Below are 144179 nucleotides of genomic sequence, written 5' to 3' on the forward strand. Positions count from 1 at the left end.
TGTACATCGAAGCCCTTGGAGATCATCCATGCTGATGTGTGTGGGCCAACTAGAAATCAAGCACTCCAAGGAGAAAGGTACTTTGTGTTATTTGTTGATGATTATACTAGAATGATGTGGATATATTTCATAAAGTATAAATCTGAAACTTTTGAGTGTTTTAAGAATTTCAAAGCCCTTGTAGAAAATGAAAAATATTCAAAAATTAAGTGCCTCAGAATAGACAGAGGAGGAGAATTAACATCAAACGAGTTCAGTAAGTTTTGTAATATTCATGGAATTAAAAGGGAATTCTCGGCTGCCAGAACACCTCAGCAAAATGGGGTAGTTGAAAGACGAAATCGAACAGTCCAAGAGATGGCAAGAACCATGCTATTAGCAGCAGACTTACAGCCTAGATTCTGGAGAGAAGCAGTAGGGACAGTTGTCTATACACTGAATCGGACTCAATTGAGACCAAATTGTGATAAAACTCCTTATGAGCTATGGAAAGGAAGACCGGCTTCGGTGAAGTACTTCAAGATTTTTGGAAGCAAGTGCTTCATAAAAATAAATGATGGCTCACCCGGAAAATTTGATTCTTGGGTTGATGAAGGGATATTTCTTGGATACTCTACACGGAGTAAGGCTTACAAGTGCTACAATTATCGACTGAAGAAAATAGTGGAAAGCATTGATGTAAAGGTTGATGAAGATCTCCCAGAAAAGGAAATTGAAGAACATGAAGATGACTTTCTCATTGAAGAAGAAGAACCTACAAAAGAAGAAATAGATGAGAAAGAAGAAGAAGAAGAAGAAGAGGAAAGAGAACCACCTAATACCCCTTCAAAGTTGAAATATGTCCAAAAACATCATCCAGAAGAGCAGATCATTGGCGATAAAGATGAAGGTGTGCAGACCCGAAGAAGGATATCAATCACACCCAAGAGAAAAGTCATTGCCCTCCTATCTATGATAGAACCAGAAACATTTGCAGAAGCAAGTAAGGATCCTCATTGGGTAAAAGCAATGGAAGAAGAAATGTCCCAAATTGAGAAGAACAAGACATGGGAGCTGGTACCTCGTCCAAAGGACAAAAACATAATAGGAACCAAATGGGTGTTCAAAAATAAAATGAATGAGGAAGGACAGGTTATCAGAAACAAGGCAAGACTTGTCTGCAAAGGCTATTCACAAATTGAAGGAGTTGACTTTGAAGAGACATTTGCACCAGTGGCCCGTATGGAAGCTATCAGGATGTTCTTAGCATTTGCTTGCTCAAAAGGATTCAAAATCTATCAAATGGATGTGAAATCAGCATTTCTAAATGGGGAACTCAAGGAGGAAGTCTACATGGAGCAGCCAGAAGGTTTTGATCTAACAGCAGGAAAGGACTTAGTATGTAAATTGAAAAAGGCTTTATATGGGTTGAAACAAGCTCCTAGAGCTTGGTATGCAAGACTGGATAAATATCTCCAACAACGAGGCTTCAAAAAGGGAGTGGTTGGAAGCAATCTGTACATAAAGACAGATCAAGGTAAGTTACTAGTTGCTCTTGTTTATGTCGATGATCAGATTTTTGCTAGTAATAATGATGAAATGAGCCATGAATTTTCTCAAAGCATGGCAAAAGAGTTTGAGATGTCAATGATAGGAGAGTTGTCCCACTTCCTTGGACTTCAAGTATCTCAAACCAGAGCAGGATTGTGTATATCTCAAGCCAAATATCTAAAAGACATGCTCAAAAAATATGGAATGGAGGACTGTGCACCCGTGAGTACACCTATGACCACAAACTGCAAATTGAGCAAAGATGATGACTCCCCTTTAGTAGATGCAACTCATTATAGGTCAATGATTGGAGCCCTTCTATACTTAACAGCTACACGACCGGACATAATGCAAGCAATAGGAATGGTGGGAAGATTTCAATCTGCTCCCAAACAATCTCATTTATTAGCTGTAAAAAGAATTCTCAGATATTTGAAGGGAACTTCTGATTTTGGTCTTTGGTACACAAAGGACTCAACACTGACTGTAACTGCATACACCGATGCGGATTGGGCTGGAAGCATAGATGATCGGAAAAGTACTAGTGGAAATGCATTCTTCCTAGGAGACTGTTTAGTATCTTGGCTCAGTAAAAAACAGTCATCCATATCATTATCCACAGCCGAAGCTGAGTATATTGCTACAGCAGACTGTTGTTCTCAGATACTATGGATGAAGGAAGCTCTAAAAGATCTCAACATATGTACATATCAACCGATTACCGTCTATTGTGACAACACAAGCGCTATCAGTCTCAGCAAAAATCCAGTGATGCACTCAAGAACCAAACACATACCAATCAAGTATCATTTCCTCCGTGAGCAAGTAGCTGAACAAAACATCGTCCTGGAATATATCAGTACTAAGGAGCAGATAGCTGATATTTTCACAAAACCTCTTCCTCGAGAAGCATTCGAACATCTACGTCAAAAGATGGGGGTTATTTCTTTATCATCACTCAAGTTCATTCATAAAGATGCAGCAGGACAGGGGGAGCAGTTTGACAGGGGGAGTTCGTATGCATTCCTTTGCCATTGATGTCAAAGGGGGAGAGAGCAGAAGAATATTGCCATCAATAACAAAGGGGGAGATTGTTGGACACAGATTGTCATTGATGTCAATATGGCAATATTCAAGAGGAGGAGACAGAGCCATCAGAGGAGCAGACAGGAGCCAAGAGGAGCAAATGGAGCCAAGAGGAGTAGACCAAGCCAGAGGAGCCACATTGGAGCAAAGAGGAGCTATAGGAGGAGCCACATATATATATGCCATATATATGCCAAAGAAGAGGAGCTATCAGAGCAAGAGGAGCCATCGGAGGAGAAAATGAAGCAATACAATAATATATGCATGCATCAACATTATCGGGAGTTGTTTGGGCGATCAAAACCCATATATGCCTTCATTAATACTATCAGGAGTTGTTCGGGCAATGAAAACCCACATATGCATGTATTAATGTTATCGAGAGTGTTTGAGCGCCCAAAATCTACATATATGCATTTACAATAATCAAAGGACTTTTTTCCTTTTTGGCGGAAACAACACAAGTTAAATGTGTTTCGGCACATATGGACCCGATGGCATATATATATATATATATATATATATATATATATATATATATATATATATATATATAGATATCTATATATATATATATATATATATATATATATAGTTTGCCATATCGGCGCATCGGGGTTTTGGCTAAGTGACCCGATGGCATATCGCAATGGACCCGATTACAATGGACCCGATGGCATTTCATATTTGGTTTATAATATATCGCATCCGCAGCATAAAGGGTCACCCACCCCAAATCCTCCGATTGCGATAACTCCGCGGACCCGATGGTGGCATTAAAACTGGTTTATAATAATATCGCATCCGCTGTATGTCGCAATGTATATAGGGCCGTCCACCCCAATCCTCTGATTGCGATAAGTGGTGGCGGACCCGATGGAAGCTTTAAAGGGAATATATATTAACATCGCATCCGCGGTAATCGCCCATCCTATAAAGGCTTCCCATATCTAATCGCCGATAGCGATGAAAGGAGCGGACCCGACATATATATATAAAGCATGCTTAATATCATATCGCATCCGGTTCATCGGAGCAGTGGTGTATCGGCCATTGGCGACTGCTGATTGCGATAAGGGAGCGGACCCAACGGACACATAAAATATGGTTCAATACAATATCGCGTCCATAAGAGGATCGGCCCTTTACGATCGCCGATTGCGATGAATGCTGCGGACCCGATATATTATAGATACGGGTGCTATGACCCTTGAAGTCCTCCCTTTGGCACTATCACCTGTTTTTTCATATATTTCCTGTGTAATTTGATATTTGGCCTGCGCGCGCCTCTGAGGCACAAATGCATTCGATAATTCTCCCGATAGCTCAGGAGACTAACTCATGGCGATAATGATTACGATTGGGACGTGGCCGTTAGTTAAGCTATGTCAATATGTGTATGCGGCCTCTCTTTCCCTTGAACATGTCCTGTGAATATTGAAACGCCCGGATAGACAAAGGAAGCCATGGATTGGGAAGCCGAAGTGTCAAGCAAGCATAGAAGATCAAACGAGTCAGAGGAAACGACAGCGACTGAGGAGGAAGCCAAAGAGCCAGCATGTAAGAGGAAACGAATGGACAGAGGCATGGAATGTATAAAAATAGAAAACACAGAGGACTGTGTTGTTGTTTTTGTGGTGAAAAAAACCAGAGAAGAGGCAACAGAACCAGCGGAGGGTGCAGAGGCAACAGAAGCAGCAGAGACTGTAGAGGCAGTAGAAGCAGCAGAGGCAGAAGCAACAGAACCAGTTTATACCAAGGTTGGGTTGGAGCCCAAGAGGTTGGAGTCTCAGAACTGAACAGGATTAAAGTCCTTGGGAGTTGGTGCTCCTAAAGTCCAAGATTGGTGTCTTGGGAAAACAGAGTTGGTGCTCTGGAGGTTGGAGCCTCACTGAAGTCCAAGTTGGAGCTTGGCAACTATTCACTGTCAGATATACTTATATTGTATTTATTTCATTGCACTATCTTGAGTTTTTTAATAAAAGCATTTATTCCAGCTGTCGATTTTTGTGTTCTGTGTATACATATACATATCTATATATGCTTTTGGCAATCACTAGAACAAAAAATAATAAATACTGATTCACCCCCCCTCTCAGTGTTTCCAACACAATTCTTCGATGATACAAATAACAAAACCTCCTTTGTATATATAGGAGTCTAAGGGGACACAATATAACCAAGCCGACCTAACAATAATAAAATAAAGCCACAAAAATAACAATAGAGGGATTCTATGGGGCACAATAATAACAATATGGGGACAATAGGTGAACAACAATAATAATAAGGGATACGACAATAGTAATGGGGGAATCACTAGTATTATAGGGACCTAACAGTATTATTCATGATTATCCTAACATGTCGCAGACCATACTGCTTTCATTTTGCAGATTTATCCCTCGGTATAGCCTGATAGAGTAGGTTAGAAATAAAACAAAAAAGTGAAAGGATATGCAGGTCTGAATGCACCCTGCAAATGCAAAAGGAAATAAAAAATGTTAGATTAGAAAAATAAGGATAGGTAGGTTAAGAAGAATCGCAAAGGGAAAAAGGCATGAAAAGTTCTTTAAGGTTTGATGACATATCTCAATGTTTTTTCCTAATGTCGGGAAAAGAAATTAAAAAGGGGAAGGGGTCTTATGTTATTTTCCCTAACCTTATTCTATACCCCTATATTCAATATTTCCCCCCCTATTAATTCTCCTACCCCACCACTCACGTACCCATCGCATCAAACATAACCCATCCCTTACCCTCATCAAATCTCCGCACCCACCATCTGATATGATGGCCCATATCACTTTCTGACCCCCCCCACCTTCCGAACATTAATGCCAGGGAGGGTGGGGGGGGGGGGAGGGGGTGTCTGAAATTAGCGGTTTCAAACCACTGATGTGTCACACTCTTGAGATTTCACACCCCCCGGGTCATTCCACTTACCGTTCCCAGGGTCCCCTGAAAAGTGGTTTCCACCTTCTCTAAACCACCTCCCCCGTTCTAACCATTTACCACTCCCGCCACCTCACGATGCCATTTTGTCTCATCCACCTATCACCTCCATTACCACACCCTACCGTTGCGTATTCAATTGGCTGGACCTTTAGCCAATGAACCCGCATCACTTCAAGCCAATCCAACGAGAACACCCCAAAACTACAAATGCACCATTTCACGCCATTCACAAATTTTAACGTGCTCTATCTACTTATAGGTGCAATTCAAAACTCATCCAAGCATACACAGAGAAAGCAGTGAACACACTGAAACAACCACACAGTCATAGAAAACTCCATTTTTATTAAATTATCAAGCATTCCCCTTCTCAAATCCCACTTCCTGTTCATTCCCTTTCTTTCTCCCTCTCTGAATTCCCATTTCTTCTCATCCCTTTTTGTTATCGAGAAATCTAGTGTCCACTTGGAGCTGCTAGTCCCACTAAGACTGGTAGCTATCTTAGAAACAAACAAACTAAAACTACTTTCATTTTCCTTTATGAGAAGTAGATAAGAGGGGAATGAAGGACACCAACCTTAGTCTTGCGCTTGGTTCCTTGCTCGGTTCCTCTCCCTTCTGGTAGATCCTTGCCGCTTCTTCGTCTACCCAACTTCAAAGAGCACCTATGGAATCAAAGCAGCATAATACTATCGAAGAACAGAGATCTACAATCATAAACAATATAGGACCAGATATATATTGACCACACAAATGCATATATCATCAAACATACAAGAATGTGGAGGAAAACTTGAATAGCTTTATTAATATCAAGAACAGCAAAGAGGATTACAACCAATTGTTCTGACCTAGCATAATCCTCTAGCATGAAAGCCCTTCTTTCACCTCATGAAAAGATTAGATCACCAAACACTATGATATTCCACCAAGAAACCAACAACACTTCCTTACAAGATACAAAATTCCAGCCTCTGGATCTCTGGGATGAGGGATCCATATATAGATGATTGCAGGGAGGTGAGTCAGCTTCTGGGATTTTGATTAGTGTCTTCTCTCTAATAGTTCTTGATTCCACTTGGAGATTTCATGATCTCTTACTCATCCCTGGGCGAATTCAGAGAGACAAGTGTCCTGGGGAAGTTTCTGGAAGATTCCAAGATCATCCACTTAGCAAACTGCCTCCGCCATTTGTCTACTCTCGTCCATTGCACCCTATAGAAGGAATTTTCAGTATGCATCGCACCCCCCGTGTGTAATAGGTGTGATGCATCTCACCCTCAGCACTGAGCAATCAGTATGGTCCAGTTTTGACCATTTCTGAGTAGTTTTTCATGGAGAACTTCTGGGAGATGATGTAATCAGCTGACCTTGTTCCTTTAGGGTGTGAAGCAACACTTTTAGGGACTTAGGAGCCCTTGGTTTATGGACATGTATGATTGGGGTTGCAGTGCCCAAAAATCTCTATAACAATTGCCCCCTAAAGCATGAGGTCATTAATCTTTTGATGTCGGGTGAAATGCTTTATCATGAGGATCCGAAGTTTTTTTCGAGCTAGAAGGTGACCTGTAATAAGATACAATACATTATCTTCATAATATTTTTCATGATCTAGCTGAGGCAGGCATTCCCATGCTTAGCTTTATAAATTCATTTTCATGTACATGAGACAGACAACCATCTGTGTGGCAGACTGATGATTCTGATAGAGTCGTCATCCTTTGATTCAGATGATCATCTGTTGTAGGGAAAAGTATCCGATTCGGATGACCCTATCCCACTCTAAGGGTGATAGTACCTCAGCAACAACTGTAAACAAGACTACTTAAGGTTTACTTCTTTATGAAAGCAAGAGAGAATGAAGAAATGCACTAACCGTTGCCTTGCGCTTAATATTTGCTCCAATCTCTTCTCTTTGCTGCTTGCTCCTAGCTCTTTGCTCTTTTGCTGGCCCAGCTACAATGAGATCCTGCAAAATAACAAAGAAGGAAACTACAAGAAGCATGCATCCATAACTGATTCAAGGATTAGCATAAATCAAATATACAATCATCACAATACATCATTGAAACAAATGCATATAGAAGAACCTCAATAGCTTTTATTAATGGAAGAAGTAAAGTTCTGAGAAGGTTACAACCATTGAAGGCCCCAATCCAGCAACACCTCCCAGCAGAAAGAATTTCTCCTCTTCACCTCCTTCAAGCAATCACCCAATAGTTCTATAGTGAAACCAACAGTATATCGTTACTTTGCACAAAATTCCAGCCTCCTGAGCTCATAGGAGAGAGCTCAATATATAGATGAATTGAGAAAGGATGAGTCAGCTTGCAACTGATGTGCAGCTGCCTTGTGTCCTCTCTCTCTTCAGTTGATCTTCAGTTCTTAAGTCCACTTGGAGAACTTTGCTTCCACTTGGAGAAACAGAGCCTCTGACTCATCACAAGGCGAAATCCCTGATCCAAGTGTCATTTTTGGAAGATTCCAGAGCAATGACTCAGTGTGCCACTTGTCCCATCTCGCTCAGCGCAGGTGGCCTTTGTTCTACCTGCTTTGCAACGCAGGTACATCATGGAGGAGTTGAGTTTCAGCGCAGAAGCCTAGTGGAGCACCTGCTTTGATTTCAGGATTGCTTGTTTTTTAGTGTTTTCAGGTGGAGAACTGATCTGAGAGCTGTTGGTTTGCTGACCTTGTTCCTCTAGGGGTAGGAACATCATGTTTAGGGACTTTGGATCCCTTGGATTATTGACAATTCATGCCTGATGCTGCAAGGCACAAAATTGTCTATAACAGATGCCCCCTAAAGTATGAGGTCGTTTATCGGGTGAAATGCTTTATTAGGAGGATCCGAAGTTCATTCAATCTGCTGAGAAGTGTCCTGTAATAAGATACAATACAATACATTATTTTTCATACTTTTTCATGATCTAGCTGAGGCGGGCATTCCCATGCTCAGCTTTATAAATTCATTTTGGTACATAGAACAGACGATCGTCTGATGGTAGACTGATAATTCTCTGCTGAAATTATCATCCTTTGAGAAGGATGATCATCTGCTGCAATGATGTACACATCAAATGTCTTTATATCCTGAATATATATCGCAGCCCGGATGGATGAAACTAGATCCGGGGTCTTCAATCTCTTCCGATCTTCACTCGATGTACAAGTCGATCCATGTGAGAATTTCTTGAAGTCGAACATGGAAAGACATCGCTTGATTACCGGTCAATGATGTAAACCGTTAACAAGCGCGAGAGGAATCACCGATAAGGATGATGACCCTCAAGGTACAGCAGTACAATTCACATGGTGGGAATAAAGGACTTGGCGTCGACCACCATGCAAAATCCTCTGGTCGAAGGTCATTGATGTATACCTGTCGCCAGAAGTGAGAAACTTGCCATTGAGGCATGCAAGCTTCAAAGTACTGAAGGGGTTGTTCCTAGATCAACTCCTTGGATAATGAGCTGATGTCGACAAGGAGCGATCCGTCAAAGGAGGGCCTTAATGAATCCCACATCATTGACATGGAATGGAGCTAGTGATTGTGATGAGGTGAAAACAAACTGTGATGTATGATTCAGGGTGGCGGTCATGAAATGGATGAAGGACAATGTATGGCAGTGGATGGGACACGGTTGACTCTTTGCAGAACAACATCTCTTGAACATATAACGACACTGATGTGATGGATCGGTAGCATTACCCCAAATGTGGATGGTGTAGCGAGGACCATGGTGATGAGACCGGTGAATGAAACAACCCAACCCGATGTGATACGGAGGACAAAGTGTCATGTTCAAGAGCGACTTGCTACCATTAAAGCTGTGAGGTTCTCCCAATTTTTCCCCAGTCATTGCTGACCAGTACCTCTTTATTTTTGTCAAGCTTGAGGAGGATAACATATGCTTGTTCTATAACCTGCCCTTCAGGCAAGCCCATCGCTATGTTTTAACGAGCCTAGCGATAGGGAAACTCATTCTCGTCTAAAGACAAGTTTGTCGCTATTTAATGAATTTAACGAGTCTAACGACAAGGATAACTCGGTCCTTTTCATTTTTAGAGAGTCTGAAAAGGTACATAAAGTCAACTCCAAAATTCCTTTTTCGTCATCTAATCCCTTAAGTCCGAAAAAGTATAAAACAATACAGAAGGGATGAATTTTCGATTGCTTTAACGAGCCGAACAAAACAAGCGCTCGATCTTTTTGTGCAATAATCCCTCAGGTCCAAAAAGATTAAAATCTAGAGGAGGGATAGCTTTCCGGTCGCTTTAACGAGCTGGAAGGCCAAAACTCGGCAATCTTTTCATATTTTACGAGTCAGTGAAAAGAGCTTAAAGACGACTCGTCTTTCGAGGAACGAGTGATGAACAGGGCAGCAGCAGATTCCAGGTACAGGTTGGAATATTCCAATCACGGCAGTGTCACAAGGATGGCTTAGTGAAATCACTCTTCGCAGCTGTTCCTCAAAATGGGTAAACAAACATATGGAGATGAACGATTGGCCAAATGAATGGATGGAGGTGAGACTGCAAGAACACGACCAAGGGCTTTAATATGGCTATCAAAGGTTACATTTACCAAGGTTATTTACCGGTTCATTTTTTCTGGGTGAGCTTGAACTCTAGGGGAAGATTGCTCACAACTTATGTTTATTTTTTAACGAGCATGAACTATGTGCTAAAACTACTCGGATCTTGCGTTTATTTTTTAACGAGCATGAACTGTGTGCTAAAACTGCTCGAATCTTGCGTTTATTTTTTAACGAGCATGAACTGTGTGCTAAAACTGCTCGAATCTTGCGTTTATTTTTTAACGAGCATGAACTGTGTGCTAAAACTGCTCGATTATACCAGTCTTAATACAAGGAACGCCTCAGGTGAGGTAGTCATATTTAAGGAGCTATACCTCACTAGTTACTCCAATTTGGCAAGTTTTAACTTTTGCCCCACATCCTTTCTTTATGCAAGCTGGAAACGGCTAATCCTACGAGTTTAACGGGTTAGACCTACAGGTTTAAAGGGAGGACCTAAAAATTTAAAAAATAAATAGTCGTCCCATGCTTGCACTCCAAAAGGTTTGCATGCCCCCAGGTATAAAGTATAATTTCGAGGCGCTGCCTCTTACTTATTATCCGAAAAATAGTTCTGTTCGCTGCCGCAAACTAAACCCCCTTTTTCCGGCGATGTCTATTACTAGGTTACTAAAGATGGTGACCACTTGTTGCAGCAATTTCATCTCTTTCTTTGGAGGCTGCCCCTACTTATCCTTCAAAACATATGTTTTAATGGGTGAGGCTTGCCTTCAAAGATGGTGGCTACTTACTGCCGCAAATGGTCGCCTTCCTCGGTATCCTACTTACCTAGACAAAGGGAGCGAGAAACAGATTATCCCACTCTCATAACTTTGACAAAAGAATCTTATTCTAGAACAACCCTCCCTTCCATGCCGGACGGGGTACGGACTAGTCATATTCTTCTGCGGAAATTAACTTTATACCCAAGGTTTCCTCTGCCCAAGGCAGGCCAGGGTGCATGCCCCCTGGGTCCCAGTTATATCTTTCCGAATCACTCGCATTCATCGGGAAGTAGAACCGGGGGTGGAGGCATTTCTTGAGTGAATAAGCCGTTTAGGGTTGGTATTTGACTATTTGCGATGCGAGATCCCAGAAATGAAAGTTGGTCTACGAGCTTGACCATCTTTCCTTCGTGTGGAAAACACATTACTCTAAAGAGTGAGGAGACTATAGCTCCCATGCAATATATATAGTCCCGTCCAAGGAGTAGGTTATAATCCAAGGGTCCTTGGATGACCATGACGTTCATATGAACTGTCTTCTTCCTCAATGTAATCGGAACATTGGGGAGGATCCCTAAAGGGCGACTGGTTCCTTCATCAAAACCTGATAGATTTCTCATCTCAGGTAAAAGCGCCGGGGAACCCAGTGCTTTCCAAGCAATAGAGGAAAGGATACTCACAGATGCCCCTTCATCAATGATAGTTCCAGCCATTACCATTCTATAGATTTGGACAATGATTCTGAATGGTATATTGGCCGGTAACCGGGGTCTGCCTAGTTGGTTTCAATCAAAGGACACAACCAGGTTGCTGGGTGGTGGGACCGAATACACGGCCGGATACGACCCTGACGATGTTCCTTCCTGTGATAAAGGAATGGGCGCATTTCCCTGATGCTCATCAGAGTCTGTGTTGATGAAAAGAATCTGGACGGTGTCATCCTTATTCTCTTCAGTGAGGGTGTCATTTGAAGATGAGTCTTCAATGACGGAGTCATTTGAGGATGAAACCTCTGAAGGAAGAACCGGGTCAACTGCCGTTTCGACCTTTAGACTTTCGTCTGGTCTGGATTCAGCAGGTTCATTCTCAATGACCGACACTTCAGCTGACCACTTGAGCGGGCCAGCTGGATTTTCAACTATCGAGGGACTTGGCGCGAGTTTTTGGTATCCAGGAGGAAGTCGTAACGGTGAAACCGGACGATCTTCCAAAACTCTCTTTGCCTCATCTAAGAATGGACAACGGTGGATGGCGTGATCGCCTTCACACAGCATGCAGGGTGATCTTGGTCTCCCTTTTCGTCCTTCACTCTCGCTAGTTGACGGACTGCAATCAACATGACTACCAGAGGTTGATGCTACCGGATTGTGCAACCTGGGGGACCAGTCCCTTAGTATCCGGGGAATACAAGGACAATCACGGTGGAAGTGGGTCCCTTTGCAAATGACACATGGCGATTTAGGCCCGGTCGGTGCAGTGTGTGGATTTTTGTCAGATGTCTTTTGCTTGCCCCCAGTCGCCTTCGCCATAGGCCCCTTCTGCTTCTTTTCTCTCTTCTTCTTTTCCTTCTTCTCCATGGGAGGCTGACTTTTGCCGGCTCTACCTTGTGAAGATGAAGGATCAGAGGAAGAATTGTAAGAAGTGGAAGGCTGGTGGGCAGCTCTAGACTGGTCTGACTGTTGATTCGACTGCTCAGGATTTGTGGTGGTCTGAACTACATTAGTTGAAAAGAGCCATACAGGTAGGCCAATTGTCAATCCTGGAAGTGACAATGTGGCCATATGGGGCGCACCAACATCTCCCCAAGAGGAGAAGGGACTGGTACTTCCACCAAGGTGACTTCCTTGGTTGGTGGGCTCCATACTTTTCAACTGAAAGTTCAACGTGGGAATAAGAGGTGATTATGTTCCGTTTAAAATAAATTTTATTAACGACGCTTTAGACACAACTTTGCTTTTTCATGTTTTAAGAGTCGAGAAAAAGCTAAAGATGACTCTAGTCCCCTTCGATGTTTTAACGAGCCCGAAGTGACAAATGCTCGGATGGACTTTTTCAGTTATAGAGTTTGAAAAAGGCCAAAAGAAACTGCTCTGGAGTTCTAGGCAGAGGGTGTGCCAAACTTTTCGCGAAACCACAGAATACGTTTTACGGTACGGGTGGTCGATCTTCGTGAATGTTGTGTTCACTGCATCGCGATCAGTAGGGCGGCCAACACGGCTTCCTATGGATAAAGGCTTTGTTCCTATAGGGGTCTCCCAATATATACACGACGGTACGTGGGAGCACAAGTCCGTATTAGTGCCACCGACTCTCAGGAGGAATCACCCACCTTCATAGAGATCGACAGTCACTACGTTTAACGACGCCGGAACACGTCTCTACCTAGACCTCTATGTGTTTGCGTTATGTTACAAAGCGTTGTTATGTAAATTGAATTTATTTTAATGTTGATCTTGCTTAGCAGTTTGCCTTTAAGGATCACCACGAGATGTATGTAACAAATTCCTGAATGCAGTCTAAGATGAGAAGCAAACTTTTCAATCTTTCAACTTTGAAAATCTTAACTACTGAGGAGAAGAAAGGCAAATCTTTTCACACAGATCATAGAGCACACACTAATGCAAAATTTCCTAAATCAGCATGCAAACAGTCAAATGCAAAATGCACAATGCATGTATTTTCTTTTCCCTTTCTTAATGTTGATGTATTACAAAAAGAAAGTTGTTATATAACTTTGATTTCGATTTAAAGCGAAAACAAACAAGCTTGTCCAAAATCAAAAGACACCTTAAGATTTACTTGTTTAATCACTGGAAATACATGAAATCAAACCATAATGACGAAAGTAAAAAGACTAATCAGCTATGGACAGCAAACAAGCTAACTCTTTAGACCAGCAAAATGCCTAACACAGGTTCAGATCTAAGAGGCCAAAGCAAGACTAGTTCACTTTCGTTATGGGAAATTGTAAATGATGTAAGAAATACAAAAGAACAAATACAATTTCGTTATATAACAGAGGTGGAATGATGGCAAGTAAGGTTGGTTTCAGAACAGGTACAAGACTGGTAACTGGCTGCAAAATCTATAGTGAAAACAGGCAAGAAAAAGGGAGGAAACCCCAAATGCACAAGGCAAAATTGGGCCAACGCAGGTGCTGCACAGCCAGTCTGGCTCTCAGCGCAGGTAGCCCCTTCGGGACCTGCGTTGCAAAGCAGGTAGCCTGTGTACTACCTGCTTTGGAAAACGAAAGTTGCGTTTTCACAGTTTCCGGGTCACAATTTTCTCAAAAATTCACAGTTTTTGCTCAAATCAGAAGCTATCAGTCAAGTACACACTAAGGGATGACAAGGAAGATGAAAAGCTATCACTAAGAGCTTACAAGGATCCTTGTAGATCAGCTCTTCAAATCATGAACAAGCTCAGAAATGAGCTAGAGTAGCTGCCCTCTACTTCGCTTTTGATATAGTCAAAAGCTTTTCGATTTGGTACTCTTTTGTTCAGGAAATGAATAGCAAAATACTACAAACAATCAAACAGATACGATCCCCAGCGGAGTCGCCAGTTTGTTGTAGGGAAAAGTATCCGATTCGGATGACCCTATCCCACTCTAAGGGTGATAGTACCTCAGCAACAACTATAAACAAGACTACTTAAGGTTTACTTCTTTATGAAAGCAAGAGAGAATGAAGAAATGCACTAACCGTTGCCTTGCGCTTAATATTTGCTCCAATCTCTTCTCTTTGTTGCTTGCTCCTAGCTCTTTGCTCTTTTGTTGGCCCAGCTACAATGAGATCCTGCAAAATAACAAAGAAGGAAACTACAAGAAGCATGCATCCATAACTGATTCAAGGATTAGCATAAATCAAATATACAATCATCACAATACATCATTGAAACAAATGCATATAGAAGAACTTCAATAGCTTTTATTAATGGAAGAAGTAAAGTTCTGAGAAGGTTACAACCATTGAAGGCCCCAATCCAGCAACACCTCCTAGCAGAAAGAATTTCTCCTCTTCACCTCCTTCAAGCAATCACCCAATAGTTCTATAGTGAAACCAACAGCATATCGTTACTTTGCACAAAATTCCAGCCTCCTGAGCTCATAGGAGAGAGCTCAATATATAGATGAATTGAGAAAGGATGAGTCAGCTTGCAACTGATGTGCAGCTGCCTTGTGTCCTCTCTCTCTTCAGTTGATCTTCAGTTCTTGAGTCCACTTGGAGAACTTTGCTTCCACTTGGAGAAACAGAGCCTCTGACTCATCACAAGGCGAAATCCCTGATCCAAGTGTCATTTTTGGAAGATTCTAGAGCAATGACTCAGTGTGCCACTTGTCCCATCTCGCTCAGCGCAGGTGGCCTTTGTTCTACCTGCTTTGCAACGCAGGTACACCATGGAGGAGTTGATTTTCAGCGCAGAAGCCTAGTGGAGCACCTGCTTTGATTTCAGGATTGCTTGTTTTTGAGTGTTTTCAGGTGGAGAACTGATCTGAGAGCTGTTGGTTTGCTGACCTTGTTCCTCTAGGGGTAGGAACATCATGTTTAGGGACTTTGGATCCCTTGGATTATTGACAATTCATGCCTGATGCTGCAAGGCACAAAATTGTCTATAACATCATCTGTGCAGTAACAATGTACATTTGATGTCTTTATTCTCTTGAATATATCGCAGCTCGGATGGATGAAACTAGATCTGGGGTCTTCAAACTCGTCCAATCTTCACTCGGAGTACATGTCGATCCATGTGAAATATGTTCTGGAGTCGAACATGGAAAGACATCGCCTGATTACCAGCCAATGATGTAAGCTATTAACAGGTGCGAGAGGAATCACCGATAATGATGATGACCCTCAAGGTACTACAGTACAATTCACGTGGTGTGAAAAGGGACTTGGCATCGAACACCATGAAAAATCTTTCGGTCGAAGGCCATTGATGTAAACCTGTCGCCGAAAGTGAGAAACTTGCCATTGAGGCATGCAAGCTTTAAAGTACTGAAAGGGTTGTTCCTAAGTCGACTTCTTGGATAATGAGCTAATGTCGACAAGAAGTGACCCGTCATAGAAGGCCTTAGTGAATCCCACATCTACGACACGGAACAGAGTAAATGATTTTTGGAGGTGAAAACGATCTGATGATATAGGGTTCAGGGTGGTGGTCATGAAAGAATGGAGCGTGAATGTATTGCAGCGGATGAGACACAAGTGAATTCTCTGAGCGACTTATCTTGAACATACCAGCAACACTGACATGGATTGGTAGAGTTAACCCCAAATATGGATGGTGCGATAGTCCAATGGTGATATGACCGGTGAATGGAATAACCCAACCCAACTCGAACATGGAGTGAAAGTGTCATGTTCAAGAGCGACTTGCTACCAATAAAGTTTCTTCAAGTTTTCTTCCCAATTTTTCCCCAGTCATTGCTGACCAGTACCTCTTTATTTTTCTCAAGCTTGAGGAGGATAACATATGCTTGTTCTATAATTTTCCTTTCGGGCAAACCCGTCGCTATGTTTTAACGAGCCTAGCGACAGTGAAACTCGTTCTTGTCTATATGGACAAGTTTGTCCCTATTTAGTTTTAACGAGTTTAACGACAAAGATAACTCGGTCCTTTTCAATTTTAGAGAGTCTGAAAGGGACGTAAAGGAAACTCCAATAATCCTTTTTCGTCATATAATCCCTTAAGTTTGAAAAAGTATAAAATAATACGAAAGGGATGAATTTTCAGTAATTTTAACGAGCCGAACAAAACAAGCGCCCGATCTTTTTGTGTAATAATCCCTCAGGTCCAAAAAGATTAAAATCTAGAGGAGGGATAGCACTTCCGGTTGCTTTAACGAGCTGGAGAGGCAAATCGCTCAGCAATCTTTTCATATTTTACGAGTCGGATGAAAAGAACTTAAAGGAGACTCGTCTTTTGAGGAACGAGTGATAATTTCAGGTAGCAGCTGATTCCAGGTAAGGTTTCGAATTTTCCATTCACGGCAGTGTCACAAGGATGGCTAACAGGATCACTCTTCGCAGTTGTTCCTCAAAAGGGGTAAACAATCAAATGGAGGTGAATGATCAGCTAAAACAGAGTGGAGGTGATGGTAAGAACACGACCAAGGCTCAAAAGCTGATGATAATGCATTCACAATGGTTATTTACTGGAGATTGGTTCATTTTTTAATGAGCTTAAACTCTGGGGGAAACATTTGCTCATCGCTTAGGTTTAATTTTTAACGAGCTTGAACTTCGCATAAAAACTACTCATGGCTAGGTTTATTTTTTAACGAGCTTGAACTTTGTAGAAACATTGCTCATGATAAGTTTGCATGCCCCCAGCATAATAACACAAATCGAGGTGCATGCCCCCCAAGCTTCATTGCATTCATTGCGATGGTTGGAATGAAGGTTTACCTTCGAGATCTTTGAAATACTCGACTTGGATTTTACGAGATCGTAATAAAAAACTCGATTTGGAAAGGGAGTTTCTTCATTTTTTAATGAGGTTGACACAAGATAGGAACTTTCCTCAGAATTCACCGTATTTACAGTATTTGATAGAAAATAAAAAACTGAAGGATGATTAAGGTCGCTGGAATAATCTTCGTGGTAATTCAGAAGATGGGAACGATGGTGGTGATCTTCCCATGGTGCCTCTCCTATCATCATTGATTGAATGATTCCTTTGTCTGTAGAGTGTACATGTGACCAAGGATCTGAAGAGGTGTCATATTCCTTAGACCTATTTATCCAAACACTCGATGAGTGTTGACTTGAGTTTGCCCCCCAGGCCAAGAAAATTGATTGCTACAATATTTCTATTAGGGCGATGATCCATGCTGACAAAATGTTCAGGAATCTTCTGAATCTAGAAGATATCATATTGCAGGTTCCCACCGTGGCCACTTCCGCCAGCTTGTTTGGAGGTGGTAGGGAAAAAGTCCCCAACAATATAGGGTCTTTTAGTAGGCCTACTCCAATATTTTGAAGCGAATGAGGGCTTCCGTGGATCATTGGATTGCTTCCCGTAACTTGTGAACTATTGGGGAGAAATGTTTGTTGGTCGACAATTGTAATTCCTCCTTGAAAGGGAAATGCAATCTTCCTGAAGTAGGTCGACACAACGGCTGCCATAGCATATATCCAGGGCCTTCCCAGTAGGATGTTGTAATTGAGGTTTCCGTCAATTACTTCAACATCTATTTCTACTGTTTTGCCCCCCAGTTCGACTTGCAAGTTACTTAAAATCCCATATGGGGTGTATGTTCGTCCGTCAAATTCTTTTAATGTCATCGAAGATCGCGACAAGGGTGGAGATCCTAAAGTTTTCCAGCAACTCATTGACATAATACATGTAGATCCCCCCTCATCAATAATTGTTCGATGGACAGTTTTGTTGAGGGCTTTCACTTGAATCAGGAAAGCTAGTTGAGCTAGTAACTGTGGGTCATATCCTTTGTGATTAAAGGACACAAGATTGGAATCCATTGGGTCAATCCCACCTATCACTGATAATAAAGCCTGCTTTTGGGAGGGGCAATTTTGCAGTACCTCAAGTGTCGACATAGCGTATGGTGATTGGGCCAGATCCTCCACTATATTATAATGCTGTGCTTCTCTGGCACGAGGATTAAATGTCGATTTGTGCACTACTCCCTTTGGCGGCTTTATCGTTAGTTCAGGAATGAGGGGTGGCACAACTTCGGTCGAAGTTGTTGTTGAACTACTAGGTTGATCATTAGCCTTGTTGTCTGACAGTTGTGGATTCCCATCATCTTTATTCCTTGTCGATATCAAAGCATCATTTTGCTGCTTCGAAACCGACAACATTAGCACTTGGGACGAGGAAGCATTGTCACTAACAACCAGATTTGTTCTTGGATTTGGAAAAGGATCAGTCAATACCGCCGAGGTTTTTGAATTCTTAAAGAATTTTCTAAGCTTAGCTTTATATGCACACTCTCTTGTCCAATGATCCTCATCACATATAAGGCATGGACGATTTAGTTTCCTATCTCCAGAAGGGTTTGCAGAAGATTTTTCAGGGGACGACTCCTCCTGTTTCTTCTTCTTCCCTTTCTTTTTCTTCTTGCCTCATGGTTGCTTGGTTTCTTTGCCTTTGTCAGTCGATACGGCATTTACTTCCGAGGCGAGAAGTTCCTCATTTGCCTTTTGACCTGAAACCGTACGGGCCTTCTTTGATGTAGCCTTTACGGTTTTCGCGCTAGTCGTACCTATCACGCCATCGCCGGCATGAGAGTCTTTGTTTGATTTAGGAGGAACGGAAAATTCCGGTCTAGGAGCATCAGGGATTTTATCATAGAGCGTGCCAGACTGAGTATAGATCAAGTCTAGATATTGTGCACGAGCAATAACTTGCTCTTCAGTGACGACTCCTCCCTTTGCCACATCTTTTGTAATAGAAGGTAGCAATGACTTAATAAACCATTCAGCTAACAGCTAATCAGGAACATATGTTTTTACCATTCTACGATGGCGTCACCACTCATGAATATGATCGGATATGTGAGTGGCCATCGTTTGCTTGAAATTGGTAAGAAGCTCTGTTCCCATTTCGTACCTTATGGGTAACTGAAAATGGGTTAAAAAGGTTGTGGCTAGGGTGTTGAAGTTATCGAATGAAGCTCTAGGCAATTCGATATACCATTTTGCTGCCGGACCAGTTAACGTTTGCTAAAAAAGGCGAAGCCTGATCAAATCATCGTTGAGAGTGTTGGATGAACACCACAAATGAAAGGTCATCACATGATTCGATGGGTCTTCACCTAGATTTCCATTAAATTTAGGAATATCTGACAGAAGTTTATGCGGAATCGCCGGCCACCAAGGGGCGTAAGCAATTGGATCATTCATCAGCCGGTTTAGATCTGGTAATTCTAGAGTTGCTACAAAGGGCAACTGTTGATTCAGGTTAGGCGAAGCATACCCAGGATAAGATGGAATTGCCTAAGCAGTGGGTCTTTGCATACCAGCATAATGTATTTGATGCTGGTAACTTTGATAAGGTTGATGGGCATAACCATTATAGTATGGTTGTTGATAACCGCTTTGGAAATGCGGTTGCCCATTACTTACAAAGACTTGTTGCTCAGGTCCTTGATATGATTGCTGGAATTGCGGTTGTTGAGATTGAACCAACCATGGTTGTTGGACCATTTGCTGTTGTCCAATACTGGATGATTGACCAAGATGAGGAGTCATAGTACTTGTTTGAGCCTGAGTCGCTCCAGATAAGGAGGCACTAACCTGAGGTTGTGATTGAATCGCTGAGACGAGAGGCTGTTGTATTGCAACCTGAGAAACTTGGGGTTGACATACAACAGGTAGCGCTTGTACTTGCGATGCAGTCACGGTAGCAGGTATAGTGGGAATATTCGACACAGGATGGACTGGTTGCATTGAATATACAACCCTTGGTTGCTGAGGTAGTATTGGTGCCCAACCGTTGGATGTCATTCCAGTTTGACCTGAACTTTGTTGTAAACTCCCATATGGTTGTTCTCCGGGAGGGAACAATGAAAAGGCATACTGTCCTCCATATGGTGGCAATCCAGTACTTAAAGGGTAGATTGGCCTTTGAAGACACATTGGATCAATTTGTTGAGTTTCAACATAAGAAATACCAGATGAGAATCCGGATGAAGAAATAGGAACTAACCATGTAGTTGAAATAGTCCCTGATTGGACTCCGGCTTGTTGTTGATAACTTGCCAGGACAGATGGTATACCGGAAACCATCATTGGAGTAGCATCAGGAGGCTCTGCCACTGCTACGTCGGATGGCATAGTCCTAGATGTCGACAGTTGTTCAGACATATCTAGTCTATCCAAAAGATTTCCTAGCGATTCTACAAGAACTTGCAATGAAGGGAGACTAACTTCTAAGACCAACGAGGGAATAGTGACGTTATTCCGATTAAAATAAATTTTATGACACTTTGGCACAACTTGTTTTTTCAATTTTTAAGAGTCGAGAAAAAACAAAAGATGACTCTAGTCGCCTTCGATTTTTAATGAGCCTGAAGTGACAAGTGCTCAGATGGACCTTTTCCTTTAAGGAGTCTAAAAAGGAATGAAAGAGACTACTCTGGAAATCTAGACAGAGGGATTACCAAACCAATCGCAAAACTTTAGAATACCTTTTACGGTACGGCAGTCAATCTTCCTGAATGTTGTGTTCAGTGCATTGCAATCGATAGGGCGGAAGACACGGCTTCCTATGGATAAAGGATATAGCCTATTGTGGTCTCCCAATATATACTCGATGGTACGTGGGAGCACAAGTCCGTACTGGCACTTGTCGTCTCAAAGAGGAGGAATCACCCAACCAACAGTGAAAGCGACAGTTACCAGGCTTTACGACACCGGAATACGTCTCTAGCCTAGACTTCTAGATGTTGTGTGTTAGGTTCCAAAGCGTTTTTATGTTCATTAAATTTATTTTACAGTTGATATTTCTTAAGAAATTTTCCTTTCAGGTTCACCGCGTGATGTAGATATACAATTCCTAAAATGCAATCTAAGATGATAAACAATCGTTTAATCTTCTTTTTGCAATGAAAATCCTAGCTACTAAAGAAAGAGAGATGATATTCTTTCAACATAGAGCAGAGAACACACACTAGATGCACTATCCTAAATCAAACCAACAAGTAGTATAAATGCAAATGCACATGCATGTATTTGTTTTCAGCTTTCTTAATGTGTGAATGACAAGAAGAAAGCTAAGTACAAATCTGAATTATCTTTTCAAAGCGACAATACTAACAAATTTCTTTTCAAAAACGAAAGGAAGATAATGATGACACTTTGCTATTTTGAATTGAAAACTGCTTTTGACACTTGAAAAACTACTAATTCAAATCAAATACAAGAGTAACTGTATAATCGACCATCAAGAACAATAAAATTCTTTTCCTTGACTGAAAACGACAATTGCGACACTTTCAAATCAAAAGACAACAGTTTGATTATGCTACTTCTTTGTAAAAGAGAACTGAAAATGGCACACAATACATAAAAACATTCACAGTTATTTGCACAATGGAGGCAGAATGATGGAAAGGAAGGGGGTTTCCATAGTGGTATACTGATCACAGACAGCAAAACTCCTGAATAGAGCTGAAGAGAGTGAAGAAAAACCAAAGTCTAAAGGCAAAATTAGCCTTTTCTGACCATAGCACCTGTTACACAGGGAAACCGGTATGCATCCCACCTACTACACATGGGAGGTGTGATGCATACAGACTTCCGATAGGGTGTGATGGTACCAGTGCAAGACTTTTACTTAGTCTTTGGTCACAGTTTACAGCTCAGTTCAGGGATTTAGGTCGAGCAAGTGATGTTCAGTAAATATAAATCACAGGGGTTGATCTAATGAGGTTACTAGAGCCACCACTAGGGCAATTAGAAGGTTTGCAAATTGATTGTTTAGTTTATAAACAAATCCCGGAGATAGACTGAAGCAGCATTGATCTACTTTGCACTTGCATACCAAATGCAGTTCGAAGGCTAGCTGGCTTGACTTCAGGCTCCGTCTGTAAGTTTATAAAACAAACAAACATAGAAAAACAAACAATCTATTCGCTTCCCCAGTGGAGTCACCATTTTGTTATCGGGAAATCTAGTGTCCACTCAGAGCTGCTAGTCCCACTAAGACTGGTAGCTATCTTAGAAACAAACAAACTAAAACTATTGGATTTCAAAGATCTGTGGTTTGTGTTTTTTGAATTTTTGACCGGAGAATCCACAGTAAGAGAATTTTTACACCAACGTTTCAAATCCCAAATGGGATCCATCATCAGGGTTAAGAGAAAGATGATAAAAGAAGAGCAAGATGGAAGAGTTTAAGGGAACAGCACAGGTCAGCAAAACTCCTGAATTGTGGCAGTTATAAGAAGCTGAGCAGTAATCCCATGCCCAAAATTATGAAGGATGTAAAAAAGATTATCTCAGATTCCAGCCTTGACGAAAAAGTGAAAAAGAAATTAACCCCCTCATGTGAAAACATCCCTAGAATCTATGGATTACCCAAGATCCATAAGGAGGGGGTTCCCCTTAGACCGATAGTTAATACTATTGGCTCCCCAACCTATGAGCTTGCTAAATATGTCGCCAAGATTCTAAAGCCCCTGGTTGGAAATACTGATTCCTTCATTAAAGACTCACACGACTTTGTGAATCTTATTAAAAATGAAAGAATGGAAAAGGATGACATCCTTGTGAGCTTTGACGTGGTTTCCTTATTCACGAAGATTCCTCTTGATGAAGCCATTCAGGTTATAAGAAGTGTCACTGATCCAGAGACCGCAAAACTGGCTGAAGTCTGCTTAAGGTCAACTGTATTCACATTCCAAGGAACATTTTATGAACAGACATCTGGTGTAGCAATGGGATCACCCCTCTCGCCAATTGTGGCAAACTTATACATGGAATATTTTGAGAAGAAGGCCTTGGAATCTTATCCTTTAAAACCAGCTTGGTGGAAACGTTTTGTAGATGACACCAATATAAAATGGACCCATGGTAAAACAGAACTCGACAGGTTTTTCAATCACCTTAACTCCATCTCCCCTGATATAAAATTCACTATGGAGCTTGAAGAAAATATGAGCATCCCTTTCTTGGACATTCTTATCATCAGAAAAGAGGATGGCTCGTTGGGGCATAAGGTTTTCAGGAAGTCAACTCACACGGAGAGTTACCTTCATGCGGATTCTCACCATCACCCAGCCCAAAAGCTTGGCGTTCTGAACACTCTTGCCATTAGAGCCCTCCGAATTTCTGACTCAGAACATATAAATGAAGAGAAGAGGCATTTAGTTTCAACTTTCAAAAATATAGGCTACAAGGATCATGAGATTAAAATAGCCATAAAGAAAGCTGAAAAGAGGTTGTCATCTCCCAAACCTAAAGAGCAGGATCAACCTCAAGGTGGTAAGGTTTTTCTACCTTATATCCATGGGGTCACAGACAAAATGGCAAAAATCCTAAGAAAGAAAAACATTATAACCCAATTCTCAGCTCCCGGTACCATCAGACAAAGTTTAAAATCTGTTAAGGATGACATTGATAAGCAGCAGCTTAAAGGAGTCTATAAAATAGACTGTTCGTGTGGAAAAAGCTACATAGGTGAAACTGGTCGCTCCCTCCAGACAAGACTGAAAGAACATGGCGCTGACATCAGGAATGGAAGATCTCGTACCTCAGCCTTGGCAGAGCACTCCTCGAAGACTAAACACCACATCTGCTTAGAAAACGCATCAATTATCGCGAGAGAAGAGCAGCATCAGAGACGGAAAATCAGAGAAGCCCTCGAAATTTTGAAGCATCCTTGTAATCTGAACAGGGACAGCGGTTTGGAGATCAGTGGAAGCTGGCTTCCCCTGATCAGTGAAATCAGGAAACGTCAACCCAACCCCAGGTAGATCGATCAGGTCAGTTTCTATTATGATTAGTCAGTTCCTCTTTCTTTCTTTCTTTTTTAAGTATTATTAGATTAATTATTTATAAATATTAATTATTTATAATATAATAAGGTTTTATATTAAACTATTCTAATTTATATAGAAATTATTTTAAATATTATTTAGCTTAGACATTAGGATATAGATATTAATACAAATATTATTATAGATATTAGCATAGTTTTGTTTCTAATATTAATTTTGTTATTAGTTTTTTATATATTCTATAAAAGCTCTAGTTATTATTATAATTACAAACATGGATTTTAATATAATTTAGGACTCAATGTAGGTTTTATTTTAGATTTCATTATAGAAGTTAATATAGAATTTAGGTTTTATTAATATTAATTTATATAAATATTGATATATATATTAGAAAAGTGATTAAGTTTTTTAGATATTAATACTATTATTTTATTAAGTTTTATAAATTTTAATATTAATATAGGTTTTAGGTTATATGAAAAAAAAAAAAAAAAAAAATCTAAGTTATATAGAAATTAAAGTTTTATAAATATTAAGTTATTAAAGCCTTAGGTTATATAAATATTAATGTTATATAGGCCTTAGGTTTTATGATATTAATATTAATATATATATTAGGTTTTATAGATATTAATATTAATATATATATTAGGTTTTACATTAATTAATATTAATATAATTTTTAGGTTTTATAGATATTAATATTAATAGAGTTTTTAGGTTTTATAATGATTATGTTTTTTAGATATTAAATAAATGATATTAATTTAGAAAAATTAAAATTAAAAATTAAAATTAAAATTAAGTCTCATTATTTATCTGTCTTGCCGACCTGTGCTGTTCCCTTAAACCCTAATGAGTATTTATCTCTTCCATCTTGCTCTTCTTTTATCATCTTTCTCTTAACCCTGATGATGGATCCCATTTGGGATTTGAAACGTTGGTGTAAAAATTCTCTTACTGTGGATTCTCCGGTCAAAAATTCAGAAAACTAAAACTACTTTCATTTTCCTTTATGAGAAGTAGATAAGAGGGGAATGAAGGACACCAACCTCAGCCTTGCGCTTGGTTCCTTGCTCAGTTCCTCTCCCTTCTGACAGATCCTTGCCGCTTCTCCTTCGTCTACCCAGCTTCAAAGAGCACCCGTGGAATCAAAGCAGCATAATACTATCGAAGAACAGAGATCTACAATCATAAACAATATAGGACCAGATATATATTGACCACACAAATGCATATATCATCAAACATACAAGAATGTGGAGAAAAACTTGAATAGCTTTATTAATATCAAGAATAGCAAAGAGGATTAAAACTAATTGTTCTGACCCAGCGTCATCCTCCAGCATGAAATCCCTTATTTCACCTCATGAAAATCTTAGATCACTAAACACTATGATATTCCACCAAGAAACCAACAGCACTTCCTTACAAGATACAAAATTCCAGCCTCTGGATCTCTGGGATGAGGGATCCATATATAGATGATTGCAGGGAGGTGAGTCAGCTTCTGGGATTTTGATTAGTGTCTTCTCTCTGATAGTTCTTGATTCCACTTGGAGATTTCATGATCTCTTACTCATCCCTGGGCGATTCAGAGAGACAAGTGTCCTGGGGAAGTTTCTGAAAGATTCCAAGATCATCCACTTAGCAAACTGCCTCTGCCATTTGTCTACTCTCATCCATCACACCCTATAGAAGGACTTTTCAGTATGCATTGCACCCCCCATGTGTAATAGGTGCGATGCATCTCACCCTCAGCACTGAGAAATCAGTATGGTCTAGTTTTGACCATTTCTGAGTAGTTTTTCATGGAGAACTTCTGGGAGATGATGTAATCAGCTGACCTTGTTCCTTTAGGGACTTAGGAGCCCTTGGTTTATGGACATGTATGATTGGGGGAGTTAGGTAATCTCATCAACTATTACCTTGTCATGCTACTACCAAGCATGTTTCCTACAAATTCTCACACATGTCAACCACATGTTCCAAATATCAAGACAATCATATCTAATTTGAAATCAACATTTAGCAAGACTAATAAACATGTCATAACCCATAGTCAACTCATAGTCATTAGACATAATTCTACAACTATCACCAACTACACTCAAGTACATATCAATTGTCTCAACACATATGTGTTAGTAAAACCATCTTAAATCAAGATCATTGGAACACATACTCATATTATGAAATTCATAAAACATTCAACCAACTTGCAACACACCATGTTAAATAAATCATCTAGATGACATAATAGACACCAAACATTCAAACACCAAATAGACGACATAATCAATCATTCAAGCACAATATAGATGACATAAGCAAGCTCATACCTTAATGTGTCTTAGGGGAGGCTATCTTGCCTACATAATCAATCTAGGTTAGCATGATACAACTTCACAACATATTAACATAAATCATGATATCCATAACAATAGCTAACTAACATGTTCACATTATAAGCTCATAATCATCTATCTTTCATGACTAAAAATCACATATGTATGATCAATCTAGATTAGTACGAAACCATATCACAACTATGTTGGCTCATACCTTAATATCACAACCATAACCATCTGCATAGGTCAAACCAGGTTAACACAATACATATAACATCAAGATCTTCAATGCAATGAGAATAGCCATCACTCATATGACCAATCCAAATTATATTATCAAGATCTCAATGAAATAACCCTAATCATCAATTTAATAACATATAACAATAATAAACAATGCATACGATCACATGTTACTATTATTCATGAGTATCTAACACATGTACATATAACTATACTAATCGACTATCATCTATCTTGTATGTAACCATAACATCAAAAGACATGCACATAAACCTAATGTATATAACCCTAGTGCATATAACAATCCATTAATTAACATACCTACATGTCGAACATACAACACATGTATGACGATCTACTCTTACCCTAAAGTCCAATGTTGCCACCTCCTTATGATGATCTTGATCTCTTATTCTATCTCAGCCAACACATTAGTATCATAACAACCAATAGAATCATGATGACCTAAATTTGATACCATGACTTCACAAGGCATGTTTGACCTACTATTCATGCATAACTATAACCAAAACCATACATGCATAACAACATATAAACATATAAGACATGAGCACAAAACCATATACACATATTTCTAGCTAGAGTCCAGTCATAAATGCATGGCCCTATCAACTACACAAACCATGACCTCATGCATGACAACAATGACCACCTCATGTGCATTTGAGAATATGTGAACTCTGACGTGCATAACAAATGCATATACAACCATGCACTCATGATGACATACTCCATGACAACACCTTCAACCTTCATATGGCGACATCACTACAACCATGATCAACACCATGCAAATGCAACAAGCACATGGACTACATGCACAAGGAACACATATGAAACCAACATGAAATCATGATCAACACATAGCCCAAGGAAAGTGCAACCACGCTTTGATACCACTCTGTAACACCCTCCTCCCACATCTACCCAAGCAACCGACCAACTGGGGTAAACATGCGACGAGAGGCCACTATGATAAGATTCAACCTCCTTGGTTAATTTAAGGAAATGGAATCGATGGAACATCACACAGAGTCATCCAACATTATCCACATAACCTTCAGGAGACAAGTCGGCCACTCAGACTGCATGTCCCTGGGTCATACTGTTGTTTGAGAAACTTCGAGCAGGGTAACACTCCCTAGACACTGCCCAGGCGAGTTAGTCTTAGAACTAACACTCCCTAGACACTGGCAAGGTGCTTTATAACACTTCCTAGACACTACCTAGGCGAGTTAGTCTCAAACTAACGCTCTGTTTTGATAGAATTCTAGTATTTGAACCACCTGTTTCAGCCCAGAGCCCGGGACACTGCCCAGAATGGAATGATCACTTAGAATTAGTAAGGATGCAAGGAAACAAGGATGAAAAAGCAATAAGATGAACAATATCATAACTAAACCCCTACTAGCCATGATAGGCATTTCGTCAAACATATCATCAACATGTAACCTACAAGTGTAAATAACATAATTAAGTGTAGGGATCTCATACTTATCTGAGAATCACTGTGATGTAGGAAAGTGTTCCCTCTACGGACAGAGGCAACCCCTCTAACCCTAGAGTGGGTCTAGTCACAAACAAGGACAAATCAACAACAATTCTCCTTAAATAGTTCAAGTTGGAGGCCTACCTCAACCGGTGGTCGATGGAGTTCCGTTGCACTGCTCCAGCTTCCACTTCCTTCTCCTAATGAGTGATCAAGCTGAAAAAAAGCAAAGGAAATACAACAAAGCACATAACCGGATACAACAATAATCTATTTACTCATAAAGTCAAGAAGTCATGAGCTATCTAGTACATTGCATACAAGACATAGGAAAACATCATTGATTGCATTAATTATGAAGAAGAGTAGGCTTACAACCCAGGTCTTGACATCACAAGCCTTCTCAAAGGGATCCAACCACCATGTTCCTCAAGCATTCACTCTTGAAAGTGGATCTCCCAATACACAAGTCTCTCTCACTCACAAGTTCTCCATAAGATCAAAGGCACTTCACAACCTTCCTCAAGCTCTCAAACAATCCCACACTTGTCACACTCACACCAGCTATCTAACAAGCTCACAAGTACTAACAGCAACACTCCAAAGACTAAGAATTCCAAAACTAGCAGCTCATAGCAATGGTGAGAGCTTAAATAGGAGGAGGAGTCTCCATGAATGGTGGGAGGATGAGCTTATCTCCAAGGAGGGTAGCACAAATGACGGAACAACCACACCAAAGAAAGGAGGGCGACATAAACAAGGCCAACAACCAGGTTTGGAGTCATTTGGAAGGCCGACTGTTGGAACAAACTCGCCCAAACTGGATCATCGCAGGCACATAACTGGTCTGCCGCGCTGACATCACTATTGCATAATGGAGCTAGTCATGTCATCGCAGGAAAATACAAGCAACAGTTGCACTGGCACATGAAATTCGACCATCGCGAGAATCACATGTACTTCCGTGATGGCAGCGCTTCTAGACTGTTTTAGAGTGCCCTTCAGCGCGTTTATTTGGCCAATAGACGCGATGAGGCAGAAACCTTTGGAAAAGTGGGTCATTTGGTAGCATCAGAGAGCATTTGTCTAATATTAGCATGTATGACTTGGACACATGACACAGTAAGAAGACTGGAGTGAAGACAGTGACAAATTACTGTGTGACAGATGCGCCCTAAAGTATGAAGCCCGAGAGAGAGGGAGGGGTGAAATGATTTATGAAATTGACTAAGCTGGAACACCATCTGGAAGAACCTGCACACAAGTACAACTGATATCTCTGATAATGAAGTACATGTAGTCTAGGTATGGGCGCAGCCATCCAAAAGACATAAGAAATAGGTCTGTGGTATGGACACAGCCATCCATCAAATAAGACCATGATGGTGATAAAGGTATGGTTGCAGCCATCCATGAAGACTCAGGCATGGTCGCAGCCATCCATCAATGAGTCATGTAATCATAAACCAATCCACGTAGCCCGAACATGTGTAATCTGAGTTTGGGGTCTTGAACCCATCCGATCATAGTACAAATCCTAACATGCGAATAGATGTGCTGAGGTCGAGCATGATAGAACATTGCTTGATTACCGGTCAATGATGAAAACCGTTAACAAGCACGAGAGAAACCACCAATAATGCCAATGGCCCTCAAGGTACTATCCAGCACAATCCACGGAGTGTGAAAAAAAAGCTGAAGTCGAACACTCATGGAATCACCCAATCGACGACCAATGATGAAAGTCGACCATCAAGTGCGAAGAACTTGCCATTGAGGCATGCAAGCTCTAAGGTACTAAAGGGATCTCTAGGTCAAACTCCTGGATAATGAGCTGAAGTCGACAGGAGACGACTCGTCGCAGGAGGGCCATAATGTTTCCCCCATCAACGACACAAGATACGGAACAAGTGGTAGATGGCGAAACAGAGTACTAGAGGAGAAGGCGAGGGTGTAAACTGCAGAAGGGTTATACTCTTGAACATATCAGTGACACGACTCCAGAGGGGGGCGTGGCAGCATTCAGGCATCAATGGATCAGAGGCTCGAAGGAGATGGCATGAAACGAATGAAATGAGGCTAGAATGATAACCCAAACCCACGAAAGGCCAAATAACGATGTAGGGATGTCCCAACCCGACAAGAAGCAAAAGTGTCGATGTTCAAGAGTGACTAGCTGCCATAGACAATCAATGATAAACCTGTTGTTGAGTCCAACCTAGTAATAGTTTAACGAGCCTTAGGAGGGAGAAGCTCGAGTCTCGTCATGGTGACGAGTCCAATGTCGTCAGGGTTTAACGAGTCTGACATAGGGAAAATTCGGAGTCTTTTTCATGTTTAGAGAGTTTGAAAAAGACACAGAAAAGAAAACTCCAGGGGGGTCCTTTTTCGTAGAGTTGTGTCTCTCGAGCCCGAAAAGGTATAAAACGATACTCGAAAGAACCACCCGACCATTACGATCGAGGAGTACTTTTCGTAACTAGTGACTTCGACCCAAAAAAGTAGAAAAGCGGTCGAAAGCACGTCGTTTCGCAACCAATAACGAGCCTGAAACGACAAAAACCCGGCAATCTTTTTGTGTTTAAACGGTCGAAAAAAGAGCTTAAAGGCGACCGCCTCTCGTTTCTTTTAACGAGTCAAGAGGAAAAACTCGGCAATCTTTTTGTCTTTAAACGGTTGGAAAAGAGCTGAAAGTAGACCTCCATTTTTATTCTCTTTAACGAGTCAAAAAGGGAAAAATACTCGGCAATCTTTTCATCTTTTACGAGTCAGAAAAGAGCTTAAAGGAGACTTGTCCTGGAGGAACGAGTGGTATAAAGGGTAGCAACTGGTTCTGGCAATGTTGGAACTGCTCAAAACATGTAATGGTCAAGAGGCTGGCTAATAAAACCACTCATCACTGCGGTTCCTCAGGAAAGGATAAACAATCAAGTGAAAGCATATGATCGGCCAAAGAGATGGTGGCGATGGAATGAAACAACCAAGGCTCATCTAGCAGAATTTAGCGGATAAAAACGACAATCACGAGATGTAAATCGGCTATGGGTTCATTTTTACACAAGCTTGAACCATGGAGAACTCTGCTTGGATTCAGTTTCATGTTTACACAAGCTTGAAACGAAAAACTATGCTTGTTATAAGTTCACATGCCCCCACACATAATGATGCAGATCGAGGTACATGCCCCCCAAGCTTCATTGCATTCAACGAGGTGGATGGAATGAAGGTTCACTTTCAAGATCTTGGAAAGACTCGACTTGGATATTACGAGATCTTAATCAAAGACTCGATTTGGAAAAGGAGGAGTTGTTTCATTTTTTAATGAGGTTGACACAATAAAAGAACTATCCTCATAACCCTTGTTTCATTTTTTAACGAGGTTGACATAAGATCAAGAAACTATCCTCGGGCACCTTGTTTCATTTCTTAACGAGGTTGACATAGGAACAAACTATCCTCGTGCACCTTTTCATGGGCCATCTAAGAACATGGCTCCCAAGAGGTCTTCGCAGGATGGAAGAGACGCACTCTGGGAGGAACACATGTCAGGATGCACCAATGACAGATCGGGTTCCAATGCCCCCAGTACATCTTGTACCAGACAATCTGCATGATCATCGGCAGAGGCGGAGATGGAATGGGTAGCCACATAATTGACCTATGGCAAGGAAGGTACTGCTTGAGAGAAAGAACCGAGAGGGGATGACTACTGCGCAAGAGGCACCGGCTGACGAAAGAACGATAATTGATCTATGGTCACCATTCTTCCATTGTGTGGAAAAAAAACCACACGAAAAAGGGAAGAAACGAGGGCCCCCATGGCATAAATATAGTCCCAGCCAAGGAGAAGACTGAAATTCACACCTTGGACAACCATGACGTTGATATAGACGGTTTTGCCCCCCAAAGTAATAGGAAACTTTGGGAGGATTGCTACAGGTTGACAAGGTTCTCCGTCGAAGGCCAACAGATTCTGTGTGACCGGCACAAGCTGTGGGGAGCCCAAAGCTTGCCAAGTAGCGGAAGGCATAAGATTGACAGACGCACCCTCATCCAAAATAGTGCCAGGTACTGCCTTATTGTAGGCGTGTACTGTAATCTCGAAAGGCACATAGGATGGAAGGCAGAGAGCGGTCAAATGGCTCCAGTCGAAGGTGACAGCCAAACTACTTGGGGGGGGGGAATCGTATAATTGCCCCCCTGCCCCCCAGGAACTGAAAAAGGACTCTCGGAATCAACTGAGATAGGAGAGTCGTTTTTGAATGCTAGAGAATCTGATGAGAAGAGAAGAACATGAGCATGATGCTCTTTCGAGACAGAGTGATCAACAAGCGGTGGACCCGAGTTGACACTCTCTCCAGCCAATGGTTGGTCTAGAACAGGCTGAGCACAGCCAAGCTCGGAAGAAGGAGGAGGAGGGACAAGAGAAGAATCTATGTTAATCTCCTTGTCAATGGAGGGAGGGTTTGGAGAAAGCCGCTGATAACCAATGGGGAGTTGGGGTGAAGAAGCTGTAAGACTTTCCAAAATGGAAAAAGCTTTATCCATGAGTGGACAAAGGTGAAGGGGATGATTGCCTTCGCACAGTCTATAGGGGAATCGAATCTTCCCTTCTTTCTTACTGTTGCCAGTTGATAGGGTGGCATCACCTTGAGCTTCAGAGGATGATGAGGGACGAGCCAGATCATGAGACCATACTTCTAGGATCCTAGGAATGTCGGGACAATCACAAAGAAGATGGTCACCCTTGCACAATTTACAAGGAAACTTAACCTTCCGCAGAGGAGCAAAAGGTGTTCTGACCTAGGATGGACTCGGAGCGGTAACTGCACAGGTGGCCTTGGATTTATCAGACTTCTTCTTCTTCTTCATCTTCTTCTTCTTCTTCTTAGTCTCCTAGTTACTAGATATGGAGCTTTCACCAGGCGAAGGAGGAGAGGAGGAGGAGGAAACAGGGGAAGAAGGCGTAGGCTCAACCTTGGAATCAACATGTCGTGGTTCGGACGAAGGGGACGGTGGAATAGGAGTCATGACACTCGGGACCACCGAGGTTGAAAACAACCATACGGGCAAACCGATGGTTAACCCAGGCAAAGACAAAGTTGCCATATACGGAGCACCGACATTTCCAAAAGAAGGAAATGGACCAGGATTTCCATCTGGGGGAAAACCTTGGCTGGTAGACTCAGGGAATGTTGCCATCGAGAATGAGAAAGAACCCTACTGAAGCTAACGCAAACAAGATCTAACAGGGCAAATGTGAATCGTGGCCGAATAAATTTTAAGACACTGGAACAAAACTTGAACTTTTAATTTTTAAAGAGTTTGAAAAAGACACGGAAAAGAAAACTCCAGGGGGGTATGAGCCTGAAGTGACATGTGCTCAGATGGACCTTTTCTTTTAGGGAGTCCGAAAAGGAACGAAAGTGACTACTCTGGAGAACTAGGCAAAAGGTTTACCAGACAAATCCGTAAAACTACATATACACCTTGGCAGTCATATGAAAACCAAGGACTTTCCGTACGACAGTCAATCTTCCCGAATGCTGTGTTTGGTGCATTACAGCTTGTAAGGCGGCAGACACGGCTTCCTATGGATAAAGGATGATAACCTAGTGGGGTCTCCCCATATACTCGATGGTACGTGGGAGCACAAGTCCATACTAGACCATTATTGAGTCACAGAAGGAGGAATCACCCAACCTTGAGTGGAAACAAAAGTGACTAGGTTTAACGACGCCGGAGCACGTCTCTAGCCTAGATCTCGAAATGTGTGCGTTATGTTCCAATGCATTGTTAGATTTATTCAGTTCATTTTAAAGTTGATCTTGGATTATGTTTCAGTTTTCAGGCCTTACTGTATGTATATATCAAAGCCTAGGATGCAGCTAAAATGAATGAAATATCCTTTTTCTTTGATGAACACCTACCTATGGGAGGGTAGAGAGATCATTCCCAAACCAAGAAAACCAAGGCAACAAACAGTCACTCAATGCAAGTAGACATCAATTCTTAAAATGCACGGATACTACTAAAGAGAGATCTAATCATTCTCTTTTCAATATGCAACTTGAAATGAAAATTTACTTTCACTTTCGCATGCTAAATGAAATGAAATCTTTTTGATTTGATGCCTCTAATCTAAAGAAACCAATAAGCAACAAACAAATTTGGAAAAACGGTTGATCCAAACAATTGTAATCTATGTTCGGGTAGTGAAGAGAAATCGAATCAATGCCAAGATTGGTCCAATAACAATCACTAAACAATCAACCAAAAGTAAGCAAAGGGGAAGGCTCAATCAAACCAACAGCAAGCAGCAAATGAATCTTTGCAAACAAGCAACCAAGCAAAACTGATCCAAAGGACTTGAAACAATAAAACTAGGTCACAAAGCAAAAAGGCAAGATTCGTTCAACAAAGCTCACAAGAGAGTGCCTCAACCTCTAAACAGTGAAAAACAAGTCATCAACCAAGTGAGAACAGCAGAGGATTAGCAAGACTGACAGGTTCAGGAGGCAGAATTGAAAAAATTCAATTCTACAGCAATCAGCGTGGGCAATACATAGCAACAAAGTGCTGATAAAGAACAACACGCAGCAACAAAGTGATGTCAGCGCGGAAGTACATGCCTTTTCCACGATGGTCCAATTTATAGAACCGTCGCGACTGTTAGGTGTAATAACGCGATGGACAGGAAATTACAAAAAGGGTGATGCGATGACAATGCGACTATTAATTAAAAAATGTGATGATGTTCAAAAATAGCAACAGGCGAACCAAAAACCCCCAAATCAAAACAATCAATCTTTAGCAAAATAAAGCATTTCCCAGACCAGGCCAGGAAACTCGAAAAAAAAGACAACTAATCGCCAAAAACTTGAAAAGAGACCAAAACAAAAACTCAAAGAAAGAGTGAACAAGAAAAGAACAAAGGCTGTCATCCCCAGCTGAGTCGCCAATTTGTGATGCAGGAAAGCGTTCCCTCTGTGGACAGAGGCAACCCCTCTAGCCCTAGAGTGGGTCTAGTCATAAACAAGGACAAATCAACAACAATTCTCCTTAAATAGTTCAAGTTGGAGGCCTACCTCAACCGGTGGTCGATGGAGTTCCGTTGCACTGCTCCAGCTTCCGCTTCCTTCTCCTAATGAGTGATCAAGCTGAAACAAAGCAAAGGAAATACAACAAAGCACGTAACCAGATACAACAATAATCTATTTACTCATAAAGTCAAGAAGTCATGATCTATCCAGTACATTGCATACAAGACATAGGAAAACATCATTAATTGCATTAATTATGAAAAAGAGTAGGCTTACAACCCAGGTCTTGACGCCACAAGCCTTCTCAGAGGGATCCAACCAGCGTGTTCCTCAAGCATTCACTCTTGAAAGTGGATCTCCCAATACACAAGTCTCTCTCACTCACAAGTTCTCCACAAGATCAAAGGCACTTCACAACCTTCCTCAAGCTCTCAAACAATCCCACACTTGTCACACTCACACCAGCTATCTAACAAGCTCACAAGTACTAACAGCAACACTCCAAAGACTAAGAATTCCAAAACTAGCAGCTCATAGCAATGGTGAGAGCTTAAATAGGAGAAGGAGTCTCCATGAATGGTGGGAGGATGAGCTTATCTCCAAGGAGGGTAGCACAAATGACGGAACAGCCACGCCAGAGAAAGGAGGGCAACATAAACAAGGCCAACAACCAGGTCTGGAGTCATCTGGAAGGCCGACTGTTAGAACAAACTCGCCCAAACTGGATCATCGTGGGCACATAACTAATTTGTTGCGCTGACATCACTATTGCATAATGGAGCTAGTCATGTCATCGTGGGAAAATAAAAGCAACAGTTGCGCTGGCACATGAAATTCAACCATCACGGGAATCACGTGTACTTTCGTGATGGCAGCGCTTCTAGACTGTTTTAGAGCGCCCTTCAGTGCGTTTATTTGGCCAACAAACGCGATGAGGCAGAAACCTTTGGAAAAGTGGGTCATTTGGCAGCATCAGAGAACATTTGTCTAATATTCGCATGTATGACTTGGACACATGACACAGTAAGAAGACTGGAGTGAAGACAGTGACAAATTATTGTGTAACAATCACTATAAACCATTGTTCCCTCATGCCATTTGCTGCATTATCCTCCATTAACTCATAAACACATTATCCATTCATATATAAGTAAAAACATGCTGAGAGCCATACATAGTTGTTGTCATAATATGTGCTTATAACCAGCATAATAGGAACATAAATACATTAAACATATCAGCCATCAAATCCATAAATACATCAATACCTTTACACATGAAAATCAAGGGAATGGATTTCTCATTAAGGAATGTAATTATCCAACTGGAGATGGGACTACCACGTTCCACCTGACCGTAGAATGGATGAGACAAATCTCTCTTCAGCCATTCACCCGTGTGCCATATTCCAAGCATTAATGTGTGATCTCATAGAACACATCAATTAAAAATCATCCAAGGCCTCCAGAGGCCATCCACCCCAACCCATCAAACAATGATTCCACCTCACGATCAGACATCACCAAAACCATCATCATATTGGTCTCCATCCAAGCCTTCCAGGGAATTCCAGAGTGTTTGTCCAACCAAGGCTTCTAGAACTAGTAACTAAACCCATAATGTATATAAGGCTTCCAGGACTAGTAACTCAACCCACCAAGGGCTTCCAAAGTGTTTGTCCAACCAAGGTTCTAGGACTAGTAACTCAACCCAAGTTGTTACAGGGCTTTCAAAGCGTTTGTTCAACTAGGGCTTCCAGGACTAATAAGTCAACCCAAGCTAAGGAAACATGAGAACCATCCAAAACAAAACAATGAAAGTAAAGCCACAATCACCATGGATATCCAAGAAATGGAAAGGCTAGGAAATCCTCTTTCAATCCTGACCATCCTCCATGCCAATGACAGATCATAACCAAGAAACCACAAGCATGTGCCACGCATGCCAAAACTAGTGAAGAAATCATACATGCAACTCAGTACTTGCAAGAAAATATGATGTAGTTATTGGTATCGATTCCCTCTTGTGATTTCCTTCTCTTCCTTTGCCTTCTTCCTCCAAGAATCCAAATATGCCACATCCTCCAATAGTGCTCCAAGAAAACTCTAAGTATCCAAGAGTATGAGAGAGAGAGAATAATGAGAGAGTACCAAAACTAAACTGAAAAAAGGTTCACACTAAAAGGAAGAAGCTTGGCAACTGATCCTCATAATCCTTTTTATTAATGAGGCCTCTATTTTCTTCATTTTCCATTATTTTCCTTCATTTTCCTCCTCACATGCAACCTATGACCTTTCACCTCCTTTTTCTCCTAATTTCCATTATTTTCATAAATAAATGTGCCAAAATACCTTTTTGCCTCTTTAATGCCTTAGCCATTGCCTTTTCCAATTTCCTTAGCCATAAAAAATTAAATGAACACCCACTAGGATGTCCTGCCCACCATTCATCTTGGAATACATGTCCCATCATCCGTGGTATTTATATATTTTTACATGGAATTTTCACCAGGGCTGTTATAATAGTACCACCCAGGAAGAGACACACGTGAATCAAAAAGGTCTATCCAGCATCTAGGGGAATAGTCCACAACGGATGTGGCAGTTGTTAAAACCAAAGTACAAGGGAAGATCCATCTACCATCCAACAAAGTAGTCCACAACGGATGTGACGGTCATTATAACTAGTAAGGGAGGAAGGTCTGTCTAGTATCCTGCGGAGTAGTCCACAAGGACGAGACAACAATGATAACCAATACAACACATTCCCAACAAGGTAATTACTAAAACAACTAAAATAGTTCAATTATCTTAGTACATGTGAAATAGACATGAATTACAAATGTCAAAAGAATAGTATTACAAACATCCACAAGACATGCATGAAAATGCGTTGGCCTAAACAAGCTTTTTTATTAAGAAAATGTTCCAAGACACATATTTATATCATACATCACTAGCCCTAGTATTGAGACATTGGATCCACTTCTCACTCCTCAAAGAACTGACTGAAAACTCTCTATGCTTCATGGGAGGAGCCAAGGTGAAAATGCCTTGCTCATAAAATGAGGGGGGTATATATAACCAAGGGTAATGCTTGACCCTTGTGACTCTTGGACTATCCTCATAATTGTTCAACTTCCTATGACTTTTCAACTGACATGACTCTTCATAATCATGTGTGTCCATTGGACATTCAATTTACATTACTTTTGATTTACAACAGATATGGCCCATAATAGTGATGTGTCCTTTGACAACTCATGACACAACTTGACATGACACTGCTAACGTGGATTGAATTTTTGTGGTGGAAATGTCAATTTGTTGTTGTTATTGAGTGATAGATGTGTTCTTGGATGTGCTTTCTTTTCTCCTCCACATGGCTTGATGATGTGTGGTCTTCAATGATCTTTGGTATGAAAGGCAGTTGCATGCATGTGTTCCCTTTGATTATTCTTGATGAGTTGCTTTGTCCATCCAATTGCAAGTGATTCTTCTAGCTTGTTTGCTCCTTCTTCATTTCCTTCATTTTCTCGCCATGATCTAACAATGTACCTGTTCCTGCAATTCACTCATGACAGGATGACATCAATGCTGAGCACCATAAATGGGTAATTATATGGGCTCATTTTGCCTCTTAACTTAGCTTAATCCACCATTCTCATTAGTTTATTGTATAATTTTTATTATATTTATGCTAATAGAGTGAGTTGGGTTGGTCATTATGCCTTGAAGTCTAATGTGTGCTTAATGCAGATTTTTGGTCAATTTTGGAGACAAAGTCAAAGGTTTAATGAACATTTGGCAGCAAATATTCGAAGAAAACAAGGGAGAGGATTTATAGGAGGGTGTTCCCCTCATTTATGACTCCCTACTTTGAATTCTCCTTTAGAAAGCTTGGAGCACAAGCAACCACATCAATGCACCAAAGAGGCAGCCGAGCAAGTGGAGTATAACTGCTGCCTATCTCAAGTTCTGGGAGCCGAGCCTCCCTAATTTTAAGGGAGTTGTTGGAAGCTCCAGTTGTATAAGTAGAGAGGCCTAGGGCCTCATTAGGTTGTTGGATGTTAGTCAAATTTTCGCACTTTTGTTGCAACTTTGCTTGGCTCAACTTCGAGCTTACTTTTGTAGACAGTTTCATGTAACCTTACTGTTATTTTGATAATGAAGATGAGATTGTTTCTGAGTTAGCACTGAGTTACCTCAGAGGGATGAAGCTCTTGGGTTAGGGCCCAATCCAAGAAGCCAAGCACCTCTTGTTTTGTATTTATATGCTTTGTTTCAGTTTATGAATGAGTCGTTGATAGATAGATTTCTTTATTAGTTAAGAATAGGTTGCTTTTGGTAATTTAAAAAGTTGTTTCCATTTCAGTTTGCTGTAGCAGGTTGAATAGTGATAGAAGAATATACAAAAATGCCATCAACTGAGCCTTGACCTCCTTTCTCCCCTTCGGGACCATGAACTGAGGCCAAGACCCTCTTGCTGCCACAAAAAACACAGATTTGCCTTCGCCAATAGGATTTCTAGTGTTGTATCTTGTTAGAAGATTAATGCTTTGCTTTAGATCTATTTCATCATGCTCATTTTTGTCTTTACAATAAATTTCTTTCCATATAGCATTGTTCAGCATTTACTTTCCTAGATCAGAGTTTAGACTAGTTTAATGAACAGTTTTGTTTTTTTTAGTGTAGCTAGTTTCTCTGCTTACTTAGTTTCAGAGCTTGATTTTCAGTCCTCTTGTAGTACATCTCTACTCACAATAATTCCACCAATTAGCCATCACCATCTCTTTTTGATCCATGTTCCACAGGTCATCCAAAGTCCTTCACAAATCTGCCCTAATTTTCTTCACTTTTCCCATAAACTTTCCTCTCTTTCCTTGAACAAGTCCAACCATCTTTCTCTTCCCTAATCTTCCTTGATGAACCTTAGACACCTTAACACATCCTCCTAGCCATCAGCTACCCTTTCCACCCATTTTCCCACCTTCAAAACCTCTAAAACAACTCTTGGCATCCTCCTGTAGACCTCCTATAGATCCCCTGCAACCTCCTGTAGAATTTCCTGTAGGTGTCTTTTTAAATTCCGATTGCAAGGAAAGCCTCCAGGAGGCCACCTGGGACCTCCTAGGACCCCTCCACACCTTCCTACACCTCTGAAAACTCCAAAGTCACCCTCCATCACCACCTAATCACTGCCACATTCACAAACAAATAAATTACATACATGACAATTTCACCTAAAAATACACAAAAATCCAAAAAGATGTTTTTTTCTCATTTCCTTCTAGAAATAGCTTAAGTAGATGTTGTTTACTTCTTAAGTAGGAAATGGCATTCAATTCATGGTTTTTCACCTCTCTTTCTGTAAAAGTAGGGTTAGCTGGTTAATTAGGGTTTGCTAGGGTTACTTCACATTTCAGTCTTCTTTCATTTTCTGCAAGTAGAATAGCCTCTATAGGGTAAGCTTTCCTTTATTTCATCACATATAAAGCTTCTTCTGGAATTCATAGAAGTTGGCTTCAGCTCCTAGTGATCTTGCGCCAGCTGACCAAGTGACAGCCTGCAATAAGAACTAGTACTTGTGCATACAGCACCCTCGCTTCCAAGTTTGTTACGAACTACCGAGTTGATAAAAGTAAAGTAGGAATCCCAGGAGTTGCAACATTATTGCTGCAATACTGGTGCTCACCACTTTTTGGCGCAGTTGCTGGGGAAGTGTCAAAGTATTGTGTGATTATTGTTTTTCTTCTATTTTCTACTGCAACATTCTGCTAAGTAGTTTATTTCAGCAAAAGTAGAGTAGTTGTTTCTTTCAATTTCTGCGTTTCCTTGTTTTCATTTCAATTCTGCAATTTCCATTTTGGCAACATTAGATTAGCCATTTCCTTGCTTTCATTTCAATTCTGCAATTTCCATTCCAGCAAAAGTAGATTAGCTCTTTCCTTGCTTTCATTTCAATTCTACAATTTCCATTTCAGCAAAAGTAGATTAGTCATTTCCTTGCTTTCAGTTCCGCATTTCATTTGCTTTCCTTTTCAGTTCTGCAATTTCATGTCAGCAAGCTCATTTCAATTAGTTTCAAGTTGTTTGTTCAACCAATTTTAGTTTTGCAGGTACAAGCAGAAAAAAGAAAAAACCAACCAAAAAAGATTTCATTTCATGCCTCATAGGAATAGAGATAATTCAGGAAAATTCTTACCCAACACCCCCACCACATCACATAGCCACCCTTCTCTCTTCTTTGGTGGCAGTGATCCAGAAGAACCTTTAGGTGAACAACCAGAGATATTTGAAGAACCTATAGGGGAAGAAGAAGAAGAAAACATCCCTCCTGAGACAATGGCTGAGAACAGAAATGTTAGGGGGAATGGAGAAAGAGTAGAGGGTACCTTTCCCATCCAAGAAACCAATGGGGACACTAAAATGAAAAACATAAGCCCTTCAGCCCTACCTCACTTCCATGGATTGACTACAGAAGATCCTGACACCTTCTTGTTTGAGTTTGTTGTTATCTGTCGAACCTATGACTATGCAGAAGATGAGAAAAAGTTGAAACTATTCCCTTCTACCCTCAAGGATGCAGCATTGCGCTGGTTCATGGGGTTACCTAGCAATAGCATCACAACTTGGGCTCAGATGCAGCAAGCCTTCAATAACAAATATCGAGACTATTGTAGGTCAAAAGACACCAAGGAAGAAATCTTCTGAATGACCATGGGAAGTGATGAATCATTAGAAGATTATGAAGAGAGGTTCCAGCTCAGTTATAAAAGGGCCAGGTGCACACTTGACCCCGAATCGCTGAAGTTGGTCCTGCTTAGGGGAATTCTGGAAGACCTTCTAGACACCCTCCATCTGCTAGCTGGGGGAGACATCTACCAACTACCTTATGAAGACATAAAGACTATTTTTAGAAACCATTCTAGGGCAGCCAGAAAGAGAGGTAGGGGGAGTCAACCCATAGCCAGTACCTCCTCATCCAGTTCATCCATAAAAGGTGAGCTTGGACACATGCTGGAAGACTTCAAGAGAGAGATGCTGCAAACTCTTGCCATGCAAATGGATACCTTGCATATCAAAAGGAAACAAGAGGAAGCAGAGAGGGCTTTGGCCATTTTTTGTCCTAGGTGCACCAGAAGGCATCTTAGGAACGAATGTCCATTGAACTCCATAGAGGTTTGTTCAGTTTGTGAAGAAGATCATTCTACAGATAAGTGCCCTTCCTTGCTCAGACTTAAAGCTGTATACCAAGGGGCCGAAGGAGCCACTGAACCACTCTATTTCATGAACCAAAGGAGACTGCATGGACCTAGACCATACCAACAGGGAATGTAAGGGACATCTCAGGCATACTACAACCCCAACCAAGCCACTTCCATACCTTCTTGGGGTCCCCCTGCTCATCCTTCCTGGTCCACACCTCCTCCTTGGTCCTATCTATCTCAATATCATGCCCAACCAGTCGCTCATTCATTCCACTCCTATGCTCAGCCACAACCTTAGTGGAATGCATCTCATCAAGAGTGGAGGCCCCAGTATAACTCTCCTCCTGCTCTTTTGCCTCCACCACCTGCTCAACCTCAACCATTGCCTCCTGATCCACCAAGGCAACCCCAAATGCCTGCTCAACCTAACCCGAACCCAAACAACAGACAAACTCAGCAAGTATACAGTGGGGAACCATCATGCCCAACCTATGCTGTGGAGATTTAGGAGATTAACCTATGATCTGGGAAGGTTCTCCTAGATAGCCAGCCTCCCCTCAAGAGGTTGAGGAAGATAAAGAGGAAAGTGAACCAAAAGCAAATCCACCCTTTCCTGAGAGACTATCTGGGACAACACAGCCCACCTTAGAAGAAATTGAACTTCTAGTAGAATTGAAACAGTTATGTGTAAAGATACCACTTCTCCAAGCCATAAAGGATGTGCCTATATACAATAAGATGATCAAAGAGAAGTGCTTCAAGCATCTAGGCAGGCGCAGAAGAGATGCCCCAACCATCAATGTCATAGGACAACTGTCTGACCTGATGTTGGGGCAGGTAATCTGTCTGAAATATTTAGACCCTGGAAGCCCAGTAGTTGATGTCCACATCAATGGCACCATGATCCCACATACCTTGATTGATCTAGGAGCTGCCATTAATGTGATGACAAAGGACACCATGCTCAAGCTCAAACTCCAGGGCTCCTTGAGAAAGACCACGACAGTACTGCAGCTAGCAGACCGCTCCACCATGACCCCTGAAGGGATTATGGAGGATGTGATGGTCTCCATTGATTCTTGGGAGTACCCTATTGATTTCTTGGTTCTCCAACTGAAAGCAAAGTTCACTGGGTATCCTCTCATCCTGGGAAGACCCTGGTTGGCCACTACCGATGTTCACATCAGTTGTTGGGCTAGGAACATGACTATCAAGAACAAGCATATGTCCAAGCAGCTAATCCTATACCCTCCTACCCAACGCCTGCTAGAACATGATCTACCTCTCTGGTTGGAGGAGGAGGATGAGGATGAAGTCTATTCTGCACCACTTTGTGCAGTAGAAACTGTCATGGGGGGGAAACCGCAAAATGAAGATGATATCATTGGAAATTTAATTCAGAATCCACCCCCCAATATGTTTACATTAGAAGATATAGTGAAAGAAACCAAAGAAAATCCCCTAACTAATCTCTGTGTGGTCGACCTGACCTCTCTCCGTGTTAAGAATATAGATTTCAGCCCAGAAAGAACCTTGAAAATCAACTCATCCCTATCCACCTCCCAAGAGAAGGAACTGTGCAACTTATTAAGAAAACATTTAGATGCCTTGGCTTGGAGTTATAAGGAGATGAATGGAGTGCACCCTTCAGTATGTACTCATCATATATACATTAAGGAGGATTGCAAACCAGTTAGGCAGCCTCAAAGGAGGATGAACCCAGCCCTTAAAGACATTGTTAAGGAAGAATTGCAAAAACTACTTGATGCAGGATTCATCTACCCCATCTCTAACAGTGAATGGGTCTCTCCTTTGGTGCTAGTGCCAAAGAAAAATGGTAAGTGGAGAATCTGTGTCAATTATCGGGAACTGAACAAGGCCACTAAAAAGGACCATTTTCCTTTGCCTTTCATAGATCAAGTGTTAGATGGTCTGGCGGGGAAAATGTTTTTCTCCTTCCTAGATGGGTTTAGCGGGTACAATTAGATTCAAATCAGCCCAAAAGACCAAGATAAGACCACTTTCACTTGTCCTTGGGGTACCTTTGCATACCGGGTCCTTCCTTTTGGTTTTTGCAATGCTCCAACCACTTTCCAGAGAGCAGTATTGAGTATATTTTCCGAACCGGTTCATGATACGGTGGAAATATATATGGATGACTTTACTCCTTATGGTTCTAACTTTCAAGAAGCTTTATCTAACCTAGGGAAAGTTTTGGACAAGTGTATTGAAATGAACCTGTCCCTCAGTCCGGAAAAATGTGAATTTTTTATGACTGAAGGGACCGTGCTAGGTCATGCAATATCTCAACAAGGATTGCAGGTGGACCCCAACAAAATTGCCATCATCCAAAGGGTCCCACCTCCTCAAAAGGTGAGAGATGTTTGAAGTTTCCTAGGCTTAGTAGGATATTACAGAAGATTCATTAAAGATTTTAGTAAGTTAACCTCTCCGTTGTTTGGTCTTTTGGGAAAAGATGTCGAGTTCATATGGACTAAAAACTGTCAAGAAGCCCTAGATACCTTGAAAAGAAAACTTGTGACTGCCCCAATTTTGAGAGGCCCAAACTGAGCCCTACCTTTCCACATTCACATAGATGCCTCGAACAAAGCAATAGGAGCAGCCTTGGGGCAGATTGATGAAAATTTACCTTATGCCATATACTTTATAAGTAAAAAATTGTCCAAGGCAAAGTTAAACTACACAGTCACCAAGAATGAACTCCTAGCTGTAGTGCATTCCTTAAATAAGTTCAAATAATACATCACAAGCTATCAAACCTTTTTACACACTGATCATGCTGCAATTAGGTATTTAATAAATAAAATAGATGTAAATGCTCGTATTATTAGATCGTTGCTTTTACTGTCGCAGTTTGATTTAACCATTATTGATAAGCCTAGTAAAGAAAATGTTGTTGCTGACTTTTTGTCTAGAATAGATTTGCCTACAGGTGAGGAAGGAATGGTGGATGATCAAATGCCAGATGAGCACCTATTTTCTATCTCAGTACTCTCTCCATGGTTTGCTGATATAGCAAATTACTTGGTTTCAACACAGTTCCCACCACACCTATCCTCAAAAGGGAAGAGCAAGATCGTGAGGAAAAGCGCCCCTTTCACTTGGATTGGGGGAAATCTCTTCAAACTTGGCCCAGATTAGATCTTGAGAAGATGTGTCAGGGAGGAGGAAGTTTTTGACATTCTCCTAACCTGTCATGACGGGCCTTGTGGAGGCCATTTTGCAGCAAAAATGACTACCTTCAAAATCTTGCAAGCGGGTTACTATTGGCCCACTCTTCATCAAGATGTGAAGAGATATACCATCCAATGTGATCGGTACCAAAGGATGGAGAAACCTACTTCAAAGGATGAGATGTCCATGCAACCTCAAGTGACTTTTGAGCCATTTGAGAAGTGGGGCATGGACTTTGTGGGTCTTATCAACCCTCCTTCAAAACAAAGGCAATACATCATTGTGTGCACTGATTACCTAACAAAATGGGCAGAGACAAAAGCAATCAAGGCAACAACAAAGGAAAAAGTAGCTGAGTTTTTAAGAGAGAACATCTTCTATAAGTTTGGGTATCCAAGAGAACTGGTTACAGATCAAGGCAGTCAGTTCACTTCCAATTTGATTGAAGACCTGCTCACACATCATAAAATCAAGCACAGGACTTCCACCCCTTACCATCCACAAGCCAATGGGCAGGTGGAAGTCACTAATAGAGCTTTGGAAGGAATTCTAACCAAGGTAGTGAGCAGCAGCAGAAAAGATTGGGCGGATAGACTAGTTGAGGCCACCTGGGCCTACAACACAACATGGAAGACCACCACAAGGTTCACACCCTATGAACTGGTCTATGGGAAGAAGGATTTGTTGTTAATAGAATTTGAATACAATACACTAAGGATGGCAGCTCAGCTTGACCTAGACCTCAGCCATGCATAGAGGGAAAGGCTACTCCAACTCAATGGATTGGATGAACAAAGACTGCAGGCCCTTCTCCACACAAAGGTAGTCCAGCTTCAAAGGAAAATATGGCATGATCAAAACATCAGGGAGAAGCAATTCCAAGAGGGAGATTGGGCACTGCTCTATGACTCAAGGTATAAAGACTTCAAAGGCAAGCTGAGGACAAGATGGCTGGGACCCTACACTGTGGAAAAATGCAATGACAATGGTTCAGTCCTAATCAGAACCATTGATGAGGAAGCCATCCCCATGCTTGTCAATGGACATAGGTTGAAAATTTACAAGAAGCCCCTCTCCAAGCAAGAGTTCATTGAAGATCTAAATAAGATAGTGTTGGTAGTGGAGCAGGTCTCAGCATCCACTCCACCCACTTACTAAAAATAATAATAATAATAATAATAATAATAATAATAATAATAATAATAAGGGCTCAAGTGAAAACCTCCATGAGGTGCTTGAGTCCCATCATTGGGTTGAAAACCTCTTTTGAGGTGGCCGAGTGATGAGAAAAACAAAAAAAGAGAGAATAAGATCCCTGGGTGAAAACCTCCCTTGGAGGCACCCAGGGCAGGCAATGAGGGTGAAATCCTCCTGGAGGCACCCTAGTTGTCTTTCAAAAAAAAAAAAAAAGAACAAAACAAAAGAAAAAAAATAGAGAAAAAAGGAAGAGGAAATTGACTTTTAACATGCATTGCAAGTTATAGGTGGACCACAGTAAGCAAGAGAAGATGCCACAGAGCTTATTTCACCTCCTCCATACTCTTCTCAATCATTTCTGATCTTTCTTCTACCTCACTGTGTGTTTTTCCCGAACACTGTGTATCCTACAGGAGGCCCTGTGTGTTCTACAGGAGGCTCCTACAAAAATCATAGAGAGCTCGAAATGGATTTTAAAAATAGTTTGAGGAGTTGGCAAGTGTCATGAAGAGCCTATAGGCCCTCCTATAGCTATCCACCCTCCTGACCAGCCATCCCACACCTGCACCACTTCATTATCATGGATTTCTTCCTTTCCTGTAGAAAAAACACAAAAACCAGTTTTTAGAAAAAACCAAGAAATAAAAGGAACATCACCTCCAAAGCTCACCTGTAGCTTACCAAATACCTCTCCATCACCATCAGCATCTCTGGTAGCATCCTCACAGCTCCCAGCACAAGAATTAGCTAAAATTTTTAAAGGGAGAAGCAGCTACAGGAGCTCCTGTAGGATTTCCTATAGCAGTTGATCCCCTTAAAATCAAGCCACAACAGCAAAATAGATGCATCCATAGGATTGAAAAGGATGTTGGAAGTAGATCCAGCCAGAAGGTACCTACACAAAGCAAATAAACCACACATTAGAGAGCATAAAGCATACAGTAGAGGAGATACAGGCATGCAACAACTGAAATATGAGCATGCAGTAGCAAAGAAACCAAAATGCACCATAGCATGAACATTCGACTTGCAGGTAAGTGTCTAACCCTCTCCTTTGTTGCATTTGTGTAATGGAAAACATGCTAAATGAATGAGATGGTTAGGGTTGAATGATAAAGGTGGCCAGTTCACTAGCCACCCTCATCTAGTTGACTGCACTCATCCGGAGATGCCACCACACGTGTGCCTAGTCAACTCGTAGAAAATCCAAAGGACAGGTAGTGGAGGTTATACAAACTCCGATGAACTCCGATGCAATGATGGGAAGTGATTGCAGGAAAGAGTCATGAAGAGCCATGATAACAGAACAGTGGGTACCAACGGTCCGAATCTGGCAATGTACCTTTTTTCCAGCTCACCCCATCACTGGAAATATCTCAAAGAAGACATAAGTATTCCTCCTTGAAACTCCTTCACCACCTTTTCTTCCATTTGTCCTCGTTCACTTAGCTGTAGCAAGCTCCATACGACCTCCATAGCTCATTCTCTATCGATTCCAGCCACCCTTCTGCTATTGAAGTCCTACAAGAGCAGTAATAGGTTCTACAGGAACGAGTTCTACAGGAGCACCTACAGCTAGTTCTATAGGAGGGACAGTGAGAAGTTTTTAAGGAAGAAACACGGGGTTTTTGCTCAGATTCTGGATTGAAGAGGTAGGCTTTGTATAGACCCACCTTGAATATTAATATGTGCAAGAAATGATACAATTCTAAGGAGGAATTAAGCTTGTAGGAGAAGAGGAATTCCATAAAAAAAATCTGCCTATTTTCTTAAAAAAGCACAGTTTTTCTCTGTTTTCCAGTTTCCTTAAAATTCTTGTCTCCATCTCCATTTTGGGTGTCAAAAGGGGGGTATAAGAAAAATGACAGGGGGATTCATGAGGAAGGAGCCCACAAATTCAGCTAGGATCCATGAGCATCCCGAAGTAGTAGCCATTTTTACCAGAGCAAATTGGATGCCATTTTTCGAAAAATTTCGAGGGTTTGATGAAGAAGTGGCTCAGGAGTTTGCCCTTGCTTTAGTACCTCATTCAAAGACCCATGCCACTATTACTTTTAGAGGTCTCACCATGGAAATCACCCCAGAATATATCAGCAGAGTTACCAGCTTTCCCCTTGGATTACCTTGGAGCAAAGATTAAAATCCATTGGGACAAGCTGCCAAGAAAACCTTCTTCCAACCAGATGAACATCCTGTAGAAGACAAAAATGGCATTAGAAAAACAAGCATGCCTTACCCTTGGGATGAGGTCAGTTACCAAATCATCAAGTATATTTCCTGTGAAGGGAGGTATAGCATAGTTTATGGCTACCATTTTAGACTTCTCCATGAGCTGAGCTATGGCATGAACATTGCTACACCCCAAAAACTCAGCATCCCCTATTTTCTCCTGCAGTCCCTTATAGACTCCAGCATTAAGTTAAAGGTAGGGGGTCCAGATCAATTGGCTCACCATGGGTTAATAAAACTATTAGCAGAAGAAGCCCTCCACACCTTCACAATCCCCATAGCATGGGAGATCTTTAGAAATATGACAAGGGAAGATGATGTAAAGGCCCTCACATATAACCTCAGTCCTTCTGAAAGTGGGGGGGAAGAATAGCAAGGAGAAGAAGGGGAGGGAATTGAGGAGAAAATAGAAGAGGAGAAAACTAAAACAAAGAAGGAGGAAACTAAAACAGAGAAGGAGGAAACTAAACCAGAGGAGGAAGAACACAAAACAGAGTAAGAGGAAACAAAATCAGCAAAGACATAGAAGACAAAAGGAGAGGAACAAGGGGCAGAAAAGACAAAAGTGTCTCCTGAGACCCTAGAAAGAGAGGCAGCAGCTGCTCTTGCTACCCTCAGCACCCCTATGAAACCCAAACAAAAGAGGAAGAGGCAAACATCAATGTACTTCAGGGCTCGGAAAAGCACAAGGATAAAAATGGGAAAACCACAACCATCTTCAACTGTGCCTATTGTAATTGAAGATTCACCCATTGTCAAAGGGGAAGAATCTCCCTCTAAAACCCCCATCACATATGAAAGAGGAAGTCCTAGATCTTCCACTTGGAAGGAAAGAGTGCAACTACAGGACTCAAAAATAGCTCTATAGGAAGCATAGACTGTTCTATAGGAGACCCTAACTAAGCTACAGGAGACTGAGAAACTTGAGAAAATGGTAGAAGAACAGCCAAAGGGGAAGGATCAAACAACAGAGACCCAAGAACCTGACCCCCAACCTAGTTTGGGCTCTTACTACAATCTTCTTGAGGGGGGGAAATCATTCCACAGAAATTTGTAGTCCCACTTTTCTTTGAGCTGGAGAAAGAAAGAATAAGGAGCCATAGATGGATGCAAATTACCAAATCTAAGGGGGTAGAGGATATTGGCCACATGGAGAACCAACTTAGAGAGATGGGAAGGGAGTTAAGTGATGTAAGACATAGAGAGGCAATCAGAAGATCTCACTTGGAAACAAAGAATGAGCTACTAAGGAAACAACTACAATAAAAGGAGACACAATTGGCATGCATGGCCAGCTGGTTTATGGAGGCGCTACAGTGTAGGACACCAGCAAAATCATATGGAGTATACCTCAAAGACCAATGGCTGCAGTTTCATATCAAGACTTTGGCACAGAGAGGCACCATGCCTTTCCAAGATTATAAACAGTTTACAAACCTATGTGACCAAATTTCAGCAGAAGACAAGGCAAAGATAGCAGAGTTTTATTTGCATAACTTGGCCCTCACTCATATGAACCTATGGGACACCAATGCTAGGCTAGGGGAATTGCAACTGATGGCCATGGCATCATGGATGGATCATGAGGAGAAAAGGGCAATAGAAATCAAAAAGTTGATGGAAAAAGAGAAAAATGAACCCTTAATGATCTGAGCTGAGCTAGCAGACCCCATGGCTCTCATCAGTGTCCACCAGCTGCTTGCAAATAATCCTCAAAGTGCCCCTAAGTATATCAATGAGTAGGCCCAGGCTATTGTACATTCTGAAGACATGGAAAGATTACTTGGGGAAGACTGTATTCATGCTTGTATGAGGAGGTGGAACACTCTCCCACAGAGTCTACAAATTAGGGAGTATCACTCCCCAACAAGGATGAAAGAAGCATTAAGGAGAGTGCCATTGTACAAGCGCTCTATGCAGAGTTTGAAGGCCAATTGGATTGGCCTCAAATTGAGTCCTCCACTGCTACTAGGCCTATTGGAAGTTGGAAAAGAGGAAGAAGAACAACAACAGTGGGAAGAGGTGGATAGAAAGGAAAGATTCCATGACAAAGAAGAGGACCTCACATCAGAAGCATGGGATGTCAGGGAGGCCATCAGTGCCATCAAAGATGAGGAGATGGACTAGTTGCTCAGAGGATGAACAACACATTCAGTAGGGGGTGATGATGAGCCTCATAAATGGGTAATTATATGGGCTCATTTTGCCTCTTAACTTAGCTTAATCCACCATTCTCATTATTTTATTGCATGTTTTTTATTATATTTATGCTAATATAGTGAGTTGGGTTGGTCATTATGCCTTGAAGTCTAATGTGTGCTTAATGCAGATTTTTGGTCAATTTTGGAGACAAAGTCAAAGGTTTAATGATCATTTGGCAGAAAATATTCGAAGAAAACAAGGGAGAGGATTTATAGGAGGTTGTTCCCCTCATTTATGACTCCCTACTTCAAATTCTCCTTCAGAAAGCTCGGAGCACAAGTAGCCACATCAATGCACCAAAGAGGCAACCAAGCAAGTGGAGTATAATTGCTGCCTACCTCAAGTTCTGGGAGCCGAGCCTCCCTAATTTTAAGGGATTTGTTGGAAGCTCTAGTTGTATAAGTAGAGAGGCCTAGGGCCTCATTAGGTTGTTGGATGTTAGTCAAATTTTCACACTTTTGTTGCAACTTTGCTTGGTTCAACTTCGAGCTTACTTTTGTAGATAGTTTCATGTAACCTTACTGTTATTTTGATAATGAAGATGAGATTGTTTTTGAGCTAGCACTGAGTTACCTCAGAGGGCTGAAGCTCTTGGGTTAGGGCCCAATCCAAGAAGCCAAGCACCTCTTGTTTTGTATTTATATGCTTTGTTTTAGTTTATGAATGAGTTGCTGATAGATAGATTTCTTTCTTAGTTAAGAATAGGTTGCTTTTGGTAATTTAAAAAGTTGTTTCCATTTCAGTTTGCTATAGCAGGTTGAATAGTGATAGAAGAAGATACAAAAATTCCATCAACCTATCGTTGACCTCGTTTCTCCCCTTCGGGACCATGAACTAAGGCCAAGACCCTCTTGCTGCCACAAAAAACACAGATTTGCCTTTGCCAATAGGATTTCTAGTGTTGCAGCTTGTTAGGAGATTAATGCTTTGCTGTATATCTATTTCATCATGCTCATTTCTATCTTTACAATAAATTTCTTTCCATGCTTTATTTCGATATAGCATTGTTCAACATTTACTTTCCTAGATCAGAGTTTAGACTAGTTTGATGAACAGTTCTATTTTTTTTAGTGTAGCTAGTTTCTCTGCTTACTTAGTTTCAGAGATTGATTTGCAGTCCTCTTGCAATACATCTCTGCTCACAATAAGTCCACCAATCACCCATCACCATATCTTTTTGATCCATGTTCCATAGGTCATCCAAAGTCCTTCACAAATCTACCCTAATTTTCTGCACTTTTCCCATAAACTTTCCTCTCTTTCCTTGAACAAGTCCAACCATATTTCTCTGCCCTAATCTTCCTTGATGAACCTTAGACACCTTAACACATCCTCCTAGCCATCAGTTACCCTTTCCACCCATTTTCCCACCTTCAAAACCTATAAAACATCTCTCGACATCCTCTTGTAGACCTTCTATAGATCCCTTGTAGCCTCTTGTAGAATTTCCTTTAGGTGTCTTTTTAAAATCCGGTTGCAGGGAAAGCCTCGAGGAGGCCACCTGGGACCTCCTAGGACCCCTCCACACCTTCCTACACCTCTGCAAACTCCAAAGTCACCCTCCATCACCACCTAATCACTGCCACATTCACAAACAAATAAATTACATGCATGACAATTTCACCTAAAAATACATAAAAATCCAAAAAGATGTTTTTTTCTCATTTCCTTCTAGAAATAGCTTGAGTAGATGTTTTTTACTTCCTAAGTAGGTAATGGCATTCATTTCATGGTTTTTCAGCTCTCTTTTTGCAAAACTAGGGTTAGTTGGTTAATTATGGTTTACTAGGGTTACTTCACATTTCAGTCTTCTTTCATTTTCTGCAAGTAGAATAGCCTCTATAGGGTAAGATTTCCTTTCCTTCATCACATATAAAGCTTCTTCTAGAATTCATAGAAGTTGGCTTCAGCTCCTAGTGATCTTGCGCTAGCTGACCAAGTGACAGCCTGCAGTAAGAACTAGTACTTGTGGATATAGCACCGTCGCTTCCAAGTTTGTTACAAACTACCAGGTTGATAGAAGTAAAGTGGGAAGCCTAGGAGTTGCTGCATTATTACTGCAACACTGGTGCTCACCAATCAAATCCAAAAACCCCCTAGTCTAAGATGATGCACTGTTATCCATGGATTGGGGCCAAGACGGTTGACAAGCTAGGAAATAGGGCCCAGTAACTGCACATTGTGTAGTTCTAGGTGACAGGGAGGGAGACTGGTCACTAAGATTGCACAGAGCACAGCTCAAACTTGGCTGAGGAACTCCTGAGCATAGTCTTCACTACTGGAAAAAATTGTGTAGAGGCCACTAGGAGGTAGGATTGAGCAATTGAGATCATCAGTGGTAGATACAAGGTGGGACCCTGGGAAGAAATTCTATGCGGTTTTTAGGGGGAAGGCAGGACTGGGCATCAAAGGGACTATAGAGGAGAGATATGTGCAGTGTTTGAGATCAGTGAATCTCAGCTGAGGGAGGAAACTGGGTGAAACTTCAGCGTAGTTTTGCGAGGCAAGGTAGGATTGGGTCTCTGCACATTATGGGAATCTAGTAGGTAGGGAGGAGGCTTGATGACTAACCTTACGAAATGCGAAGTTCAGGTCAGGCTTGAGGAAACTTATGCACAATTTTGGGGAGGAAGGCAGGCTGCTCATCTCTTGAATTGCATAGTGTAACTTCCTTGGGAAGCAGTGACTCCGCACTACCTAGTTCTAGGTAGCAGAGTAGTATCACTGAGGGTTGAGACTGCGTAGCATGCAACTCAATCAGGGTCAAGTGAAAGAGAGTTGTTCGACTAGAAGGACTTTTAGGAAAATGGATAAGTGTGGGAGGCAAGTGAACTTGTGAGGAACTTGACATTGTGATCACACACTTAGCATACTTAGATGACACGACAACATAGACCAGAGGAATAATAAGACAAGGCATCACCCTCTGTGATACTGTCTAGAACTAAAAGTGATAAGTGTGATGTTGGGTTGTGTTATATTCTTTCCACGACTAGCCAATGTAGTTAACCGGGGGGTTAGAAGGGGGGCGGAGCCCCCCCTTCATTGTGTCGATTGCGTAGTGGGGGGAGTCACAAGGGGTTTGAGGGGTGTAGGTAACCCCACTCTATGGGGTTCAGGGCAGCGCCCCGAAAAATTTTTGTTTTGGACCATATATTAGGTTGGGCAGACCTACCTATGGTTTTGTGCATGTTTTTCAGACATGGTTTTGGATGCGATGGTTTTCGGTCCATGGCATTGGATGCTTCGGCGTGTATAAATATGTCTTGTAACATTGAAAGGAATATAATGAAAAATCAAGCTAGTAGTCCCGGTTTTGGGATCCAGGGGAAAATCTTTGTGTATATGTGTTTTATGTGTTATGCTCTCGCATTGTTTATTTTATGTGTTCTAGAATTAGTATGCAGGTAATTTTTATACAGGGTTAAAACCTATATTTGGTATCAGAGCTATTTTGGCTTCAAGGGGAAGCCTTTGCTGTTGAGGGGTTTCGCTCGGGCCTGTGGTAGACCATGTTCAGTGGGAGATTTGCGGGATTGATTCTAGTGGTGAAAGAAGATGGCGAGTGGTGGAAAGATAGAGATCAAGAAATTTAATGGTCAGAGTTTTGAGTTATGGAAACTCAAGATGGAGGATTTGTTGGTGGATAAAGATCAGTGGATCACGGTAGATCTAGGTACTAAACCAACGAGAGTGTCCGATGAAGAATGGAAGAAGTTGGATCGGAAGGCAAAGAGCACAATACGATTATGTGTCTCAGATTTAGTGTTGCTGAATGTGTCAGGGGAAGATACGGTGAAGGCTTTGTGGGACAAGTTAGGGACTTTATACCAATCTAAGTCTCTGGTGAATAAACTGTTCCTATGGAAAAAGTTGTATAACCTGAGGATGAAATATGGAGACTCGGTGACAGAGTATCTGAACGAATTTAACATTGTGGTAAGTCAGTTATCATCTATTGATATTAAAATTTCAAATGAAGATAAGTGCATCAGTTTGTTGTGTTCTCTACCAGATTCGTGGGATAGTATGGTTATTGCAATAGGTAGCAATGCAACTGCCTTGCAGTTTGATGAAATAGTCTCATCCTTGCTGACGAAGGAAATGAGATGGAAAAATATGGAGAGTCGGAATGGTGATGCCTTGTTTGTACGAAGACGGTCCCAGAACAGGAAAAAAAAAAAATCATCGAGTGGGAGATCTAAATCTCCAGGAAAACTTGTAAAGGTGGTGTGCTGGAAATGCGGAAAGGAAGGGCACTACAAAAGGGACTAGAAATCTAAATCTCCTGATAAAGGAAAGGGATCTGATGATGCTCCTTCTGTAGAGGTGAAAACCACCTCAGATGAAGGTGGGGATGTGTACTTGGCTTCTTCAAGTACACATGTAGATCATGAGGCATGGTTGATTGACTCAGGTGCATCCTTTCACTTCACTCCCCATAGAGAGTGGTTCTGCAAGTATGAGAAATATGATGGTGGTGATATCTTCTTGGGAGATGACAAGAAGGCTAGAATTGTTGGTCACAGAAAAGTAAAGTTGAAGTTGCAAGGTCGAAGGGTTAGAGCACTTCCGAGTGTTCTGCATATTCCTGCATTAGCCAGAAATCTAATTTTCTATAAGCAAGCTAGATGATGCAGGTGTAAAAACAGTGTTCGAGAAGGATACCTACAAGATGGTTCGGGAGGCACTGGTATTGATGCATGGAGTTCGAATTGGAACTCTGTACAAGCTGCAAGGTAGCACTTTTGTTGATGGGTGCAACAGTTCAGTGGTTCCTAAAAGTGGAGCAAAAAATATAGTGGTCTCTGGAGAGAATAGCATGTTGTGGCATCAAAGGCTTGGACATATTGGAGAGAAGGGCCTTCTAATACTTCATGGTAAAAGTATGGTAGAAGGTATGAGTAATAGCTCTCTGGATTTTGATTTCTGTGAAAATTGTGTATATGGGAAGTAGAATCGGGCGAGTTTCCCCTCTAGTGGTAAGAGGGCGAAACATATATTAGAGCTTGTGCACAGTGATGTGTTTGGACCTGTGAAGGTTCCATCACTAGGTAAGTCTGTGTACTATGTATCATTTATAGATGACTTCTCAAGGAATACATGGATATATTTCCTTAAGAAGAAATCTAAAGTCTTTGACAGGTTTAAAGAATTTAAGGCTCTGGTGGAAAACCAGACAGAGAAGAAGATAAAGGTGCTGAGGATAGATAACGGTGGAGAGTTTTGCAGTAAGGAATTTGAAGAATTCTGTAAGAAGTGTGGTATAGCATGGCAGAAGACTACTCCATATACACCTCAACAAAATGGAGTTGCAGAAAGAATGAACAAGACGTTGATGGAAAGGGCAAGAAGCATGCTCAGTGGTGCCAGGTTAGGACAGGAATTCTAGGCAGAGGTGGTGGAGATAGCATGTTACCTGGTCAATCGATCACCTTCATCAATGATTGAGGATAAGACTCCACAAGAGGTATGGACTGGTAAGAAACCCTCTCTTTCACATCTGAGGGTATTTGGATGTGATGCATATGTACATGTTCCAAAGGAGAAATGAACCAAGTTGGATAGTAAATATGAAAAGTGCATTTTATTGGGTATAAGGATGGTTTAAAGGGTTATAAGATTTGGAACCTAGTAACAAGGAAGGTTGTGTACAGCCGAGATGTGGTGTTCAGAGAGGTAAAAGATGTTATTAAACATGAAGTCCAACCAAAGGAACCTGAGAAGATAGAGTTTGAGCTAAAGGAGGAAGAATCAGACTCTACAGTAGAGGAGGAATCAGAAGATGAAGTGACACAAACTCCAGGTGTGAGAAGATCAGTTCAAGAAAGAAGGCAGCCAAAAAGGTATAGTCCATCTGCTTTCTGTTCAAATTTTTCTTATCTATTACTGATGATGATCCTAGAACTATGAAGGAAGCAGTGGATTCAAAGGATGGAAAACTCTAGAAAGAGGCCATGGTTAATGAAATGGCATCTTTGCACAAAAATGAGGCTTGGGATCTGGTGGAGTTGTCGGCTAGAAGGAAACCCATTGGCAGCAAATGGGTGTTCAAGAAGAAGACAAATGTAGAATGAAAGGTGGAGAAATACAAAGCTCGGTTGGGAGCAAAAGGTTATTCCCAGGTGCCAGGAATTGATTTTGGTGATATTTTTTCTCCTATTGCCAAGGTAACTTCTATTAGATTACTTTTATCTATTGTTGTTGCTTTTGATTTTGAGGTAGAATAGATGGATGTGAAGACAACATTTCTTCATGGGGATCTGGAAGAGGAGATCTACATGAAGTAACCTTAAGGCTTTGTGGTGAAGGGTATGCAAGTTAAAGAAGTCTTTGTATGGGTTAAAACAGTCACCAAGGATGTGGTATCACAAATTTGATACATTTATACGGGGACTTGGCTTCACCAAAAGGAAAGCATATCACTATGTGTATTTTAAATTAATTGGTGACCGTGTTATTTATCTGGTCTTGTATGTGGATGATATGTTGCTGGTTGGAAATGACAAAGAAATTATCTAGGATTTGAATACCCATTTGTCCTCCAAATTTGACATGAAAGATCTTGGTGCTGCAAACTATATTTTGGGCATGGAAATTAAAAGAGATCGGACAAAGAGGAAGCTTTGGTTAAACCAGAGGAAGTATGTCGAGACAATATTGCAGAGGTTTAATATGCAGGATAGTAAACTGGTGAAGGTTCTTATTCCTGTAGGTGTAAAGTTATCTGTTGAATAGTGTCCCAAGACACAAGAAGAGGAAGAGGACATGTCCCGTGTTCCATATGCAAGTGTAGTCGGTAGCCTGATGTATGCAATGGTCTGTACTAGACCATAAATTGCACATGCAGTGGGAGTATTGAGCAGGTTTATGTCAAAACCAGGGAAGGAGCATTGGATAGCAGTGAAGCGGGTTTTCAGGTATTTGCGTGGCACTAGTGATTATGGTTTGTGCTACTAAGGAAGACCAGGATTGGATAGAGTGTTCGATATTCATGGATTTTTTGATGCAGAATGGGTTGGAGATCTGGATCAGAGAAGATCTAAAAGTGTGTATGTGTTTAACCTATTTGGAGGTGCAGTCAGTTGGATGAGTAAGAAACAATCTGTAGTGGCACTATCAACTACAAAGGCAGAATACATGGCAGCCACTCATGCAAGCAAGGAAGCAGTTTGGTTGTAGAGATTGTGTTCAAGTATGGGGTTAGTACAAGGAGATATAAGGATAGATTGTAACAGCCAAAGTGCAATATTCTTGGCAAAGAACCCTGCATATCATTCAAAGACAAAGCACATTGATGTTCAATATCACTTTGTGAGGGATATGATAGAAGACAAAAAGGTGTTGCTGGTAAAGGTGGACACTTTGAAGAATACTACGGATGCATTGACAAAATCTGTAAGCTCTGAGAAGTTCTCTTGGTGTAGAGAAATAATGGGCATTATAGGGATAGATAAATGACTAAGCTCTCTTTGGGCCCCCTGTGGAAAGAAAACAACAAGTGGGAGAATGTTGGTTTATGTTATATTCTTTCCATGACTAGCCCACGTAGTTAACTGGGGGGTTAGTAGGGGGGCGGAGCCCCCCCTTCGTTGCGCCGATTGCGTAGCGAGTGGAGTCATAGGGGGTTTGAGGGGTGCAGGTAACCCCACTCTATGGGCCAATGATTAGGTTCGATAGACCTACCTATGGTTTTGTGCATGTTTTTCGCACATAGTTTTGGATGCGATGGTTTTCATTCCATGGTATTGGATGCTTCGGCATGTATAAATATGTATTGTAACATTGAAAGGCATATAATGAAAATCAAGCTGGTAGTCTCGGTTTTGGGATCTAGGGGAAAATCATTGTGTACATGTGTTTTATGTGTTATGCTCTCACATTGTTTATTTTCTGTGTTCTAGAATTCGTATGTAGGTAATTTCTGTACGGGGTTAAAACCTATATGTGACACTTGAGATAGACCTTACAATGACTGTGACGACAATTGTGCGAGAGTGCTTAAAACTTTGCATATGAGTGTGACCGATGTTAACATAGCTAGGACAACTCAAACACACAAATACAAACCTTCAAAATCACCAGGAAAGGACTGCAAGCATGATAAAGCAATCAAACATGCCAAAAGACGATAGTTTATGAAGACAGCAGAAGTGATGGAAAGACTCTGAAGGAGCTCATGGAACAAGCTCGAGTGTCTACAACTATCAAGGAAAAACCAAGGAAGGCTCTAAAATTTGAGTGCAAGCAAAAATTTTGGAGGGTGTTACAACCGCTACAATACCAAGATATACAGTAAAGCCTTGTTGTATTGGTGCCTGATTCAGGCCTAGAAATCATTGTTTTGTGTTAGAAGATTTTTCTTTGTGACATTTATTGTTTTGGAAAGTTTCACCAAGTTATGAGCGGTGACCTGGAGTCTAACCTTAAAAAGGTGGTATAGATTCTGCGGTCTTAGGAACAAAACTGGCTGAGAAAGACTGTGGTCTCTCCCTTGCAGGCTTGTGCATATGGTTGGAGGCTTTTAGTCACATGGATGCAGGCTTGTGCATGCAACTGTTAGTTTAGGTTAGTCAAAGGCAATTTAACTCAAGGATTAGGCACTTCGAGTAGTTGGTTAGCCTTTGGAGGTCCTCTAGCTCCCTAGGAAGGCCAGTTTGGTTTTTTATCATCAGTTCCACTACCATAACTGTACTTTAGGGATTTGAGTCATATAATAGTAACTATTCATCACATATTTAACCCAGTAGACTGGTAAGATTGGGTAAGTGTGGGAGGAGATTCTTACACCAGTGGGACCTGATGAGCCCCAGAAATGGGTAACTATATGGGCTCATTCTGCCTATTATTTTCATTTAATCCAACATTCTCAATAGTTTTGTGCATGTTTTTGAATATATTTATGTCAATAGAGTGAATGGGAATAGTCACTTTGCCATGTAGTCTAATGAATGTTTATTGCAGATTTTTTGGGACAATTTTGTACAAAGACAAGGAAATCATGAGAAAATGGCAGCCAAACTCGAGGAAACAGGGAAGAGGACTTGTAGTAGGGGTGTCTCCTTCATTAATGACGCATTCCTCGAATTCTCCACCCTCAGCTCGGAGTACACATGCCCACATTGATGATTCCAAGGGGCAGTCGAGCAAGTCAAGTAGGGTTGTTGTTATCTTTAGTTCTAGGCAGTCGAGTTCCTTAAGTTTAGGAGGACTGTTGGGAGTCCCCATTTGTATAAATAAGAAGGCTTCAAGCCTCAGTAGGTTAGCCATTTCTTAGTATATTTTCACACTTTTGTGCAGCATTGTACTCAGCTCATTTTCGAGCTCTTTTTGAGACAGTTTTTATGTGATGTAACTGCTATTTTTTATAATGAAGATGAATGAAGTTTTGAGCCAGCACTGATTTTTTTCCAGAGGGCTGAAGCTCTTGGGTTAGGGCCCAACCCAAGTTTCCCAACACCTCCTTTGTGTACTTATATGTTTTTGTTTCCATTCATGAGTTAATTTCTGCTACATATACTCATTTTACTTCATTAGATTAGGTTGCTTTTGATGGTTAGAATAGTTGTTTTTGTTTCAAGTTGCTTAAGTAAGTTGCTGCAGTGACAAAAAAAGATCCAAAAAGGCTAACAGCAGGTCTTGATCTACTTTCTCCCTCCTCGGGACTATGATCTGAGGTCAAGGCACTACTGCTGCCACCAAAAACACAGTTTTTGCTCTTTCATGAAATTGCTAGTGTGATACTTTGATTTGGAAGAGATGATATTGGTTCAGATTTAATTGCTTATATCATTTTATGCCCTTTTACCATATTTACCTCGCATGATTTTCTATTCATAAGGTGTTATTCAGCATTTTTTTGGTTTTAGGTCAGAAATTAGGTTAAGATAAACAAAACTCTATTTTTCGGTCCTTGCTTTGGTCAGTTTTGAGAAGTAAGTGTGCAGATTTCTTGTAGAACACTCCAACTCATCATTCTTCCATAAAATAGCTAGCACCAGCTCACCTCTCATAGATCCCCCAACTCATTCGCCACATTTCGCCAATCTGCCCTAATTTCTGCATTATTTTTCCATAAAGCTGTTTTCTTACCATTTGAACAAAGCCAACTATCTCCTTCGTCCCTGATCTTCCTTGATAAGTTATAGATCCCTCAACACCTTCATCCAACCTTCATTTCCCCTTTCCCATCATTTTTCCACCTTTAAGCCTCCAAGAACCACTTTCAGCCTCCTCTTGTAGATCCTCCTGTAGAACCTCCTGTAGATCCCCTGCAGCCTCCTGTAGAAGTTCCTGTGAGTGATTTTTCGAAGTCTGATCACAATGGAAGTCTTCAGAAGGGTACTAGGGGATTCTTAGGACCTCTCCAAACCTTCCTCACCATCTGCAAAAGCCAACTCCATCTTCCTTTTCCACCAAACCTCTGCACAGTCACAACCAGTCAAATCATAAGCATAATAATTCCACATAAAAATACTCAAAAGTACAAAAAGATGATTTCTTCTCATTTCTCTTCAGAATTAGCTTGAATAAATGCAATTTACCTTTTCAGTAGTCAATGGCACCCATTTCAGTAGTTTCCATTTCTTTTCTTGCACAAGTAGGGTTAATGGGTACACTAGGGTTTGCTCGGATTTGCGTTTCATCCCAGATTCCCTTCTCTTTCTGCAAGTAGAATAGCCCCTGTAGAGGTAGCTTCCTTTCATCACAGTTAAAGCTTCTTCTGAGAACTCATAGAAGTTGGCTTAAGCTCCTAGCGAACTTGCACCAGCTTATCAAGTGACAGCCTGGAGTAAGAGCTAGTATTTGTGCATACAGCACCGTCACTTCCAAGTTTGTTATTAACTACCGGGTCGATAAAAGTAAAGAATGAAGCCCCAGGAGTTGTAGCATTATTGCTGCAATACTGGAGCTCACCACTCTTTTTGGCGCCATTGCTAGGAAAGCATCAGAGTATTTTGTGATTACTGCTTTTCTTCTATTTTCTACTGCAACATTATGCTAAGTAGTTTATTTCAGCAAAAGTAGAGTAGTTGTTTCATTTCAATTCTGCAATTTCAATTATGCAAAAGTAGATTAGACATTTCTTGCTTTCATTTCAATTCCGCAATTTTATTTCAGCAAGCGTAGATTAGGCATTTCCTGCTTTCATTTCAATTCTGCAATTTCCATTCCAGTAAAGTAGATTAGTCATTTCCTTGCTTTCATTTCAATTTTGCCATTTCATTTCAGCAAGTTGATTTCAATTAGTTCCAATTTGTTGTTCAATCCATTTCATTTTTGCAGGTACAAGCAGAAAAAACACAAAAATCACAACAAAAAAAAGAGATTTCCTTTCATGCCTCATAGGAACAGAGAAAATTTAGGAAAATTCCTACCCAACACCCCCACCACATCACTAAGTCACCCTTCTCTCTTCTTTGGTGGCAGTGATCCAGAAGAACCTATAGGTGAACCTCCAGAGATATACGAAGATCTTATAATAGAAGAAGAGCAACAAACCATTCCTCCTGAGACCATGGCTGAAAACAGAAATGTTAGAGGAAATGGGGAAAGGATAGAAGGTGCCTTTCCTATCCGAGAGACCAATGGGGACACAAAAATGAAAAACATAAGTCCCTCAGCCTTACCTCACTTCCATGGACTGACTACCAAAGATCCTGATACCTTCTTGTTTGAATTTGTTGTTCTCTGTCGAACCTATGACTATGCAGAGGATGAGCAGAAGTTGAAATTGTTTCCTTCTACCCTCAAGGATGCAGCATTGCACTGGTTCATGGGGTTACCTGGAAACAATATCACAACTTGGGCTTAGATGCAGCAAGCCTTTAACAACAAATACCAAGACTATTGTAGGTCAAAGGATACCAAGAAAGAAATATTCTGAATGACCATGGGAAGTGATGAATCTTTAGAAGACTATGAAGAAAGGTTTCAACTCAATTATAAAAGGGCCAGGTGCACACTTGACCCCGAATCTCTGAAGTTGGTTCTGCTCAGAGGAGTCCCTGAAGACCTTCTAGATACCCTCCATTTGCTAGTTGGGGGAGACATCTACCAACTACCTTATGATGACATAAATACTGTGTTTAGAAACCATTCTAGGTTAGTTAAAAAGAGAGGAAGGGAAGTCAACCTTTAGCCAGTACATCCTCATCCAGTTCATCCCTTAGAAACGAACTTGAGAATCGGCTGGAAGATTTCAAGAGTGAGATGAGGCAGCCTCTTGCCATGCAAATGGATACCTTGCATGTCAAAAGGAAGCAAGAGGAAGCTAAGAGGGCTTTGGCCATCTTTTGTCACAGGTGCACTAGAAAGCATCCTAGGAACGAATGTCCATTGCACTCTATAGAAGTTTGTTTAGTTTGTGAAGAAGACCATCCTACGAACAAGTGCCCTTCCTTGCCCAGAATTAAAGCTGCATATCAAGGGGCCAAAGAAGCCACTGAACCACTCTATTTCATGAACCAAAGGAGGCCACATGGACCCAGACCTTACCAGCAGGGAATGCAAGGGACATCCCAGACTTATTACAACCCCAATCAAGCCACTTCCATGCCTTCTTGGGGTCCCCCTACTCATCCTTCCTAGTCCACACCCCCTCCTTGGTCATATCCTCTTCAATACTAGGCTCTGCCAGTCGCTTATTCGTTTCACTCTTATGCTCAGCCACAACCTCAGTGGAATGCACCTCATCAGGGGTGGAGGCCCCAGTACAACTCTCCTCTTGCTCTTTTGCCTCCACCACCTGCTCAACCACAACCATTACCTCCTGCTCCACCAAGATAACCCCAAATACCTGCTCAACCGAACCCGAACCCCAACAATAGATAGGCCCACAAGTATATAGTGGAGAAACATCATGCCCGACCTATGCTGTGGATATTTAGGAGATTAACCTATGGTCTGGGAAGGTTCTCCCAGATAGCCAACCCCCTCCTAAGGAGGATGAGGAAGAATAACAGGAAAGTGAACTCAAAAGTCATTCCACCCTTTCCTGAGAGACTAACTGGAACCACACAACCGACCCTAGAAGAAACTGAACTTTTGGGAGAATTAAAACAATTATGTGTAAAGATACCACTTCTCCAAGCCATAAAAAATGTGCCCATATACAACAAGATGATCAAGGAGAAGTGCTTCAAGCACCTAGGCAGGCGCAAGAGAGATGCTCCAACTATAAATGTCATAGGGTAACTGTCCAACCTAATGTTGGGGCAGGTAATCTGTCCGAAATATCTAGACCCTGGGAGTCCTGTAGTCAATGTCAACATCAATGGCACCATAATCCCCCACACCTTTATTGATCTAGGGGCTGCCATTAATGTGATGACCAGGGACACTATGCTCAAACTAAACCTTCAAGGTTCCTTGAGAAAGACCACAACAGTCCTGCAGTTAGCAGACTGCTCCATCATGACCCTTAAGGGGATTGTGAAAGATGTAATGGTCTCTATTGATTCCTGGGAGTATCCTGCTGATTTCCTAGTTCTCTAGCCAAAGGAAAAGCTCACCGGGTATCCTCTCATCCTGGGAAGACCTTGGTTTGCCTACTGCAGATGCCTACATTAGTTGTCAAGCTGGGAACATGACAATCAAGAATGGGCATATGTCCAAACAGCTAGTCTTATATCCTCTTGCCCAACCTCTGTTAGAACATGATTTACCCCTCTAGTTGGAGGAGGAAGATGAGGATGAAGTCTATTCCGCACCATTGTGTACAGTAGAGGCTACCATGGGGGGACCACAAACCAAGGATGACCTTATTGAAAACTTGATTCAGAATCCACCCCCCAGTGTGTTGCCATTAGAAGAGTTGGTGGAAGAAACCCAGGCCAATCCTGTAGTTGATCTCTGTGTGGCTGATCCGACCTCTCTCCGAGTGAAGAATGTGGAATTCGGCCTAGAAAGAACCTTGAGGATCAACTCATCCCTATCCACCTCTCAAGAGAAAGAACTGTGTAACTTATTGGGAAACCACTTAGATGCTTTTGCTTGGAGCTATAAGGAGATGAAGGGAGTCCACCCTTCAGTCTGTACTCATCACATTTACATTAAAGAAGATTGTAAACCAGTCAAGCAACCTCAAAGGAGGATGAATCCAGCCCTTAAGGACATTGTCAAATAAGAACTGCAAAAGTTGCTAGATGCTAGATTCATCTACCCCATCTCTGACAGCGAATGGGTCTCTCCTTTGGCACTAGTGACAAAGAAAAATGGGAAGTGGAGAATTTGTGTAGACTATCAGGAACTGAACAAGGCCACCAAGAAGGACCATTTCCCTTTGCCTTTCATCGATCAAGTGTTAGATGGCCTGCTAGGGAAGAAGTTCTTCTCCTTCCTATATGGGTTTAGCAGGTACAACCAGATCCAAATCAGCCCGGAAGACCAAGATAAGACCACTTTCACTTGTCCTTGGGGTACCTTTGTATACCGCGTCCTTCCTTTTGGGTTTTGCAATGCTCCCGCCATTTTCCAGAGAGCAGTACTGAGCATATTTGCTGAACTGGTTCATGATTCAGTGGAAATCTATATGGATGACTTTACCCCTTATGGTTCTAACTTCCAGGAAGCTCTGACTAACCTGGGAAAAGTTTTAGCCAAATGCATCGAAATGAACTTGTCCCTCAGCCCTAAAAAATGTGAATTCCTGATGACTAAAGGGACCATGCTAGGTCATACAATTTCTCAGCAAGGATTACAGGTGGATCCCAACAAGATTGCTATCATCCAAAGGGTCCCACCTCCTCAAAAGGTAAGAGATGTTCAGAGTTTCCTAGGCTTAGCAGGGTATTATAGAAGATTCATTAAGGATTTTAGTAAGCTAGCCTCTCCATTGTTTGGTCTTTTGGGAAAAGATGCTAAGTTCATATGGACTGACAACTGTCAAGAGGCTCTGGATACCTTGAAAGGTAAACTAGTAACTGCCCCAATTTTGAGAGGTCCAAACTAGGCCCTACCTTTCCATATTCACACAGATGCCTCGAACAAAGAAATAGGAGTAGCCTTAGGGCAAGTTGATGAAAAAATGCCTTATACCATATATTTTGTCAGTAAGAACCTATCCAAGGCAGAATTAAACTACACTGTAACCAAAAAGGAGCTCCTAGCGGTAGTCCATTCCCTAAATGAGTTCTGACACTATATCACCGGCTATCAAACATTTATACACACTGATCATGCTGCAATTAGGTATTTGATGAATAAACTAGATATAAATGCTCGTATTATTAGATGGTTACTTTTATTGCAGCAATTTGATTTGACCATTATTGATAAGCTGGGTAAGGAAAATGTTGTCGCTGATTTTCTGTCTAGATTAGATCTTCCTGCAGGTGAAGGAGGAATGGTGGATGATCAAATTCCAGATGAACACCTATTTTCTATTTCAGTACTCTCTCCATGGTTTGCTGATATAGCAAATTACTTGGTTTCAACACAATTTCCGCCACACCTGTCCTCAAAAGAGAAGAGCAAGATTGTGAGGAAAGTGCCCCATTCACCTGGATTGGGGGCAATCTTTTTAAACTTGGCCCAGATCAGATTTTGAGGCGATGTGTCAGGGAGGAGGAAGTTTTTGACATTCTCCTAACCTATCACGATGGGCCATGTGGGGGCCATTTTGCAGCAAAAAGGATTTCCTTCAAAATTCTGCAAGCAAGTTACTATTGGCCCACTCTTCATCAAGATGTCAAAAAATATATCAGCCAATGTGATCGATGTCAAAGGATGGGGAAACCTACTCCAAGGGATGAGATGCCCCTGCAACCTCAAGTGACTTTCGAGCCATTTGAGAAGTGGGGCATGGACTTTGTGGGTCCCATCAACCCTCCTTCAAAACAAAAATCTTACATCATTATGTGTACTAATTATCTGACAAAATGGGCAGAAATAAAGGCGATCAAGGCAGCAACAGAAGAAAAAGTAGCTGAGTTTTTGAGGGAAAATATCTTTTACAAGTTTGGCTATCCAAGAGAATTAGTTACAGATCAAGGGAGTTAGTTTACCTCCAATTTGATTGAAGACCTGCTCACACATCACAAGATTAAGCACAAAACTTCCACCCCTTATCATCCACAAGAAAATGGCTAGGTGGAAGTCACTAACAGAGCTTTGGAAGGGATTTTGACTAAGGCAGTGAGCAGCAGTAGAAAAGATTAGGCAGATCGATTGGTTGAGGCCACCTGGGCCTATAACACCACATGGAAAACCACCACAGGGTTCACACCCTATGAGCTGGTCTATGGGAAGAAGGCTTTGCTGTCAATAGAATTTGAATATAACACATTAAGGATGGCAGCTCAGCTGGACCTAGATCTTAGCCATGCACAAAAGGAAAGGTTACTTCAGCTAAATGGATTGGATGAGCAGAGATTGCAGGCCCTTCTCCACTCAGAGGTAGTCCAACTTCAAAGAAAAATATGGCATGACAGACACCTCAAAGAAAAAAAATTCCAAGAAGGAGATTGGGCGCTGTTGTATGATTCAAGATATAAATATTTCAAGGGCAAACTAAGGACAAGATGGCTGGGACCATACACAATAGAAAAATGTAATGATAATGGTTCAGTCCTGATCCGGACCATCGATGAAGAAGCCATCCCCATGCTCGTCAATGGGCATCGGTTGAAGATCTACAGGAAGCCCCTTTCTAAGTAGGAATTCATTGAGAATATGAGTAAAACCGTGTTGGTAGTGGAGCAGGTCTCTACCTCCACTCCACCCACACCTTGAGCTAAAAAAAAAAAAAAAGAGAGAAAAAAAGAAAAAAAAACTGAAAAAGAATAAAAGATCCCTAGGTGAAAACCTCTTGAGGCGTCCAGGGTAGGCAGTGAGGGTGAAAACCTCTTGGAGGCACCCAAGGTAGATAGTGAGGATGAAAACCTCCTAGAGGTGCCCCAGCTATCTCAAAAAAAAAAAAAAAGAGAAAAAGCAAAGGATGAAAAGAAAAAACAGAAAAAACCTAACTTCTTTTGAATGCATTGCAGGTTGCAGGAGGGTCACACAAGAGAAAAAAGACATGGCCAGGCTGCATACACCCTTGATAACTCATTCCTCCATCACCATTGTCTTTTCCCAGGCCTTGGTCTCGTTTGTTCTGAAATTTTGCATCCTACAGGAAACTTTGTGCATTCTACAGGAGGCTCCTGTAGAAACTACAGAGAGCTCAAAATCAAGTTCAGAGAAGAATATGAAGCCTAAAATTTTGTCTAGAAGGCTTGTGGACCTCCCTGCCACCATTCATCCGCCTAATTCTCCATTCCATCCTTTCACACCCACACTTCCACTTGCTTTTCCTTCCCTGCACAGAAAACACAGAAATTTTGTTTCTTTCGTTTTTAAACAAAAAAAAATGATGATGAATAAAATAGCAGCATTCTTCACTTGTTTCTAACCTGACGTATTCTAGCTATTACTCCTTTCCTTCAGAACCTTTTGTAGCTATCTCTTCGGTCCCTGCTCAAGCATCAACCAGAAATTTTAGAGGGAGAAGCAGCTACAGGAAATCCTACAGGATTCCTGTAACAGCTGATCCCTTTAAAAAAACAAGCTCCATAGGCAAGGTCAGTGCAGCGAAGATGTATACAACATATGAGGAGCGGTGCCTGATCGAAAATCACCAGCAGAAGCCACCAGTTCAGAGTCCACACCACCAGCACCAGCAGCAAAAAAAAAAAAGGAAAAAAAAAAAAAAAAAAAACGTGCCAAGTCCTAGCATGCAGAGCATGGTAGCGACTAACAGGTAAGTGGCTAAGCCTGTTCCTCTGTTGCATGAATATTATTTAGGAATTGCATGAACATTAAGATAGTCGCAATCAAATGAAATCGATGGCCAGCTAACTGGCCACCCTCATTCAGTTCAAATCACCCTCGTTGAGTTCAAACAAGCTTCGTCCCATTCAAACAGCAGTTCAGATACGCAGTCAGCACGTGTCGCCCGTCAACTTGGGAAGAAAAAAATTCAGAATCGGTAGTGGTGGCGGCGTATAATGGGAATAATGGAAGTGATGGTGGGCAGGTGACATGAAATACCATTATGGCACTGGAGTAGGACCAACAGTCCGAATGGGGATAACATACCCATCCTGCCACCTCACCTCGTCACCGCAGATCACGCCATCAGCTTAAGTACACTGCGGTCGAAGCCTCCACCACCTTTTGTTTTCATTTGAATCGACGAGTTCTCGACTGCAGCACTCACCTACCACCTTCAGAATAGTGAACCAGTTGTTCTTTGCCAGTTTTCAAAACCCTCCTGCTTATTGGGCTCTACAAGAGCATTATTGCATTCTACAGGAGCAGGAACACCGTCTACAGGAGGCTTTCTATAGGAAGGCCAGAGAGCAGCTCTGCAGAGGAAAAATTTGAAATTTTTTCCAAATTCGAGCTCGAAAAGAGGTAGGCTCAGAAACCCACTCTACATGTGATATATCTATACAAGGTGGTGGAATTAGAAGCAAAGTATTGGGTTGAAAAAGGCAAGGAACGTGAGCACAAAAGTCTGCTTGTGTTTTTCTGAATTCTATACAGTGTCTCCGTTTTCTTCTCTGCGCTAAAAGTTTGTCTTTTTCTTCCACGTATTCTCTTGTAAAGAAGAGGTGCAACAATAAAAAAATCAAGCCTGTGAAAAGTGTGAGTTTGCATGTGAAAGCCTGTTTATTCTGTGAGAAAGAAGAAAAGCATTGTTTCATATACTCTTTGTTTTGTCAAAATAGTATTTTCCTCAAAAAAGAAAAAACCCGAGAAGTAAATTCAAGTTGGAAACAGGGTTTGAAGGGAGGAAAAGTTACAAAATCGATGTTTTGAACAAAAAGAACATGAAAATTCCCTCTCTGGTTCCAGAAAGATAAACCTCAACTATTCCTCTGTTTTCGGTTTTGAAAGTTGTTGCCTTCTTCCTCACCTGAGTATTTTCAGAAGTCACTAAACACCATGCCAAGAGGTTTTATGAGAAAGGAGCCTTTGAACTCCAACAAATTGCATGAGCATCCAAAAGTGGTGGCCCTCTTCACCAGGGAAAACTGGATGTCTTTCTTTGAGAGAATTCATGGATATGATGAGGAGGTGACCGAGGAATTTTTAATGTCCTTAAGACCCCATTCAAAAACACATGCTACAGTCAGTTTCAGGGGTTTGACCATAGAGCTTACACTAGAATTTATCAGAAGAATCACAGGTCTTCCACTTGGGCTCCCTTGGAGTAAAGAATAAAAACCACTAGGACAGGTTGCTAAAAAGACATTTTTTCAGCCTGATGAACATCCTGTAGAGGATAAGAATGGGATCAGAAGGACAAGTTTACCTCATCCATGGGGTGAGTTCAGCTACCAAATCATGAAATATATCTCTTGTGAAGGAAGATTCAGTATAGTTTATGGTTATCACTTCATATTATTGCATGAATTAAGATATGGAATGGACTTACCTGCAACTACAAAACTCAGTCTGCCATATTTTCTCCTCGAGTCTTTGATAGAGTGTGGCACCAAATTAAACACAGGGGTTCCTGACCAACTGGCCCACCATGGGCTCATTGAGTTGCTGGTAGAGGATGCCCTCCACACATACACCATCCCTATAGCCTGGGAAATTTTCAGGAATATGACTAGGGAAGACGACATAAAAACTCTCACAGATGAACTTAGTTCATCCGGCAGTGAAGAGGAGGAGCAAACATAGGAACTTGAAAAGGAAATCTATGAGGAAGCACAAGATATTCAAGTAGAAGAAGAAAAAGAGAAAAAACTGAGAGAAGAAGAGAAAATGACAGAGCCACAGTTGAACCTAAGGCAGAGAAGGAAACAACATCAAAAGCAGAAAAGAGGAAGAAGACAAAAGTTGAGAAGAAGAAGACCAAGACAGCTCAGAAGAAGACTGCCACTGGAAAGGCAGAAACATAGCAAGAAAGGGAGAAAACACCACTTGAGATAGTAGAAATCAAAACAGAAATAGCAGACACGGGCAAAATTGCAGAGGGTGAAGAAGAAAAACAACAGGAAGAAATATCCCCTAAAACACTGACAAGGGAAGCAGCAGCTGTGCTTGCTGCATTGAGCACCCAGACTAGGCAAAAGGGAAAAAGAAAAAGAAAGACATCGATGTATTTCAAAGCCCGGAGGAGCACTAGAATCAAGTGGGAAAGCCCCAGCCACCATCGAAAGAACCCATTATCATTGAGGATGCACCCACTATGACAAAGGAGGAATCTCCCTCCAAAATCTCCATCACCTACGAGAGAGGGAGTCCCAAGACCTTCACCTGGAAGGAAAGGATCAAATTGATGGACTCTAAAGCAGTCCTACAGGAGGCACAAACCTCTCTACAAGAGACACTGGCCAAGCTCAAATAAACTGAAAAACTGGAGAAGAAGGCAGAGGAACAGTCCCAAGAGAAAGGTAAGGCAAAAGAAATACCAGAACCAGGACCTCAGCCTAACTTAGGCTCCTATTACAATCTTCTGGAGGGTGGGAAGATCATCCCACAAAAATTCGTTGTGCCTCTTTTCTTCAAACTAGAAAAGGAAAGACTCAAGACCCACACCTGGATGCAGATTGTCAAATCTAAAGGAGTCAAAGATATAGGGCACATGGAAAACAAGTTGAGAGAGATAATCAAGGAGTTGGGCATGGTAAGGCACACAAAGAGCATCAGAAGAGCTCAACTACAGGAAGAAAATGAACTGTTAAAAAAGCGATGACAGGAACGGGAACCTCAAGGGGGAAATACACTGCCAAGCTTGGAAGGACAACAACAACAAGAGGGACCCCAGGCAGATAGTGAGGTAGCAGAGAAATAGCAACAAGAAGAAGAACCACAGATAGATAGTGAAACACTAATGAAACAGTAGCAAGAAAGAGAATCTTAGGCAGCAACTGAAGTGCTAATTTTGAAAAAGCAGCTAAAGGAAAAGGAAGCCTAGTTAGCCTGCATGGCTAGCTGGGCAATGGAGGCATTGCAGTGAAGACAACCAGCTAAATCCTATGCACTATATCTTAAATACCAGTGGCTCCAATTCCAGATTAAGACATTGGCCCAGAGGGGCACAATCCCATTTCAAGATTATCGTCAATTTATGGATTTATGTGATCATAGTTCAGCTGAGGATAAAGCAAGGCCAGCAGAATTTTACCTACACAATATGGAACTTCCTGACATGAATTTATGGGATCCAAATGCTGCATTGGGAGACCTACAGCTAATGGCTATGGCTTCTTGGATGAGCCATGAGGAAAAGAGAGCAGTGGAAATTCAAAAGATAATGGCAAAAGAGCTAAGTGAGCCCCTGATGATAAGGGCAGAACCAGAAAAACCATTGGCTCTCATCTATGCCCATGAACACCTTGCAGCCAATCCCCAAGTTCTCCCTGATTATGTTGACAGGCAAGCACAAGCTATTGCTCATTTTGAAGATATGGAGAGATTGTTTGGCGATGATTGCCTTCATGCATGCATGAGAAGGTGGAATACATTGCCACATAGCTTAAGGATCAGGGAGTATCACTCCCCAAACAGAATGAGGGAGGCCATGAGGAGAGTACCCCTATACAAACACTCAATGCAAAACTTGAAAGCCAACTGGATTGGTCTTAAGTTCAGTCCTCCACTACTGTTAGGACTGTTGGAAGGAGTTAAGGAGGAGGAAGAACAGAAACAATGGGAGGAAGTGGACAGGAAAGCAGGTTTCCATGATAGAGAGGAAGACATCACATCAGAGGCTTGGGATGTCAGGGAATCTGTTAGAGCTATTAAAGATGAAGAGCTATATTAGTTGCTCAGAGGATGAGCAACCCATTCAACAAGGGGGTGATGATGAGCCCCAGAAATGGGTAACTATATGGGCTCATTTTGCCTATTATTTTCATTTAATCCACCATTCTCAATAGTTTTGTGCATGTTTTTGAATATATTTATGTCAATAGAGTGAATGGGGATAGTCACTTTGCCATGTAGTCTAATGAATGTTTATTGCAGATTTTTTGGGACAATTTTGGACAAAGACAAGGAAATCATGAGCAAATGGCAGCCAAACTCAAGGAAAAAAGGAAGAGGACTTGTAGGAGAGGTGTCTCCTTCATTAATGACCCCTTCCTCAAATTCTCCACTAGCAGCTCGGAGTACACAGACCCACATTGATGATTCCAAGGGGCAGCCGAGCAAGTCAAGTAGGGTTGTTTTTATCTTTAGTTCTAGGCAGCCGAGTTCCTTAAGTTTAGGAGGACTATTGGGAGTACCCATTCATATAAATAAGAAGGCTTCAAGCCTCAATAGGTTAGCCATTTCTTAGTATATTTTCACACTTTTGTGCAGTATTGTACTCAGCTCATTTTCGAGCTCTTTTTGAGACAGTTTTTATGTGATGTAACTGTTATTTTTGATAATGAAGATGAATGAAGTTTTGAACCAGCACTGATTTTTTTCCAGAGGGCTGAAGCTCTTGGGTTAGGGCCCAACCCAAGTTTCCCAGCACCTCCTTTGTGTACTTATATGTTTTTGTTTCCATTCATGAGTTAATTTCTGCTGCATATACTCATTTTACTTCATTAGATTAGGTTGCTTTTGATGGTTAGAATAGTTGTTTTTGTTTCAAGTTGCTTAAGTAAGTTGTTGCAGTGACAGAAAAAGATCCAAAAAGGCTAACAACAGGTCTTGATCTCCTTTCTCCCTCCTTGGGACTATGATCTGAGGTCAAGGCACTACTGCTGCCACCAAAAACACAGTTTTTGCTCTTTCATGCAATTGCTAGTGTGATACTTTGATTTGGAAGAGTTGATATTGGTTTAGATTTAATTGCTTAGATCATTTTATGCCCTTTTACCATAGTTATCTCGCATGATTTTATGTTCATAAGGTGTTGTTCAGCATTTTTTTGGTTTTAGGTCAAAAATTAGGTTAAGATAGACAAAACTCTGTTTTTCGGTTCTTGCTTTGGTTAGTTTTGAGAAGTAAGTGTGCAGATCTCTTGTAGAACATTCCAGCTCATCATTCCTCCATAAAATAGCTAGCACCAGCTCACCTCTCATAGATCCCCCAGCTCATTCACCACATTTCGCCAATCTGCCCTAATTTCTGCATTGTTTTTCCATAAAGTTGTTTTCTTACCATTTGAACAAATCCAACCATCTCCTTCATCCCTAATCTTCTTTGATAAGTTATAGACCCCTCAACACCTTCATCCAACCGTCATTTCCCCTTTCCCATCATTTTTCCACCTTTAAACCGCCAAAAACCACTTTCGGCCTCCTCCTGTAGATCCCCTGCAACCTCCTGTAGAAGTTCCTGTGAGTGATTTTTCAAAGTCTGATCGTAATGGAAGTCTTCAAAATGGTACTAGGGGCTTCTTAGGACCTCTCCACACCTTCCTCACCATCTGCAAAAGCCAACTCCATCTTCCTTTGCCACCAAACCTCTGCACAGTCACAACCAGTCAAATCATAAGCATAATAATTCCACATAAAAATACTCAAAAGTACAAAAAGATGATTTCTTCTCATTTCTCTTCAGAAGTAGCTTGAATAAATGCAATTTACCTTTTCAGTAGTCAATGGAACCCATTTCAGTAATTTCCATCTCTTTTCTTACACAAGTAGGGTTAGTGGGTAGACTAGGGTTTGCTAGGGTTTGTGTTTCATCCCAGTTTTCCTTCTCTTTCTGCAAGTAGAATAGCCCCTGTAGAGCTAACTTCCTTTCATCATAGTTAAAGATTCTTATGAGAACTCATAGAAGTTGTCTTAAGCTCTTAGTGAACTTGCGCCAGCTGATCAAGTGATAGCCTACAATAAGAGCTAGTACTTGTGCATACAACATCGTCGCTTCCAATTTTGTTACGAACTACCGAGTTGATAAAAGTAAAGAAGGAAGCCCCAGGAGTTGCAACATTATTTATGCAATATTGGAGCTCACCAGGACCCACAAACTAGGGTGTAGTGGAAGATTCCATGTAGTCCAGGTAAGTCTACATGGATGCAACATGGGAGTCGGGAGGACTATTGTTGAGATGGGGTCCCTTAGAGTAAATCATCCTTCCACACCACCTCCACCTCCACCTCCACCTCCACTACATACACCTTCGCCCACACCTCCACCTCCAACACCACCATTCAACATGGCGAACATAATGAAGATGCCAATCTTCAAAGGCATAGGAAGTGAAGATGTAGAGTAGTTCTGGTTTGTTGCGAATGCTGTATGGACAACACAACAGATTACTGATGATAATATAAATAAGGCACAGTTTGTTACCTCTTTGCAGGATCGCGTGCTAACTTGGTATATTAAGTATTGTTCTGATAATCCTCCTGCAACACTAGCATAGACTAAGGCAACTTTAAACAAGGAATTTAGTAATCCTAAGTCTGTCTCAGTCAGTAATTGGATTTAAAGAAATCATGATGAGGGTCGATGAAATGGCTTGGAACTTTGATCATAGGTTGAAGTGTCAGATCAGAGAAGCTAACATGCATATAACAGATAGCTAGCATCGTGAATGGTTTATTGCATCGCTTTTGCCCCATTTAAGAATTTCTCTGTCACAACAGAAGATAGAAACCCAGGCATAAGCCTTAGAGATTTCAATGAGGCTGTAGGCATCACCTATCTAGGATACGAACCTGGGAGTATAGTAGATCCACTCACAATTAGCAAGCTTACACCTGGAGTTACAGAGTTTGAAGAAAGAGAAGGAGACTAAACTAGAAGTGCACGTGAAAGTATGGTGTTTGAAGTGCAAGAGCCATGGACACAATAAAGATCACTATCCCATGTATGCGAATTATATTACATGAGGGGGGCCAATTCCACTGAAGCTAGAAGCCCCTATAGGGTTGAGTGTGGGGGTTGTGCTATGGTGTGCTATTTGTCAAGTTTCTGGGCAACATGCGATAGATAATTGCCATTTACTTCAAAATTTCGTCCAGACACCCCAAGAGTTGTTCTGTAACTTCTGCAAATATGTGGGACACGATGAGTGCCACTATCAAATCTATGAGCCGATGATGGAAAGAACACTTACATACTAGATGCAAGAAGAAACTCAACCTCTAGATCAGGGCACCGGAGGAGTGCGCGGAGGTTATTAGGTTCAAGGATGGGGCCACGGAGGAGGAGGACCTAGTAGAGGTTGTGGTCAAATTATCTACTACAACTACAGACAGCCAGGGCACTATGCACGAGAGTGACAGAATCCTACACACCCATCATGTCAATACTACAAACAGTTTGACCATACCATAGAAGAATGCTCGGTGTTGATAGCTAAAATGCAAGAGAAGAAAACACAACCTCAGAAGCCTGCATAGAATCTACAGATGATGAGGACTGAGCCCTGCGAAGAATATAAAATTGTTAACATTGTTTTAAGAAGTGGAATGACGAATGATGCTGATAAGGGTAAACATCCTAAATAAGAAGGATGGGTCCACAAAGCACTAGCGAAAGAAGTTAGATTTGATTTGGATCGCGCTAAGGAAACATTTATGGAAGCTAAGAAGAGCTTCACTGAGGCCTCCACCAAAGGAAGCTAAGACAAGGTGCAAGAAATCAACGCGCCTGCAAGGGTTGATCCTTCTATGCTCACTACATTTTTAGAAACCTATATGAAGCTTCTACGTGATAACAAGGCTGTGGAAGGCCTGCAGGAACTAATCAATAAATGTGCCAACAAGGAGAAAGCCCCTGAAGGACACTGCATAGTCAAAAAGATTGGTAAGCATTAGGCACAAACAGGGCGAGAAATGAGGCTAACCACACATATAGGTGATTATGAGATGGACCACATCATCTTGGATATGGGATTTGATGAGAACATTTTTCCAAAAAAAATATGGGAAAGGATGGGGAGACCTGCACTATAGTGGTCTCTGATTCAGCTTAGGATGGCGAACCAGTAGAAAATCATCCCCATGGGACGGTTATAAGGAAAAATAGTTGATATTGAAGGTGCGAGTGTGGAAGCAAACTTTGAAATTATAGGAATTTTTGATGACAGTAATCCATACCCCGTGCTCCTGGGAATTGACAGGGCCATTGATATGAATGGCGTCATCAATTTGAAGAAAAGGACAATGTCATTTGAAAGAAAATCACTACGGGTTGTAGTATCATTGGACCCTACAGAAGAGGCGTGATATACTAAACCAATTCGTGATTATGAAGAAAGTGATGATGAACTGGATCAAATCTACAAAATAACAGTGCGAGATCAGGACTAGATCAATCTGACGACAGATGGAAGGATTGCATGGGAACGAGAGAGTTCCTACACCTCTGATTCAGACGAGGAGTTAGAGCATTGGCAGAAGCGCTTGCATGAAGTATCTACATTGTTATGCAATATGATGATGAAGTCGTTGTGCTGTGTTTTGTCAGAGGTAAGGAAATTACCCTATTATGATGGTTTAACTGACATAGATTTGTTTATGGATGAATTTGAGCGTGAAGTCCCTAAGGATCACCACTTCCAAACATTAGAGTTGGCACTGAGTGCTACACCTGCACAATGGTGGGGTACACACAAGGATATTTTTGCTGGATGGTGAGATTACAGAAGAATTATGCAGCTATGATTTGGGTGTACTAAAACCAAAATGATTGAGAAATATAATGGAAGGAATGATTCGTGCAATCACCTAGCGAAATGGGCTAAAGCATGCAAAACAAAACCACAACCAGAATGGGTACACATATTTTTCTATACTTTGGATACAATTCCCATGAACTAGTATCTAGAAACAAAATGTTGGGTCCCTATAATACTAGTGATTACCCCATTACTATTGTAGTTATACCCCTTATTTATATTGTTGTGCCCCTATTGCCCCCATATTGTTATTAATGTGCCCCATAGAATCCCTCTATTGTTATTTTTGTGGCTTTATATTATTATTGTTAGGTAGGCTGGATTATATTGTGACTCCTTAGACTCCTATATATAGAAAGGAGGTTTTGTCATTTGAATCATCGAAGAATTGTTCATTTATGTAATGTAAGGGAGGTTTCCCCCTCGAAGAGGCTGAATTCTAAGGCGTTGATCTATCTTTTCTATCTTTTCTTGAGCTGGTTTCATAACATTTGGTATCAGAGCTTTGGATTCTAGGGTTTCGCTGCTCCAAACAGGTCATCGTGGAATTTTCGCTATAACTTTTTTTTTGTGACGTTTCAGAAGTCGAAAAAAAAACCCATTTGAGAAGAAATTGCGCTGAACCTTGGGTCCAAATTTCAGAGATTTTCGCGCTATATTTGCGGAGATATGATCTGAGGAAGTTGGTCTTTTTGCAGACTCCTGAATTACATTCCAAACAGGTGACCTGGGGAAAATCGTCATAACTTTCTCTCTGGGGATCGGATCAAAATTTCGTAAGAAGGTATAGAAAGAGGACGGACTATAGTTTCTTGTATGCATTTTTTAGATCCATAGGTCGAAAACAGTGACTCATGGCACATCGTACAAGCTTGCTCTACTGAACTAGTCTATAAGCAAGTCACTGTGGGAGATTTCGCATAACTCTTCCTTAGAGAAACCAATTTGGGTCAGACTTGTGGCATTGGAAAGAGGACGCAGAAGGCTACTACAGGTCAAAATTTCAGAACTGGCTGATCCGAAATTACAGAGATACATCATATTCAATATCAGGCTTCTACAAAGTGAAAAAAGGTGTGTAGTTTTTTCTTTAAATTTTTGCATAAGCTTGGTTTGAAGGAATTCAAAGGGCATAGTAAAGCATTATTATCGGTAACTGATGCCCCGAGGAAAGAAAATGCAAACACCTAGTAAGGAACCTGAAAGCTCTAGCATGACTCATGAAGAAGAGGAAGAAATGCTACATGATATATCAAAATTACAAGAACAAGTGCAACAAATGTCACGCTCACAAAAGCTAACAGAAGCTAAGATAAATGGCGTGGAATCTAAGATAAATGGCGTGGAATCTAAGATAAAGGGCATGGAAGCTAAGATGGATGATTTGAAGACAGATTTGAGGACAAATTTGAAGACAAACATGGCAGATTTGAAGACATATTTGACAAATTTTCTACAAGAAATACTTACTAATGGTGAAAAGGTTGTAAAGGAAACTCATGATGTGAACAAAAGAAATGTTAATCATGATTCCATAGACTCTAATGTTGGATCGAAGACCCACCACATTCCAAAAATCGATATGAAAAAGTTTGATGGCAAGGATCTCGCCACATGGATATTACAGATGGAGCAGTTCTTCGATCTCGATAATGTGCAAAACACACAAAAGGTACGTATGGCAACTTTATATTTGGAACCAAATTAGTTTGTATGGTATCAATGGCTTTGCTCTCGTAAACAATTTATCACTTGGGCAATTTTTACGGAAGAATTGATAGCACATTATGAGGATACAAAAAGCAACACTTTTTTTAGCCAATTGATAAGTCTCAAACAAAAGGGTTCAATAATGGAGCACATTGAGGAGTTCCAAAAATTGAACATAAGGGTAAAAGATATCTAGAGGAGCATAGGATGGATGTGTTCATAGGGTCTTTAAAGGATAATATCCAACATGATGTTCGACTTTGGGAACCTGATTCATTAGAGAAGGCATTCAGGTTAGCAAGAAAAATGGAAAGGTCAAAAGAAGAGGATATGCTCCAGGAAAAAAGCCTAGATGAAGAACAAATAAATCCGACTATATCTTGTAATGCATTGGCGGGAATTACCACTCCTCAAACCATCAAGATAGAAGGACAAATCAAGAAGAAAAAGGTAATAGTGTTGATTGATTCAGGAAGCACCCACAATTTTATTCATTGTAGGGTAGCAAAAGAATTGAATTGCTTCCTATATCCAGCACTAGAGTGTCAAGTGATGATTGCAAATGGAGGAACAATAAATTGCTCTGGAAAGTGCCATAATATCAAGCTATCCATGGGAGAATATGTATTGACTAGCCCAATGCTTTCCATTCCAATGGGAGGTGCTGATGTTGTACTAGGAGTCCAATGGCTACAATCCTTGGGTACAATAGCTTTTAATTTTCAAGAACTTTTCATCAAATTTTCTACGGAAGGAAAGGAAGTTGAATTAAGGGGTATTGCAGGGAAACCAGGAAAGATAATCAGCTCTAATGGTATGACAAAGCTTCTAAAAAAGGAGCAAAGGGGTGTAATTGCACAATTATGTTCGCTAGATGTTTCCACATTAGAATCATCTATTTCTCCAGATCTCCAAAAAGTCCTGGACAATCATTCCAAGGTATTTGAGACTCCCAAAGGTCTCCCACCTATGCGTGATCATGATCATGCTATTCATCTGATTCCAGGAAGTGTTCCTCCAAACATCAGGCCGTACAGATATCCCTATGTCCAAAAAAGTGAAATTGAACGTATGGTTGCAAAAATGCTAGAGGCTGGTATAATTCAACCGAGTCAAAGTTCTTTCTCTGCTCCAGTAGTATTGGTGCACAAGAAGGATGGATCATGGCGCATGTGTCCGGATTATAGGGAGCTCAACAAGCTCACTATTAAAGATAAGTTCCCCATTCCTGTCATTGATGAATTACTGGATGAATTGCATGGATCAATTTACTTCACCAAGTTGGATCTTCGTTCAGGATATCATCAAATCAGAATGAAGATTGAAGACATTCCGAAAACAGCATTTAGAACTCATGAGGGTCATTATGAATTTTTGGTCATGCCTTTTGGCCTTACCAATGCACCTTCAACATTTCAAGGTTTGATGAATTCAATTTTCAAACCATTCCTTAGAAAATTTGTGTTAGTATTTTTTGATGATATACTTATCTACAGCAAGTCTTGGAAGGATCATGTTGAACATGTTGACAGGGTGCTACAACTATTGGAGGAGAAACAATTATATGCAAAAAGATCCAAATGTTTCTTTGGAGTCCAGGAGGTGGAATATTTGGGTCATATTGTATCTCATGAAGGAGTTAAGGTAGACCCTAGCAAAATTAAAGCCATTAAGGAATGGAAAATCCCCACATCCATAAAGCATCTGCGAGGATTTCTTGGGTTGACAGGGTATTATCGCAAGTTTGTTAAGAATTATGGGAGAATAGCAGCACCTCTAACAACATTATTGAAGAAAGATGCATTTTCATGGACTCCGGAAGCAACAAAGGCCTTTGAACATCTTAAAGAGGCAATGTGCCAAGCACCGGTCTTAGCTACACCGGACTTCACAAAAACCTTTATTGTGGAATGTGATGCTTCAGGAAATGGAATTGGTGCTGTTCTAATGCAAGATGAAAGACCCATTGCTTTTGAAAGTCGTCCAATCAAGGGAAAGTTTTTAAGCAAAGCTATTTATGAGAAGGAAATGTTGGCAATACTCCATGCACTTAAGAAATGGCGACCCTACCTAATGGGAAGACACTTCAAGGTAAAAACAGATCATGATAGCCTTAAATACTTTTTAGAACAAAGATTATCCTCTGAAGAGCAACAAAAGTGGGTCACAAAGATGTTGGGTTATGACTTTGAAATCATCTACAAAAAAGGGAAGCAAAATGTGGTGGCAGATGCACTCTCAAGAAAGGATGAGGATGTGGAAGCATTGTTGTGCGCCATTTCTATTATCCAACCAGATTGGATAAATGAAGCAAGGGAGGAATGGAAGAATGACGAAGAAGTGTGGGCACTTATTCGAAAGCTACAACAAGATTCCAGTATGTCTGATACATTTAGCTGGAAAAATGATTCGTTATGGTACAAAGATCGCTTATACCTCTGTAAGAATTCCCAGCTAAAACAAAAGATTCTTATGGAATTGCACACTTCTCCCTTAGGAGGGCACTCAGGATTTTTAAAAACTTACCACAGGGTTAAGAAGGAATTTTTTTGGGATGGCCTTAAATCAGATATTCAAAAGTTTGTGGCAGAATGTTTGGTTTGCCAACAAAATAAAGTTGAAACAATTAAGACACCGGGTCTATTACAACCTTTATCCATTCCAAGCCAATGTTGGGAGGAGGTTTCAATGGATTTTATCACAGGTTTACCCAAGTCTGAGGGAAAGAGTGTCATCATGGTGGTAGTTGACAGACTTACCAAGTATGCACACTTTTGTGCATTATCACATCCATTTAAAGCCAGTACAGTTTCTACTGCATTTATGGAAACAATTCAAAAGCTACATGGAAACCCAAAGATTATTGTAAGTGACAGAGATCCCATTTTCACTGGAAATTTTTGGACAGAATTATTTTCTTGTCTTGGTACTCAGTTAGCTCATAGCTCATCTTATCATCCTCAATCTGATGGGCAAACTGAGATAGTAAACAAATGTTTGGAAGGATATCTTCGTTGCTTTGTATCTGATAAACAGACACAATGGGTCAAATGGTTGCCTCTGGCTGAATGGTGGTATAACACTTCCTTTCATACAGCAAAAAAAATGACCCCATTTATGGCACTTTATGGGTATCAACCACCATCCATCACATCATATTTAAGAGAAAATTCTAAGGTTCAGGCAGTGGAACATCACATCGAACATCAACAACAAGTCCTCCAACTCTTAAAGGATAACCTCGTGTTGGCACAGAATAGAATGAAACAACAGGCAGATCAACATCGCAGTGAAAGAAGTTTTGATGTAGGTGATTGGGTATTCCTACGGCTACAACCATATAAGCAAATGTCCCTCAAGCAAGCTAAGAAGGATAATAAATTATCACCAAAGTATTATGGTCCGTACAAGGTGTTGCAAAAGATTGGTACTATGGCATACAAATTGGAGCTTCCTGCAGCTTCTCGATTGCACCCAGTTTTCCATGTTTCATGTTTAAAGAAGGTTATAGGCGACAAGCTCCCAGTTCAAACAATATTGCCAGAACTTGATGAGGAAGGAAAAATTATATTGGAACCGGAAGCAGTTATAGAAACAAGAACTCGACAGCTACGAAATCGATCAATTTCAGAGTATCTTATCAAGTGGAAGAACTTATCTGCTGAAGATTCCACATGGGAGGATGAGAATTTTATGCAGAAGTATCCAAAACTACTCAAGCATTGAGGACAACACTTTTTTGAAGGAGAGGGGCATGTTGGGTCCCTATAATACTAGTGATTACCCCATTACTATTGTAGTTATACCCCTTATTTATATTGTTGTGCCCCTATTGCCCCCATATTGTTATTAATGTGCCCCATAGAATCCCTTTATTGTTATTTTTGTGGCTTTATATTATTATTGTTAGGTCGGCTGGATTATATTGTGACTCCTTAGACTCCTATATATAGAAAGGAGGTTTTGTCATTTGAATCATCGAAGAATTGTTCATTTATGTAATGTAAGGGAGGTTGCCCCCTCGAAGAGGCTGAATTCTAAGGCGTTGATCTATCTTTTCTATCTATTCTTGAGCTGGTTTCATAACACAAAACTCCAACATGGAACCATGGAATGGGATGTATTAAAGGAGGGGTTCTTATTGACCTTCAGCTTTGAAGACGGATTCACCAGCATCGATGGAGCGCTACAAGAGATTAAGATGGTTATCTTCAGAACTGATCCAAAATGGATCTAAGATAGACTTCTAAGTCTAAAGTGTTCCTCACAGAGGAAAATGAAAGTCTAAGGATGCTCTTGGAAATAGTCCCATTGCATAGATCTTCTCATTCTAAATCTACTGCAACTTGAATGGGCTAAAATGGACTTTGGATGAAGAAGTTATCGTAGAAAGAAGATTGCCTTTGTCCTTTGAAAAAGGAGGCATTTCTTCTAAAAATGGCCTAAAAGGATCCTTAAGGAAATCACATCACAAATGTGCAAAGGGGTGGACTTAACGCAAAGGCGGAAGGACCCCCGTTCAGTGATCTCCGACTCATCGCATTAGAGGCAAGCAGGTATGCGATATCGGGACCCCAGACTTGCGATACTGTGACAGCGATAACGTGATTATGTGATTGTGATAATCGGCAATCGAAGCGATCAGAGGAGAAGAAGGCATAGACCCCCGCCGATGCGATATGTGAGGTGCGATATCAGCGATTGTCGGATCGACAGATCGGTGATTGGGTGATCGGTGATCGATGATCCCCAATACAAAGGGTCGTTGGGCACACGACTTGCGATAAGCCGATAAGGGCTGGACCCAATGGGAATTATAAGCCTGATTGCATAATATTTGAAATCTGAAAATTCAGATTTTTAATGTATTTCCCGTGTAAATGGGGTTTTGGCCATTACGCCATGCGATAACAATTTGAGATAGAATGGCGGACCCGAAAGGTTTATAAATGCAGCCCTATAAATTTTTAGTTCCATGGTAAGCGGGATTTCGGGCGGGCCTCAAGCAATAAGTGGTATTGGACAGGCTCTGCCTGAACCCATACACTAGCCAACACGTGGCATGGCACAGGAGAGAGAAAACTGCCTTTTCAGGCAGGTAATCTCCATGCACATAAGCCACCTGAAACAGACTGTCAGCTGTTGGATCAGATATCACATAGATCAACGGTGGGCTTGCGATAGCCATAAAAGGGGGACCTGAAAGGGTTTATAAGCATGATTTCATAATGTTTGAAGTTTGGATTTCGCGCCCGATAGTGTATTTTCGGTCAAACTCTGTGTATTGGAATTTTGTTCCATTTTTGGGTTTTCACCTGAAGAAAGGGCCCAATTCCTTTGTAACGGCCCTTGATCATTGTGCCACGCGGCAAGTGGGCATTTTATAAACAATGATGCATTTGTAATGCGCAGAGCCACAGAGCCAGAAGCCAGAGGGCCAGATGAAGAGACAGAGGAATGATTGTACGCAGAGAAACAGACAGGAAGCTGTAGAGCCAAAAGAATTCCTCAAAGAATCCAGAGAGCATGATTGAGGAAAGTAGCAGGTAGAGAAAGAAGCACAGGTAGCTGAGGGAGTTTTTGGAGTCGCTTGGAGGTCGAGCGAAAAAACAGAGAGCTGAAAGTTGCTGAGATAGTTGCTTGGAGGTCGAGTGAACTGTTGATATCTCACAGAGCCAGAGCTGAGAGCCAGAGCCAGAGTCGAGAGCTAGAGCCAGATCCAGAGCCAGAGCCACGAGTGAGAGCCAAGAGTGATAGCCAGAGCCAGAAAGCCAGAGAGCTTCAGAGCCAGGGATAAGATGGCATTCTAAGCCCATTGTGTTCAGTGTAAACCAATGGATTTGAGCATGGAGCTTGTAAAAGGACTTTGCCATAATCCCAGAGAGCCTAGTCAAGTTGACTAGAGCTCAAGGAGACATAGCCCAAGAGTTTTGGGTGAACTCCATATAATATTGTTGTTATGTGTGATTGCTTGTTGCTGCATTGTATTTGCTGCTTGATTTGTTGTTATATGTTTTTATATTAGTTCAATCAAATAAACTTAAGGCACATAAACAATTTAAAGACAAACACAAGCATATACCTATTTCAAGCATTATTAATTCCACACTTGGTTAATCACTAGATCTTGGGAATGAATAAGCTTTGGAAGTGGGAGAGGTTCTTGTAAGCTTGACAAGAAGCCTTTAGGCCCCATTTTCAGATCAGGTGGTATCAGAGCTTGAGATTGATTAATGCCACCTTCAAAGAAGGTTATATTAGAATGCTTGATTAACAGAGCAAATATTGCTAGTCTGAAAGGTGTTTGGGTAGTCAAGGATTGATTGTCTGATTGATTGTATGCTTGGTTGCAGATTGACTATTGTTTGAGTTTGCAGAGGAGAAGGGAAAGCTATTGATAACTAAGTCCAGGAGAGGACAAGAAGGAAGAAGGGTTGAAGGCATTCTTCTTACCCCAAAGGACCTCAAGGCAATCCTTGAAGCACAAGAGGTTTGTTGCAAAAGGTTGTTGAATAAGCTCTTTGTTAATCTTGTTTGAAGTTATTTTGTTCATTGGCATAATGACAACTTCTACAAGTGAGTCCTCAAATTATTCTCTCTTCACAAAAGTATTTGATGAAGACATGAAGCAAGACTTGTCCACCATGATGGATATGGTGAGAGAAATGTATGAGGATGGAAGGAAGAGCAACAAACTTAGAGAGTAGTTGAATTTTGTGGAGGAAAAGTAGCAGATGCTTTCTGACAAATTGCAGGAAATGGAGATGCAACTTCATATTGCAAATATGAACCTGGAAAGGATGCATGAGTTGGAGGCACAACTCTTTGTTGCACAAGAAGCCTTGGTCAAGTATCAGCTTGAAGAAGAGGTAAATAATTCTAGTTTGTCTTCTATTTCATCTAAGAATTCTTATATTGGTTCTTTTGAAAAACATACCAGAGGCATAGGTTCCAAACTAATGTCCAAGATGAGCTATGAAGGAAAGGGCTTGGGCAAACATGCACAAGGTATTGTTGAGCCAATAATAGTTGAGGAAAGGCCTAAGTATTTGGGTCTTGGCTATGGACAAGCTTATGGAGAGAGTTCCAAAGCTGCCATTAAGACCATTGGAACAGCTCCAAGAAGGAGTTGCATTGCAGGTCTTCTACCTCAAGAGTGTGAAGATTGTATTCAGGAGGAATGCAATAGCTTGAAACATCATTTGCAGGATGCAGGTGTTCAGAAGCACACACTTGAACCAAAGATTTGTGGAAACTCTAACAGCCTTGAAGAGATTGATGGTATTCCAAAGGGAGCCACTTCTTCATTTGATTCACCTCTTCATGAAGGCAATAAAGGTGAAAAAGAAAGGTATAAATCTGGTTCTAACCATATTCCTTTTGATTATGTTCAACATGAAAAATTTCCACGTAAGTATGGGAAAAGAATTGCATGTTCCTTTTGTGGTTTGGACAACCATAATGTTTCTACATGTTGGATGAAAATGGCCACATACAGGAGAATTTTGAAGGAAAGGAAGCAAGAAGCCAAAGGTCCATTGGACAAGACAAATCATGTTGTCAAGAGGATGCACATGTAGTGCACTTACTGCCATAAGCAAGGACATCTTGATGCAAAGTGTTAGAATTTGAATCCAGCACTGCTTCCATGAAACTTGAAGAAGGCGGAAAGAGAAAATGGTAGAAATGGAAAGGAATTTTCCATGATTGATGTGTTTCAGGATGATTCACATATTGATGCTGATGTGTAGACAAAGGCAAGACCTTTGAAATGGATTGGTAAGAAATGGTTAGAGTTGTTATCCAATTAAGGTTGCATGTCTTGTTGCATCTATTTGCATTTCTTTGTTAATGGAATGCAAGCTGCAGGATTTTACCAAGAAGGTGAATGGAGAAGTTGAGTAGGAGACTCACTTTGTTGCTACGATATTATATTTCATTTCAGCTTCAAAAGTACAGTGTGCTTAAGCGAAAGTTGAAGGATGAAATGCATGCATAATCTTGATGTGCTTGAACACAAGGATGTTGAAGTTGTCCTTGTATTTGAACATGTATGTGTAATTAACTTGAAGGGTTGCTTGCTTTGGCATGCATGTAATGTTAATGTTGACTTGGGAGAAGTTAATTTGGTCTCCAAGATGGAGATAATGATGAAGTGTTTCATCTTGTGAAAAAGAGTCCTAGAGGTCTTTTTCTACATGCTTGACTTGAAGGGTCATTTGTTGTAAAGGCATGTTTTGTGGGCTTGTTATCTAGTCCATCATTTGTATGCAGATGTAAGACATGGAGGTGTTCAGAAGATGTGAAATCTGTTTCTTTTGTGGAAGCAGTAGTTTTGGCCATCCAGTTGTTGTTTGTATTTCTATTGTTGTTAACAGTTGTTTTTGACAGCTTGTCAAGTAGGTACAAATGAAAATTTTGTGGAGTAGATGTACTTCACATTTGTTTGAGCCACCTTGGATCAATGATCAAGGCACAAAAGTTCAAACTACCTTATGTGACCATCTCACCAGGAGTTATGCATGAAGTCAAGAAGGAAAACAGTTCTTCCCCAAGAGGACCAGCCCATCCAGGAAGAAGAGTGGTCAAAGGCTTTGGTTCAGAGGCACTATGAAAGGCAAGTGTATGGAGGCTGAAAGAAGAGGGTGATGTTACTCTCATTTACTGTTCAGATTAGTATGTCAGTCTTTTGGAGACCAAAAGTTCTTTTGGTGGGAAGGTGTGATCCAAAATGGATCTAAGATAGACTTCTAAGTCTAAAGTGTTCCTCACAGAGGAAAATGAAAGTCCAAGGATGCTCTTGGAAATAGTCCCATTGCATAGATCTTCTCACTCTAAATCTACTGCAACTTGAATGGGCTAAAATGGACTTTGGAAGAAGAAGTTATCGCAGAAAGAAGATTGCCTTTGTCCTTTGAGAAAGGAGGCATTTCTTCTAAAAGGCTCCTTAAGGAAATCACATCGCAAATGTGCAAAGGGGTGGACTTAACGCAAAGGCAAAAAGACCCCCGATCAGCGATCTCTGACTCATCGCATCAAAGGAAAGCAGGTATGCGATATCGGGACCCCAGACTTGCGATAATGCGATAGCGATAACACGATTATGCAATTGCGATAATCGGCAATCGGAGTGATCGACCGATCAGTGATCAGAGGAGCAGAAGGCATAGACCCTTGCCAATGCGATACGCGAGGTGCGATATTAGCGATCAATGGATCAGCGGATCGACAGATCAGCAATCATGTGATCGGTGATCCCCGATACAAAGGGACGTTGGGCACGCGACTTGCGATAAGCCGATAAGGGCCAGACCTGATGGGAATTATAAGCCAGATTGCATAATATTTGAAATCCGGAAATTTGGATTTTCAATGTATTGCCCGTGGTAATAGGGATTTTGGGTGGGCCTCAGGCGGTAAGTGTTATTGGATGGACTCTGCCCAAACCCATACACTAGCCGACATGTGGCATGGCACAGGAGAGAGAAAACCATCTTTTTGGTCGGGTAATCTCCTTGCACATAAGCCACTCGAAATGGACTGTCAGTCGTTGGATTGGAGATCACGCAGATCAACGGTGGGTTTGCAATAGCCATAAAAGGCGGACCTAAAAGGGTTTATAAGCGCGATTTCATAATGTTTGAAGTCCAAATTTCGCGCCTGATAGTGTACTTTCGGTAAAACTCTGTGTATTGGATTTTTGTTCCATTTTTGGGTTTTCTCCTGAAGAAAGGGCCCAATTCCTTTGTAACGGCCCCTAATCATTGTGCGACGTGGCAAGCAGGTGTTTTATAAACAATGATGTGTTTGTAACATGCAAAGCCACAGAGCCAGAAGCCAGAGGGCCAGATGAAGAGACAGGGGAATGATTGTGCACAGAGAAATGGACAGGGAGCCATAGAGCTGGAAGAATGCCTTAAAGAAACCAAAGAGCATGATTAAGGAAAGTAGCAGGCAGAGCGGGAAGCACAGGCAGCTGAGGGAGTTTTTGGAGTTGCTTGGAGGTCGAGCGAAAAAATAGAGACCTGAAAGTTGCTGAGACAGTCGCTTGGAGGTCGAGCGAACTGTTGATAGCTCACAGAGCCAGAACTGAGAGCCAAAGCCAGAGCCAAGAGCCAAAGCCAGAGCTAGAGCAAGAGCCATATCTAGAGCCACTTGCCAAAGCCAAGAGCCAGAGCCAGAGCCAAAGCCAGAGCTAGAGCAAGAGCCATAGCCAGAGCCAAAGCCAAAGCTAAAGCCGAGAGCCAGAGTGAGAGCCAGATCCAGAAAGCTGGAGAGCTTCAAAGCCAGGGATAAGATGGTGTTCTAAGCCCATTGTGTTCGGTGTAAACCAGTGGAACCTTGTATAAGGACTTTGCCATAATCCCAGAGAGACTAGTCGAGTTGACTAGAGCTCAAGGAGACGTAGCCCAAGAGTTTTGGGTGAACTCCATATTATATTGTTGTTATGTGTGATTGCTTGTTACTGCATTGTATTTTCTGCTTTATTTACTGTTATATGTTTTTATATCAGTTCAAGCAAATATAAACAGTTCAAAGACAAACACAAGCATACACCTATTTCAAGCTATTGCATTCCTCCTGAATACAATCTTCCTCAGGTATCTGTGCATCCATTTGAGAAGTGAGTGATTGATTTTGTTGGGCCAATTCAGCCCCCTAGAAAGAAAATGGGTGTGTGCTACATTATCACCACGACAGAATATCTCACTAGATGGGTGGAGGCACAACCAGTTAAAGATTTTACAGGAGCTACGACAACAAAGTTCTTCTTTGAGTACGTCTTAACCAGATTTGGCTGCCCGAAAGTGTTAATGAGTGACAGGGGTATGCACTTTCTGAACAGAATGATCAGCGTGTTGACTAAATAATTCTAGGTCTACCATCAAAAGAGTACACGGTATCACCCACAGGCCAATGGAACTATGGAAGCCTTTAATAAGATTTTGGAGAACGCGCTAGTGAAGATATGCAATGCACAATGGAATGATTGGGACGTGTGCGTACCTACAGTACTATGGGCTTATAGGACTACTCGTAAGAAGATGACAAGAAAACGTCATTTAGATTAGTATATGGGGTCAAAGTTGTAATGTCGATGGAGTACATTATGCCTAGTCTACACATAGTAGCACTGACGGATATGGTGGATTGTGAGGCCTTGGAGGAATGGCCCGCGCAGCTGATGGAGCTTGAAGGAGATCGATTTTTGGAAAGATTCAATCAACAAGTTTAGAAGGAACGTGAAAAAGCGTGGCATGATCGCCATATCAAACTTTGCACATTCAAGGTAAATGATATTGTCCTATTATATGATAGTAAATTCACTAAATTTATGGGTAAATTATAGATGCATTGGTTAGGGCCATATATTGTCAAATAAATTACAAATGGATGCGCAGTTCAACTCATGAAGCTGAATGGGGAACCCTTCCCGTGAAGAGTGAATGGGAGCAGGTTGAAGTTGTATACAAGGGATATTGTACAATGACTATATGACAATAGGATAGTCTTAGTGCTCTAGGTAGTTGTGCAGACTATAAACTACGTTGCCCATCTTGGAGGACAATGCAATGAGAAGGTTGCGTGGAGAATGACGAAGATGCAACCATTAAGGCCGCACTCAAGAGGTTGCGCCACAGAGAAAGGCACCACACAACGCAACAGGAAAGTGATAGTTAAAGTTACTGTTCATGACTTGATGGCTAGAAGATGGTTAAGTGGAGCGGGGTGGCAGAAATTAAGGAAAAAATATTTGAAGATCTGCCACCAAAACAACATTTATTATTAGGAATTGGGGGGAATGGTTGGATTTGAATTCAAAAACCCCTATAAATTATGTGTGCCGATCTAATAGAGAACACTTTTCCCCCTAAGAATTGTTACTAAATCCTGCTGTCTATCGCTTATGAGCCAAGAGTTCTGGGAGGAATTCCTATCACGAGCAAACGTTTCCCCCGAAGCCCATGAACTGTTTATAGAGAAAATGACTGCCATTAACCCAGCCGAAGCCCTGAGTTCGGAAGCAGCCACGTCCGACACACGAGGACCAAAAGTCTCAAGGGTAGAGGCTACACCTGTGGTGCCCATGACGCCGAGGTCACCTAGACCAAAACAGACGGGGAAAAAAAAGTCCAAACAAAGTCCTAATGGAACATAGTCTAAACAAAGGAATGATAAGCACCTAGAGCAAGTAGTAAACCTGGAGGAGGAAGAGTTACAAGGAATGGAGGATATTGATGCTGAAGGGGTGGAACCCATGACGAGGTTGCCAAAGTATATCCCTCTGTGGAAGGGAAAAGAAAATTCCATGAAGGACCCGAATTCTGAGAAGTTTACACTATCCACACCCCTGATACCTAAGAAAGTCCCTTTTTAAGGCCCTCGGCTCGCAAGGATCCCCTTGTTAAAAATGGAGGATTGGAACCTTGCAAACCATGCTAAATTTCCACATCTAGAAATGAACAAATATATGCAGAAGGTTTATTATGAAGAAACGGGTGTTACAACATTAGAAATGATGGAATGGGTCCACGGTGTTGAGCAACCAGGGTTGCTCAAATTGTTGTTGGTGCCACATTATCACCGCACCCCCATTAATACAACATGTGTGTTCCAGCTCCTTACATTAGTACATGATGGGTTTTTATGGCTAGGAGAGCCTATCCCCATCACATATATGCTAAATCATAGAATCACACAGCTGCCTTACAAAGGCGCGAACCTAGCCAAGGAGTTTGGAGGGAAGACTGGGGAGAAAGAGCTTGCAAATAAGATGAAGAGAGATTATGGCCTCCTTAAGAAGTCGCGAGGGTATTCCATTCTTTCCATAATAGACCAGGCAATCCAATTCATTGCCAATATTTTAGCAGGGAAGGCGATGAGAAAATATCACACTGTTATAGCTCCAAATACCACCTTATGTATTTGTGATGCTTGGTTTATGGCCTAGGGCAACCCCTCCTTCCAGACTGGGTCCAAATATTCAAAAACAGTGTTTTCCTCACTGTACGCGACTTTTCCCTATATTAAACATGTGTACACGCGGGTCAGTCTATACCCAACCCGCGTATATGTCTTAAAACACTTTAAAAAATTAAATTTCATTAATTATGGGTGGAGATCACGGGTTTTACCTGTTGATTACCTATTAGTGCCCATGGCCCAACTGTTCCCAACTGTTTCCCAACTAAAAAACTACTTTGGGAGAAGTATAAAAAGACTTCAATGGGAAGGCCTTAAGCAGGAGAAAAAATAGAGAATTACTCTACTGAGATTACCCTCTGATCAACTCTGAAGATCCCTATGCTTCAAGCACTTCCCCAAGTTCAGGAAACCCTTGTTTCCTTGAGAGTTGATATCCTTTCACTTGTGGGAGACATCCTTGTGTTGCTTATGGAAGGAGCCTTTTGAAGACTAGGACTGGATGGACCTGGAGGACGGTTCTGCTTGGAGCTAGAAGAGGAAGACTCAGGTGAACTCTTTCTATGTTTTGATTATAGTTATCTGCAATAAAAGAAACATTGTCTTGTTCCTGATATCAACTTTGTTCATGCATCTGATGTTATTGTTATGGTTTATGTATGAATGACTATTTCAATGTATAACTAACCATATACTTATGCTATAAAGTTGATTTCACTATAATGCTTTATCTATATGCTACTGTGTGTCTTTACATTAGTCGTTTTGCAGGTTCAAAGATTGTGAGGAGTTGCAGAGGGTTTGAACCTTGGTTGGAACTACCAGAACGAAGGTCCCCCGAGTATGTACATCCTTGCATAGTTTGCTCGTTTAAGCATTTTTCCTGAGTTATTTTCTTGTTTTTTGCTGTAGATTACTCCTGCTCTGGTAGGGTTCTGACCCAAAGCCCTAGGGGACTTTATCCCTTAACAGAATTGGCGACTCCACTAGGGACAACAATCTTGTTGTTCCTAGTTTGGGTTATTTTATGCCAATTAGGGCTTAGCTTTTAGTTTGCTTGCTGTGATTGTATTGTTTGCTCCTATAGGAACTCAGACTTCAAGTCCGATCCTTTTCATTAGGCCTCATTTTTGTTTTTTCTTGTAAACTTTTATATACACACCTTTGTCTGGTTATAGAAACATATACACGCTTGTTTCTTTGAACTGAATCCGGGTATACGTGGGTTTCTTTTGGCTGAAACGCGCCTACACGCAGCTATGTAGAGACACAGTCGCATATACATTTGTGTTTGGTTTCTTTTGGTTTTTTATAGTGATTTGGGATCTTTGTGTTTAGTCCTTCTTGTTTTGGGAAAGATTTTGTGTTCAAAATTCTCATTCCTTTCAAAACACTTAAGTTGGATTATAAAACAAATTACTTTCATTTTATTTTTAGAGTAATCTAGAATTTTTGCATCATCATGTACACTTTGCATTAGGGTGGTTTCGCATTATTAGAGCATCAATAGTTTTTTAGATTTTGTGATTGTGAAGTATGTTGCAAGAAAAGAAAAGAAAAAGGTTTATTGCTTTAATAGAAGTTTCTTAGAACCCAAGTAGAAGTTGCTTTTCATCGAAGAACAAACAAGTGCATTGCATATAAGTTAGTTTTTCATTAATTTCTTTTGCATCAACGAACACCATTAGTTTCACTTTCGTATTGTCCCTTTGACTTAAAAAGAATAGCCACTTAAAATCAAGCGCTAATAAAATAAACTAGAACTTTTTATATTGTCAATAAGTACACCAAAAAGTTTTAGGTTATTCAGGGTCTTGGATTAGGTGAGAGGAAAGTAAAATCTCCAAGGTCACTCTAAATTGTTAAACGTAGAAGTTTGAATAGAGAGTGAAAATCCAATAGTGTTAGGGAGACCGGGAAAGCTCCATGACTGGGAGTTAAGCACGAGGGTTTTTAAAGATAAGGACGAGAGATACCCCTTCTCTTACTTGTCAGATCTTACCTCACGACTATTCCGCCTAGCTTCTGATACAAGTTAGTAACTTTAGTTGCCTATCCTAGGGATCTACACAGGTGGCTGTGGAGGGGAATCAGGGGCCACGAGATTCCCCTCCGTAGCCACCTGTGTAGATCCCTAGGATAGGCAACTAAAGATACCAACTCGTATCAGAAGCTAGGCAGAATAGTCGTGAGGTAAGATCCGACAAGTAAGAGAAGGGGTATCTCTCGTCCTTATCTTCAAAAACCCTCGTGCTTAACTCCCAGTCATGGAGCTTTCTCGATCTCCCTAACGCTATTGGATTTTCACTCTCTATTCAGAATTCTACGTTTGACAATTTAGAGTGACCTTGGAGATTTTACTTTCCTCTCACCTAATCCAAGGCCCTAAATAACCTAAAACTTTTTGGTGTACTTATTGACAATATAAAAAGTTCTAGTTTATTTTATTAGTGCTTGATTTTAAGTGGCTGTTATTTTTAAGTCAAAGGGACAATTAATGAAAAACTAACTTATATGCAATGCACTTGTTTGTTCTTCGATGAAAATCAACTTCTACTTGGGTTCTAAGAAACTTATATTAAAGCAATAAACCTTTTTCTTTTCTTTTCTTGCAACAGACTTCACAATCACAAAATCTAAAAAACTATTGATGCTCTAATAATGTGAAACTACCCTAATGCAAAGTGTACATGATGATGCAAAAATTCTAGATTACTCTAAAAAGAAAATGAAAGTAATTTGTTTTATAATCCAACTTAAGTGTTTTGAAAGGAATGAGAATTTTGAACACAAAATCTTTCCCAAAACAAGAGGACTAAACAAAAAGATCCCAAATCACTCTCAAAAACCAAAAGAAACCAAACACAAATGTATACGCGACTGTGTCTCTACACAGCTGCGTGCACACGCTTTTCAGCCAAAAGAAACCCGCGTATACACGGCTTCAGTTCAGAGAAACAAGCATGTATACGCTTCTCTAACCCGACAAAGGTGTGTATATAGAAGTTCACAAGAAAAAACAAAAATGAGGCCTGATGAAAAGGATCAGACTTGAAGTCTAAGTTCCTACAGGAGCAAACAATACAATCACAGCAAGCAAACTGAAAGCTAAGCCCTGATTGGCATAAAATAACCCAAACTAGGAACAACAAGATTGTTGTCCCTAGTGGAGTCACCAATTCTATTAAGGGATAAAGTCCCCTAGGGCTTTGGGTCAGAACCCTACCAGAGCAAGAGTAATCTACAGCAAGAAACAAGCAAACAACTCAGGAAAAATGCTTAAACGAGCAAACTATGCGAGGATGTACATATATGGGGGTCCTTCGTTCTGGTAGTTCCAACCAAGGTTCAAACCCTCTACAACTCCTCACAATCTTTGAACCTGCAAAATGACTAATGCAAAGACACACAGTTGTGTATAGATAAATCTTTATAGTGAAATCAACTTTATAGCATATAAGTAGATGGTTAGTTATACATTGAAATAGTCATTCATACATACACCATAACAATAACATCAGATGCATGAACAAAGTTGATATCAGGAACAAGACAATGTTTCTTTTATTGCAGATAACTATAATCAAAACATAGAAAGAGTTCACCTGAGTCTTCCTCTTCTGGATCCAAGCGGAACTATCCTCCAGGTTTGTCCAATCCCGGTCTTCAAAAGGCTCCTTCCATAACCAACACAAGGATGTCTCCCACAAGTGAAAGGGTATCAACTCTCAAGGAAACAAGGGTTTCCTGAACTTGGGGAAGTGCTTGAAGCATAGGGATCTTCAGACCTGATCAGAGGGTAATCTCAGTAGTGTAATTCTCTATTTTCTCTCCTCCTTAAGGCCTTCCCATTGAAGTCTTTTTATACTTCTCCCAAAGTAGTTTTTTAGTTGGGAAACAGTTGGGAATAGTTGGTTCATTGGCACTAATAGGTAATCAACAGGTAAAACCCATGATCTCCACCCATAATTAAGGAAATTTAATCTTTTAAAGTGTTTTAAGACATATATGCGGGTTGGGTATAGACTGACCCGCGTGTACACGTGTTTAATACAGGGAAAAGTCGCGTATAGGGAGTAAAACAATTTTTTTTGAATATTTGGACCCAGTCTGGAAGGAGGGGTTGCCCTAGGCCATAAACCAAGCATCACAAATACATAAGGTGGTATTTGGAGCTATAATAGCATGACATTTTCTCATCGCCTTCCCTGCTAAAATCTTGGCAACGAATTGGATTGCCTGGTCTGTTATAGAAAGAATGGAATACCCTCACGACTTCTTAAGGAGGCAATAATCCCTCTTCATCTTATCTCCAAGCTCTTTCTCCCTAGTCTTCCCTCCAAACTCCTTGGCTAGGTTCACGCCTTTGTAAGGCAGCTGCGTGATTCTATGATTTAGCATATATGTGATGGGGATAGGCTCTCCTAGCCATAAAAACCCATCATGTACTAATGTGAGGAGTTGGAACACACATGTTGTATTAATGGGGGTGCGGTGATAATGTGGCACCAACAACAATTTCAGCAACCCTGATTGCTCAACACCGCGGACCCATTCCATCATTTCTAATGTTGTAACACCCGTTTCTTCATAATAAACCTTCTGCATATATTTGTTCATTGCTAGATGTGGAAATTTAGCATGGTTTGTGAGGTTCCAATCCTCCATTTTTAGCAAGGGGATCCTTGCGAGCCGAGGACCTTCAAAAGGGACCTGCTTATGTAGCAGGGGTGTGGATAGTGTAAACTTCTTAGAATTTGGGTCCTTCGTGGACTTTTCTTTTCCCTTCCACAGAGGGATATACTTTGGCAACCTCATCATGGGTTCCACCCCTTCAGCATCAATATCCTCCATTCCTTGTAACTCTTCCTCCTCCAGGTTTACTACTTGCTCCAGGTGCTTATCATTCCTTTGTTCAGACTATGTTCCATTAGGACTTTGGTTGGACTTTGTTTTTCCCCGTTTGTTTTGGTCTAGGTGACCTCGGCGTCATGGGCACCGCAGGTGTAGCCTCTACCCTTGAGACTTCTGTTCCTGGTTTGTCGGACGTGGCTACTTCTGAACTCAAGGCTTCGGCTGGGTTAGTGGCAGTCATTTTCTCTATAAACAATTCATGGGCTTTGGGGGAAACGTTTGCTCGTGATAGGAATTCCTCCCAAAACTCTCAGCTCATAAGCGATAGACAGTGGGATTTAGTAACAATTCTTAGGGGGAAAGTGTTCTCTATTAGATTGGCACACATAATTTATAGGCGTTTTTGAATTCAAATCTGACCGTTCCCCCCAATTCCTAATAATAAATGTTGTTTTGGTGGCAGATCTTCAAATATTTTTTCCTTAATTTCCGCCACCGCGCTCCACTTAACCATCTTCTAGCCGTCAATTCATGAACAGTAACTTCAACGGTCACATTCTTGTTGCGCTACGCGGTGCCTTTCTTTGTGGCGCAACCTCTTGAGTGCAACCTTAATGGTTGCATCTTCATCATTCTCCACGCAACCTTCTCATTGCATTGTCCTCCAAGATGGGCAATGTAGTTTATAGTCTGCACAACTACCTAGAGCACTACGACTATCCTACTGTCATGTAGTCATTGTATAGGATCCCCTATATACAACTTCAACCTGCTCCCATTCACTCTTCCTGGGAAGGGTTCCCCATTAGCTTCATGAGCTGAATTGCGCATCCATTTGTAATTTATTTGACAATATATGGCCCTAACCAATGCATCTATAATTTAACCGTAAATTTAGTGAATTTACTATCATATAATAGGACAAGATCATTTACCTTGAATGTGAAAAGTTTGATATGGTGATCATGCCACGCTTTTTCACGTTCCTTCTAAACTTGTTTATTGAATCTTTCCAAAAATCGATCTCCTTCGAGCTCCATCAGCTGCGCGAGCCATTCCTCCAAGGCCTCGTGATCCGCCATATCTGTCAGTGCTACTATGTGTAGACTAGGCACAATGTACTCCATCGACATTACGGCTTTGACCCCATATACTAATCTAAATGACATTTTCCTATCATCTTCTTATGAGTAGTCCTATAAGCCCATAGTACTGTAGGTACGCACACATCCTAGTCATTCCATTGTGCATTAGATATCTTCACTAGCACGTTCTCCAAAATCTTATTAAAGGCTTCCATAGCTCCATTGGCCCGTGGGTGATACCGTGTACTCTTTTGATGGTAGACCTAGAATTATTTAGTCAACACGTTGATCGTTCTGTTCAGAAAGTGCATACCCCTGTCACTCATTAACACTTTCGGGTAGCCAAATCTGGTTAAGACGTACTCAAACAAGAACTTTGTTGTCGTAGCTCCTGTAAAATCTTTAACCAGTTGTGCCTTCACCCATCTAGCAAGATATTCTGTCGTGGTGATAATGTAGCACACACCCATTTTCTTTATAGGGGGCTGAATTGGCCCAACAAAATCAATCACCCACTTCTCAAATGGATCCAAAGATACCTGAGGATGCATGGGTAACTCATCCCTTCGCAATTGTCTTCCAGTTCTTTGACATGCATCGCATGCCTGCAATACGCCTTGGAATCCTTATGCAATGTTGGCCACCATAGACCTGCGTGAAAAATCTTCTGTGTAGTTTCCTTGCCTGCATAATGACCTCTCGCAGCTCCCCCATGAGCTTCAGCGAGAATTCTATCCCGCTCAAAGTCTGGCACATATCTTCGCAATATTTCATCTGCACCCATCTTATATAAATGTCCTGCAATGACTGAAAAATCGACCGCGCACACTACTAATTCCTTATTTTGTTGACTTGTATATCCTTCTGGTGCCATCCCTCTAGTCAAGAAGTGAATAATGTCTACAAAATAGTCATTTGCTATGCGCACCACAAAGAGCTGCACATCTAGAAACCCTTCCTCCAAATTATTAGGCTTGTCTCCTATTTCGATCCGCGGTAGATGGTTGGGTCCTGCATTTAACCTCCCTAGCTTCACAATGACTTTAAATTCATACTCCTGAAATAATAGCAACCATCTGCAGATTTCCTCCCGCAACACAAGCTTGCTGACCAAGTATTTAAAGGCAGAATGATCTGTCTACATCTTGAAATGTTCTCCTAATAGATAATGCCTGAATTTTTGCAGTGCATACACCATGGCCAATCCTTCGCACTCAGTCGTTGAATAATTTTTCTCAACCTTAGATAACTTCCTACTTGCGAAGGCTATAGGATGGTCCATTTCTCCCTCACCGGCCTGCATTAGCACTGCACCCAATGCAATACAAGAGGCATCCACATGTACATGAAACTCCTTTTTCCAATAAGGGAATACCAAGCTTGGCGCAGTGACCATCATTTTTTTAAACACATATAAATTGTGTTGACATTCTTCGTCCCAATAGAATGGTGCATCCTTCTTTAGCAGTTTCTCCATGGGCGCAGTAATTTGAGCACAAGCTTAGATAAACTTTCTATAGTATCCCGTATGTCCCAACTTCACACGCAACTGCTTGATGTTCCTAGGGGACTCCAAATTGACAACGACCGCAATCTTTGTAGGGCCCACCATCAATCCTTTGCTTGCACACAACATGACCCAGCAAGATCCCAAAAGGAACACAGAATATGCATTTTTTCAAATTCAGCGCGATCTTGTATCTGCGATAGGTATCCAACATCAGGTGCAGACTTGCTACGTGGCGCTTCACTAATCCAAACACCATCCAGTCATCAAAGTATACTTCCAGGAACTTATGAATGAACTCCTTGAATGATGTTATCACTACGCGGGAAAATATCGTAGGCGCATTCTTAAGCCCAAACGGAATCACAGTGTATTGAAAACAACCATACTCTATTGCGAAGGTCATTTTTTTTTTATCCTTTGGCACAATGTTAATCTGATGATACCCAGAAAACCTGTTAGTAAAAGAATAGGCCTCCTACCCTCCAACATTTTCTAATACTTCATCTGTAAATGGCATTGGGAATGGGTTGTGAACATATGCATCATTAAGCTTCCGCGGATCTACGCAAATCCTTATTTCACCTTTTTGTTTCTTCTCCTGAACCACCATCAATCTCACCCAGTTAAATTCTTCAATAGTTTCTATGTTGTTTGCCTCTAGCGTCTTATCCAGCTCTTGGCAAACCATTTCCTTGTATTTAGGATTAAGGCGATATGGCCTCTGTTTAATAGGCTCCATGTCCGGTTTCAGAAAGATCTTCATAACACCCAAATCACTAACTATTCCCTTCAAATTTGAAAACTTAGTAGGGAAGAGATCCTCGTATTCGTGGAGTAACTCAGCAACATTAACCACTATGGTGCCATCCCAATAATCTCCATTTTTTGCGAACTTAGGTTCTTCTTCAGTTCCAATGTTTACTTTCTTTGTCTTCAAAAGTGCGGAGATGTCTAGGTTTTCTTTTTATGGGCCCTCGACTTCATGATGCCCTTCAGCCTCTAGAATATTAATGTTTCTTGGGTCTTCATCGTCTTCTTCAGAAGTCACATGATAACATTCCAACACATGGCACAGCTAGGTGCTCCAGTCTAGTTGGGCCCATTCCATAGGTTCTGTCGGCATTCTTGTTCTGAAAATGGGGCCTAAAGGCTTCTTGTCAAGCTTACAAGAACCTCTCCCACTTCCAAAGCTTATTCGTTCCCAAGATCTAGTGATTAACCAAGTCCAGAATTAATAATGCTTGAAATAGGTGTATGCTTGTGTTTGTCTTTAAACTGTTTATATTTTCTTGAACTGATATAAAAACATATAACAGCAAATAAAGTAGCAAATACAATGCAGTAACAAGCAATCACACATAACAACAATATAATATGGAGTTCACCCAAAACTCTTGGGCTATGTCTCCTTGAGCTCTAGTCAACTCGACTAGGCTCTCTGGGATTATGGCAAAGTCCTTTTACAAGCTCCACGCTTAGCTCCACTGGTTTACACTAACCACAATGGGCTTAGAACACCATCTTATCTCCGGCTCTGAAGCTCTCCGGCTTTCTGGCTCTGGCTCTGGCTCTCGGCTCTGGCTCTGGCTCTGGCTTTGGCTCTGGCTCTTGGCTCTGGCTCTGGCTCTGTGAGGTATCAACAGTTCGCTCGACCTCCAAGCAACTATCTCAGGAACTTTCAACTCTCTAGTTTTTCGCTCGACCTCCAAGCGACTCCAAAAACTCCCTCAACTGCCTGTGCTTCCCGCTCTGCCTGCTACTTTCCTTAATCATGCTCTTTGGTTTCTTTGAGGCATTCTTCCAGCTCTGTGGCTTCCTGTCCATTTCTCTGCGTACAATCATTCCTCTATCTCTTCATCTGGCCCTCTGGCTTCTGGCTCTGTGGCTTTGCATGTTACAAATACATCATTGTTTATAAAACACCTGCTTGCCACATGGCACAATGATCAGGGGTCGTTACAAAGGAATTGGGCCCTTTCTTCAGGAGAAAACCCAAAAATGGAACAAAATTCCAATACACAGAGTTTTACCAAAAATACACTATCGGGCACGAAATTTGGACTTCAAACATTATGAAATTGCACTTATAAACCCTTTCAGGTCCACCTTTTATGGCTATCGCAAGCCCACCGTTGATCTGCGTGATCTCCGATCCAATGGCTAACAGTGTGTTTCAGGTGGCTTATGTGCAAGGAGATTACCTGACCGAAAAGGTGGTTTTCTCTCTCCTGTGCCATGCCACGTGTCAGCTAGTGTATGGGTTTGGGTGGAGCCCGTCCAATACCACTTACCGCCTGAGGCCTGCCCAAAATCCCTCTTACCATGGGAAATACATTGAAAATCTGAATTTCCGGATTTCAAATATTATGCAATCGGGCTTATAATTCCATCGGTTCTGGCCCTTATCGGCTTATCGCAAGTCGCGTGCCTAACGTCCCTTTGTATCGGGGATCACCAATCACCTGATCGCCGATCTACCAATCTGCCGATCCATCGGTCGCCAATATTACACCTCGCGTATTGCATCGGCAGGGGTCTATGCCTTCTACTCCTCCAATCGCTGATCGGCCGATCACTCCAATCGCCGATTATCGCAATCGCACAATCCTATTATCGCTATCGCATTATTGCAAGTCTGGGGTCCTGATATCACATACCTGCCTACCTCTGATGCGATGAGTTAGAGATCGCTGATCGGGGGTCTTTCCGCCTTTGCGTTAAGTCCACCCCTTTGCACATTTGCGATGTGATTTCCTTAAGGAGCCTTTTAGGATATTTTTAGAAGAAATGCCTCCTTTTTCAAAGGACAAAGGCAATCTTCTTTTTGCGATAACTTCTTCATCAAAATTCCATTTTAGCCCTGTTGTGCTCTACAACAACCCCCCATTTCATATTACTTTTATTCATAAAAATATCATGTGAAATGGGTCCCTTTAGATTTTAATTGGTATCACTATTGTATTATTTAAAGAGGTCCGAAAACCAAAGGAAACATTATAAAAAAAACCTTTTTGAAAAACCCATCTTCATCAAATAAATCAATTCTTAATCATTGTGATAAAGCGATCGCAAGATCGCATATCGCAATGACATAAGGAGCATATGTAACTGGCACATTGGTTTCCGCCGATGCGATATCGCTATCGGCGGTCAGCAATACTCTATGCACATTTTAAAAGCGCCCCCAGGACATACCCCCGATGCAATGTGATACCGCAATCGACAATCGGCGATACACTATTATGCACATTGTAATGCCCATTCACCCCGATGCGATGCGATTTCGCTATCGGCGATCAGCAGTATCCTATCCATATGTTATGTAATGCCAATACTCCCGATGTGATGCGATATCGCTATCGGCGATCGGGGTTTCAAAAATGTCAACATAAAGATTTAAGCCTTCCCGACGCCCGATTGCGATAAAGCGCAGATTTCAAAAAAGCTGTTAAAGTGGAGGGATATAACGATCAATTCATATTTAAAGCTTGATCTGTCGAACAATGATTCACATGCACTCAACCGCCAAAAACATCTCTAAGCACGCTTAAAGGAATCATTCGGCCAGTTAATGGTATAATGGGCATTTAAGGATTGGCAGGTTTTAAACGGCCATTTAATATAATTGTAAGTCCTAAAATCTCCCATGGATTGTATCCACAGGCCATTATAAAGGTTTCTCTCATTACGCATTGATCATTATATCTCACCTTACTCAATCTTTCATTGTCAATTCCCTGTGTTACGTTCATTTTCGCTTCTATGCAGAACTCATCAAAAGAAGAAAGCTCAAACAAAATGGGAAAGAAATCTAAGAAGACCACAGGCCCTTCTGTTGCGCCAGCCACAGGACAAGCCGTCGCTGATCCCTCAAACAAAAAGAAGGGATTAATATCAGATACTACCTGTTCTGGTCTCGTCAGAACAACTTGGCAAGGCACCTACAACCTGATTGAAGCCGAAGAACCAGCGGCAACAGTAGTACAAGCCACTGTGGATTTAACTCGGAAATCCGATGGCACTCTTAAGGACTTGGCTGACTCTTTCCTTCATCGGATAGCAGCTAGGGAACAAATCCTCCCATATACTGATGTAGTGCGGTGGGCATTTGAGGAAATCCTAGTCCTGGATAGAACCTTCAGCACCAGAGACGGGAGAATTTTCGGGTCATTCAGAGCTAAAGATTTGAGACAAATGTATCATTTGCCCAAGCTAGAGAAAACATACAATAAGGCGTTTCTGGAGAAATTTTGAAACGAGAACGAGGTTGAATCCGAACCCATTCGGGATTGGAGACAGAATCCGGCAAAGCACAAGCATGAATCTTCCGGTAAGTACTCGGTTGATTCCCTGGCTTCTCCTTATTGCTACGCCGGAATAATGATGTGTAGATTATGGGGATTGCACGACTCTACTAATTTTACCATAGAAATGGTTCCCCTAATGGAAGCGGCATGCAACAGTGTAATTATGGATTGGGCTACTATTCTCTCAGATAAATTAGCCTCAGCTCTTCTTGAATTTAGGAGTAAAACCCGCATTTCTGAAAGGATAATTCCCCCATTCTATTACAGTGCCTACATCTTAGATACCTTGTGTTTTAATTCTGAATTTCCTGTGCTCGGCTGGAGGTGGAAGCCACAAGACCCCATTCCTATTCACATATACCATCAGAAGTTATGGAAATCCTCTTATAAGCACCATTTGTACCAAGTCTACAATGGCTTTATGTTACCTGTTCATTACTCTATTTTTGATAAACCTGCTCCCAAGATTTCTTATCAAGCCGGAATTGACTTAACCTCAATAGGAAGATGGTTCGGGGAGGAAAAGTTCACTTATGTAAGGATTTTTGGTAGTCAAGCCGAACCCCATGTCCTCCCTTTATACATACCTGATAAACTGCTGGCAAGGGAAATCGCTTACCAGATCATGGCTGAGAGTGTTACACAGACCCTCAAGAAAAACAAGAAGCAGGGCTGGCCCTCTTTTCCTTTTAGATGTGGTGTCTATACCTTGCATGATCTTAAGCATGCAGAAAAGGAAGCTACAAAGATTAAATCATTAACTTTAGCAACTCTTCCTAATAGGCCATTCGATCCAAACAAAGTTGCCTATAATGCCCTAGAGCAGGCCAAATTGTCAAAATTTGATCATAAGGAAGATATGTTTGATGACCTTTTCTCCTCCGCTGAGTCAATAGGGCAGGTTAAGACATTGGCTAGAATGAAATATCATGATGAAGGGTTGGTTGAATTTAACCAACTTAGAGAACAGAGGTTGCAAACTCTGCCTCTAGATCTATTAGCAACAACCCCGACGACTTCTACAAGCGAGCCTGAAAGGCAACAGCCAAAAGACCCTCCAGTTACAACCAAAGAACAGGAAAAGACACAGGAGGAAAGTCAGAAGAAAGAACAGGAGAAAGTGCAGGTGGAGACCCAGGTAAAAGGGCAAAAACAGACCACCACTGAAGTAAATGTGGATACTCATATTGACCCCAAATTGCTCCAGGAATGGCAGCAATTTGATTCTATCATAAGTGGTTTGGAATGCTCAAAGGATACTGACACTTCAAGGGCAACCGACACTCAGGAAATCACTTCAACACAGGTTCAAAGTGGAACCAGCGGCCCACCCATTTCAAAAGAAATAGAGGTAATACCCAAGGATCCCTCCGACCAAATCATTTTGCAGGTAGAAGAGATTCCTCCTTTGGATGTCTTCTACAGCCCAAGGCATAAAGCTGTAGTAAAGCGACAAAGGAAAAGACGAAGGACTGATCAACCTTCCATCTTTCCAGAACAGACAGTCACGGGCAATGTGGTTTGGAAGGAGGAATTTGACCCCTCCGATGACCTAACAAAATTATCACAATATGCTGGAGCTTATTCAGTGGCGACAATAGATAAGGCATCGGAGGTGAGTCTTCTACTCAAAACAAAGGACCAGGAGATTTTCTTGTTACAGGCACAGCTGACCGAAGCACAGCAGAAAGCAGAGCAGGCGGAACAGCAATTGTTGACACAACAACAATTAAACAGTCAACTGACTCAACAATTGCAGGCAGAAAAGCAAAGAATCGATCAAAGTGCAATCCAAAAGCAAAAAGAATTATCAGAGGCATTGGCACAATTAAAGGCCGCTAATGAGCAAATGCTGAAAACTAAGGATGAGCAAATCGCTCAATTATCAGCACAGATTGAAAAGACAAAGGGCATTCCACAAGTGGCTGAATTTAGAATAGAAGCGCAACAGATAAATACTGCATTGTTAACACAAATTAAGCTTCTATGTCAACAAATCGCCCAGGCAGAGCCATTATGTGAATTAACAGCATCCATAAGTGCTAAGGTAGACAAGGCTAGGACAGAACTAGACCAAGCTGAAGAAACGATAGCTGCATTTCTCGACTGGCAAGATTCTGAGCAAGGGCAAGCAGCGAATTTACCAAGAATCTTAGAATCGCATAAAGATATACTCTTCACAGAATGGCAATCACAGTTAATGAAAGCAGAGAGGGCAGTGTCAAGATGCAATTCAACTTCTAGCAATCTAGTTGAATTAGTCAATAACACCCTCTACTTATCAAATATGATCTCCCAATGCACACCAAGAAAGTTGACAACTACAAAAACATTGGAGCAATCATGTTATCCCGATTTAGAAGAAAAGGGAAGATTAGTTGCTGGGATTAACAGTTTAACCTGGGATACATATTGGTTTTTCTTGGTAAAACCACACTCACAGAGAGCCGCCCTCAAATGCCTAACGGATGCAATCGGGTATATTATCCCCGATATTCAGGATGCCACCTATGCCGCCCAGCTCAGCTCTCGCCTCAACAGACCACCCGAAGTGGAGCCAATGCTTGCGACAAGTCAGCTCAGATTTAAAGGAAAGCAGCCTACTTGATGATTCATGCCACCGACTGCCAGATTGCTAGAAGAAATAGGATCAAAATCAATTGATACCAATTTAGTAGGATTTCAGTTTATTAGATATTTAGATTAATTTAATATTTATAGACCCTTTCATTGTTTTGGAAAGGGTCGTAAAGTTTTGTACTTGACTTTAAGACTGAAGTTGCACTATTGTGCTTCAGCCATATTCTTTTATGAAACTGGACCAGTTATTCTAATTTCAACAAGGCAGCTTTTATGCATTTGTGCACTATTGTCTTTGCTTTAAAGTATCTCTGCGTTGAAGGAAGAATTGCAAGTAGCGATTGATATTGGGAGTGTCTAGCAGCTCATATGGTATTTTTATCTATGTCTGAATTCATTCTTTTCATATGAATTGTTATTTGATTATCTTTGCTATCATTAAATACATGTATGTGCTTTAACAGCAGTTCTGTATTCCTTTCACTATTGGATGTTTATGGTATGCTTAGCTTTTAATCATATATGTGTTGATGATATAAATGACAAGTGTAGTAATTTTGTTTTAATCGCTTTGCTTAACTATTTGAGCAAAGTAGTCTTTGATTGAATTAATATCCATGTCTGTTAGATGGAGTCATCTATATGCCTGTCCATAGACATAGATCATCAAGCGCTACACTTCAAAGCACAATAGTTCCCGGATAGTTAATAGTTCTTTTATTTTGTTAGTAGTTTTAGCTATTCGCCTACCATTAGATTAGTTAATCAATCCCCCCACTCATCCCGTTTATTCATTGTTGGGAAACTGGTCCCATTATCCCCAGTTGGAGCCACCATTCCAAACGGAAAAGGAGCTGTACTAAGGTCTGGACCGGGTGGTTATCCCCCAATGTTGTTGCAGCGATTTTCAAGGCATCAACATTTTTGGCGCTAGAAGGAGGGCCATCAGCTGTGAATGGCAAGCAAGCCCAAATCTGCAAACCATTCTAAGAGTAATTCCCCCTCCATTTCTCCTCGTACTTCCCAATTGCATGCTGGTTTCCCAGTATACAAACAAGAAGAAGAGGAATCAACTACCACTGCTCAAACCCATCATACTCCAGAACAATTAAGTCTTGAATCCCCTGAAGTCCAGTCCCTTATCCACAAACTTCAGAGCTTCTCGATTTCACCACAGAAATCTGAGGTATTGCAAAGTAGTGCGACTTCGCAGTTCAATCTACCTCACCCTCTCACCAGACTTCAGAGTGAAAAACTCGGTATTGAACCCACTGAGTTCCCTTTACCCAAAAGGAAAAAGGCGAAGAAACATACTGAAGGATTTGACACTGAAGAGATTTCATCCACATCCTCCATTTCATCTTCTCCTCTGCGAAGTCAACCATCCACTCCCCCATTACATATTGTCGTGCATCAGGGATTAGGAGCTACAGCATCCCAACCTGCTCACTCCTCAACAGTATTTCATTCCCAGTTATTTGGAATTCCAACAGTAGTATCATCTACTACTGCTGTTATAATGGCAGACCCATGGACCAGGCCGGGTGCAGTCAACATGCCTGCACCATTGCATCCTTTACCAAATGCCCCGGAAAAATGGCTACCCAAGTTTAACCCAGATGATGGGACTCAGGCTGAGGAACATATAAATAATTTCATGTTAGCAGTCAACTTAAAAGGAGTAACAGAACAAGATGTTGTTGTTAGGCTTTTCCCTTACACCTTGCAAGGATCAGCAGGATCCTGGTATTTTTCTTTACCCTCTGGTTCCATTACCAGTTGGAACACCTGCCAGGAGCAGTTTCTTACCAAATATGGAGATGATAGGTCTTTGGCTACGTTAATAAACGATCTCTCCAATCTTAGGATAGAGCATAGGGAACCAATAAAGGAATTTAATGCTCGATTCAATAAACTCCTGAATAAAATCCCGACAGCCTCCAAGCCAAGTGAACAAATTCGAAGCAAATGGTATATAACCGCCCTACCTGCCAACATAGCCATTTTTGTAGATAGGGCTGGGAAACCTACCTTAGCCGAAAACATGAAAGAAGCACTTGCTGTGGAGAAATGTATTAATGCTCTAGAAAAGAAAGCTGCTCTGGAAGACAGAAAAGCCAAAAAAGTTTCTTTCAAAGATGATTCTAAGAAGAAAGCCCCAAAAGATCCATATGACATGGAGGGTTTGCAAAAGGTCCTGAAAACTTTGTCTAACGAAATGGTTGAAATAAAGAAACAGGTGGCCGAAACCTCAACCAAAAGACCCTTTAGGACTTATAAGAAAACCGAATCAAAGCCACCGAATGTCATATCTAATGCAGATTCAGAGCAAGAAGAAGAGGAAGAGGAAACAACCTCACCAACTGATGATGAAGAAGTAGTTGAATGTCACGGAATGTGGGATTTTATACTCCCCAACTCCGATACCGATAATGAAGAAGAAGCCTTCCCGGTCACCACTAGAAGTAGAAATACTTCTGAACCTGTCCAGGCAACTTCCAAGAAAAGGAGTGCAGGTGCTGCTGCAACAAAAGAAAAAGTACCTCAAAAGAAATCACCTGTGGCAGTTCCTCAAAACCAACCTTCAACTTCTAATACTCCTTCAACATCTAAAACATTAGTGGTATCCGATTCAATGGAATATAATATTGTTGATGACATGAAGAAAAATAAAGCAAACATTACTATGTTTGAACTTAGTAAATTGAAACATCAGCAGAAATTACTGCTCAAAGAATTGAATGTTGTTCCTTCTTCACCTCTTCCCAGTGCTAAAGCTGCCAATGACTCAGGGCAACCTCCTCCTGGTATGGTTGAAGCTACCGATGCGGTACTAATCGGAGATAGATCCAACTCCCATACTCCCCCCTTCCTTCTAACCTATGAGATCTACAACAGAAACTTGCACAACTATTTGATTGACTCAGGGGCATCTTCGAACATAATGCCAGCTTCATTTTGCTCTAAACTGAACATTGAGCCCCAGAAGTCTGCCATTCATATCGTGCAGTTAGACAGGACCAAAGTACAGGTAGTGGGGGAGATTAATTCCGTAACTATCAGACTATCTGCTGACCCCAGAGTGGTACAGAGGATTGATATCCTAATAGCCGATATACCTGAATTTTACGGTTTGATCTTGAGCAGGGATTGGTCTGAAAAACTACATGGGTATATTTCAACTGATTGGTCACATATGTGGCTTCCCTATAAGGGTAAGCCAAATCAAATAAGAATTGATCGAGAAAAACATATGACCCATACAGTTACTGAATTTGAGCAAGAAAACCAACCTGTAGCATTCAACAATAACATTTTGGGGAATTATTCATCAGAGTCATTTTTTGGCAATTTCACCGCCCAGTCATCTCCTTTCTCGGCAAACCATTCTACATCCCAGATCGAAAACTATTCACAAACTGATAGGTCTAGATGTTTCAATGGTACTGAGAAAACTGTAAATAAACTTGTTAATACTTCTTTATTTTGGTCTTTATATTTTGATGGCTCCAAGTCTAGCGAGGGCTCAGGAGCAGGATGTGTCTTGGTTAGCCCACATGGGGAAAAAACAATGCTGTCCTGTAGGCTAGAATTTGAATGCACAAACAACACAGCCGAGTATGAAGCCTTAGTTCAAGGTCTTTATAAAGCAATCGGCCTTAAAGTGCAATATCTGAAAGTATTTGGCGATTCTGAAATCATTATCAAACAGGTGAGAAATACAATCCATTGTCTTTCAAATCATCTGAAACATTATCAATCGCTAGTACAAGAACTCACCTCACACTTTTCGGCATTGAATATTTCCTCCATTCCCAGGTCGCAAAACTCGGCAGCCGACCTACTAGCCAATGTAGCTTCCAAGCTCCTACCTTCTGAAGACTACAACCCAGATAGATTTTCAATAGAATTGCTTTTTAGGCCTTCAATTCCTGATAATATCACTAATTGGAGAGTATTCAACCATGATGAGGACATTCTACAATTCTTAACTTCTGAAAAGTCCTATGATAATCAAATTATTGAGGAAAATGAACATGACCTTCAAATGAGAGAAACACCTCAGGAAAATTCAATTCCCAAACCTGTGGTAAAGCTAGAGGATCTTTATGATATTAAAGACAGGTTTAAACCTGCAATTAATGCAAAGCTCCAAAGTTCTACCCTAAGGTTTGAGTTGATAAATCTTGGCTCTGAGCAATCTCCTCAAAATATTAATTTAGGATTAGGACTTTCCTCAGAGGAAAAGGAGGCATTCATTAAACTGTTAAGGAAAAATAAACAGGTTTTTGCTTGGAAATATGATGACCTGAAGACATATGATACATCTGTTATCCAGCATACCATTCCGGTGCTTCCCGATCAGAAACCAATTCAGCAGAAGTTAAGAAAAATACATCCAAGCCTAGAGAGTCAGATAAAAACTGAACTTAACAAACTCTTGAGGGCAAAGATTATTTTTCCAGTCCGACACTCAAATTGGGTTTCCAATATGGTGCCTGTCAGAAAGAAAAATGGCGACATTCGGATTTGTATTGATTTCAGAAATTTAAATAAAGCAAGCTTAAAAGATAACTTCCCATTGCCTACGATGGAGCAGATACTCCAATCAGTAGCAGGCTCTAAATTAATGTCCTTTCTAGACGGTTTCTCAGGATATAACCAAATCTTGGTCCATCCTGATGACCAGCTCAAAACCACATTCAGAACAAAATGGGGGACATATGCATATCAGAAAATGCCTTTCGGCCTTATTAATGCAGGAGCGACATTCCAAAGAGCGATGGACATAGCTTTTAAAGGGTTGACTAATAGAACAATAGTCGTTTATCTAGATGATATTACTGTATTCTCAAAAGAGAGGTCCAGTCATTTGCAAGACCTAAACCAAATCTTTCAACATTGCAAAAGATATGGTATTTCTCTTAACCCCAAAAAATCTTTCTTTGCTCTTGACCAAGGAAAGCTCTTAGGCTTTATTGTGTCCAAAGATGGCATTTATATTGATCCTGATCGGATCAAAGAAATCTCTGAAATCCCTTTCCCACATAATAAGAAATCCATGCAGTCATTTTTAGGCCAAATCAATTTTGTTAAAAGATTTGTTCCAGATTTTTCTCAAATTATTTTGCCACTTCAAACTATGATCAAGAAAAATTCAGTCTTTAAATGGGGATCAGCAGAGAAAGAGGCGTTTGAGTTAATCAAACAATCAATAATCAATGCCCCAGCCTTAAATACTCCCAATTTTTCTAATCATTTTACATTGTATACTATCGCGTCCAACTCGTCTTATGCAGCAGTTCTCACACAACTTAACGATCACAATTTGGAAGCACCCATTTCATTTTTTAGTTCAAATCTTCAGGGTGCCGAATTGAATTACTCCGAAGTAGAAAAACAAGCCTTTGCTGTATTTAAAGCAGTCAAACATTATAGACCCTTCCTTTTGAAAACCCACACAAAAGTAATAGTTCCCTTCCCTGCAGTTAGGCAACTATTAATTCAAAGAGAACTGGGTGAAAAAAGGGCAAATTGGGTCACAGCGCTTCAAGAATATGACTTAGAAATTAAACCAGCAAAGATTGTTAGGGGTCAAGGTTTTTGCAGGTTATTGGCAGGAGCATCCAATATTCCAGAATCAGGTGATACAGATCAAACTGAAGAAATCAACCAGATAAGTGTTACTGATTCTGAGTCACAATATGCTGACTTAATCTTTTATTTGAAAAATGGATACGCACCTCCTAACCTGTCTTACAAAAACAAAAGGGCCATTCGGTTAAAAGCGAAAAATTTCACAATTATTGATGATGTGCTTTTTAGGCAGAACTATGATTCAATCTTATTAAGATGCCTTGAGAAACCTGAAGCGCAAAAGGTTTTGCAGGAGTTACATGATGGACCAGCAGGAGGACATTTTGGAGCTGACACAACAGCCCACAAAATTATTCATGCTGGATACTATTGGCCCACTCTGTTTAGAGATGCCCACGAGTATGTAAGGAAATGTCGCAATTGTCAAACTTCTAGTGGAAAACAACGAAAACCGGCTTTCCCTTTGCAACCAGTCAACATTGAACAGCCATTTGAGCAATGGGGATTGGACATCATTGGGGAGATTACTCCACCTTCTTCCAAACAACATAAGTATATCCTTACTGCTACCGATTATTTTACTAAATGGGTCGAAGCAATTCCTTTGAAGACGGCAAATTCTGAAGCAATCATTGAATTCATAGATCAATTCATCATTACCAGGTTTGGTGTCCCAAATGCTCTTGTTTTTGATAATGCATCTTATTTCTCAGGCAATGCTATGTTTGATTTCGCTATTAAAAGAGGATTTAAATTGAAATATTCTGCTAATTACTATCCCCAGGGTAATGGTCTAGCAGAGTCTACCAATAAAAACCTGATCAAAATCATTAAGCGAACTATCGAACAGAATCATAGAAACTGGCACAAAACCTTATTGTTTGCATTATGGGCTGATAGAATAACACAGAAAGCTTCCATAGGAACTTCTCCGTTCAATCTTGTGTATGGAAAAGAAGCAGTATTACCCACAAATCTTGTTCTTCCTTCTTTAGCCCTAGTTCAGTTCATTGAGGAAAGTCCTTCTTCTTCTATTCAACTTAGACATGATCAAATTCTAAAACTAGAAGAGGAAAGGGAAAAAGCCAAAGTTATTCATGCCAAACATCAGCAAATCATCAAGGCAGCTTTTGATTCAGTCTCATCCGGTTCAAAACAATTTCAAGTCGGTGATTTAGTTCTGAAATGGGACAAAGCCCATGAGGACAAGGGAAAACACACCAAGTTCCAGAAGATGTGGCTCGGACCATTTCAGATCTGTGAGAAGATAGGCCATTCGACCTTTATATTGCAAGATTTATCAGGTTTGAGAGATTCTCTCCCTGTTAATGGCCTTATCTTGAAAAAATTCTTTAATTGAGGAGGTAACCCCTTCTCCTTTCATTTTAGTAGGATTTTGTAGTTTGTAGGACTTTTAAAAATAAAGGTTGTAAGGGATCTCCCATTGACCTTTGCTGTGTTTGAAAATTACTCCACAGAAGTATGGATATTTACTTTTAAATAATAGAAGTCTTAAACCAAAAGGGATAATTTCTAGAAAACTAGGTATCATTGTATTCTGGAACCACCCTTCAAGTTTTGTGAACTCCTCTCAAAGTTTAGAAGTAGTGTAAATCATTTTCTGTTTTCAAATTGGTCAAAAAAGGTTATCAATATTAAGATAGAAACTAATCCAACTTCAGCATCCTCAACTCTTACTCTGTCATCCATTTACTCTTAAGGAGAAAATTGTCCATCCCATTCATTAAAGTTTATGATTACTCAGAGTGTAATTCTAAAATATTTGATATAAAAGATAAGAGGTCTTATTACAAGCCTGCTTACCATGTTCATAGGGAAATAGTTTAACCGACATTACCAATACTGCATACCATAACAGGGTAATGGCTTAGATTTATAAGACAAGGGGTCTCATCACGAGCCAGCTTGTTCGGTTAGATTACTACCAGTGGATGGCATTGTCAATAGCTGGCAACCAAACCAGGACAATGGCTTTTTATCTTATCAATAACAGAAAAAGGAAAAGAAGTACAAAATATAAAAACATGTTTTGGATTCATTCTTTTAATCACACTCTTAATTGGATGGGACAATGGACAATAACATGGTTAAAAGGTATCCCTGTCGAAACTATGAACGTTTGCTGGCAGCAGAGGCTCTACCTATGACAGATGAGTTCACCATAAAAGCTGATTTGGAAAGGTTTTCTGTTTTATCATTATTAACCAATACAGGCCTATTTAAAACTTAGAATGTATCTATTTTCTTTAAAAAGAGAGGAAATTAACAAAAATAGTTTCATTTTATTCGGAATACATATATACCTAGTTAAATTAGAATTTTCCCCTTTGATTAGAATTCTATTTTTGAAAAAGTTTAAGTATTTTTATACTTTTCAGAGATAACTGTTTCTTCCAGCGAATCGCCAATTGTTGTGCTCTACAACAACCCCCCATTTCATATTACTTTTATTCATAAAAATATCATGTGAAATGGGTCCCTTTAGATTTTAATTGGTATCACTATTGTATTATTTAAAGAGGTCCGAAAACCAAAGGAAACATTATAAAAAAAACCTTTTTGAAAAACCCATCTTCATCAAATAAATCAATTCTTAATCATTGCGATAAAGCGATCATAAGATCGCATATCGCAATGACATAAGGAGCATATGTAAGTGGCACATTGGTTTCCGCCGATGCGATATCGCTATCGGCGGTCGGCAATACTCTATGCACATTTTAAAAGCGCCCCCAGGACATACCCCCGATGCAATGTGATATCGCAATCGGCAATCGGCGATACACTATTATGCACATTGTAATGCCCATTCACCCCGATGCGATGCGATTTCGCTATCGGCGATCGGCGGTATCCTATCCATATGTTATGTAATGCCAATACTCCCAATGTGATGCGATATCGCTATCGGCGATCGAGGTTTCAAAAATGTCAACATAAAGATTTAAGCCTTCCCGACGCCCGATTGCGATAAAGCACGGATTTCAAAAAAGTCGTTAAAGTGGAGGGATATAACGATCAATTCATATTTAAAGCTTGATCTGTCGAACAATGATTCACCTGCACTCAACCGCCAAAAACATCTCTAAGCACGCTTAAAGGAATCATTCGGCCAGTTAATGGTATAATGGGCATTTAAGGATTGGCAGGTTTTAAACGGCCATTTAATATAATTGTAAGTCCTAAAATCTCCCATGGATTGTATCCGCAGGCCATTATAAAGGTTTATCTCATTACGCATTGATCAGTATATCTCACCTTACTCGAGATTTCATTGTCAATTCTCTATGTTATGTTCATTTTCGCTTCTGTGCAGAACTCATCAAAAGAAGAAAGCTCAAACAAAATGGGAAAGAAATCTAAGAAGACCACAGGCCCTTTCGTTGCGCTAGCCACAGGACAAGCCGTCGCTGATCCCTCAAACAAAAAGAAGGGATTAATATCAGATACTACCTGTTCTGGTCTCGTCAGAACAACTTGGCAAGGCACCTACAACCTGATTGAAGCCGAAGAACCAGCGGCAACAGTAGTACAAGCCACTACGGATTTAACTCGGAAATCCGATGGCACTCTTAAGGACTTGGCTGACTCTTTCCTTCATCGGATAGCAGCTAGGGAACAAATCCTCCCATATACTGATGTAGTGCGGTGGGCAGTTGAGGAAATCCCAGTCCTGGATAGAACCTTCAGCACCAGAGACGGGAGAATTTTCGGGTCATTCAGAGCTGAAGATTTGAGACAAATGTATCATTTGCCCAAGCCAGAGAAAACATACAATAAGGCGTTTCTGGAGAAATTTCGAAACGAGAACGAGGTTGAATCCGAACCCATTCGGGATTGGAGACAGAATCCGGCAAAGCACAAGCATGAATCTTCCGGTAAGTACTCGGTTGATTCCCTAGCTTCTCCTTATTGCTACACCGGAATAATGATGTGTAGATTATGGGGATTGCACGACTCTGCTAATTTTACCATAGAAATGGTTCCCCTAATGGAAGCGGCATGCAACAGTGTAATTATGGATTGGGCTACTATTCTCTCAGATAAATTAGCCTCAGCTCTTCTTGAATTTAGGAGTAAAACCCGCATTTCTGAAAGGATAATTCCCCCATTCTATTACAGTGCCTACATCTTAGATACCTTGTGTTTTAATTCTGAATTTCCTGTGCTCGGCTGGAGGTGGAAGCCACAAGACCCCATGCCTATTCACATATACCATCAGAAGTTATGGAAATCCTCTTATAAGCACCATTTGTACCAAGTCTGCAATGGCTTTATGTTACCTGTTCATTACTCTATTTTTGATAAACCTGCTCCCAAGATTTCTTATCAAGCCGGAATTGACTTAACCTCAATAGGAAGATGGTTCGGGGAGGAAAAGTTCACTTATGTAAGGATTTTTGGTAGTCAAGCCGAACCCCATGTCCTCCCTTTATACATACCTGATAAACTGCTGGCAAGGGAAATCGCTTACCAGATCATGGCTGAGAGTGTTACCCAGACCCTCAAGAAAAACAAGAAGCAGGGCTGGCCCTCTTTTCCTTTTAGATGCGGTGTCTATACCTTGCATGATCTTAAGCATGCAGAAAAGGAAGCTACAAAGATTAAATCGTTAACTTTAGCAACTCTTCCTAATAGGCCATTCGATCCAAACAAAGTTGCCTATAATGCCCTAGAGCAGGCCAAATTGTCAAAATTTGATCATAAGGAAGATATGTTTGATGACCTTTTCTCCTCCGCTGAGTCAATAGGGCAGGTTAAGACATTGGCTAGAATGAAATATCATGATGAAGGGTTGGTTGAATTTAACCAACTTAGAGAACAGAGGTTGCAAACTCTGCCTCTAGATCTATTAGCAACAACCCCGACGACTTCTACAAGCGAGCCTGAAAGGCAACAGCCAAAAGACCCTCCAGTTACAACCAAGGAACAGGAAAAGTCACAAGTGGAAAGTCAGAAGAAAGAACAGGAGAAAGTGCAGGTGGAGACCCAGGTAAAAGGGCAAAAACAGACCACCACTGAAGTAAATGTGGATACTCATATTGACCCCAAATTGCTCCAGGAATGGCAGCAATTTGATTCTATCATCAGTGGTTTGGAATGCTCAAAGGATACTGACACTTCAAAGGCAACCGACACTCAGGAAATCACTTCAACACAGGTTCAAAGTGGAACCAGCGTCCCACCCATTTCAAAAGAAATAGAGGTAATACCCAAGGATCCCTCCGACCAAATCATTTTGCAGGTAGAAGAGATTCCTCCTTTGGATGTCTTCTACAGCCCAAGGCATAAAGCTGTAGTAAAGCGACAAAGGAAAAGATGAAGGACTGATCAACCTTCCATCTTTCCAGAATAGACAGTCACGGGCAATGTGGTTTGGAAGGAGGAATTTGACCCCTCCGATGACCTAACAAAATTATCACAATATGCTGGAGCTTATTCAGCGGCGACAATAGATAAGGCATCGGAGGTGAGTCTTCTACTCAAAACAAAGGACCAGGAGATTTTCTTGTTACAGGCACAGCTGACCGAAGCACAGCAGAAAGCAGAGCAGGCGGAACAGCAATTGTTGACGCAACAACAATTAAACAGTCAACTGACTCAACAATTGCAGGCAGAAAAGCAAAGAATCGATCAAAGTGCAATCCAAAAGCAAAAAGAATTATCAGAGGCATTGGCACAATTAAAGGCCGCTAATGAGCAAATGCTGAAAACTAAGGATGAGCAAATCGCTCAATTATCAACACAGATTGAAAAGACAAAGGGCATTCCACAAGTGGCTGAATTTAGAATAGAAGCGCAACAGATAAATACTGCATTGTTAACGCAAATTAAGCTTCTATGTCAACAAATCGCCCAGGCAGAGCCATTATGTGAATTAACAGCATCCATAAGCGCTAAGGTAGACAAGGCTAGGACGGAACTAGACCAAGCTGAAGAAACGATAGCTGCATTTCTCGACTGGCAAGATTCTGAGCAAGGGCAAGCAGCGAATTTACCAAGAATCTTAGAATCACATAAAGATATACTCTTCACAGAATGGCAATCACAGTTAATGAAAGCAGAGAGGGCAGTGTCAAGATGCAAGTCAACTTCAAGCAATCTAGTTGAATTAGTCAATAACACCCTCTACTTATCAAATATGATCTCCCAATGCACACCAGGAAAGTTGACAACTACAAAAACATTGGAGCAATCATGTTATCCCGATTTAGAAGAAAAGGGAAGATTAGTTGCTGGGATTAACAGTTTAACCTGGGATACATATTGGTTTTTCTTGGTAAAACCACACTCACAAAGAGCCGCCCTCAAATGCCTAACGGATGCAATCGGGTATATTATCCCTGATATTCAGGATGCCACCTATGCCGCCCAGCTCAGCTCTCGCCTCAATAGACCACCTGAAGTGGAGCCAATGCTTGCGACAAGTCAGCTCAGATTTAAAGGAAAGCAGCCTACTTGATGATTCATGCCACCGATTGCCAGATTGCTAGAAGAAATAGGATCAAAATCAATTGATACCAATTTAGTAGGATTTCAGTTTATTAGATATTTAGATTAATTTAATATTTATAGACCCTTTCATTGTTTTGGAAAGGGTCGTAAAGTTTTGTACTTGACTTTAAGACTGAAGTTGCACTATTGTGCTTCAGCCATATTCTTTTATGAAACTGGACCAGTTATTCTAATTTCAACAAGGTAGCTTTTATGCAATTGTGCACTATTGTCTTTGCTTTAAAGTATCTCTGCGTTGAAGGAAGAATTGCAAGTAGCGATTGATATTGGGAGTGTCTAGCAGCTCATATGGTATTTTTATCTATGTCTGAATTCATTCTTTTCATATGAATTGTTATTTGATTATCTTTGCTATCATTAAATACATGTATGTGCTTTAACAGCAGTTCTGTATTCCTTTCACTATTGGATGTTTATGGTATGCTTAGCTTTTAATCATATATGTGTTGATGATATAAATGACAAGTGTACTAATTTTGTTTTAATCGCTTTGCTTAACTATTTGAGCAAAGTAGTCTTTGATTGAATTAATATCCATGTCTGTTAGATGGAGTCATCTATATGCCTGTCCATAGACATAGATCATCAAGCGCTACACTTCAAAGCACAATAGTTCCCGGGATAGTTAATAGTTCTTTTATTTTGCTAGTAGTTTTAGCTATTCGCCTACCATTAGATTAGTTAATCAATCCCCCCACTCATCCCGTTTATTCATTGTTGGGAAACTGGTCCCATTATCCCCAGTTGGAGCCACCATTCCAAACAGAAAAGGAGCTGTACTAAGGTCCGGACCATGTGGTTATCCCCCAATGTTGTTGCAGCGATTTTCGAGGCATCAACAAGCCCATTCAAGTTGCAGAAGATTTAGAATGAGAAGATCTATTGAATGGGACTATTTCCAAGAGCATCCTTGGACTTTCATTTTCCTCTGTGAGGAACACTTTAGACTTAGAAGTCTATCTTAGATCCATTTTGGATCACACCTTCCCACGAAAAGAACTTTTGGTCTCCAAAAGACTGACATACTAATCTGAACAGTAAATGAGAGTAACATCACCCTCTTCTTTCAGCCTCCATACACTTGCCTTGCATAGTGCCTCTAAACCAAAGCCTTTGACCACTCTTCTTCCTAGATGGGCTGGTCCTCTTGGGGAAGAACTGTTTTCCTCCTTGACTTCATGCAGAACTCCTGGTGAGATGGTCACATAAGGTAGTTTGAACTTCTCTGCCTTGATCATTGATCCAAGGTGGCTCAAACAAATGTGAAGTACATCTACTCCACAAAATTTTCATTTGTACCTACTTGACAAGCTGTCAACAGCAACTATTAACAACAACATAAATACAGACAACAACTGGATGGCCAAAACTACTGCTTCCACAAAGGAAACAGATTTCACATCTTCTGAACACCTCCATGTCTTACATCTGCATACAAATGATGGACTAGATAACAAGCCCACAAAACATGCCTTTACAACAAATGACCCTTCAAGTCAAGCATGTAGAAAAAGACCTCTAGGACTCTTTTTCACAAGATGAAACACTTCATCATTATCTCCATCTTGGAGACCAAATTAACTTCTCCCAAGTCAACATTAACATTACATGCATGCCAAAGCAACCAACCCTTCAAGTTAATTACACATACATGTTCAAATACAAGGACAACTTCAACATCCTTGTGTTCAAGCACATCAAGATTATGCATGCATTTCATCCTTCAATTTTCACTTAAGCACGCTGTACTTTCGAAGCTGAAATGAAATATAATATTGTAGCAACAAAGTGAGTCTCCTACTCAACTTCTCCATTCACCTTCTTGGTAAAATCCTGCAACTTGCATTCCATTAACAAAGAAATGCAAATAGATGCAACAAGACATGCAACCTTAATTGGATAACAACTCTAACCATTTCTTACCAATCCATTTCAAAAGTCTTGCCTTTGTCTGCACATCAGCATCAATATGTGAATCATCCTGAAACACATCAATCGTGGAAAATTCCTTTCCATTTCTACCATTTTCTCTTTCCACCTTCTTCAAGTTTCATGGAAGCATTGCTGGATTCAAATTCTAACACTTTGCATCAAGATGTCCTTGCTTATGGCAGTAAGTGCACTGCATGTGCATCCTCTTGACAACACGATTTGTCTTGTCCAATGGATCTTTGGCTTCTTGCTTCCTTTCCTTCAAAATTCTCCTGTATGTGGCCATTTTCTTCCAACATCTAGAAACATTATGGTTATCCAAACCACAAAAGGAACATGCAATGCTTTTCCCATACTTATGTGGAAATTTATCATGTTGAACATAATCAAAAGGAATATGGTTAGAACTAGATTTATACCTTTCTTTTTCACCTTTATTGCCTTCATCAAGAGGTGAATCAAATGAAGAAGTGGCTCCCTTTGGAATACCATCAATCTCTTGAAGGCTGTTAGAGTTTCCACATATCTCTGGTTCAAGTGTGTGCTTCTGAACCCCTGCATCCTGCAAATGATGTTTCAAGCTATTTCATTCCTCCTGAATACAATCTTCACACTCTTGAGGTAGAAGACCTACAATGCAACTCCTTCTTGGAGTTGTTCCAATGGTCTTCATGGCAGCTTTGGAACTCTCTCCATAAGCTTGTCCATAGCCAAGACCCAAATACTTAGGCCTTTCCTCAACTATTATTAGCTCAACAATACCTTGTGCATGTTTGCCCAAGCCCCTTCCTTCATAACCCATCTTGGACATTAGCTTGGAAACTATGCCTCTAGTATGTTTTTCAAAAGAACCAATATAAGAATTCTTAGAGGAAATAGAAGACAAACTGGAATCATTTACCTCTTCTTCAAGCTGATACTTGACCAAGGCTTCTTATGCAACAAAGAGTTGTGCATCCAACTCATGCATCCTTTCCAGGTTCATATTTGCAATATGAAGTTGCCTCTCCATTTCTGCAATTTTTCAGAAAGCATCTACTACTCTTCCTCCACGGAATTCAACTACTCTCTAAGTTTGTTGCTCTTCCTTCCATCCTCATACATTTCTCTCACCATATCCATCATGGTGGACAAGTCTTGCTTCATCTCTTCATCAAATACTTTTGTGAAGAGAGAAAATTTGAGGACTCACTTGTAGAAGTTGTCATTGTGTCAATGAACCTTCAAACAAGATTAACAAAGAGCTTATTCAACAACCTTTTGCAACAAACCTCTTGTGCTTCAAGGATTACCTTGAGGTCCTTTGGGGTAAGAAGAATGCCTTCAGCCCTTCTTCCTTCTTGTCCTCTCTTGGACTTAGCTATCAATAGCTTTCCCTTCTCCTCTGCAAACTCAAACAATAGTCAATTTGCAACCAAGCATACAATCAATCAGACAATCAATCCTTGACTACCCAAACACCTTTTAGACTAGCAATATTTTCTCTATTAATCAAGCATTCTTATATAACCTTCTTTCAAGGTGGCATTAATCAATCTCAAGCTCTGATACCACCTGATCTGAAAATGGGGCCTAAAGGCTTCTTGTCAAGCTTACAAGAACCTTTCCCACTTCCAAAGCTTATTCATTCCCAAGATCTAGTGATTAACCAAGTGTGGAATTAATAATGCTTGAAATAGGTGTATGCTTGTGTTTGTCTTTAAACTGTTTATGTGCCTTAAGTTTATTTGCTTGAACTAATATAAAAACATATAACAACAAATAACGCAGCAAATACAATGCAGCAACAAGCAATCACACATAACAACAATATAATATGGAGTTCACCCAAAACTCTTGGGCTATGTCTCCTTGAGCTCTAGTCAACTTGACTAGGCTCTCTGGGATTATGGCAAAGTCCTTTTACAAGCTCCATGCTCAACTCCATTGGTTTACACTGAACACAATGGGCTTAGAACGCCATCTTATCCCCAGCTCTGAAGCTCTCTGGCTTTCTGGCTCTGGCTCTAGCTTTGGCTCTCAGCTCTGGCTCTAGCTCTAGCTCTGGCTCCCACTCTTGGCTCTCACTCGTGGCTTTGGCTCTAGCTCTGGCTCTGTGAGCTATCAGCAGTTCGCTCGACCTCCAAGCAACTGTCTCAGCAACTTTCAACTCTCTGGTTTTTCGCTCGACCTCCAAGCGACTCCAAAAACTCCCTCAGTTGCCTGTGCTTCTTTCTTGCTTGCTACTTTTCTCAATCGTGCTCTCTGGATTCTTTGAGGCAGTCTTTTGGCTCTACAGCTTCCTGTCTATTTCTCTGTGTACAATCATTCCTCTGTCTCTTCATTTGGCCCTCTGGCTTCTGGCTCTATGGCTCTGTGCATTACAAATGCATCATTGTTTATAAAATGCCCACTTGCCACGTGGCACAATGATCATGGGCCGTTACAAAGGAATCAAGCCCTTTCTTCAGGTGAAAACCCAAAAATGGAACAAAATTCCAATACACAGAGTTTTACCGAAAATACACTATCGGGCGCGAAATCCGAACTTCAAACATTATGAAATCATGCTTATAAACCCTTTCAGGTCCCTCTTTTATGGATATCGCAAGCCCACTATTGATTTGCGTGATCTCCGATCCAATAGCTGACAGTATGTTTCGGGTGGCTTATGTGCATGGAGATTACTCGCCCAAAAAGGCGGTTTTCTCTCTCCTACGCCATGCCACGTGTTGGCCAGTGTATGGGTCTGGGCGGAGCCCGTCTAATACCACTTACTGCCTGAGGCCCGCGCGAAATCCCACTTACCATGGAACTCAAAATTTATAGGGCTGCATTTATAAACCTTTTGGGCCATTCTATCTCAAATTGCTATCGCATGGCGTAATGGCCAAAACCCCATTTACACGGGAAATATATTAAAAATCCGAATTTTCGGATTTCAAATATTATGCAATTGGACTTATAATTCCCATTGGGTCCAGCCCTTATTGTCTTATAGCAAGTCACGTGCCTAACAGCCCTTTGTATCAGGGATCACCGATCACCCAATCACCGATCTGCCAATCTGCCGATCTGTCGATCGCCGATATCGCACCTCACGTATCGCATCAGTGGGGCTCTATGCCTTCTTCTCCTCTGATCGCTTCGATCGTCAATTATTGCAATCACATAATTGCATTATCACTATCGCATTATCGCAAGTCTGGGGTCCCGATGTCGCATACCTGCTTGCCTCTGATGCGATGAGTTGGAGATCGCTAATCGAGGGTGCTTTCGACTTTGCGTTAAGTCCACCCCTTTGCACATTTGCGATGTGATTTCCTTAAGGATCCTTTTAGGCCATTTTTAGAAGAAATGCCTCCTTTTTCAAAGGACAAAGACAATCTTCTTTCTGCAATAAATTCTTCATCCAAAGTCCATTTTAACCCATTAAAGTTGCAGTAGATTTAGAATGAGAAGATCTATGCAATGGGACTATTTCCAAGAGCATCCTTGGACTTTCATTTTCCTCTATGAGGAACACTTTAGACTTAGAAGTCTATCTTAGATCCATTTTGGATCAGTTCTAAAGATAACCACCTTAATCTCTTGTAACGCTCCATCGATGCAGGTGAACCATCTTCAAAGCTGAAGGTCAATAAGAACCCCTCCTTTAATACACCCCATTCCATGGTTCCATGTTGGAGTTTTGTTTCTAGATACCAGTTCATTTGAATTGTATCCAAAGTATAGAAAAATATGTGTACCCATTTTGGTTGTGGTTTTGTCCTGCATGCTTTAGCCCATTTCGCTAGGTGATCGCACGAATCATTCCTTCCATTATATTTCTCAATCATTCCGGTTTTAGTACGCCCAAATCATAGCTTCATAATTCTTTTGTAATCTCACGATCCAACAAAAATATCCTTGTGTGTACCCCACCATCGTGCAGGTGTAGCGCTCAGTGCCAACTCTAATGTTTGGAAGCAGTGATCCTTAGGGACTTCACGCTCAGTTAAACCATCATAATAGGGTAATTTCCATACCTCCGATAAAACACAGTGCAATGACTTCATCATCATATTGCATAACAATGTAGATACTTCATGCAAGCGATTCTGCCAATGCTCTAACTCCTCATCTGAATCAGAGGTGCGGGAACTCTCCCGTTCCCATGCAATCCTTCCATCTGTCATCAGATTGATCTAGTCTTGATCTCGCACTGTTATTTTGTAGATTTGATCCAGTTCATCATCACTTTATTCATAATCACGGACTGGTTTAGTATATCACGCCCCTTCTGTAGGGTCCAACGATACTACAACTCGTAGTGATTTTCTTTCGAATGACATTGTCCTCTTCTTCAAATTGATGACGCCATTCATATCAATGGCCCTGTCAATTCCCAGGAGCGTGGGGTATGGATTACTGTCATCAAAAATTCCTATAACTTCAAAGTCTGCTACCACGCTCGCACCTTCAATATTAACTATTTCTCCTTATAACCGTCCCATGGGGATGATTTTCTACTGGTTCGCCATCCTAAGTTGAATCAAAGACCACTACAATGCAGGTCTCCCCATCCTTTTCCATGTTTGTTTTGGAAAAATGTTCTCATCGAATCCCATATCCAAGATGATGTGGTCCATCTCATAATCACCTATATGTGTGGTTAGCCTCATTTCTCGCTCTGTTGGTGCCTAATTCTTACCAATCTTTCTAACTACGCGGTGTCCATCAGGGGCTTTCTCCTTGTTGGCACATTTATTGATTAGTTCCTACAGGCCTTCCATAGCCTTGTTATCACATAGAAGCTTCATACAGGTTTCCAAAAATGTAGTGAGCATAGAAGGATCAACCCTTGTAGGCGCGCTGATTTCTTGCACCTTGTCTTGGCTTCCTTTGGTGGAGGCCTCAGCGAAGCTCTTCTTAGCTTCCATAAATGTTTCCTTAGCGAAATCCAAATCAAATGTAACTTCTTTCTCTAGTGCTTTGTGGACCCATCCTTCTTCTTCAGGATGTTTACCCTTATCAGCATCATTCGTCATTCCACTTCTTAACACAATGTTAATGCTTTGATATTCTTTGCAGGGCTCAGCCCTCATCATCTGTAGATTCTATGTAGGCTTCTGAGGTTGTGTTTTCTTCTCTTGCATTTTAGCTATCAACACTGAGCATTCTTCTATGGTATGGTCAAACTGTCTGTAGTATTGACATCATGGGTGTGTAGGATTCTGTCATTCTCATGCATAGTGCCCTGGCTGTCTGTAGTTGTAGCAGATAATTTGACCACAACCTCTACTAGGTCCTCCTCCTCCGTGGCCCCATCCCCGAACCTAATTACCTCCACACACTCCTCCGGTGCCCTGATCTAGAGGTTGAGTTTCTTCTTGCATCTGGTATGTAAGCATTCTTTCCATCATCAGCTCATAGCTTCGATAGTGGCACTCATCGTGTCCCACATATTTGCAGAAGTTACAAAACAACTGTTGGGGTGTCTGGATGAAATTTTGAAGTAAATGGAAATTATCCATTGCATGTTGTCTAGAAACTTGACAAATAGCACACCATAGTGCAACCCCCACACTCAACCCTGCTGGGGCTTCTAGCTTCAATGGAATTGGCCCCCCTCATGTAATATAATTCGCATACATGGGATAGTGATCTTTATTGTGTCCATGGCTCTTGCACTTCAAACACCATACTTTCGCGTGCACTTCTGGTTTAGTCTCCTTCTCTTTCTTCAAACTCTGTAACTCCAAGTGTAAGCTTACTAATTGTGAGTGGATCTACTATACTCCCAGGTTCGTCTCCTAGATAGGTGATGCCTGCAGACTCATTGCAATCTTGAGACTTCTGCCTGGGTTTCTATCTTCTATTGTGGCAGAGAAATTCTTAAATGGGGCAAAAGCGACACAATAAACCATTCACGATGCTAGCTATCTATTATATGCATGTTAGCTTCTCTGATCTGACACTTCAACCTACGATCAAATTTCCAAGCCATTTCATCGACCCTCATCGTGATTTATTTAAATCCAATTACTAATTGAGACAGACTTAGGATTACTAAATTCCTTGTTTAGAGTTGCCTTAGTCTCTGCTAGCGTCGCAGGAGGATTATCAGAACAATACTTAATATACCAAGTTAGCACGTGATCCTGCAAAGAGGTAACCAAATGTGCCTTATTTATATTGTCATCAGTAATCTGTTGCATTGTCCATACAGCATTCGCAACAAACTAGAACTACTCTACATCTTCACTTCCTATGCCTTTGAAGATTGGCATCTTCATTGTGTTTGCCATGTTGAATGGTGGTGGTGGAGGTGGAGGTGTGGGCGAAGGTGTATGTAGTGGAGGTGGAGGCGGAGGTGGTGTGGAAGGATGATTTACTCCAGGGAACCCCATCCCAACAATAGTCCTCCCGAATCCCATGTTGCATCCATGTAGACTTACCTGGACTACATGGAATCTTCCACTACATCCTAGTTTGTGGGTCCTGGTGAGCTCTAGTATTGCAGCAATAATGCTGCAACTCCTGGGGCTTCCTTCTTTACTTTTATCAACCCGGTAGTTCGTAAAAAACTTGGAAGCGACTGTGCTGTATGCACAAGTACTAGCTCTTATTGCAGGCTGTCACTTGATCAGCTGGCACAAGTTTGCTAGGAGCTTAAGACAACTTCTATGAGTTCTCATAAGAAGCTTTAACTATGATGAAGGAAGTTACCTCTACAGGGGCTATTCTACTTGCAGAAAGAGAAGGGAAACTGGGATGAAACATAAACCCTAGCAAACCCTAGTCTACCCACTAACCCTACTTGTGCAAGAAAAGAGATGGAAACTACTGAAATGGGTGCCATTGACTACTAAAAAGGTAAATTGCATTTATTCAAGCTACTTCTGAAGAGAAATGAGAAGAAATCATCTTTTTGTACTTTTGAGTATTTTTATGTGGAATTATTATGCTTATGATTTGATTGGTTGTGACTGTGCAGAGATTTGATGGCAAAGGAAGATGGAGTTGGCTTTTGCAGATGGTGAGGAAGGTGTGGAGAGGTCCTAAGAAGCCCCTAGTACCCTTTTGAAGACTTCCATTACGATCAGACTTCGAAAAATCACTCACAGGAACTTCTACAGGAGGCTGTAGGGGATCTACAGGAGGTTCTATAGGAGGATCTACAAGAGGAGGCCGAAAGTGGTTTTTGGAGGTTTAAAGGTGGAAAAATGATGGGAAAGGGGAAATGAAGGTTGGATGAAGGTGTTGAGGGGTCTATAACTTATCAAGGAAGATCAAGGATGAAGGAGATGGTTGGATTTGTTCAAATGGTAAGAAAACAGCTTTATGGAAAAACAATGCAGAAATTAGGGCAGATTGGTGAAATGTGGCGAATGAGCTGGGGGATCTATGAGAGGTGAGCTGGTGCTAGCTGTTTTATGGAGGAATGATGAGCTGGAGTTTTCTACAAGAGATCTACACACTTACTTCTCAAAACTGACCAAAGCAAGGACTGAAAAACAGAGTTTTGTCTATCTTAACCTAATTTCTGACCTAAAACCAAAAAAATGCTGAACAACACCTTATGAATAGAAAATCATGCGAGATAACTATGGTAAAAGGGCATAAAATGATCTAAGCAATTAAATCTGAACCATTATCAACTCTTCCAAATCAAAGTATCACATTAGCAGTTGCATGAAAGAACAAAAACTATGTTTTTGGTGGCAGCAGTAGTGCCTTGACCTCAGATCATAGTCCCAAGGAGGGAGAAAGGAGATCAAGACCTGTTGTTAGCCTTTTTGGATCTTTTTCTGTCATTGCAGCAACTTACTTAAGCAACTTGAAACAAAAACAACTATTCTAACCATCAAAAGCAACCTAATCTAATGAAGTAAAATGAGTATATGCAGCAGAAATTAACTCATGAATGGAAACAAAAACATACAAGTACACAAAGGAGGTGCTGGGAAACTTGGGTTGGGCCCTAATCCAAGAGCTTCAACCCTCTGGAAAAAAATAAATGCTGGCTCAAAACTTCATTCATCTTCATTATCAAAAATAGCAGTTACATCACATAAAAACTATCTCAAAAAGAGCTCGAAAATGAGCTGAGTACAATGCTGCACAAAATTGCGAAAATATACTAATAAATGGCTAACTTACTGAGGCTTGAAGCCTTCTTATTTATACGAATGGGGACTCCCAACAGTCCTCCTAAAATTAAGGAACTCGCTGCCTAGAAATAAAGATAACAACAACCCTACTTGACTTGCTCGGTTGCCCCTTGGAATCATCAATGTGGGCCTGTGTACCCTGAGCTACTGGTGGAGAATTCAAGGAAGGGGTCATTAATGAAGGAGACACCCCTCCTACAAGTCCTCTTCCCTGTTTCCTCTAGTTTGGCTACCATTTGCTCATGATTTCCTTGTCTTTGTCCAAAATTATGCCAAAAAATCTGCAATAAACATTCATTAGACTACATGGCAAAGTGACTATCCCCATTCACTCTATTGACATAAATATATTCAAAAACATGCACAAAACTATTGAGAATGGTGGATTAAATGAAAATAATAGGCAGAATGAGCCCATATAGTTACCCATTTCTGGGGCTCATCATCACCCCCTTGTTGAATGGGTTGCTCATCCTCTGAGCCACTAATCTAGCTCTTCATATTTAATAGCTCTAATAGATTCCCTGACATCCCAAGCCTCTGATGTGATGTCTTCCTCTCTATCATGGAAACCTACTTTCCTGTCCACTTCCTCCCATTTTTTCTGTTCTTCCTCCTCCTTAACTCCTTCCAACAGTCCTAACAGTAGTGGAGGACTGAACTTAAGACCAATCCAGTTGGCTTTCAAGTTTTTCATTGAGTGTTTGTATAGGGGTACTCTCCTCATGGCCTCCCTCATTCTTTTTTGGGAGTGATACTCCCTGATCCTTAAGCTATGTGGCAATGTATTCCACCTTCTCATGCATGCATGAAGGCAATCATCGCCAAACAATCTCTCCATATCTTCAAGATGAGCAATAGCTTGTGCTTGCCTGTCAACATAATCAGGGAGAACTTGGGGATTGGCTGCAAGGTGTTCATAGGATTAGATGAGAGCCAATGGTTCTACTAGTTCTACCCTTATCATCAGGGGCTCACTTATCTCTTTTGCCATTATCTTTTGAATTTCCACTGCTCTCTTTTCCTCATGGCTCATCCAAGAAGCCGTAGCCATTAGCTATAGGTCTCCCAATGCAGCATTTGGATCCCATAAATTCATGTCAGGAAGTGCCATGTTGTGTAGGTAAAATTCTGTTGGCCTTGCTTTATCCTCATCTGAACTATGATCACATAAATCCATAAACTGACCACAATCTTGAAATGGGATTGTGCCCCTCTGGGCCAATGTCTTAATCTGGAATTGGAGCCACTGGTCTTTAAGATATAGTGCATAGTATTTAGCTGGTTGTCTGCACTGCAATGCCTCCATTTCCCAGCTGGCCATGCAGGCTAACTGGCCTTCCTTTTCCTTTAGCTGCTTTTTCAAAATCAACACTTCAGTTGCTACCTAAGATTCTCTTTCTTGCTGCTGTTTCATCAGTGTTTCACTATCTATCTGTGGTTCTTATTCTTGTTGTTGTTTCTCTACTACCTCACTATCTGCCTGGGGTCCCTCTTGTTGTTACTGTCCTTCCAAGATTGGTAGCTTATTTCCCCCTTGAGGTTCCCGTTCCTGTAACTTCTTTTTTAACAGTTCATTTTCTTCCTGTAGTTGAGCTCTTCTGATGCTCTCTGTATGCCTTACCATGCCCAACTCCTTGCTCATCTCTCTCAACTTGTTTTCCATGTGCCCTATATCTTCGATTCCTTTAGATTTAGCAATCTACATCCAGGTGTGGGTCCTGACTCTTTCCTTTTCTAGTTCGAAGAAAAGAGGCACAACGAATTTTTGTGGGATGATCTTTCCACCCTCCAGAAGATTGTAATAGGAGCCTAAGTTAGGCTGAGGTCTCGGTTCTGGTATTTCTTTTGCCTTACCTTCCTCTTGGGACTGTTCCTCTGCCTTCTTTTCCAGTTTTTCAGTTTCTTTGAGCTTAGCCAGTGTCTCCTGTAGAGAGGTTTGTGCCTCCTGTAGGACTGCTTTAGAGTCCATCAATTTGATCCTTTCCTTCCAGGTGGAGGTCTTGGGACTCCCTCTCTCGTACATGATGGAGATTTTGGAGGGAGATTCCTCCTTTGTCACAGTGGGTGCATCCTCAATGATAATGGGTTCTTTCGATGGTGGCTAGGGCTTGCCCACCTTGATTCTGGTGCTCCTCCAGGCTTTGAAATACATTGATGTCTGCCTTTTTCTTTTTCCCTTTTGCTTAGCCGGGGTGCTCAATGCAGCAAGCACAGCTACTGCTTCCTTTGTTAGTGTTTCAGGGGATATTTCTTCCTGTTGTTTTTCTTCTTCACCCTCTGCAGTTTTGCCTGTGTCTGTTGTTTCTGTTTTAATTTCTGCTGTCTCAAGTGGTGTTTTCTGCCTTTCTTGCTGAGTTTCTGCCTTTCCAGTGGCAGTCTTCTTCTGAGCTGTCTTGGTCTTCTTCTTCTCAGCTTTTTTCCTCTTCCTCTTTTCTGCTTTTGATGTTGTTTCCTTCGCTGCCTTAGGTTCAACTATGGTTGTGTCATTTTTCTCTTCTTCTCTCAGTTTTTTCTCTTTTTATTCTTCTACTTGGATATCTTGTGCTTCCTCATGGATTTCCTTTTCAAGTTCCTCTCTCTGCTCCTCCTCTTCACTGTCGGATGGACTAAGTTCATCTGTGAGAGTTTTTATGTCATCTTCCCTAGTCATATTCCTAAAAATTTCCCAGGCTATAGGGATGGTGTATGTGTGGAGGGCATCCTCTAACAAAAACTTAATGAGCCCATGGTGGGCCAGTTGGTCTGGAACCCCTGCATTTAATTTGGTGCCACATTCTATCAAAGACTAGAGGAGAAAATATGGCAGACTGAGTTTTCTAGTTGCAGGTAAGTCCATTCCATATCTTAATTCATGCAATAATCTGAAGTGATAACTATACTGAATCTTCCTTCACAAGAGATATATTTCATGATCTGGTAGCTGACCTCACCCCATGGATGAGGTAAACTTGTCCTTTTGATCCCATTCTTATCCTCTACAGGATGTTCATTAGGCTGAAAAAATGTCTTTTTAGCAACCTGTCCTAGTGGTTTTTATTCTTTGCTCCAAGGGAGCCCAAGTGGAAGACCTATGATTCTGCTGATAAATTCTGGTGTAAGCTCTATGGTCAAACCCCTGAAACTGACTGTAGCATGTGTTTTTGAATGGGGTCTTAAGGACATTAAAAATTCCTCGGTCACCTCCTCATCATATCCATGACTTCTCTCAAAGAAAGACATCTAGTTTTCCCTGGTGAAGAGGGCCACCACTTCTGGGTGCTCATGCAATTTGTTGGAGTTCAAAGGCTCCTTTCTCATAAAACCTCTTGGCATGGTGTTTAGTGACTTCTAAAAATACTCAGGTGAGGAAGAGGCAACAACTTTCAAAATCGGAAACAGAGGAATAGCTGAGGTTTATCTTTCTGGAACCAGAGAGGGAATTTTCGTGTTCTTTTTGTTCACAAAATCAATTTTGTAATTTTTCCTCTCTTCAAACCCTGTTTCCAACCTGAATTTACTTCTTGGGTTTTTTATTTTTTGAGGAAAATACTATTTTGACAAAACAAAGAGTATATGAAATAGTGCTTTTCTTATTTCTCACAGAATAAATAGGCTTTCACATGCAAACTCACAATTTTCACAGGCTTGATTTTTCTATGGTTGCACCTCTTCTTTACAGGAGAATACGTGGAAGAAAAAGACATACTTTTAGCACAGAGAAGAAAACGGAGACACTGTATAGAATTCAGAAAAACACAGGCAGACTTTTGTGCTCATGTTCCTTGCCTTCTTCAACCCAATACTTTGCTTCTAAATCCACCTCCTTTTATAGATATATCACATGCTGAGTGGGTTTCTGAGCCTACCTCTTTTCAAGCTCGAATTTGGCAAAAATTTCAAATTTTTCCTCTGTAGAGCTGCTCTCTGGCCTTCCTATAGAAAGCCTCCTGTAGACGGTGTTCCTACTCCTGTAGAATGCAATAATGCTCCTGTAGAGCCTGATAAGCAAGAGGGTTTTTAAAACTAGCAAAGAACGACTGGTTCGCTGTTCTGAAGGTGGTAGGTGAGTGCTATAGTCGAGAACTCGTCAACTCAAATGAAAACAAAAGGTGGTGGAGGCTTCAACCGCAGTGTACTTAAGCTGATGGCATGATCTGCGGTGACGAGGTGAGGTGGCAGGATGGGTACGTTATCCCCATTCGGACCGTTGGTCCTACTCCAGTGCCATAATGGTATTTCATGTCTCCTACCCGCCATCACTTCCATTATTCCCGTTATACGCTGCCACCACTACCAGTTCTGAGTTTTTTTCTTCCCGAGTTGACGGGCCACACGTGCTGATTGCGTATCTGAACTGCTGTTTGAATGGGACGAAGCTTGTTTGAACTCAACGAGGGTGATTTGAACTGAACGAGGGTGGCCAGTTAGCTGGCCACCAATTTCATTTGATCGCGACCATCTCAATGTTCATGCAGTTCCTAAATAATATTCATGCAACAGAGGAACAGGTTTAGCCACTTACCTGTTAGTCGCTACCATGCTCTGCATGCTAGGACTTGGCACTTTGTTTTTTCTTCTTTTTTTTTTTTTTTTTTACTGCTGCTGGTGGTGCTGTGGCCTCTAAACTGGTGGCTTCTACTGGTGATTTTCGATTAGGCACCGCTCCTCATACATTGTATACATCTTCGCTGCACTGACCCTACCTATGGAGCTTTTCTTTTAAAGAGATCAGCTGTTATAGGAATCCTGCAAGATTTCTTGTAGCTGCTTCTCCCTCTAAAATTTCTGGTTGATGCTTGAGTAGGGACCAAAGAGACAGCTGCAAAAGGTTCTGAAGGAAAGGAGTAACAACTGGAATATGTCAGGTAAGAAACAAGTGAAGAATGCTGATGTTTTATTCATCGTCATTTTTTTTTTGTTTAAAAACGAAAGAAAAAAAATTTCTGTGTTTTCTGTGCAGGGAAAGAAAAGCGAGTGGAAGTGTGGGTGTGAAAGGATGGAATGGAGAATTAGGCGGATGAATGGTGGCAGGGAGGTCCACAAGCCTTCTAGACAAATTTTTAGCCCTCAGATTCTTCTTTGAACTTGATTTTGAGCTCTCTGTAGTTTCTACACGAGCCTCCTGTAGAATGCACAGAGTTTCTTGTAGGATGCAAAATTTCAGAACAAACGAGACCAAGGCCTAGGAAAAGACAATGGTGATGGAGGAATGAGTTATCAAGGGTGTATGCAGCTTGGCCATGTCTTTTTTCTCTTGTGTGACCCTCCTGCAACCTGCAATGCATTCAAAAGAAGTTAGGTTTTTTCTGTTTTTTCATTTCATCCTTTGCTTTTTCTCTTTCTTTCTTTTTTGAGACAGCTGGGGTGCCTCCAGGAGGTTTTCACCCTCACTGCCTACCCTGGGTGCCTCCAAGAGGTTTTCACCCTCACTGCCTACCCTGGGCGCCTCCAAGAGGTTTTTACCCAGGGATCTTTTATTCTTTTTCTGTTTTTTTTCTTTTTTTTCTCTCTCTTTTTTTTTTAGCTCAAGGTGTGCGTGGAGTGGAGGCAGAGACCTACTCCACTACCAACACCGTTTTACTCAGATTCTCAATGAATTCCTGCTTGGAAAGGGGCTTCGTGTAGATCTTTCTAGGGGGGTGTTCGCAGTAATATCATAGTGCTAGTAGAGTGACTCGAAGGTGGGTCATGATCTTTGTGTTGGGGCCTTGTTGGGATGGGGTCCCCTGGGTTAGTTTGGGGTTAAGATAACCCAAATATTTATACAATTTTGTAAATAATGTAAAGTCTCTGCGATTTGTGGATGCGGAGCACGTAGATGAATAGGAGCCAAAGGGGCTTAGCCCCTTGTTTTGGATAAGTTTTGAGTCGATTTTCAAATTCACCCATGGTCTGCAGACCATGGCATTGTATGAAAAAGTCCATAAATAGCGAGTCTTAGTGAAAGATGAAGTAACGAAGAAGTAGTAAGCAAGGAGAAGTATGTAAGATAGAAGAAGAAAGGCTCTACCGCTGATTGCACAAAGGCATAGGTAGAGTCCGCAGTTGAGTGCACGGACCCCTGCAGCTGTGTGCGCAGGGCAGTTTTGAGTCTATAACCTTGAATTGAAGATCAATAAAGACAATTTTCTGAAGAATTCCTGAGTATTTATGTTTATCTCTATTAATGTTATATGCTATTGATGAATGATTTGTTTATGAAATATTAATTGAATGTTACGTGATTCTCTTGAATAAGTCTTAATAATGTACACAATGCATGTTTAATTAATTTTGCAAAGACTCTGATGAATTCTGTTATGTTTACTAATAACCTAAGTGAATCTATGTGAACACTAATTTAGGATTTCTCTCTGATGCACGTATGTAGGAAAATTGACTGTTAAAGGTCTGCAAGGACTAATCGTAGAACTTCACGAAGGTCTGAAGGCTATCTTAACAGAGTTGCAGCAATGTGCCCTAAGAGTTTGTCAATCTGTGCGAAGGCATATCTCACGTGTTGGAAGACACCATACTAGTCTTTGGATGCAGAAACTTGGTTCTTGCATCTCCCCATACTACTTCGGGTGAGACTGCAGCTTGTGCTACGCGGGTTGTTACTGAAAGGGCTAGTAGTGTAGGGTTTTGTTGGTTGGTGCAACTAACTCCGAACCTCAGTCAGGACCCCCTAAGCCCAAAACTATACTCATGATGTGGCAAAGCTACTAACGTGGCATGTTGACGGTGTAACACATGGTAGGAAAAATTACTCCTTTGGATGGCCAAACGGTAGGAATTTAGATGACACATGGTACTACAATGGGATGCCACATGGTAGGATGACAACATTATGATGTCAGTGAGACACAAAGGAGATAGTTGATGTGGATTTGGATGAAGTGGATGTCAAGTGGTGCCATGGATCATGCCATTGTTGGCTTAGGGGGTCCTGACCCACATTTGAAGCTAGCTGCGCCAACCAAAAAAACCCTACACTACTGGCCCTTTTGGCAACAACCTGTGTAGCACAGGCTGCAGTCTCACCAGAAGCAGTATGGGGGGATGCTAGAACCAAGTTTCTACATCTAGAGACTAGTGTGATGTCTTCCAACTCCTTATATTTTCCTTCACACAGATCGATAAACTCTTAGAGCTCATTGCTGCAACTCTGTTAAAAAGCCTTCAAACCTTTGCGAAGGTCTATGATAAGTCCTTGCGGACCCTTAATAGTCAATTTTCCCACTTACGCACATCAGAGAGCAATCCTAGTTTAGTGTTCGCACAGATCTACTTAAGCTATTAGTAAAAATAACATAATTCATCAGTCTTCACGAAAGTACTCAAACATGCATTGCGTACATCATTAACACTTATTCAAGAGAATCGCGTAACATTTAATCAATATTCTGTAAAACACATCATTCATCGACAACATATAACATTAACAAAGATAAATAGATATACAAAATAATTCTTCGAAAAAATGTCTTTATTGATCTTTAATTCAAGGTTACAGTCTCAAAACCGCCCTGTGCACTCAGCTGCAGGGGTCCGCGAACTCAGCTGCAGACTCTACCTAGGCCTCTGGCACTCAGCTGCAAAGCCTCTCTTCTTCTATCCTACCCAGTTCTCTATCTTCGCTCTCACGTCATACTACGTCCTTCCTTCCCTTAGACTCTCCAAGACACACCTATTTATAGCCTTTTTCATATAATTCCATGGTCCATGGACCATGGGTGAATCTCAAAACTGACTCAAACTTTACATAAGACAAGCGGCTAAACCCCTTTAACTCTTATTCATCTATGTGCTCTACATCCATAAATCACAGAGACTTTACAATATTTACAAAAAATATATCAAAACTTGGGTTATGTTAACACCAAAACTGACCCAAGGGACCCCATCCCAATAGGCTCCCAACACAAAGATCGTGACTCACCCTCGAGTCACTCTGCTGGCGCTGCAATTTTACTGTGATGTTCCCCAAGCTCCACCTGTATCACTACAACTTCGACACCACTCTACATTGCTACCTGCTTGACTTCCTCGACCAATTTTTTGTGGTTGGTTGTTGGGCGCGGGATCCCCCAAGGGCAATTTTGGGGCTAAGAGCCCAGATTTTGGTCCAACTTTGTAATTACAATATAAAGACTCTGCATATTGTGGGTGTGGAGTGCGTATTTGTTAAAGAGTCATAGGGTTGTCCGCCCTTATTTTGATAATGTAATGTCAGCTGTAGAAGATCTACCCATGGTCCGCGGACCATGGAATTGTATAAATAGAGTGAACCTCTAAGTATTCAAGGGGATCTAAGATAAGATAATGCATATGTATGCGAGATAGTTCTAAAGTGTAGAAGTCTAAGTTTGGGTCATCGCGTAGGTAGAGGCTCTACAGCTGAGTGTGCAGAGGCCTAGTAGTCTGCAGCTGAGTGCGCAGGGCGAGTCGAGTCTATAATCATCTGGAAGTATTAATAAAGAGAAGTTTCTATCAATTCTGCTTCTTTATTTCCTATTTATCCATCTGTTATATTGGGTATGAATTTCACTTCTAATGCTTATATGATGCGCAAATGTGTATAACTGTATTGGTTAAGTGAACGCAAGTTAGAATATCTATTTACAAAAAGATAATTAAGATCTATTAATAAGATAAGTATGATACTTAGCCTAGTTGGGAAATAGCACAGTTCACTCCCCTAGCAGTGCAAAAGCATCTTAGCCCCTGATTAGGGCTACGCGCAGGCTGGTTGTAACACTTCGTGAAGGTGCTGAAGGTTAGAATAGGGCGCGAAGCGACCTCCATGAAGGCAGGTCTAGTTGGAATAAACTGGCATCACAACCATCTCAAGGGTGTGGAAACTTGGTTCTAGCATCCCCCCATACTACTTTGGGTGAGACTTCAGTCCGTTCTCCGTGGGCTGATGACGAAAGGGCCAATAGTGTAGGGATTTGTTTGGCTAAATAACTCTAAACCTAGGTCAGGCCCCCATAAGCCAACAAATGGTTCCATTGCCAGGACTAGAATCTGCATAGAGATGTGTGATGTCATATCACTGGAATCCAACTAAGAAAGAAATTGAAGGCTGGTTGGACAGAAGAATTCACGAGTTCGCGACGCAGGAGAACAAAAACCCGTGACTATCAAAAGAAGAGTGGCTAGACAGCTACCTGTATATAGAGATCCATGAAATCTTTTTCGCATCCTTCCCTACTGAGCTATATGAGTGGATCGTGAAGCTAGCAGATAGCCAAGGAAGGTGGAAGCTTGACGGTCCTATTGTGTGGACCCCAGAGCTAGTGCGAAGATTGGAAGCATTGGAGGATAAGATCATGCACACCGTCAATCTTTGGCTCGATCGTATTATAGGAGGATTTGTTAATGAGTTCACGATCAACACCTCAGTCGGCTATAGTGAGGCAGAGTGACGCTTTCTCAAAGGACAGCGAGGTAAGTACGTAAAGTCTTTGAATACTTGGATTAAAATGTTGTTGTGCGAAAAGCGGGTTATGCAGTTACCTTGATGTTCAGGGCTACGCAAAGTGGAAAGGTTTACAGGAATGAAGGAAATAAGGGTCTCGAGAATAGCCCCTTGATTTCACCCTGCGAGGGGATGAGGAAGAGCTCATGAAGATCTCTCTGCGAAGTGTTATTCAGTTGATAAGACAAAGAATTCCGTGAATACCACCTCCATCTACACCGCCACTGGCTTCACCGGCATCACCTCCATCTTCACCCATAATAACTCCACCACCACCACGATTCAATATGGCAAACACAGTAAAGTTGCCTGTGTTCGAAGGTTTGGGAAATGAAAATCCAGACCAATTCTGGTTCATTGTAAGGGCTGTATGGGAAGCGCAAGGTGTTACAAATGACCATCTAAATAAAGCGACACTGGTTAGTGCCCTGCATGATTGCATTCTGACCTGGTATATTAAGTATTCCAATGATAACCCGAATGTGAGAGTCGTGATATCCAAACAACGCTAAATAGAGAATTTAGCAGGCCTAAGTCTAAAGCGCAGTCAATTGTGGGATTCAAAGAGATCATGATGCTACCAAGCAAGACTCCTTGGGAACTAGATCAGAGGCTGAAATATATGATTCGTGAAGCCAATATGAATCTGAGAGATGGACAACATCGTGAGTGGTTTGTAGCTTCACTACTACCACATTTAAGTAGTGCGCTATCGCAGTAGAAGATAACAACTCAGGCAGAGGCCTTAGAGATTGCTATGAGGCTACATGAGACCCTGATGCAAGATCCTAACCTAGGAGTTCAACAAATCTACGTGTAGCTGAAGAATATGTGCCTTGAGATGCAGAGTCTAAAATAGGACAGGGTGGTTCGACCAGAAGTGTGTGAAGAAGTGTGGTGCATAAAATGCAAGAGTCAGGGTCATGACAAATACCACTACCCGGTCTTTACAAATTACCTCATAGGAGGAGGACCGATGCCTTTAAGGCTGGAAGCTCAAGAAGGACCTATCACGGCACCTACTTTGTGGTGCGTGATCTGCCAAATAGCCGGAAAACATGCCACAGACAATTGTCACTTGTTACAGAAGTATACGCAAACTTCACAACAATTGTTCTGCAACTTTTGTAGGTCAGTGGGACATGACGAGCATACTTGCAGAAGCTATGAATTGATGATGGATAGAACTCCCACCTAGAGGGTTCAGGCTGAAACGCAACCCCTTGACCAAAATGCAAGAATGGCGTGGACAGGATTTCAAGGGCCGGAATGAGGCTAAGGTGGAGGAGGACCTGGTAGAGGTCGCAGACAGTTGATTTGCTACAAATGTGGAGGGCCAGGACACTATGCCCACGATTGCGTGAATCCAACGCGCCTGTCATGCAAGTATTGCATGCTGTTTGATCATGAGACAGAAGGTTGTCCTACGCTGATAGCTAAGATACACAACAAAGGAGTGCTACCACCTCCCCCAACTCAGAACCTATAGGTGATGAGGTCTGAGCCATGTGAGGAAGATCCGAACGTAAACATTGTGATCCAAAGTGGAATTGCGTTGGGAGATGACAAAGGAAAATAGCCAGAAGAAAATACTTGGGTTCGTAAAGCCCCAGTGAAAGAGGGCGAGTTTGATTTGGAGCACACTCAGGAAACCTTTATGGAAGCTAAGAAGAGCTTCGTTGATGCCTCCACTTCATGAAGAAAAGATAAACAGGAGCCGGAAATGGATCCCTCCATGCTCACAACTCTCTTGGAAACCTGTATGAAGCTATTGCGCGATAGTAAGGCTGTAAAGGGGTTACAGAAACTCATCAACAGATGCGCTGGGATTGTGCCAAGTGAACTGCACATAGTCCACAAGATTGGAAAACATAAGACAAGAATGGGATGAGAAATGAGACTCACCGCGTAGATCGGAGAATATGAAATGGATCAAGTCATCCTGGATTTGGGATTAGATGTGAATGTTCTACAAAAACAGACATGGGAGTGAATGGGGAGACCTATGCTGCAATGATCTCCGATTCAGCTAAGAATGGCAAATCAGTAGAAAATAATACCCATGGGGAGATTGTAGGGAATAACTGTGGATATTGAGGGAGTGAGTGCGCTGGCGAACTTTGAAGTAATGGAGATTGTTGATGATAGCAATCCCTACCCTACTCTCTTGGGAATTGGCTGGGCCACTGATATGAATGGCGTAATTAATCTGAAGAAGCGAAAAATGATCTTTGAAAAGAAGTCACTACGCGTAATTATACTCCTGGACCCTTCTAAAGGATCGTGTTATACGGAGCCAGTCCACGACTATGAAAGTGATGATGATCTAGACTGTATCTATAAGATAACAGCGCGAGACCAAGACTAGGTAAATCCCACTATGGATGGATGGATTACATGGGAGCACAAGAGCTCGTGCACTTCGGATTTTGATGAGGAAATAGAACGCTAGCAGAATCGGTTACACGAAGTAACTACACTAAATTGCAATATGATGACAAGGTCGTTGCGCTCAACGGAAATAAGAGATCTACCTACTTATGATGGTCTAAATGAGGTAGATACCTTCTTGGATGCATTTGAAAGGGAGGTGCCAGAAAAGCAATGCTTCCAGGCCTTGGACTAGGTACTGCACGCTATGCTTGCGAGATGGTGGGGTATGCACAAAGGCAACTTTGATGATTAGTGTGAATGTAGGAGAATGATGCGAGTATGATTTGGGAAGCCTAAGGTGTGAATGATAGAAAATTACAATGGACAGGATGATCCACACGCGCATCTAGCCAAGTGGACGTAGGCATATGGAGAAAAGCCACAACCTGAGTTGGTTCATGTATTATGTCATACCTTGGATGTTATTCCAATGAATTGGTATGTAGAAATAGAGCTCCGCCATGGGATAGGTGAATGGGATATCCTACGCAAAGGGTTCATGATGACCTTCAGTTTTGAGGATGGGTTTGACAGTATTGATGAAGTGCTGCAAGAGGTAAAAGCAGCCCTCTTTAGGATACCACAGGAGCCAGTAGACTTGATTCATCCTGAATGGGCTACTCAACTGAGTCGTGTGCTGGAATGTTATAATGTAACTGCTAAAGAGGAGGATGAGGATCTGCAGAATATTAACATTCCAGAAACAGAAGGCCACCGCAAGGTTCATGGACCATAGATTGAGAATCTTGATATAACCGCACCGGTGAAAACTAAGCAGGTAAACATTGGTACGGAGGCAGAACCCAAATTCATGAAGATCGGAGACTACTGGGACGATGGGATGGTGGATAAGGTTGTTGAATTACTACATGAATATCAGGACTTATTCCTGACCAAGTTTATGGATTTGAAAGGAATAATCAGAGATCTAGGAGTGATGAAGATCACGTTAAAGCCCAAAACGAAGCCAGTTAAGCAGAGGCCTTACTGCTTAAATCCGAAATACAAGGAGAAGGTCCGCATAGAAATAGTCAAAATGCTTGCAGCAGGCATTTTTGAGCCTGTGGAAGAATTCGATTAGGTAATCCCAATGGTGGTGCAAGAGAAGAACCAGAAGGACGAGATAAGGATATGCGTGGATCTCAAAAAATTGAATGGCGCTTGTGTGCATGATCCATTCCCAACTCCATTCACGTATGAAGTGTTGGGCAATGTAGGAGGTTAAGAAGCATATTCTTTCACTGATGGGTTCTCTGGGTACCACCAAATCAAAATCGCACTGGAGGATAGGAGCAAGACAAACTTCATGAATGAGTGGGGTTTCTTTCAATATACTATCATGACGTTTGGATTAAAGAATGTGTCGGCCATCTTTTCGCGCGTGGTTGTTGCAACATTTAAGGAATATATTCATAAGTTCTTGGAGGTCTATTTTGATGATTGGACTGTATTTGGACTTGTTAAGCACCATGTAGAAAGCTTGTGCTTTATGTTGGATACCTGTCGAAGATACCAAATCGAACTTAACCTCAAGAAGTGTGTGTTTCTCATTCCTTTTGGGAACCTATTGGGGCATGTGGTTTGCAGAAAAGGGCTGATGGTAGACCCCATGAAGATCATGGTGATTCTGAACTTGGAAGCATTGAGAAGTGTGAAACAGCTGCGCACCACTCTGGGACATATAGGATATTACAGATGTTTATCAAAGGCTATTCCTAGATCACCGCGCCGATGGAAAAAATTTTGAAGAAGGATGTCACATTCTGTTGGAACGATGGCTGTAAGAAAATCCTGGATATATTGAAAGAAAAGATGGTTACTGCACCGATTCTAGTCTTCCCGAACTGGAAGAAAGAGTTTCATGTCCATGTTGACACATCGTGTATAGCGCTGGGGGTAGTATTAACTTAGGATGGTAGAGAAGGCTTGGACCACCCTATCGCGTTCGCAAGCCGCAGATTATCCAAAGCAAAGAAGAATTATTCCACCACTAAGCGCGAAGGGCTCGCTATGGTGTATGCACACCAGAAGTATCGACACTACTTGCTAGGAGGTCACTTTAAGATGTATACAGATCACTCCGCACTAAAATATTGGGTCAATAAGCCTGTGTTGGGGGGGCGCATTTGCAGATGGCATTTATTGTTCCAAGAATATGATTTTGAAGTTGTTGTGAAGCTTGGATGATTGAATGCAGGACGAGACCACCTGTTGCGCATCGAGATAGGGGAGAAACCTACTAATTTGGAGGAAGGATTACCCAACGCACAGCTCTTTGCTATGTGCATAGCGAATGGACATTTTGAAGATATAATACACTTTCTAACAATTGGAACTGCGCCGAAAGGATACTCTGTCCAGCAAAAGAAGGAATTAGTGGTGTGCACGGAAAATTTCTCTGTCATTGCTGGGAATTTATACAAGATGGGGAATGATGAAATACTGCGAAGGTATGTACCTAAATTTGAATGAAGCAGTATCCTTGGGGATGCTCATGGGGGCGTTGTGGGAGGACATTATGCAGGAAGAGCAACCGTGATGAAGATTTTATGTGCAGGGTTGTGGTGGCCAATGCTTCATCAGGATTCAAAAGCATATTGCAAAGCATACGATGTATGTCAGAGAATAGGTAGGCCATTGTGAAGGGATGAGATGCCTTTGAATCCACAAATGGCATTACAACCTTTCGAAAAGTGGGCAATAGATTTTGTAGGACCTATTAAACATCAAGGAAAGACAGGAGTGAGGTATATTATCACTGCAACGGAGTATCTGACTCGTTGGGCAGAAGCACAGCCGGTGAAGGATTGCATCGGCCCGATTTCCATGAAGTTTCTATTTGAACATGTACTGACACGATTTAGATGTCTAAAGATCTTGATGAGCGGTCGCGGTACATACTTCCTGAACAAAATGATCAGCACGCTGATGGAAGAGTTTCAGGTGTATCATCAGAAGAGCAAAACATATCACCCATAGGCTAATGGGACAGTAGAAGTGTTCAAAAAAGTACTGGAAACTGCA

This window comes from Pinus tabuliformis, chromosome 1_1 (assembly GCF_031772625.1).
Source record: "Pinus tabuliformis cultivar Carrire ecotype Pingquan chromosome 1_1, CPIR1, whole genome shotgun sequence".
In the NCBI taxonomy this organism is placed as follows: domain Eukaryota; kingdom Viridiplantae; phylum Streptophyta; class Pinopsida; order Pinales; family Pinaceae; genus Pinus; species Pinus tabuliformis.